This window comes from Rhipicephalus microplus, chromosome 9 (assembly GCF_043290135.1).
Source record: "Rhipicephalus microplus isolate Deutch F79 chromosome 9, USDA_Rmic, whole genome shotgun sequence".
Taxonomy (NCBI): domain Eukaryota; kingdom Metazoa; phylum Arthropoda; class Arachnida; order Ixodida; family Ixodidae; genus Rhipicephalus; species Rhipicephalus microplus.
This window is the reverse complement of record NC_134708.1, coordinates 42931102-43059139: the sequence shown is the minus strand read 5'-3', so window position 1 is coordinate 43059139 and position 128038 is coordinate 42931102. Positions and strand designations below refer to the sequence as shown.

Genomic DNA, 128038 nt, shown 5'->3' with positions numbered 1-128038 from the left:
TCAACGCTCGTTTTAACGGGGTCAACGCTGAGCGCACCGCTGCTGCTTCGCATCCCATCAGGGTTCCTTTCGGGGAGATAGTCCACAAATTTAAAGACGATAGTCTTTCTTGGGGACCTTCGACGCAAAAAAAAAATTTGGTCTGTCTGTCTGTCTGTCTGTCTGTCTGTACAATTATCTGTTTGTCCACCCTTAACAGTACCATAAATGGCACCGAAGTGACCAAAACGATACTCCAAACGGCCGACCCCATCCGCAGCGTCCACCAATATTGCTCAAGGTTCAGCGTTCATACTTGCACGATTGTCAATTAAAACGCAATTATTGCGCATATCTGAGGCACCACAACAACACGTCGATATTATGTAGGTATATTTTTTTTAGGAAAAGGCATACATAAGTAATTTTAAGGATCGTAGCCTTTAAAACGCTGCGTTGGCCATGCAACACTTGCACGAAACGGCAAGTGTTTCCAACGCTTTGCTAAGACGACACGGTGATGGCACCTACCCGTCGCCTTGAGTTCTACCAACGCCTCCTAGATTCCCCGTGCCTGCCGGATTATCGGCGGTCACTTGAAAACGGCGGCCGTCGCAACTACAGTGGTGGCGCCACTCAAGTAGGGGTGTCTTCAAATAGGTTTTTACGTTTTTGGAGCCTATACGCAACAAAAATAACGTAAAAAAGTTTTAAAAAGGCGTAAATATAATATATTTAACCCTACATAAGTGACGCCGTCCTTCAGCAAGCACCTTTTTAAATACAAGACATCCTGTAAAACTAGTAGCAAATGCCAAAATTGCCTATCTCAAAGGCCAAGTACAAAGACCTTTACCCCTACGTAGGCAGCGCCGCCATAGATGACCGGCGTTTCGCGCTCATCCGGCAAGCATGGGAAATCTAGGAGGCGTTGGCTCTACACCTTATCACCTGAGAGATGGGTGCGCATAGCGCGCGCCCCGTTCCACAGGATAACTGCCAGACAGCGCTCATGTCTCATGTGTGACGTGACTTGATGCGCTCGTTCGCCTCCGCTGCACGCTCGAAGTATTCTAACGCAGTGTCTCCAGAATACCATTCGCCGATGTTCTTGCGCAGGACATCAATTAATCGTTTTGTTCACTCTGCAGACGAGAGACTATCGTCTTTCGGTGATATTTGCGGTGTAACATGCAGATACGGGGCCAATTTTTTTATTTTGAAGGATTTCGTGTTCCGTTAGCATTCCACGCAAACACCTAAAAGCCATAATTCATCGTTATAAATGACAATGCGAAATGCGAGCATTACTGTTAGCGGGTTATTTCACCACATAAAACGTTCAAAAGTTGACGGTGCAGCAGTTAAATCCGGTATCTGTGACCAGGTGCAACGTCATCAAGCATTGGAGTGACTACGCATGCACAAGTCTTCGCTGCCTCTGTACAAGTACACCAGCCTCATGTAATAAAGGGCTCTTTCGTTTCCTGCTGCTCGACTGTCCACACGGTGCCAGAAGTGGTTTGTTTGGTGGTACGTTTGACACCACCGTAAGTCGGCAATGAACGAACCCACCAACCGGCTGGAAACACCCGTCGCGAGAATGGCGTCAACACTTCTGCAGCCACCGAGGCCACTAGACTTGTCTGGGGACATGTTTTACACCTGGACTACATGGAAACGTGAGTTTGACTGTTTTGCTACGGCGACGAGACTGAGCCAGCAGCCTAAGGATGTTCAAGCCGCAACCCTGTTGATGGCAATGGGCAAAGACGTGAGAAGAACATTCTATACTTTCAAGTTCGACAGCGAAGGCGATAAAAAAGACCTCGGAATTATTTCAACAAAGTTCGAGGCGAATTTCACGCCGTCTGAGAACCTCACTTTTAACGAATTCTGATTTGGCTCCAGTGACCAACAAGAGGGAGAGTTGTTCAATGACTGGCTCATGGTGCTGCGAATCCTCGCGGTGAGATGCGAATTCGGTGAGCTCCAGGAACGGCTGATTCGGAACAGGCTAATTCTCGGCATCAAATATAAGGATTTCCCGCAGAAGCCTCTCCCGGAAAACCGCTCGTTTTCAAAAGTAGTGAAAATGTGCCACGCAAGGTAAGAAGCAAAAGAACAGCTACTAGAAATCGGAGCCAGAACGGACAACCCGAAAATTGCCGTAATTACAGAGAATACAACGCCTTGCACGCGCTGTGGTCTTGAGAAGCACCAATATGGGAAATGTGCGGCACAGGGCAAACGCAACAGCAATTGCGGCAGAAGCAATCATTTCGCTCGTGTGTGCCGTCAGCCAAAGTGAACGCCTAGATCAACCACACGCAAAGTAAAGCAGGTCGTTTTGGGAGTTGAAGACGAGTATTTTCAGCAAGCCCTAGAAGCGTATGCCATCTCCAGTGAGGACCATTGGTCGGCGGAAATTGTTATCGCAGGTTAAGCGGTTGAATGCAAGAATGACACGGGAGCTAACCGCTGTGTCTTGACTGAGGCGACGTTTTGGAAACTAACTACGCAGTCGGCGCAGCCATGCTCGACCACCTTGCGCGCTTTTTTCGGCCACAAGCAAACGGCGTTGAGTAAAATCGCGTTACCGACTTCGTACATGGTTCAGACTTGTCAAGTGGAATTTTTCATCGTACCCCAGTCCGTGCCGGTAACAGTGTCAGTGTTGCAGAGCACTTAAGACTAATATTCCGCGTACACGTGGTCGATGTCCTGCCAAGCCAGGACCCAAGTTCTGGTTTGGAAGATGTATTCCAAGGCCTCGGGCAGCTGAAGGGTGTTTCGTACCGCATCGAGCTCAAGCAAGGCGCACGAGGCGAGCATCAAGCCAGTTGAGCGAGTTGCGGTTGCTCTACAAGAACGCGTGAAAGAAGAGATCGATAAAATGGAGCGTGACCTCGTTATTGCAAAGGTAACTGAACCAACTGCCTGAACTGCCTGGGTAAGCCACATAGTTGTAGTAGTTAGGAATTACAAAGTGCTCACTTGTTTAGATCCTTCGGACTTAAACAAGGCCATACTGAGGGAGCACTATCATATGCCGACATTAGAAGAAGTAGTTCCACGCCTGCAAGGAGCAAAGTACTTTTCAACGCTATATGCATCTTCAGGATTTTGTCAGATCAAGCTAGACGAAGAAAGTTCATTATTACGTACCATGAGCACTCTCTACGGCCTTTACAAATTTGTGCGCATGCCCTTTGGGATTGCCTCAGCTCCAGAAGTTTGTCAGTGGGCAATGCACCAGCTAGTGGAAGGCCTGAGTGGTGTCGCCGTTATAATGAATGACATTCTCGTATGGGGAAACTGTCGTGAAAAGCATGACGAAAATCTAGCAGCTTTGTTCGCAAGCTGCAGAGAGCACAACCTAAAGCTGAATTAAAAAAAAGTGTCACTTTTTGCAGCCACAAGTTCGATACATGGGTCATATCCCCACGCAAGACGAACATTGCCTGGATCCCGGGAGGGTAGACGACATCTCGCAAGTTCCACCACCACAAAACTGTCAGTAACTGCAAGTTTTTCTCGGGATAATGAACTTTGTGGCGTGTTTCATCCTCAACATGTCTTCACTATCTGCATCTTTTGGGAGCTATTGAAGAAGAACACGGCCTGGGTCTGGTCACAAGAGACCCAAGAAAGCTTCAATACACTACGCGCTTGCCTAACACAAGCACCTGCTCTCGCCTATTTTGCGAAAGTTGTTTCCTTGACGTTGTCCGTGGATGCAAGCCAGAAAGGGGTAGGGACAGTTATTTTGAAAAATGGACACCCAATCGCCTTCTCGTCGCGTTCACTTACCGAATCACAAAATAAATGCGCCCAAATCGAGAAAGAGCTTCTAGGCATTATTCACGGGTGCGCAACGTTTGAAGACTACATCCTATAGGGCAGCCAGAGATAATCGTTGAATCTGATCACCACCCTCAAGAGTCAATATTTTGGAAACCACTATGTGAGTGCCCGTTACGACTGCAGCTTGCGAGACTCACCCTTCAGAGGTTTCCTATAAAAGTGATTTACAAACCAGGAAAATAATTGTTCCTAGCTGATGCACTCTCGCATTTCCACTAATCAGAAAGAGCTCAAAGAAGAATCATTGGATTTTCATGTACACGCTCTCTTCCATGCAGTCTCTGATCGGCAACTGCAGGAAATCTGGGCAGAAGTACTCAAGGATGCAACAATGACCGAACTGTGCAGCTATTCAGGCACAGAATGGCCTGAGAGCAAGCTTGATATGTCTGAAACCACACTAGCGTATTAAAACTACCACGACGAACTTCACGTCGAAGATGGCCTTCTCCTAAGAAGCAACAAGTTGGTCATTCCGCCGACAAAAAGGCAAGAAGTACGTCGTTTGCTTCACGTGGCACACGGGGGTGAAGAAAAGATGAAGACAAGAGCCAAGGCAGCTATGTACTGGCCGGGCATGTCAGCGGATATTGCAGCTGTAGCGAAGGTGTGTCAACTTTGTCAAAAGTACAAGAGCAGGAACGCCAGGCTACCAACAGCTAGTCCCGATATACCTACTTTGCCGTGGCAAGTAGTAGAAATCGGCCTTTTCTACTACGAAGGCGATGAGTACCTCGTTGTGGTATATTTCTATTCTTCTTTTTTGAGATCAAGCAGATGCATCGAACTACGGCAGAAACAGTGACAAACGTGTGCATGCAAATCTTCGCCACGCACGGCATGCCAGCAAATATATGCAGCGATAATGCCCCCCCCCCCCGCTCCCGTTCAATAGCGCGTGCTTCCGTATTTTTTCAATGCAGCTGGGCATCACCTATGTGACTTCCAGTCCGCATTACCCTCGCGGTAACAGAATGGCTGAAAGGACCGTCCAAAAAGCAAAGAAACTACTGAAGAAGTGCCTGTTTGGAACACTGGAGTTCTACAGCAGCCTGCTTGAATGAAGAAAGATGCCAAGGGATGACCACCTAATAACTTATGGGTCCAATAACTTATGGGTCGACGGACGAGGGCCGTCCAATAACTTATGGGTCGACGGACGAGGGCCAAGCTGCCCGTACTAGACTGCCACCTAGAACCCCAAACCGTGCCGACTGAAGTTGTGCGAAAGCGACTAGACGAAATATGGTGAAAACAACGCGTCTTCTACAACAGCTCAACGTGGAATCTACCGAAAGTGCACAGTGGGTCCACAGTATCTGTTTACGAGACAACAAACAAGACCTGCGCACCAGCAGTCGTCATGGGCCCGGCAAGTACAACACGCTCTTATATTGTTGCGACTGAGAACGGCCAGCATCTACGACGCACGAGGGAGCAACTCAGGTCCACAAACGGGCAGGTTTTCTCACATCAGCCAGAAAGCGCGACAGCGACCGCGCATTTCAGCCCACAGCCGTGCACCACCGAACAGCAAGCACTTCAAGAAGCGCTGCGTCGAAGCTCAAGACTGCGAAGATTGCCACAACGCTATCCTCCCCCAGAGCGCCCAACAGAAACTGTTCCGCGGATGTAGTGCAAATTGAACTTTGAATTGTTTCTTCAATGTGCCTTCGTTTAGACATTTCGTGTTCTGTTTTTCTTTGTTTTCCCCAAGGGAAGAAAGATGTGACCAGGTGCAATGTCATCAAGCATTGCAGTGACTACGCATGCGCAAGCCTGCCCTGCCTTTGTACAAATACACCGGCATCATGCAATGAAGCGCTCTTTCGTTTTCTGCTGCACGGCTGTCCACAGTATTGTTATAGGCTTGTTCGACTGTATCAATGTTCCTGTTGGCATCGTTACGCCAACTGCAAATACCTGCAGATATAAAACACATGGGGCTGTTTAACGAATATGCGTGCGCGGGTATGTACATATATTTTGCACCACTTCATAACATCTCGTTTAAAAGAAAAAAATAAAACACATTCACCTTCCCTTCGCACGCTTCGCATGACACGAATTCCCAAGGTACTTAAGATCTGCCGATTTTATTTTCTTGTGGAAATTGTCTAATTATTCTCGCACGCTCGTTTCCCATATATTTTTAGTGTTCGCGCGTGCGTTTCCTTGTGACGTATTTGCCGAGTTTCTGAACCACTAATTGTCAACTACATGAGTAATTGCCTAATCACAGGGCTAATATTTTTTTTAACTTTAGCCTAAATTGAAATGCGAAGCAGTGCTCTTTGATGGAATAACTGTGAAAACTTAAACGCAAGAATTAGTACTTAAAAAGGCAATGATAGAGAGATACATACGCATGCACATAGTAGTTATACTTTATGGGGAAACGATCTATTGGCAGCTAGCTATACTTGTCTGTTGAGCATTGATTGATTGATATGTGGGGTTCAACGTCCCGAAACCACTATATGATTATGAGAGACGTCGTAGTGGAGGGCTCCGGAAATTTAGACCACCTGGGGTTCTTTAATGTGCACCCAAATCTGAGCACACGGGCCTACAACATTTCCGCCTCCACCGGAAATGCAGCCGCTGCAGCCGGGATTCCAACCCGCGCCCTGCGGGTCAGCAGCCGAGTGCCTTAGCCACTAGACCACCGCGGCGAAGCTTGTCTGTTGAGCAAGTGAATCCCAAGGCTATCGAACACTTTGAATAAACAGAAAAAACTCTTCTTATACGGCGATCAATTTCACAATGCAATGAAGCAAAATTGGGTCCAATAAAACACAAGTGCAGACAAAAACGACAAAAACAGAAGAACATGGCAACAGTTGAAAGTTTTCACACAGCTGTCTCCAATGAGAAGGCAAACGCGCAAGGCGAAGACGGTAGGGGGGGGGGGCAGCAGATTAGGTCTAGAAGTTAGCGGTTGTAACGTGATAGCGGTATGGACAGACAGGGTTCATAGACCGAAGATGGGACAGGCTTTCACGCCACAGTAAGCACAGTTACACTGAGGTGGGGGCGATAATGACGCCTTTGAGTTATGGCGTTCTTGTCCTACTCAATGAGGAAATAACTATCAGCGTTTAGATTCGTCATGCTTATCTGCCATGGGCAAATGCATGTTAAAAATTTTTTGTGTTTATCAACCTTTTAGCATTTCTCTTACAAGGACTATCGGCGTTATCTGCAGCTTGATAAACCCTGGCACCACGACAAAAGGGCTTTCGTTTCAAACACGTGCCTCCGACGCTTATCGTAAAAAGTATATTTAACTTATATGACAACGCGGCGATAAGCGGCGTAAAATATACTGGAGTCGTTCGAAACTCCAGCTGTGGATGATTCCTTCCAATGCGAAACACGAGCGCAGCAGTGGTTCTCTAGTTTCCATGACAGTGAACAGGATTCCAGCATAAACGTTTCGATACCTACGAGCACGTTGCCCTGGGAAATCAACAGCTACAAACGACATGGGGCTGCTGGCTTCGAAGTCACCCACTCCAGGACCGTACCGACCGGCTAGCAAGGGTGGCGTCTACGTCGGAATGGTCGAGTTTCCGGACATCTACGCCCGATTCAACTCCCTCTTCGCGAACCCGTGCAATACGGACACGAAGACGTGCACCGTCGCTGGCTATACATTGGCAGTGCAGTGCCGGCTCACGAAGGATAAGTCCGGGTCCTCGACTGTACTTTTCGTTGTGTACCTTATAGACGGCCCCTGGGACAACAATGTGGAGTGGCCATTCGGAAGGACGATCAGCCTTACGCTCGTTCATCCTTCGAACTACACCAAGGATCTGTCTTGGTCAATACCCCTGGACCAGAAGGGCATGGTGAGAAAACCCGAGCCTGGCCGTGGTAACGCCTGCGCTTGTAGCGGCACGGTGAAATGGGATCACCTCGACTCCATCGGCTTCGTCGTCAACAAATCGCTCTACGTCCACATCGAACTCAAGTAGCAAGCGTTCGTGGCTTTGTTTTTAATGAGTCTTCTCCATTTGAATATTCAAGTAGATGGATCCACTTTACCTACAGCTTTCGAATTGATGTCTATTGTCTCGGCGTGCTGTAAAGTGAATGTGTTCCTATTTTTGCGCAGAAACTGCTTTGTATGGTACGCATCTCACCATACCAAGCCATACGCTTTGTGTCAACTAAACTAACACCCGTTCTGTACCGAGGGTACCAATGTTACGTCGGAGCATGAACAACTCACTATTGTAGTAAGCCTGTCAGGTAAGACTATAATAACGTTGACATACCTCACGGTCGTGATAGCTCACGTAAGACGTTGATCTGTCTCGCAACGCTTTCTTCAAAGCAATAAATAATCCGGCACAGGCTGTTTTACTCGTCACCACCTTCACATGAAGTAGATTCACTGAATGTTTGTGATCCTCCAGAATGTTGATGATAATTTTTGGTCGATATAACAAGATGTCTTCGAGACGCATGTTATTTTGGAATCACTGAAAATTATGATGTCATTACTTATTTCATTTGACTCGATTTTTTTCAAAAGTCACTTCAGGAGAAGCAGGCGATCAGCTGCAATGATGTCTACAAGTTATAGTCATAGTATCTTGTCCTCGTTTATTTGCAATATGCAAACAAAATAATCCTAATTTAAAGTGATTTGATTGCAAATTGAATTTAAGGAATGCACTTTTGTACTATGCCTTATAGATGACGCCTTACAACCATATTTGAACGTCAAGTGTTAATATGTCTAATACTTCTGAATGCGAAGCATTTCTATGCGAACTTCAGCGACATTGAGCGTATCTATCTATCTATCTATCTATCTATCTATCTATCTATCTATCTATCTATCTATCTATCTGTCTATCTATCTATCTATCTATCCATCCACTTACGACGTTTAAATCTCCTGGCCATTCCAATAATGGTATCGATACCAAACTTGGTATGGCATAACGTGACTGTATTTCAAGTGTAAGTGACCAGTCATAACATGAAAATCATGACTTGTATGTCATGAAAGTCATGACTTACATTTTATGGTCTGGCTGCTCTCGCAGTGGTTTCGTTCATAAGACTTGTCGCAAAACTAGTATGCTATGACATGACTGCATGGTGAACGCAAGTGACAGACCCTAACGTAGAAATCATGACATGCATGTCATGTAAGTCATAACTCATTACTACACGTTACACTCACGGGGCGCTCGCGGTCATTTCGCTAACTTCACATATACCGAATTTGGTATTACTAGACGTGAATGGATGACTAAGGCATGTGACTAATGCAAACGTGGTAGTCATAAGATGCGTGTCATGTTAGAACATGACTATATGCCATGCTCATGATGCACTCGCAGCCGTTTTGCTAGCTTCACATATACCAAGTTTGGCGTTACGGGACGCGAATGGATGACGAAGGTCTGTGATTGGTGATAACATAATAATCACGAGATGTGTGTCATCTAACAACATGACAACATGTGATATTCAAGGCACCAATACACTTCGACGTGACCCGGCACGCGTGCGTAATGTCATCGGCACGAAATGCTCCATGCCGCATGCCTCGCACCGACGGACGCTGGTCGCGCCAGTTACGCCTGGCGTTGGACCATAGAGTAGTGTTCGCGTTTTGCTAACGCAGCGTCGCTGTGCTCAGCGTGCACGCTCGTCAACGTTACGTCGGAGTGTATTGGGCCGTGAATAGATGACGAATGTAAATGACACGTTCAAACATTAAATCATGACAAGGAAGTCACGTACGGCATAACTTACCTTTGCCTCGTGACGTTGTGGTAATTTTTGAAGTGACATATCAACCCTCCTCATTCGTGCTTCGCATATCATAGATTCCCACTGTACCTGGGATCTGCCAATTTTTGTAAATGCTAAATTGGGACTTGTGTACTTGTAAATTCAAATTTTCAACATGCGGCTACAATATACGACCTATTCCTCGCCTAGTTTTGCTTTCTCACACATTCGCAGGGACAAAATAAACAGGAATATTTTTTCGCATGTTATCCTTTGGTGACCCTTAGTTTTCCCATTGATATGTTAAACTTTAGGACCCATTCCCACAAATTGTTTTGCGAGCAACAGGCCTTTTGACTGCAAATCTAAGGCCAGCAAGAAACACAACGACGTAAAGTAATTCTACCTGAAACGTTAGGTTGACGATTTATGGTTGTGTTATTAAAGGCACCCAAAGAATGAAAAAAGTAAAATAGGAGTATGCTTTACGGCAGCGGTCTTATACGTCTCATCAAACGAAAAAAAAAGTGGGCCCTGGCGTCACCACGAGTGGTGCAAAAAGTCACGTGATGAGAGATGATGCTATTGATAACGTCGTCATGTGGCGCCGTCATGATGTCGCGGGTGGTTGCCGAGCTTTGTGACATCTTTATACCGAGGTCTCACTATGACGTCGCATATGATGTTACCTAGTGACGTCATCACAAGACATTACTGCACGATGATAGTTATAGCGCGAGAACAAAATGACGAGAAAGACACAAAAAGGACACGAAGGACAGGAGTGCTAATTCAAACTGAGTTTATTGCGCAGAGCGTGAAAATATATCGATGAGACAGTAACCATGTGACAAAAACCGACTGGCACAAAGAGCAAAACATGAGTAAGGGAAAAACAAAAAAAAACAAAAGCACCGAAAAAGGCAAAGAAAAGTCTATAAGGAAACGAAACAGAGAAGTAAAGGTAATATAACTACTTGCGCGCACCAAAACCTTCGAGGAACCTTAGTTCCTTCTCGGACAGAGACACGGAAGGCCTGCTGATGCATAACACCTGTTCGCGTGCCATTTGCGCAGCCTCGACGATGACTCGGGTGCACTCATCCTTGTGCTTGTAAAGCGTCGCTGTGTCCTTGAACAGGGGCACGCAGTTGCACTCAGCGCAGTGCTGAGCAAGAAAACCATCTTTCCCGTTTCTAACATTGTTAGCGTGTTCTCTCAGTCGATCATTCTGACATTTCCGACGTCGTTTTGTTCTCACGCTATAACTATCGTCAGGCAATACCAACTAGCCCAAGCTGCCACACTTCTAAGTTGCATTACTGCACGTTTAGGGTATCCTGATCACGGAGTCCATAGAGTTTCTAATAAACGCAGTACAGAGAATGCCGGCGCTAGTGTCTGTGGGAGCTGTATAGTGCACCAGCCAACTTGAGAATGAAGGGTAGTACACAAGTTTGTCTAATATTCGTTCTGTCGGCTGCCATTTGACTCCGTATGGGTTGAATCGGCTAAGGGTTGAGTTAAGGTATCTGTATTTTCTGCTGTGGTGGCTTTTTGTTCAGTCTGAGGATTTTTCGGGCACGTCTTCCTCTAAGCGGCATGTTTAAGGGTAACGCAACAGAACAACTATGCTTCCTGCACAGTGGGTGCACTCAGATTTGACATCATCTAGTCTGGCGATATTTGTAGAAAACAGAGGCCCCGCCGCGGTGATCTAGTGGCTACGGTACTTGGCTGCTGACCCGCAGGACGCGGGCTTTAATCCCGGCTGCGGTGGCTGCATTTCCGATGGAGGCGGAAATGTTGCAGGCCCGTGTGCTCAGATTTGTGTGCACGTTAAAGAACCCCAGGTGGTCGAAATGTTCGGAGCCCTCCACTACGGCGTCTCTCGTAATCATATGGTGGTTTTGGGACGTTAAATCCCACACATCAATCAATGTAGAAAACAGAGGTTGGTGAATGGGCTACACTCGGCGTGTAACCACTTGGTACAGACCACAAGCTCCCTATAAGCGCACAGCTGCTCAATTTACACGAATATGTCAATTCAGATCATAAAACTTGGATAAAAGCTAAGAAATGTGGCAACGGCTGCTAGCCGCTCGTTGACGGCTCCTCCCAAAATTCGATTCACAAAATGGGTGGAGCTTGCCTTTTTTAGGGGCGAAGCTCCTTATGGCGTGGCTTGTGCGTCCCTCGTAGTACGTAACCACCAGTGGCACATACCCGAAATAGCGGTCCTTACGATTTTGACCTCCAAGGTGGTTCCGGTGAGAGATTTCTTCTGTGCGTTGTTGAACAATAAAAGATAGTGCTCAATGCACATGTTAATGGCTGCTAAGGGAGAATGATAGACAGGAGCATTCGGCCTTTAGGTAACGCGCACGCTGCAATCCCCATTAGCAGCTATTGGCATGTACATTGAGCACGATCTGACAAGAAAGGGTTGCTACGTTATACTCGCTGGGTGTAACCTCCTTGGTTTTAGAAAGGTTTAGCGAGCGTTGAGCCGCCGTGCCATGAATACAGTGAACTAGTATATACCATGAACTCGAGGTGGTTAAAGGTGGGAAGTAAACCCGAAGCGCAAGCCGTAAGAAAGTGTGCATGTGCCACCTCCCGTTTAGTCCTTGAAATGTCCGCTGGATGGCGGTTCTTCTATATGGAGAATATATGATGAAAAAATGCGAGATGGTGGTACTTCGAGTGCTGATTAGATGGACGAACGGACACACAGACAGATGCATGGATAAACGCATGAACGGACGCAGGCGCGGATGCATGGACGAACGCAGGGACAAACGCACGAACAGACGCACGCACGGACGGGTGGATGGACGCATGGACGGTTACACAGACGTACGCAGGAACGGACGGAAGCAAGAACGAATGGACGGACGAATGCTTCACCCCACTCCCCATCATTCACTCCGTGGATATGCTGCCATTTTTTTTTCTCTTTTAATTAGCCGTAAGCCTGCTTCCAGCGTTTCCGATTTTCGTCGTAATGGTTTGCTTTGTGATTTATTTTTTTGATTGGAAGAGTATGCAACCGTCAAAACTGCAGTGATAGCGTGACTTGTGTAAGAACGCCACCGAAAAGAACTACATCTAAGCATAAAAAAAAATTCGGCAGATCCCACGTGCCTGGGAATCGACGTCATGTGAAGCATCCGGGGTGAAGGTGACAATATTGCAACTTTTTTTTATTTAGCCACTCGTCTTGAAATGACGCTAACTATATGTAAAAATGTTTCACACACAGACATGTTGAAGCGTTGCATATGTTTATATAACCAGCTGTTTGCACTTGCATAACGATGCCAACTGTAACATACGTATCAGCAACACCAGAAGCTGATATGAAGCTCTGATTCTCGCGACGATGCTGGCCCTGGATGCTACTACATAAATCAAGTTCAGCACATGGCAACTAACCCCAATTGACGCAAACCATACGTGACGGCTGTATCAAAGGAGTACGTATGTAATGTATGTAAATTGGCTAGGCAGCACTGCAACCAGTATAGACGTTTCACGAAGATTGGCGTCTATTTGAAAAGTAGTTCCGAGACTTGGCGTAGCTCTGTGGTAAAATGCCTCAGTGCCATGCAGAATGATTGGGTTTGTTTTAAGCTAGAACCCTGACAATTATTCTTTGCATTCGTCGGGTCAAAACTACCGATATCCGGTTTTTTCTTACCACTCGCGCGTTAAAATTGCCTATGTGTGTTCTCATCGTTCCTGAGTAAATAATAAGTGTCAATCACCTGTGGGACATAGCAGCATACCAGCGGCACATGCCCGGCCGTGGGTGGTGGTGGTAGTGGCAGGAACGTTTTATTACAAAAAATGTATCAGAGAGTTGTGGCATATTGCATGATTGAGCGGCAAGACTCTATTCCGGGATGCCAATGGAGTTGACCGCTGCTCGAGTGCGCCTCACCAAGGAGCGTTGAGCATCTAAGGTCGAGCAGCCGAGCAGGTTCTCCTCCCAAGCCTCTCTAGTAAGGATGGGGAAAGGGGGTGAAACAAGAACGGGGTCAGTAGGGCACGAAACGACGACGTGGTAGGTGTCGGCCAGGACCTGGCAGGTTGAGCAGGTGCCACTGATCTTCGACGAAAAATGACTGGCGACCGCCGGACTAAGATGTGCCACTGTCTGGCGGGAAGTGTTTGACGACGTACGTGACGGGATTGTGACATTATTTATGTCTTGATCAGCGCATCATATTCGTCAAACCATCTTACTCACCCATGCTAATTTTGGTTCTTGCCAAACGTAAGCGGCTAGATGGATGGATGGATGGATGGATGGATGGATGGATGGATGGATGGATGGATGGATGGATGGATGGATGGATGGATGGATGGATGGATGGATGGATGGATGGATGGATGGATGGATGGATGGATGGACGGACGGACGGACGGACGGACGGATATGCTCAAAGTCACCGAAGTTCGCTAAAAAGTGCTTCGCATTTAAAAATTGGCAGATCCCACGTACAGTGGGAATCGATGATATGCGAAGCACCAATCAGGAAGGTTAATATGCCACTTGAAAGTCAGCACAATGTTACAAGGTGGAGGTAAATTATGCCATACATTACTTCCGTGTGAAGATTATCATGTTTGGATGTGTCGTTTACCTTCATCATCTATTCACTTCACGTGCTACCAAATTTGGTATATGTGCAGCTACTTCATCATCCATTGACGTCACGTAACACCAAATTTGGTATATGTGGAGGTAGCGAAACGGCCGTGAGTGCATCATGAAGGGCCCAACATACTCCAACGTAACGTTGACGCTCCCGCACGCTGGGCACAGCGACGCTACGTTAGCAAAACGTGAGCATTCTATAGTCTGACGCCAGACGCGACCGGCGCGACCAGCGTCCGTCGGCACGGCATCACTATAGCGTGGCATGACGGCAACCAGCGCGAAATGCACCATGTTGCTTTCGCGCCTATGCGTTACGCAGACAGAACTGCGTCTGCCTCTTTTTGTGACGGAGGAACGCCAGTCGCGCTGAAACGCGCATGCGTCGAAGCAACGTGGCGCGGCACGTGCCTGCGAGTATATGGCAGAACCGGCGCCTGGCGTGGCAACGCCAATGTGACACGACGAAACGAACGCCAGCGCGCACCCACGCCGGTTTATTTCGAAATGTATTGGCGCCTTGACTGAGGTGTGTAGTCATGTTCTCACATGACACGCATCTCATGATCATCATGTTTGCACCAGTCACATACCTTCGTCATCTATTGACGTCACGTAATACCGAATGTGGTACATGTGAAGGTAGAGAAACGGCCGCGAGTGCGACATGAGCGTAGCCTGTAGTCATGTTGTTACATGATACGCATCGCATGGTTATCATGTCCGCACCAGTCACATACCCTCGTCATCCATTCACGTAGTATGATGCCAAATTTGGTATATGTGATGCTAGCAAAGCGGCCGCCAGTGCATCATGAGCGTGGCATGTAGTCATGTTGTTACATGACATGCATTTCATGATTGTCATGCTTGCACCACTCGCATACCTTCGTCATCCATTCATGCACCGTAATACCAAATTTGGTATGTGTCACGCTATCGAAACGGCCTTAAGCGCATCATGAGCGTGGCGTGTAGTCATGTTGTTATATGACACGCATGTGATTATTTTTTGTTACAGTCTGTCACTTGTGTTCGCCATGCAATCATGTCATACCACACCATTTCTGAAACATGTAGTGTGAACTAAACCACCGCAACAGCAGCAGGACTGTGAAATGTAAATCATGACATTCATGACATACATGTCACAATTTTCATGTTATGATTAATAAAATGTGCTCGTCATACAGTCACGTTATGTCATACCAAGTTTTGTATCGATACCGTAATCGAAACGGCCAGGATAGCTAAATGTTGTTGGCGGTTAGACAGACAGACAGACAGACAGACAGACAGACAGACAGACAGACAGACAGACAGACAGACAGACAGACAGACAGACAGACAGACAGACAGACAGACAGACAGACAGACAGACAGACAGACAGACAGACAGACAGACAGACAGACAGACAGACAGGTGGACGGACGGACACGCTGAAGTTGCCGAAGTTCGCTAAGAAATGCTTCGCATTTAAAAGTCTAGATGGGGTAAAGGAAACATGTATCACAAAAGGCACGGATGTTACCGTTTAAGATAACAATCCCGCACGCATCATAGGGACTGAGTTAGATGACAAACAAACAAAGGCACATGCTTTATACTTGCATCAGATAGCAACCGTGAATCAGATTTGAAAGTAATCGCAGGACTATTAGTTTGTCAGCTGCACGGCTACTGCAGGAGAAAACAATCTAATTAACATACTGAAGAGCCCCTCCAATTCCACCAAGAATAAGAGAACAAACGTAATAGAAATGCGCACACAGGGCAGTCTTGCAGGCACTGTCACTCGAATTCAATATTAAAGTACAAAGCATTGTCGGCAATAAATCCATTCAGTTCAACCTGCTGCCATCTCACTCTTCCGGTGCGACCTCCAAAACCATTACTCTTTCCAGGTGCTGGCTTCCTTGTCGCATTGGCCGAAGTGAATGGTATCGACATCCTGAAGTCTTTTCTGCGGTCTCTGGTGTGAGTCAGTATCGCCGTGATGTTCTTGGCAAAAGGCCACTGAAGATAGTCATCCCATTTGCCGCTGGTTAGGAACAATCTAACGTCCAATCTCAGTTCCCCTTCGTCATGCCGAGTGAGAAAGCAATCAAAATTGAATGTGTAACCACCTAAGCAAACATTCTCAACTCTTTTACCGACTTCTGTCCTGTCATCTCGCAGGGCATCGGGCAGATCGTAGATGTCCGTGAAGACGACCATGGTTATGAACACGCCAAGCTTGGAAGCAGTGCGGAAGGGTCCTGGTGTGATCACCATGGCGTCCCTGTTTTCCTCTTGCGAAGTCGCTGATTGGTACGACGCTGTTGAAGCGTTCTGGTCGCAGTTGATGAGTGAGCACACAGTAGAGAAAAGAAAGTGCTTCGAAAGAAACAGCTCTTGGTTTTAAACGTCTTCGTAAGAGTAGCGAGCGCGCAAGAACAACGCTTTTATAGATATTTCCAACGAGGAAGTGAGACAGAAAATGTCGTGCTATTACCGTCTTGTTGCTCGCGTGACAAGTTTGCAATACCACGATAGCATTGTATCGCGATGAAGTCGACAACACAAGACTATTGCTTACGGGCAGATAACGAAGCACAATGGTAGCCATATCGTCTGTACATGAAGCGGCCGTTTACCTAGGTGAAAGCTCTGGAGTATTTATCTCTGTTGTGTGTCATCCATCGACAAAATTTATCTCCAAATTATGGTTTGATTGATTGATTTGTAGGGTTTAACGTCCCAAAACCACCATTTGATTTTGAGAGACACCGTAGTGGAGGGCTCTGGAAATTTCGACCACCTGGTGTTCTTTAACGTGCACACAAATCTGAGCACGCGGGCCCACAACATTTCCGCCTCCATCGGAAAGGCAGCCGCCGCAGCCGGGACTCGATCCCGCGGCCTGCGGGCCAGCAGCTGAGTACCCTAGCCACTATATCACCGCGGCGGGACATCTCCTAATCATGAACGCTTTTCGATACCTGTGCGTGTGCGTGGTATATCGAACTGCAGCCTTTCGTTGCTAATGTTGCATTAAAGAGATACTTAAGGAAAACGACAATTTATGTCAGAGGTGAAACTCAATGTACGACCATGTCTAGAACGTCAATATTATCCACAGCACTACCTTACTTACCATGAAAATAAACTAAATGTATCACATGATGAGCGTGACGAGTACGACATTTGCGAAATGATCCCGATAACGTCAGTGTCCAACTAGAAATAATCACTTGTAATCCAACTAGCTGCTATAAAAAAGAACTTTCCGTGAATAGAGAGACATATTAAAAGATGCTTGTCCATTGTTGTTTGATTTATAAAAAAGATAATCACCTGGTGTCACTACGGATAAGGGTGCGAGTGGGTCCATTTTTGACTGGTTGGGCTGAACAGGTGGTGTCATCTAGCAGGGCCGAGTAGAAACAATCAATCAGAACCGTGGCCTCCGAAATTGCAGGAATTTGTTTAAAGTTCATTGTTGCTACTGTGGCTCCCGCCACTTTCGCTTTGCTACTACTGCTGTCGGCGGTCACGTAGTAACGGCGGGCAACGTTCGGCACTGTAACAGTGACGTCTGAAGGATCGCTTTCGGACAGGTGATTTGAAGTGTGCTAACGTGATGCGGAGCATTAGAACGTGATTTTATTTCAAAAATTGCGAGACTCTTAAGCTTCGCTTTTAAGAGTTCACCGCGATAGCGATATCACGTCACTAGTGCGTACTGACTTCAACGTGGCTTGTGTCAGCGACTCTTTCGCACACGGCTGCATTCTGTGTAATAGGTAGCATACTTTAAACTACGGGCTATTCATTGCTTGAAATATTTTCGAGCTTGCTTGCACCGTGCGCTTAAAAGAGAAGGCGCAGTAACAGGCGTGCCTCTTGTAGTGGGTGGCCCACTTCAAACCATCAAGTCATTATAATCACATGTGTTGGCGCCCGCTTATACCAAGCATTATTACTGCGATATTACATGTTGTATTGTGCTGCGTGTATACAGGATGCGTGTAGTTGTAAAGCATGCAAGTTGCTTTCACGGCATTTACAAGCAGAGGAAGAAGTTAGTTTCCCTGTATTCCCATACAGACACCCACTTGCCACGCAAACAACACAGGTTCGATGCCTACTCTGTTCCAAACAACCCGGGTTGGATCCCTGCTCCGACCAAGCATTTTTTTAAATATTCGTTTCATTTGCATCGCTCTCGATTTTACAGTTACGCATGAGATGATGATTTTTCGCTCACAACCAACGATGCCGCTGCCGACAGCAATGCCGACACTGGCCCCAGAATTTCTGGCGAAAAGAGCTCTTTAGCGCTGTCGCGTTAAAATAAGCCAAACCTTGGTGAAAAACCACGAGTTTTCTGGGCTGCTATTTGAACAATCAACATTGACTGAATATTTGCCTTTAGTGTACCTTTAATACAGCGAAGTTGCGGTTCAACAATGTCGGATCACCAGAAAGTGACTATGGTCACGGAAGGTCACGCATGCCGCAAATATTGAAGCGTTTGTAATCCCGCGATCTTGACACCGATGATGCATCACTAAACTCTCTCGTCACCTTTTGGATTAAATGTAAACATCTGTTCGTGAAAAGGCTGAATTGCAGCTGTGTTTTATGCAGAAAAAAAAAAGGAAACACAATCACGCACACATGAAAATGCTCAAACAGATACTCTGGAATGGGACAATTTTACAAGTGTCTGATTAGGTCCTTTTGTGCACGGCTTCATCAAATATCATGGATCATCATGATGCGCTTTGATCGCAATGCAACAATTAACCTAGTAGTAAACACTAGTGACGTGTTTAAATTATCTCTGCAGAATAAAGTTTTCTTGGGAAAAGTTACCACCAAGATAAATGTGTAAATGAATCGGTTCAGGTGCTTTGCGTGCCATGACTAAGGCGTAATAATGATATATCACTTATTGGGTGGCTCCCAGTTGATTAGGACCATCTTGAGTTTTCTAACATGCACTTACACTTAAACCCACGGGTGTTCTCGCTTTTTTCCAAGTCGAGACAAGGCGGTCGTGGTATAGGTAATCTAATCCGTGCTATAGATCTTTGCTGAGCGCATTTTAGTCACACAGCGACCATGCGGTATGTGTCCTTGAATAGTCCGGGGGCGGAACATGCATTATTGGCTTATTTCTTCACCTGCGCACATAAAAATTGCACTGTGTTTACACTAAATTAGTGAAATGCGAGTAATGTTGTGTTCATATAGACAAATGTAGTAATGGTAACTGAAAACATCATTGATTTTTCTTTGGGAAGGCTGCTTTTGCGATCAGTCAACCAGTTCTCGCTGGTCCTCCAAGGAAATCATACAAAGAGCGGTTTTACACTGAAAAATGAGTATGATTTTAGGGTGTCAGATCTGGGCAAGGATTCTTTAAAATTTTTATGGCTGCATTTGCGTGGGAAGTAGTGGCCAAGTGCTCTACCGGGGTGGCTAATCCTGCTATGGTGAGGGGGGCATTACCAGTTGTGGTCACAAGTGAGGACGCATAGACCTTTTAACAGGAAGAAACCTACAGCGAATCTACAGCCATCGTAGTCCTCTGAATAGAAAGTGACAGAATTTCGATAAATAAGGGTAGATGACAGGGAGACACAATCTCCCTAATGCTCTTCACTGTTTGGTTTCAGTAGAATTATTGAGAATAGTTAGGGATAACAGTAAATGCAGAGCATCTTAGTACCTGCGATTCGCTGATCCCATTGCAGTAACGAGACATTCAGGGTAAACAGTGGAAGTGCCTCAAACAGGCTGGCCGACGTTTCGACAGGAGGACCTATCTTTTTGAAAGGCACCGTGTCATTCTTGGCATGTTAGTTTTAGGGGGTTTAGTAGTGACGCCATCTCCAGGTGGCGGCGCGTGTCCCTGTTGATGATCGCTGTCTGAAAAGAAAAAAAAATGTCTGTATATAACATGGCCTGTGCCTGCCGTGAGTTTCGGGTTAGCAGTCGAGCGCCCTAACCACAAGAGCATCGCGGAGCGGCACACTATGCATTATCATCATGCAACAAGTGCCGTAAAATAGACATACTTAAACGAGTTATGCCTTATTACCTCACATGTATCGCCACAATGATATCTTGCCTTACACGTGCCGAAACTACGATATGGTTACGAGGCGCGCCGCCGTGAAGGACTCCACTAATTTGGAACATTATGGGTTCTTTAACGTGCACATCAATCAAAGTATATAATTGCCTCAAGAATTTCACATTCATTGAAATATGACCGCCGCGAACACACTAGAACTCCCAGTTTTCGGGTAAACAGAGGAGAACCGTAGCCACTGCACCACCGTGGTGCTTAGTACAGGTCATGTATGTCAGAAAACTCCCTAGTCGGAAAAAAATGCAACTGAAAGTAGCTTCGACACCGGTCTGGTGGTCAAAAACAAATAGGACAAAATCGGAAGCAAAATTACGCCAGCTTTATTTACTCGAAGCATTGGGAATTTAGTGTAGCATTATACATTACAATCATTGAATCGTATTGAGCGCCTAATAGTTCTTTTAAATATTTTTATGACGCATCTCAAAACAGTTACGCAGGCAATAACCACTGTGTGTGCTTTGTTATGCCTTGCCAATCATAGTTAACATTATCTGCGAATGAAACCGCCATAAAACATGGCGCGTACAGAGCAGACGAACCTCGTTACTCCAGCTGGAGCGTCACGTACAAGGTATCGCCGAACGCATGTCCCTTGTTTTCCAATTCATACCAGCTTACTGGCTCACTACGGCGGCCCTCGACCCAACAGTCTGGTCGCACATGCTTCACAAGACGGCCTTCGTCGCCCATGGCAACCGGCAGCTCGATGTCATTCTCCTGGCGGTGAGGATGGGTAAGGATTACTGTGAGCTTTTTATTTGATAGCCAGTCCAGGTCCCTCTCCACGTTGCTGCCACGTAGGTACGGAATGAAAGTCGCATTGATGGCGCCTTCATCGTCTTCTCTGAACTCGCTTTCCAGGCCGACGGCGTATCCACCAATTTTGATGACTTCAGCCTCTATTGTCTCCACGGTCTTCCGTGATACCAGGGACTCGCGCAGTTTGGACGGAACGTCGCGAAACTCAAAGGTGGTGCTGAAGGTACCGGGTTTGATGGCCCGGTGATAGGGCCCGGAAGTGACGATGCCAGTCATCTCAGTAGCAGGAAGTGACGCATTGGGATGGATGCCGCTGTGCGGTTGATTCCTTTGGGTGGCTGGTGTACCCGACATTCTGTTCTGGCACGTTTCGATCGATTCTCCGAGGTATAGTGAGAGCGGAGTATGACCTACGAATGACGGCAGCTGCGTGGCCTAATGCGAACTGTCAATGCCGGCGCGGCCATCCACTTATAACGGCACTCTTATCTTTCACTTTCATCCACTAATTTACTTGCTTTATCAGGATGCTGCAAACTGAACGCACATGTGAATGGCTCCCCAGCTTTTTCTGCCTTTCTTCCTCCTTCTACTGCCATCGGCAGTACACGTCATGCTCAATGCGGAACTATACATGTCGGTATATAGAAACCACCTGACTCAAACGCCTATCGCAGCTGTTTGCTGAGTTTGCAGAATAACCTTCTGATAACGACTCATTGAGTGTTAAAGCAGGCTTCATCAGATGAATAGCTCTCCCCAACAAAAACCGAAGGTGATAATGAGTGAAACAGTAAATAGATGTGTTTTTCTGCGCCATTCAAGGGTGCTTGACTTATTAATCAGGCGGAGCAATGGCATCCTCACTTGTATCAACCGTTCATATAGCTGCGAGGTTCTCAATAATGACGTGTCCGTCGGACAGCGCATCACTGCATGCTCATGGTGATTCATTGAAAATGACGTGCCTGATACTTTTTTTTTCTTTTTATTGCTCACATAGGCTCAACACTCTTGCAAGCTTACTGCGTAAAGTTTAACCTAATTCTAAGTATCCTACCAGCTCATGCTGAAGAAGTGTTTCAAATATACAGAAAATAAGTAACCTTCCTTCTTGAAAAAAATGTCGTTTATTTATTATTCTTATTTAAAAGCACAAAATTGCGCACTTCGTACATTTATAACACTAATAGATAGTCGCCTTGGAGTATGAGCCTATAATAAAGGAGGTGAGGAAAGAATATTGTAATTAGGTGATAACGTGCACTTTTGTATATGACTCAAGGATTGAAAGCATTATAAGATAGGGTGCGGCCATATTTGAATAAAAAAAAAAACGCCAGGCCTGTGCGGAACGCAAAGCACAGTCACCTAAAGCTGGAAGAGTGGCTTTTCAGAGCCTTCTCTAAACACTCTTTGGGTAACTGCTGCGAGCAAATTTGCTGTGTACCCACTTCGCTATAAATAATCATACTTTTGTGCACTAGGCCGGCATTCACTATGCTATCCTTCCTCATTCTTCGAAGAAGCATATCCATGTTCACGTAAATGACGTCTGTTTTGTCATCATCTTTACAGTATGTCTAAGAATGAAATATTCTGTTGAGTGTTATTGACGTTTGTGACAATATTTTTTTTTCTAAACAGAAGCGGGGTATCCACTGCACACTTGCAAGTAACTTTGTGCAAATTTTTGATGCAGTGGCTGACAGCAATAAAGAATTATGCCAGAAGTGGGAGTGCGCCATAGTGAATGGGTGTTCTCGAACAAGCTTTTGTAATAGGTAGGAGCATTGGACGACCCACTCGTTATGCAATTCGCATGGTTTGACGCGTGGTTATTTTTTTGCTGTTTCTACACGCTGTATTGCTCACATAAACGCAGTTTCTTTCAGACATGAAGCTTGCCTATAAGGCCAGTTTGCAAACGAGTTCTAAGCAGCAGCGTGGCTCAGTGTATCGAGTATTGGGCTGGCACGTAGCGAACCTAGGTTCGAACCGCATTATGTCATTGGTGTTTTTATTTACTGAATTGTTTTTCCTATTCTGTGCTATGGTAGTTATCGACAGCGGACAACTGTAATGTGAGCTCACAACAGCGTTCGCTGTAAACAAAATGGTGAAGCCTACACTAAGTGACTCAAGGCCTGAAACAGCAAAACTTGACGATTCTAAAGTCTAATCTGGGTGATTCTAGGTTGTTGCTATAGGCTTTAGCTAGGCGATGCTAGGGTTGCTGCTTCAGCCTACTTTTAGGTTAAACCGGCATCGACCACAGCTATGGTTCATGGCTAACCTACAGTTTTCAGCTGTGGAATTTGATACGAGGGACAAAGAGACGGCAGGCACGAATGTCACTGCTCCGACACCTGAACATCCATTTGTGTGCGCGCACCTGAAAATATATTCAAACGCACACAGTCACCAAAAAGTACCTGACAGTGATTGTCCCCAGGCGCCTCTTCCACGAACTTGTATACTTTACAAGAAAAAGACATATAAGATTCATTTCTTTGACAGAATCACTGACGCTGCAGTGGCGCACGTCCTGTCTTCTTTCTCAGTTTCTGTAGCTTCTTTTATATCCCATTTAAGCTTAGTGCCTTTTTGTTTTGAAAATGAAGGAGACGTGGTCAAAATGGGCCTGTCACGCGCAGTCCCTATGATGGGCTGCTAGGTGCTGCTGTCTTCAATGAGGCAGCATGTTTTATTGTTCGCCCATTAAGGTATCGACCAGTTTGGCTGGTGTAAGCACCGCCGCATTATAAGAGAACGCGGTACGCGACACCCTGCTGGCGTGGCACGTGTTGCGTGCGGTGCCTCTTTTCACGGGTTTTCATTTTTCTTTCCTGTCCTTGTTTACCCAGAACCCGTCATTGAAACCTTTTTGGGAGTCGAAAACACAGTCTTCAGGCCTTGTATTTCAGTTATCTCTATAGATAAGGCCGCCGACAGGCAAGACAACAAGTCTTGCCGGCCCTTGCGTTCACAGACAAAGCCATTTCCTCAAGAAGATCGCCGACTTCCAGTGTAGCGCTGAACAGTGATCACTGGGACGACTGCCTGTAGAGTGACTCTTCTCCAGGTGAATCTCGTGGTCTACCAAAATGACATTAAGTTGGCGATTACGCTTGCCACTGATGATGCAATGCAGGGACCGGGTGAAAAGCTATCCAATCCGGAGCGCTGGAGTATCTTGGTCTACTTGAATCACGTCTCATTTAATAGTTTCATCTACAACACAACTTTACATGTGAACTAGAAGGGGCGTGAAACCTTGCCACGTTGACAGTCAACGCGTCCTTGCAACTTTTTTGTTGCCGTTAACGCGGTTGTTCGGTGCTTCAACAAATGAGCACAACAAAAATGGTGTGATCGTTGGTTGTGGTTGTTTTATGCTTCAACAAATGAGCTCAACGGAAATATTATGATAGTTAGGTGCAGTTGTTGGGTGCTGCAACAAATTAGAAGAAATAAAATGTTATCGTTGGTGTGCTTGTTGGGTGCTTCGACAAATGAGCACAATTGGAATAGTATCATTATTTCTTCGCAATACATTTCTACGTACAATCTTGCTTTCGTAGATTTCTCTGTGTGAGAGTTGTGCATAGCGAAGGTTCTTTAGCATGATTCTATGTCTCATCAATGTCCTGATAAAGTGCAATTACCCTGCTCTGAGGAACAATAAGCTTTTAGTGGATTTCTTAAGATCCGCAGATAACGTAGCCTACTAGTCATATTTTAGAAGCGAATCATCTTATCGGGGAGCTTGATTTGGCAGCGTCTGCACTTTATTGCGCATGTGCGTCCCCTCTCCTCTCCAACGCTACCTCCTCTTTCGTCTCGCAACGTCAACGCAGGCAGCGTCTGCTAGCGATTTTTTGATAAAAAAAAAATTGGCAGATCCCACGTACTGTGGGAATCGATGATAAGCGAAGCACTAATGATAAATCTTGATGTGTCACTTTAAAATCAGCACAACTTTACGAGGTGGAGATAAATGGTGCCATACATGACTTCAGTGTCATGATTGTCATGTTTGGATGTGTCGTCTGCCTTCATCTATTCACGTCCTGTGATAACAAGTTTAGCATATGTGGAGCTAGCGAAACAGCCGCGAGCACGCGATGAGCGTGGTATGTAGTCATGTTCATACATGACACGCGTGTCAGGATTATCATGTTTGCATCAGTCATATATTTTGTCATCCATTGACATCACGTAACACCAAATTTGGTATATGTGGAGCTGGCCGCCAGCGCATCATGAAGGGCCCAGTATACTCCAATGTAGCGTCGACGTGCGCGCACGCTGGCTACAGCGACGCTACGTTAGCAAAACGCGGGCACTCTATAGTCTGACGCCAGGCGCGATCAGCGTCCGTCGGCGCGGCCCGACGGCAGCCGGCGCGAAATGCGCCATGCTGCATTTCGTGCTGATGCGTTACCCAGACAACACTGCGTCTCCCTCTTTTCATGACAGAGGGACGCCGGACGTGTTGAAACGTGCATACGTCAAAGCAACGCAGCGTGGCGCGCGCGCGCGCCTATATGGCAGGACCGGCACCTGACATGACAACGGCGGCGTGACGCGACGAAATGAACGCCAGCGAGCATGCACGCGCACCGTGTCACGTTGAAATGTATTGGCGCCTAGACTGTGGCATGTAGGCATGTTCTCACATGACACACATCTCATGATTATCATGTTTGCACCAGTCACATACCTTCGTCATCCGTTGGCGTCACGTAATACCAAATTTGTCATATGTGAAGCTAGCGGGACGGCCGTGAGCGCATCAACAATGTGGCATGTTGTCATGTTGTTACATGACACGCATCTCGTCATTATCATGTTTAGATGTGTCAATTACCTATATTGCCTGTTCGCGTCGCGTAATACTGAGTGGTACATGTGAAGGAAGCAAAACGGCCACGAGCACATCATGAGCGTAGCATGTACTCATGTTGCTACATGACACGCATCTCATGTTTATCAAGTTTACACCAGTACCATACCTTCGTCATTCATTCACGTCCCGTTATACCAAATTTACTATAAGTGAAGTTAGCGAAACGGCCGCCAATGCATCATGAGCGTGGCATGTAGTAATGTTATTACATGACACTCATTTCATCATTGTCATCTTGGCACCAGTCACATACCTTCGTCACCCATTGACGTACTGTAATACGAAATTTGGTAAATGTGACGCTAGCGAAACGGCCCCGGGCTGATCATGAGCGTGGCATGTAGTCATGTTGTTACACGACGCGCATGTCGTGATTTTTATGTTAGGGTCTATCACTTGTGTTCGCCATGCAATCATGTCATACCATACCAGTTTTGCAACATGCCATGTGAACGGAACCACCACAAGAGCTGCAGGATCATATAATGTAAAACCTGACATTCATGAGATACATGTGATAATTTTCATGTTGTGACTAGCCATATACGTTCTTCATACAGTCATGTTATGCCATACCAAGTTTGGTATCGATACCAATATCGAAACGGCCAGGAGAGCTAAAAGTCGTAAGCAGCTAAATGGAGAGAAAGAAAGAAAGAAAGGAAGGAAGCAAAAAAGAAAGGAAGAAAGCAAGAAAGCAAGAAAGAAAGAAAGAAGGATGGATGGATGGATGGATACGTTCAAAGTCACCGACGTTCGCTGAAAAACGCTTCGGATTTGTTCAGATAAATGGGGGGGGGGGTTAGAAAAAGGGGGTAACGATTTAGAGCACAGGGTACTCTACTATGGGAGCTTGGACAGACTAAGTTTTCACGCCAGAAAAGAAATTCAGAATCAAAAAAGAGGGCTGCTCGCGCTGCAACACAATTGACTCCCCAGCTGACTCCCCAGTACTGTATCTTGACCTCCGAGGTAGTGCCGGTGGGAGAATTCTCCTGCGTGCTGTTGAACAATAAAGTTTTGCAGCTTCTGCGTTAACTAAAAGCGCACTGCTGGTCTCTGTGTCCAATCATCGAAGTATTCTGTCTCTCGCTACCCGTTAGCAGCGATTGGCATGCTTCAGTATCAAAAACCGGTCTCTGATTGTGTGCATTGCGGCTCCGCAGGTTTCCTTCCTGCGCAACGCTGCAATGATTGATTGATTGATTGATTGATTGATTGATTGATTGATTGATTGATTGATTGATTGATATGTGGGGTTTAACGTCCCAAAACCACTATATGATTATGAGAGACGCCGTAGTGGAGGGCTCCGGAAATTTAGACCACCTGGGATTCTTTAGCGTGCACCCAAATCTGAGCACACGGGCCTACAACATTTCCGCCTCCATCATAAATGCAGCCGCCGCAGCCGGGATTCGAACCCGCGTCCTGCGGGTCAGCAGCCGAGTACCTTAGCCACTAGACTACCACGGCGGGGCAACGCTGCAATGAGCACCTGCGTCAGCGCCGCCGCCAGTGTAAGCGTTAGCGTCCGCTGATTCGCATCTACCCAATGTTCTCTTTAGCGCGACATGGTGTAATTTCTTTTCCATGCTTTTCTCTTCGGACTTAAAGTTTCCACATGGCAGTGCTCTCAGCGCCTTTTTAAACTTGTAGCTTATGGTTTCTGTCACTGTGCTGACAAAAAGGGCATACACAATCGTGGCCACACCGGAAGGAAGGCGTTCAGGGGAGCTAATACGTATCAAAAGCTTGAACTCTTGAGCTTTGGCTTCAAGAGTATCAATCGATAGTGTAATTGAGCCCTGTGAGAATCGCCTTCTCAATTGCAAGCTTCGCATCGTTTCAGTTCACGGTACATGCCTCAATCGTGCCGTATAAAAATGAATGACTGTGCGTGTAACAATAGCCGCTTGTAACTATCCTAGAATACATTCTGACCCCCTGGCACGACATTCCACTTTTGCCAATAGTAAATGTGCCGAGGACCCGCTTTTTGTTACATGGCATTTATATAGCGTTTTTTTTTTTTCGAAGCTGTCGAAAGTGACAGCGTGACTTGTACCTGCTTCTCACGCAGCTGCGCTGGGTTCAATTTTCACGCGAAAGAAAGATTTTAGTTTTTTTTTTGCATCTTTCTGAATTTGTTTCTCGTGGTCAAGACGATGATGATTGGCTCACAACCAACTAATCCTGAACTTCCGCAAAACGAGTGCTATCGCATTAGAATGGTTATCCCCAACACGTGAGGTATCATTCGTGGCTGCCTGCAAAGTAACGAGTAATCATGCTAAGCTTCTGTACGTCGGTTTGATTCCCCACTCATCCTCTGTAACGATGCATCTCCATGTAAAATTGTCATCTCTAATGCTCCGAACGTTTCCCATCATTTCTACGATGACTTCATTGCCTACCAAAAATTAATCGTGAATCACCAGACCGGCGATTGTTGCACTTCATTGTGTGAACATACGAGAACAAAAGAGAGAGGGAGAGCATGACACATGCAGTGTTCGAAATCTAGAATGTCAAGGTCGAAAAACAGTAGGCAGCTGATTCTGAACGCTGTCTGTCGCATCGAGAGATACAGCCCAATCTGGGCACCCATATAATTGGGAGTGACGTTAGTAGGTAATGGTTCCTTGTTTCGGTTTTGAACTATGACCTAATGCTGGCTTATCTAATATATATATATATATATATATATATATATATATATATATATATATATATATATATATATATATATTTGATATTTAAAAGCTTACGATGAAATAATAGGTTGTAAAAGATCATACAGTTCAGACATAATTACATTGCGCCAAGTTTTAGCAAAATGGCCTCTGCAAGAAAATTTTGCCTTTAAAGGTGCCAACTAACCGAATGGCAATAGCACAGCAGCAAACTGATTGTAGAGAATACTCTAGAATCACTCAACAGGATCAACTCGCAAAGCTAAATGAAGCTAACGAAGCTTTAAGGTCACCTAACAAAGCTAAAGCTACCTGCCGCACATGATTTCATTAATTGTGGATGAATGCGCGGAATGAATAGCACTTTCATCTAAAAATGATGGAAGTGGAAAGTGTCATTTGAAAAGCACCTATAGGCCCTAAATGCATGACATATTGGAATGTTTCGAATCTTTCTTGATGTGGCAACTCGGGGCCAAACTTGCTCCTTGGTGCGTTCTGACGTAGACTCCAATTATTATAGTGAAAAATATATAACCGATTTTCACTTTTATTTCGTCGATAAGTGCCTGCTCAACTGCTAAATTATTCCTCAATTTTCGTTTGTTCGGTCGTGTTTAACAAATTCAGTCTTTCTATTCTACAAAAACGCCGTTAAGGGGTCGCCTACAGGTGCTGTAGCCGCATGCATTTTATTCTTCGGCAGAACAAGCATAGACACAACAATCTTTGTCGTTTTAGTTACTATTTAAGCCAGATTTTCAATCATGTTTGGGTATACAGGGTTTGTCTGAGAGGGCAATTCATCATAAATATCTATTTTTTGGTTTGCGCTGGCAGTGATGAAATACTGATGTCACTGTTTGCACAAATCAACTTCTTTGTCAGTTTCATTCATATGATTCTCTTTTTTTTTTTTATTTTTTATTGGCGCTCATATGATTCTCATTTCGGAACTGTCAAGTTTTCAAGCGTTTCGTATAAGATGAAAGGAATATTCGCAGTTTTTTTTTTTGTAATATATATTGTTGCTAAGCATCGCTAACACACGGGGATTTGAAATAACTTTTAGAGCTTGTTTTATATAAATGTGACTGCTTTTAGTAACATTGAGCGAGAATTCCAGGATTCGATGCAACATGTAAAACGCTCTCGATTCCCTCTGATCAGTGTGTCTGCGACAAACTTCTGCGAACATGTGCGAATTCCCAGGCAGCGCACATCTACAGCTAAAGCTTTTAAGCAATCGAGCACGCGTCAAAAATTTTCTTCAACCACAATTCTAAGAAAAGAGGTAAAATGTTCGAATGGACGTGTTCTCATTCTTTGTGATGTGGTATATAAAACAGTCATAGGCGTACCAGCAGGGGGGGGGGGGGGGGCAAGAGGGGCGCGAGTCTCCCCACTTGACAATATGAAGGCTGAGCCCCCCCCCCCCCTCCATTTGACAGTGGTCACTCTAAACTGCACGCTGAAGAAACGAACAAGTAAGGTGTAGTTCTTCATCACAACAAATATTTACTCAATTATGTTCTTACGTGAGAATGAAATTGTTACGAGGCTATGTTTCAACATGGTGAAATCATTTTGCCGACTTTGCCACTGTATTGATTTTCCTTTTATATATATATATATATATATATATATATATATATATATATATATATATATATATATATATATATATATATATATATATATATATATATATATATATATATATATATCGGCTGACAAGTAAAGTAGGATTGCCCCCCCTCCCCCCACACCCCTTACTTGCAAAAGAGTGGGTACGCCCCTGAAGACTGAAGACAGTACTGAAATCAAAGCACACGTGTTTCATGCGGATACTATATGCAAAAATGGCATTAACTACGTTAGGCATCAATCGTAGACTCAGCGTGATGTCATTCGTGACCGTTCTTCGTGGCTATCATTCGTAGACATTAGGTTGGTCGCTTCTCGAATTCCAATTTCTGGCCCCTATCTCACGGACTGTCCTTGTTCAAGTTATCAATAAAATTAGGTGTCCCGAAAGCTCGTCTACGTCCAGTACATGTCGCGGAGTCACCATGAAGATCTTGTAAATTATGTTAACATAATTCTGATTCAACATCTTGCCGGTATAAAGCTACACTATTTTGCCCTTTATTCATCGACATGAATCCCCTGTGATATTAGTTACTTTAATCCCTTAACAAATACACCACCCTAAAAAGAAACAAGAATAATTAAAGTATAAAGTTAAGTCACCAGAATTGTTAAAGCACCCCACTTTCTGAAATTTCCAGAGCCCTCCACAACGCGATGGACCTCATAATAATATCGCAGTTTGGACCTGTAAAACACCGCGTATTATCAATTCACACAAAGTCGTGTGCCATAGCTTGCACGAGTCACAGCGACGAGTGAAACATTCGGAATTTTTTCTTATCGAATCGTCAACCTCAACATCCTGTAGAAACTCACGGATTCTGACGCAGCGCACATCTTCAACTAAAGCTTTTTAAGCATTGAAGAAAACGTTGCAAATCCATCTTAAGCATTAACTTTATTCTCAAAGAAGAGGCAAGCTGTCTTCAGGTTAATCTTTTGTTTTTGTTGTCACATGGTGTATGATGCCGTTAGGAAATTAGTGTAGGCGCGTTACCTGAAGATAGTGTATGACAGTGTGCAATACAATTTGTCAACTAGTCATTATTCGTAGACTTGGAACGAGTCCTCTCTAGAGTTCCAATTTCTAAATACCTCTTCAAGGACAGCACTTTGCGGCATTTTGCGCTCAAACTCGATGAAATCTCATGCATGTGTGCTATGCAATCGTGCCACAGCCCTTACACAAAAGTTAGGTACAGCAACCTAATTAGCCACGCAACAAGTTCAGCCTGGCCAATAGCTACATTTCTTATCTCCTTAACTAGTATAGATGTTTTTCAGACATTACTAGGTTTCAATCATATTAATTAGAAGTCACCGCCAAACGAAACTGCATTATTCAAAGGTGATGTTCAGTTGACGCGTTTCCTAAAGACACCCGACACAGGTTGTCTAAATTTTTAAAGCCCACAATTAAGACGTCTACCATAAGGATATCATAGTTTTTTTACGTGAAACACCTACAGTTATTGTTTACTTGACCAGTGGTGCTTATTCTTAAGGTTCCTAACGAGGCGTCGAAAAGTGCTAGCCTCCCACGCATGAGCCTTTCGAATAGCCGGGAAAAACATTCTACAAAAACTTGAAAAGCGCTTGAGGTTCGGCTTCACGAGCAGAACGCGAGAGCGTCATCGTGACGCTTTTACGCCACCCTTTCAATCGCTATAGCCTAACTTCGTGTTTCGATGGAAGCCTCAGCCATGCTGTAAACAAAGAAACATCAGTGCGGATAACATCGGCCGTCACAGAGTATCCTAGACTGTCTGCAAATACAGTTGTGAAGAGCACACGTAATTCTTCATTTTGGCGAATTCGTGAAGTACCCACCATGTGTCCGCAAGGCTACACACGCGCTAATGCAGCTTTGGTCGCTAACGATCCAGAATTACGCTGGAGTGCTCCGTAATGAGCAGGTCTTCAAACCACCCGGTCGTTGTGAAACCGACATGTGAAATTGAGACCTGGTGTGACCTTAGACTTCGGCTACAAAATACTGCATGCGTTAAGGAGACTAGTCGCACTACATGACATCCACGTAGGGTTTCCTTTCCGAATTAATTTCAAGTGCAGGCGAGACACTGGAGAAAACCCGTTCGCCAGACAGGAAATCAGGAGTATATTCCTGCTGCTTCCAAATTTTTTTATTATTTATTTCTTTGCATCAATCTTGATTGAAGTAACTAGAAGAATAAGAATAGGGTGGAGCACATTTGGTAAGCACTCTCAAATCATCACAGGTAGATTGCCACTTTCCCTCAAGAGGGGAAGGTACAGCTGCATCTTGCCGGTTCTTAGGTATGGAGCAGAAACCTGGAGACTTACAAAAAGAGTTCAATGGAAAGAAAAATGGTAGGTGTAACTTTAAGAGACAAGAAGAGAGCAGAGTAGATTAGGGAAAAAACGGGGGTCAAGTCAAGGATATAATAGTTGAAATCAAGAAGAGGAAATGGACATGGGCCGGGCATGTAACGCGTAGACAGGATAACCGCTGGTCATTAATGGTAACTAACTGGATTCCCAGAGAAGGCAAGCGGGTTAGGGGGAGACAGAAGGTTAGGTGGGCAGATGATATTAAGAAGTTTGCGGGTAAAAATCGGCAGCAGCAAGCACAGGACCGAGTTGACTGGCGGAACATGGGAGAGGCCATTGTCCTGCAGTGGACGTAGTCAAGCTGATGATGATGATGATGATGATGATGATGATGATGATGATGATGATGATGACCAATCTCGAATTTACGCGCACCAATAGCGCTGGCTTTTCGCTCTCAGCCAACGACGACGAAACCGGAATGCTCTCAAAATATATTTTTTTTAAACAGTCGCATTAGAGCGCGTAATAATACTTCCAATATCCTTCTCGCTAACAACGGCGAATCTATAGTGTAATGGCACAAAAGCTCGGGTAAAATGTGTAATCCGAATCCTCTTTCGGTGCCTAGACATAATTTTACGTCATTTTTATGCTCCGACGAGCAGGAGGCAAAATATAGTTTTCAGTGAAACAATCACGCAGACAAGCAAGTTATAGATTACCGTTGCTCTAAAGTCATACCCGTCGCTTTCGTCCTTTCTGTACAGTCACTAGATGTAAAACATGGCATACGACATATACTGATTACTTCATAGCAGCTATATTTATAGATTACGTGAACCCACACTTTAGAATTTGATTAAATACCGAACGCCCAATTTCATAGACCTGTGCACCCTGCAACGTCAGTGCGCGCTAAAGAATACCAGATAGTCGAAATCTCCGGAGACCTGTGCCGCGGTGTCACATAACGATATCTTTTTTTCTTTGCAAGCTTAAGTGTGAATATTATTTGTATGTACATATTGCTTACGTACACTTTTCATAGAAATGCTCCAAAGTCCAGACATCCGTCACTTTTCACTGTTGCGGTTTCTTTTTGCCTACAACATTCGTTTGTTAGTTTTTTTTTTACCCAACTCATAATACTGTAGCATTTAGCACATTACTCTCCTAGCACGCGAGTATTGCAGGTACTCGCGTGCTATTGCTGTTGTAACTCACCTGTTACCTTTTTCTGTCCCGTTACGGCCAAATAAGCTCTACAGATAAGACGTGTGTGCGGTGTGTGTGTGTGTGTGTGTGTGTGTGTGTGTGTGTGTGTGTGTGTGTGTGTGTGTGTGTGTGTGTGTGTGTATGTGTGTGTGTATTTTTATTTCTATTTTAACCTTTATTTCTATTTCTTTTTACGCTGCTTCTAATTATTCGACATTAATCTCTTGCACTAATTAAAATATAATTTGACCAATACATTGAATGCATGTTATGTTGACTTCTTCAGTCATCTATATCACTATATTTTGCATCAATGCTTCTCTCAACAGTTCTATCAGATGGTGGCTTAAAATTTGTTTCAATTACCCAATCGCGCTGTGCGTGACTTTTTAGGCACTATGGAGTAGCTCGGGAGACAAAATGCTTGGATTGCAGCTACAATACATTTCCTTAGCTCTGCAACACCAACCAGAACACATGTTTTGTCTACATTTAAATTTCATAAGAAGAAAATTCACGTTCACAAAAACGTTTTAGTTATATCAGTAAAATCTTGCAATACCCAGATAAAACAAACATGTAGTATGTCATTTCAGTGTTTTCTCGAATCATTAACCAGTGGAATAAGCTAACTGAAAAGCAAGCACATAGTGGGGACGAAAATGCATTTTATCCAATTTGCTCAGGCCGTATGCCGTGCTGTCAAATGAACGAACATTATTTTATGTGTGAACGAAGTCAAATTGTGTGTGCGAACGAAGATATATTTAGTTCAATTATGTAGTCCCCCTGCTGTAACGTCTTTTGGTGCTGTGGGTAGCTGACGAATGAATAATAAAGAGATGTTTAGTCCACATAACAGTTGCCTAAAGTCTTACTGACTTGTCTATTCAGTTTTCGACAAGTCGACAAGAATTGTTCGGGCTTGTTGGTCATTTCGGCTTTTCGCGATTACTGAGACGTCTTTCACAAACTCTTGAGCCACAAACGTCACAGAGGCGAAACATGTCGTCCACAAAGTTGATGCCATATGCTGAAAAAAACAGTCAAACAAAGCCCAGTCTTTGCAGTTAAAATTATATTTTATTTATTCTCCAATAATGGTCATAAATTTCATCAGCAAAAGGCGTTCACACGCCACACTTTGGAGACACTCGCTTGACTCACTTTCGACTGAAGTTTGCTGAAATTAACAAATATGCCTGCAGTATAGAGTATTGACTAAACTTTGGCTTATTCGAGTTCGACGTTCACGTACAAGGTGTCGTTGAATACGAGACCCGCGCTTTCAATTGCTTTCCAGCTCAACGGGTCGCTCTGATGTCCCTTGTTGCAGGAGCCTGGTGCCGGTTTCTTGATGACGTCGCTCTCGTCGGTCGCCGATATGGGCAGCCTGATGTCCTTCTCTAGGCCGTCCACGTGCGAAAGGACCACGGTCAACTTCTTGGCGAAAGGCCAGTCCATGTAAGTGTCCCACTCACCGCAGCTCAGACACAGGACAAAGGAGGCACTGATCTCTCCTTGGTCGTCCTTCTTGAGTATGCATTGTAGACCAACCATGTAGCCGCCTAAATTTTTGGCTTCGGCTTCTAGCGTTGCTTCGACATTGTCCACGTCGAGCGAGTCTATCTTGGCTTGGACGTCGCGTAGTTCGAACAAGGTGACGAACATTCCCAGATGGGAGGCGCAGCGGTACGGTCCTGAAGGGAATGGCCCTGAGGGCTTGTCGTTAGGACTAGGTGACTCCCACAGCGAACCGTCGTTTTTGCTTTCATTAGCCGGAGCTTGTACCGTAGGCTCAGACATACTTGCCTCGATATAGTACCTTGTCTTACAGAGAGAGGCTTTGGGAACCAAGTGAAGCTGCTACGCGTTGGTTTATGCGAAGCTCGGATGAATTCCGTGGGTGAGGCTTGACAGCGGCGCGGGAAAGAGGTCCTTTTATAGTAGATTCTGTTATCGCCTTTTGTTTGTGCGGTCAAAGCGGAACTGATAGCCGGTTGTGCCGAGGTGTGAAAACAGCTCATCAGCTCACACGTGGTTCTGTTGGTCAAAAGGAAATGAGTCACATTTCATCACGAATGTTATGTGCCCCTGAAGCTTGAGTCATTGTCAGTTAGCGACTAGCGCATCATCGGAATGATACTACGCAGTTCCTTGTTTGTAATGAAAAATCTGGGTTTCAGCTTATCGCAAAAAATAGCGATGAGCAATGGTCGCCAATATGAATAGAACACAGTGCCTCTGAGTGTCAAGTTCTTTTTTAGCTCTTCGTATTTTTTTCCCTTCAGGTGCAATTATATTCGCACTCTGTTAACAAATTCCTGCACTGTCGCATTGCACTTCCCTGTTGAAATTATATTTACCTTGGCTCATTAGGCCTCGTGTGCATGGGTTGTTTCCACACCTGATGACCCTCTTTGGGTCGAGTAATCAGTCTGCCAAATAATGATGCTGATCGCGTACATAGCGAGATTACGTAGTATAATTATTCTGTAGAGCTCTAATTCATTTGTGCTCTACCTTCATCCTTTAAACGTGGCGCCACTCGTGAGCAAATGCTGAAATTTAGTCAAGCGTTAATATCTGCTCGTAACAACCGTGGTATTCGAAAGTGCATCCGCATTAACATTCGTAATGAGAAAGTAATAGATGTCATTTTAATGAACTCATTGTCGGCATACGACTTGTGCCACAGAAGTATTACAAGTGGGTTTTTGTCATGCTCACACAGTTGAACTTACGAAATAAAGGCTGCGATCAGTTGGGAATAGTGCCGATCACTCCATCTATTTCCTATTTATTTACTGATTTATTTTTGCGCACATTCCTTTTCAAACGCCCCTTCTACAATGCATGACAGTGGGAACAAAACAATAGGGGGAACTATGAATCACAAAACTGTCACTGTGGCGTCCGGTCATGCTTTAATCATTTTAGGCAAGCCTCCCATTTTCTAATCCTTGGCACAAAAAGCTCAATTTTTGCCCAAGCTTTCTATGAACGAAAGGAGAAGGCAACGCTGCCTTAGATTGTTCCATTTTTAGCACACTTCACGAATGGCAATTTTCTTTCTTTGCACTTACAATACAATAAGTGCTAATAACATCCTTTATAATTTCCTTGGCATCATTGTCTGCTATTTCTTATTGTGTCAACCGACGAAACACGAGCCCTTAAATTTGCACTGTTTTTCTTCATTCATGCCAAGGATCTCGTTCTGGCAGAGCTGATGCGTTCGGGTAGTATGCAAGAATTTATCGGTGAGCTGCCAGTTTATAATAAAATCACGTGCTACGTGACGACAAACAGGCAAAACAAAAGGGCTCTGCATCCACCGTATACAGCGGTGCCTGGTGCAGCCGACTTGCGCTTCCACGTTTAAATGCCCATATGTACCCTATAAAACGGACGCAGGGGTGAGCACTGTCGTAGCTCGGTGGTAGAGCATCGGACGCGTTATTCAAAGGTCACAGGTTCGGCCCCTGCAGGCGGCAAGTCATCTTTTTATCCACTTTCATTCTTTCACATTTACTTTTGAATTGCTTCGGCTAACATCTGCTCTACTTTTATTGGCTTCATTTTCAGCTATTCGTCATTACAGTGGGTCTAAGAGAAAACCGGGCCGTCAAACTTACTTTTTTTTCTTAATTACAGCAAAAGAATTTTTTGAAAACTTTTCGAAAGTGAGCTCACAACGATAGGCGCTACGTCGTAGTCTGTACTTATCATAGCATTTTCCACGGGCAGTGCACCCGCCGAACAAGCAACTGTAGCTCCAATGTTATTAAACACTGACAAGGAGCTGGTACACCGCGCGCATAGGTGTACGCTCACAAAGCGATGAGAGAGAGACTCCTTTAAGCTCGTTTCGGTCAAGCCTTTCACGTCGGGGATCTGTCTTAAGTCTTGTGGGCGTCCTACGTGGGTATACACCACGGTCAGTGGGTAAATCCTACTAGTCTAATACAAATGAAGGCAGTGGTCAGCTTAACAAATTGGTATGTGCCACAGTAACTGGGTGAATTTCACTGCATACAACTACTTCTACTGAAAAAGAAAATGAAGCAGCAGTTTAGCCCAATGAATGGCGTGCGCGTTACCATAGTCACACCACTGTCACGTGACGCTTTGCAGCTAAAAAAGGGGGCAACCATGCTACGACCTCAATCTTAACGAAGACTGTTCATAAGAAACTAGGGTTGCAACATATTATAGAGAACTGCAGAACATAGAAAGGCGTCAGCCTCATGATGGGATCAAGCAGCTTTACCGCTTGATAGGGCGCGTGCATTTAAACTGCTTGATTACATTTCCTAAGAGGGCGCCACGTCTTCCCCATGTCTCCACTGTCATAGCTGCACAGTTCTTTCGCGGTAAAATTATTATCCAAGCATCCCTGTTATTGCACCGTAATGACTTCTTTCTTCAGGCATTTACCGCCGGAAATCTGGGAAAGCGGTATAAGCGGTGGTCACTGCGTCAACCAAGTCGTGAAGCTTTTGCTTCTGTAATTTTGTTCGAGCAGCTCCAGAAATTACAAACCGTCTCACGCAGGGCCCTTCAATGAGAAACCTTCCAAACCTGCTTAAGCTCACAAGGGGTACCCAGTGCTTCGCCGTTGTAGGGAACACTGTTGATGGGTCGATCATTACTGATTGATTGATTTGTGGGGTTTAACGTCCCAAAACCACCATATGATTATGAGAGACGCCGTAGTAGAGGACTCCGGAAATTTCGACCACCTGGGGTTCTTTAACGTGCACCCAAATCTGAACACACGGGCCTACAACATTTCCGCCTCCATGGGAAATGCAGCCGCCGCAGCCGGGATTTGAACCCGCGACCTGCGGGTCAGCAGCCGAGTACCTTAGCCACTAGACTACCGCGGCGGGGCGATCATTGTTGGTAACCTCGTTGTGTTCCACGGCAGAGGTCAATAAAGCTCCTGCTACCAAGTCTCCAGAGATTTTTTTCCTAATCCTCTCATAAATTTATAACTGAAACAAAGCAACGTGTAATCAATTGAAAAGAATATTCAAGAACTTATTTGTCACTTTATCTAAGCATGTTTCTCGGTCATAGAGCTTGATTGCAAAGCCCTATGTTCGTCAGATTTGTATATAATACTAATTATGCACTAACAATGTTACAGAAAATGTTTTGAAATTTGTAGCTCCAATATTCCACCGAGAGAAGGTCAGTCAATGAATGTGAAAAACAAATAATTCTACTGATATTGAGCAGTCAGACATGAAGCGTGATACCGTAAATTGAACTGGAGTACATCTTGCATTGTCACGTGGGCTTCATTGTGATAGTGTGTCTTTGAGAAGCACTAATCAACAACCGTTTTAGACGGCAAAACGTCCAGCTCCTTCTCAGACATGAAAGTGTGGCCCTTAAATGCTACATTATTATCAATCATGGACTCTATACTCATTGTACTTGTTTATTAACATAATATTGTTAAAGTGACTATGCTGTTCGAAATGTGCTGTCAACGTCGGTGAGGTTTCCAGTGAACGGGAAATCCCAATAGATGGAAAGAATAACAATCAGCGTAACAGCGAAAGTTTAATCCACGTATTGTTCGTATCAGCCAGGTAATATACCACGTCACAGCACCAATATTTATGTTGTTCTCAAGTGCGCCGCTCTTTCAGGGGCCAGGCTGTCGTAATAGCTTGGCGTGATGCTCTACGTGTAGAACATTGAGTGGTTGGTTGGTTGATTCGTTCGTTGGTTGGACCCAAGACGAATAGCTCAACAGACTACGGGGGATTGGCCATGAATCGTGTGGAAGTGGGATTTTTGAGGGGAAAAAAGGGGGGTGGGGGGGTTCATGCCGAATTTTTTTAGATAAACGAAAAGCTTAGTTGTGCTAACATACTATTATGAATTGTTATAGAAAAAATAAAGAAAAATAATAAAAGTAATAAAAGTTGATATTGATATGTAGGGTTTAACGTCCCAAACCCACCATATGAATATGAGAGACGCCGTAGTGGAGGGCTCCGGAAATTTCGACCACCTGGGGTTCATTAACGTGCACCCAAATCTGAGCACATGTGCCTACAACATTTCCGCCTCCATCGTAAATGCAGCCACTGCAGTCGGGATTTGATCCCGTGACCTGCGGGTCAGCAGCCGAGTACGTCAGCCACAAGACCACCGCGGCGGGGCAAAACAAATAATAAAGGTTAAAAAATTGTAGTAAAGAATATATGAAGTAGACTAATGACGAAAGTAAGTAATGAGTATGTACTTGTGAGATTAGCATAGTAGCGTTGAGCGGGTGCTCACGCCAAAAAGTTTTCTTGTTCTTCGACCACCTTGATATTGATATCTTATCATCAATCGCCAGACATTACTATTGCACTTAGAAAAATTCAAGCAGCACCACGAAGAAAGATTTAAAGAAGAACAGAGGAAGCAAGTGCAATACAGAAAGAGAGAGGAACAAGTCCGTTTAAGCTTCGCGTCTACGTGCAGAGCAACAAGCATGGTGAAAGCAGGTAACATTGATTCACATTAGTGCGAGTTATGCCAGGCTTTCACAGGTGATCATTAACAGTCAGTCGTGCTGAAGCATCATATTGGCACAGTTTTAGACCTTGAAATATAGCCTAATTAGCATCAAAATATGGCAGATGGAAAAAAAACTGAAAACAGTCACAAACTCGATCAAGCACCTTCGCTAAACCTACTTGTTACATTGTCGATTGTTCATGTGTGTGGGAATAATGTTCGTGTATGTCTTTATTTGATGACATTACAGGCCACTGCAGCTTAAAACCCCAGAAATAATAATGTCATGGGGTGCTCTTGCAGCCCACGCTACCTCATTTAAATGGGGAGGACAATAGTCGCATCCGTTTCCACACCGATGATTTAGTTGTGGCGAGCATCTCAACATCCACACTAATACGTAGGGTAAGATCTGCGACAATTCAACTTCAAATATTTTATGAAATAATTACAGCTGCTCAACTACTTGCCCTTACTGCAGCTCTTCAGTTTGTCAGAAAAAAAATAAACGAATCCATAGTCTGTCATCTACGAAAGCAAAGCATAGAGAACAACCAATTATCTCCTATGTTTTCGCTGACTTTATTGTTTCTTGCTTATTTAGATGTATCTAACAAAAAAAAAAGATTTGTCGGAAAAAATAAAGAGTCGCTCGTGGACAAGATTTTCGTAGTCCTTATCTATGGCACCACTCATGATCATTTGGTAGTTTTGGGCAGCTCACCCTGAAAATTATTATTATAAAAATTTTTCATGCTTCTTTGCAGCTTCAATCTGCAAAAATTCAATGTAGCAGTGACACAAAAGTCGCGTTACATGCACGCAGCCTTGGGTTTCACAAATGCTTTAAAGGTTCATTGAAATGGCCCCGATTTAGGTTGGAACAATCTCGCGGAACACGAATCACTCGATGTCACGACCATTGCGCATCATTAGCCAACCTGTCTTATCGCGCGGTTAATGTCATGGTCGCTTTCGGAGAGTGTAAACCGCAACAAATAGTTGCAGGAGGATGCCTCAGTAAAAATTACGTCATGCCTATTTAGTGAAAAAAGATCATGTTTATATATGTGACCCATATTGCAATCAGATTCTTTGCCATGGTATCGAGAGACGTTATCAGTTTGGCCCCAAATAAGCTTTGTATCAGGCATACAAGGATTACTCACCTGAATTCCAGCCCTACTTCCGCAATACTGAACAAACATCGAAACAGTAATGATCAGCCCTATAAAACGAGCGTTTTCTGGCGTCACGGTATAGCAGCTTATGCTCCTGCGTGCGCAGAGTATCACGACCATCCTCACTTTCGTGTGATTCAGTTGTCTCATCGTCATCAGTGGCCAATAGACGACCTGACCGCACTACCATCGCAGGAGATTTTCGAAGACATCGGCAATACTAAGTAAAGACATGGGCAGCTCGGGATCGAAAGAGGAACCCAAGAAACATCCTCTCGGACCTGTCCGCCACGCTAGCAAGAGTGGCGTGTTCATCCAGCTGCTCGAATTTCCTGGCATGTACGGCTATCGTGACGCTCGCCTCAAGAGCAGCAAGGACACGTACTCAAAAGCTCTTAGGTGCACTCTCGGTGGTTACACCTTCGCGATCCAATGCAGATTTCTACTCGACAATGATGGAGACGTGACGGTGGCCGTCGTCGTCTTCTTACAAGCCGGTGAGTGGGACAACAACGTTGAGTGGCCATTTGCGAAGAAGATATGGGTGAACATCACACATCCAAGGGACCACGAGAAGGACATCTGGCACCGCGTGTACCTCACCAAACCAGAGAGCACAAAGAGGCCAGAGGCATCCCGTTGGAATTTCGGATCGTATAACCGCGAAGTCAAGTTTCGACAGCTACAGCATAACGGCTTCATTCACGACGGCAAACTGTACGTGAACATCGAGCTGCACTAAGAGCCTATTGTTAGGCCGGTGCTCCTAAGTGTTCCTTCTGAATGCCCGGCGGACTCGGAAGATGCACCTGCTAGTAATTAACCCTCCCAGAATAAGCCTGCCGGATGAAATCAGCGTCAGCTACTCCGGAGATATAGGTGTTCTTTGTTAAATACGAAGAATTGTGAGTGTGAAACCTGCATGATTTGAGAAGAAAAATAAATTTGAATTTTCTTTCTTTCACTTGAAGAAACATTTTTAGTTTTTTATGCTGTTGTAAGTTTGTGTTTTCTCTAAGCTATACCATTTACTGGGGACATTTGCACTGTATGCGAGTGTGCAGAACTATATGTTATACTTGCAATATGTGCCACGTGGTACTGTGAATTATTCACAGTGGGCACGTTAAAGGTCTGAGCTTAAAACACGGACATAAGAGAGGAGTCAAGACTGCACAGACTGAGTAACATGAGATGCTAGATCGTAGTAGGCACCTCCCTGGGTTGCCCAATTGTCGTGTACTTCAATATAAATAACTTTTGAGCCCGATTCCCCGCCATCTTGAAACCATGTGGCATCGTGTCACACATCACCCATTTTCATCACCCATTTTTAACATCTCATCATTACTAGCCTATTTCATGCCTACTTCAAGGCTAACGCCTCTCGCAATGATCTTCAGTTCACCCTAGCCTTAGCCCTAGATGTCATTTGATTCTGTGCTGTGCCTGTAAAATATTAATTTCGTCATTCCATCTCATCCCTTGCAGTCATCGGCTTCTCTTTCCCTTCCGCTGCTCTAACTGACAACTAGTTACCTCTCTTTCGCAGTAAGGGACCTTTCCAGGCCCAATTTTACTTTTTACTGCCAGCTAGAATGCCGACTGTGCCTGTTTGTTCGGGAACGTACTCCGCTCTTTTCGTGTTCATTTTTTACGCCATAACGTTTCCATCAGTGCGTTGCCACCATCGCTACAGATCACTTGCTCATTTGCATATCTCAAGTTGGTGACATATTCTGCAAAAATTTTGGTGGCCATTTCTTGCGAATTCAGTCACCTCAATAGTTCTAACCAATTATTGAGCAGTATTTGAGAGCACCTATTTCCTTCTCTGACCCATACTTCTAACGCCATTCTTTTGATTTTCTAGTAGCAAGGCAGGCTACCTGTGGTAAGGCTGCAGATATCCTTTAGTTAAATACATGTCTTCATCATTCCTTTGAGACGTATTTCTTTCAAGACTGCTTATGTGTATGCTGAGTCGAAGGGACCTTCATATTCTATGTAAGTTATTTAAAAGTTTGTTGTTTTCAGATTTCTCAATTACACGATTAGCACATGGATGTGCTTCATTGTAGAGTACGCCCTCCTGAAACCGTCTAGCTTTTATGGTTAGTTAGAGCGTTTCTTTCATTCTTTTTGGTACTGATTTTGCGAATATGTTTTACTAAACTAGGAGTAAGCAAATTATTCAGGCCTTTTACGAAACATTCATGTCAACTATACAGATGGCAATTTTCTAGCTCACAGGCACGTCTGAAGTGCCAGGAGCTGATGCTTCATCACTAATGTTTTTGCTGGCTCTGAGCACTGCACAGTTTTATATTCTCCTGTAGCACACAAACGTGTCACTTAAGGTTCTTAGTGGAAGTAACTACTACCCCCCCCCCCCCATATTTCGCTTTCCTAAGTGACGTTATTTTGCGTTGTTGTGTGAGGGTTCCGTACACAAAGGCATACTCCTTTCGCTTAGAAATGATGGACGCTTCCGCGTGCGACTGCTTTACCATATGAATAATCGACACCTCTCCGTGTGACTTCTGCATGATCGAAGCAACGTCTGAGCCCGTTTAGTGGGACTGCTCTCGTTTCGACGCCTGCTGATAACCCGCCGCGATTGTTATAACTAAAAGGACTCAATACCGCTTTCTGGTGCCAAGATTCTTGGACCATGGACATGTGTCTGGACGTCACAGATGCCAATTGGGGCGTCACTGTCGGTGTCACCAACTGGCAGATTTGGAGTTGCTGACGAAATCTACGTCCGGAGCACTCCACTCTGGCGGAAGGCAACATGAAGGAATCTACCATAGAAACACACGCGGTTCATGTGAAGCAAATGGCAGGGTCAGAAAAGGAGACGATGCGTACGTCTCTCTAATTGCATGAGTGGACACGCTGGGCACAGCGATGCTGCGCTAGCAACAAGTGAGCTCCGACACGAGGAGCAAATGACGGGACTGGCATCCGTTGGCCCGCCCGAAAGTTTAACCGTTTCAAGGCATGAACACTGACACCTTCCGGTCGAATCCACCGACTTTCACGGAGTATCAAAGGTTGCTCCATGGAGTGGATCTCGCGACAGAGCAGCTCCAGATCTGCCAACGGAACATACAGGGAGCACTCTCAATCTGCCAATGGAATAGGCTTGCTCCTCATGAAGCAGAAGAAAGTATTACCAGAAGTGTTCGAAATCTGCCAATAGATGACGTCATGAAATACTTAAAGGAGACGGATCTCTGAGATCACATGCAGACATAAATAATAACTGTCCTGTCTATCTTTTAGTGCGTGCATTTTTATCTTTCCTACGCAGTTTTATTTGACCTGGTCCCATGCTGCCATCTTTTTTTAGCATGGAAGTGTTTTATGCCGGAGTTTACCGCGGCTCCACTGACGTACTTCCGTCACGGATATGATGTTGTAAAGTAAGCACTACCAGATTACAAACGAAAAAAAAAACCTATGTAAAAGTTTTCCCACGGTGCTCCGAACCAGCGACCTCTCACTCTGCAACGATGGTACCAAGTACTACGCTACAATGCGCATGTAGTGAAGAGCGCTAATGGCAAGTCATTTTATATAAAGCATATACCTGGCAGTCCTCGGAGCTCCGCAGCTTCAGTGCGTTTTCGTCATTACTTGCGAGATTGTGTGACGGGCGTGTGTTGGGCCCGCTCTAATGGTCGTTACCTCTCGCGTTGCGGAGAGTGCCGCCTCCACGGAGCGTGGTCTCTCCTGCGTACGCGCCTACCATACTCGTGTTTTGGGAGAGTGCGGAGGTAACTTCGCTCGCTGCCGTGGCTGCATTTACGTTAGCAGCATGCTCCTCACACACGAATGATTGTGACAGATGTCCGCTCTTATCCTGTGAATACTTGTGCGTCAATTTCGCGCGCCAGCCGTGACAGTTGTTAGTCCGAGCTCGTCGTCTGTATGCTCGTTTCGGGCGTGCTTTCTGCTTGCTGTGCGCACTGCAAATTTCGAGCTGCGGCTGCTTGCCGTTCTTCGCGTGACTGCAATATGTTGCTGTAGCATTCATATTCATTTTTTTGGCCTTGTGGTAGAACAATGCACAATATATGCTAAACTACCTACGTGAAGACACGTTTCACTTCCATGTTCTACCGATTCCTAGAAAGAGGGATCAGCCACGCTTTTTTTACTGCAATATGTTGCTGTAGCATTCATTTCCTTGGCCTTGTGGCTCAACAATGCACCATAAACGCTAAATTACCTCCGTGAAGACACGTTTCACTTCCATGTTTTATCAATTCCTAGAAAGAGGGATCAGCCATGTTTTTGTTTTTTTTTTACCGCTGCCTCTATCTTTTCAATATTGAGACTTTTTATAACACTGGCGTTCCTCTTCCTCATTTTTGCTAAGGTGTTCGTCTTCTAAGTTAGACTGCTGCTTCAGCAACCAGTCTTTTCTATACATCACCACAATTCTGTTACACATGCTTATTTTTAATCTCACTATATCTAGGTTGGCCATTTTCTTAGAGCTTATTTTTATTCTCCTGGTCTTTTTGAATGCACAGCTAGTCTCTCGCTCACTAAACTATCATTCCACTATTTTACATTACTCATTACTCCCATGTACTATATTGTGTTTCTGTCTCCAAGCAATAGGAAGTATATTTCTTTTTTTTTTTTAATCTCCGCCATAGCTCTTCCATTCACTTTCTCCTACGTTTTTGCAAGAGCTTGCTGATTAGGCGGAGTTTGCATTAGGCTGTAAATTTCTCTAACCACGTTCATTATCCCACGTGGTTGATTTATACAAATATACCACGCAGTGCAATGCATTTGATTCAGCTAATCCAACAATTATATTTGGGATCACTACGAAAATGGCGTTTCTCCGACCACCATTTCAATATGCCACTTGCATCTAGAACCCTAATCAAGCAAATGCTCGAATCACTTCAGATTTGTACCACAAGATTCATCCATTCTTAATATTCATATAACGTCAGCATTTCCCTCCTAAAGGCAGAGTCAAATGTGTCATTCCTTGCTTTTCATCGTCGTGTTGTCTCTTTCTCTCTCTTTCTCTCTCTCTGGTTCAGCCATTATTTTACAGCCCACTGAACCACTTACCTTATATCACGCCATCATGATCAAGCACGTCGCTGTGCAATAGCCATCAACTGCAAATAAACCATCTGTGAACACGAACCATATCATTTCAATCACCATTTTTTTTTCCTCGAGCTGCCAAATACTGGAAAAACCAGCTCATCATTCTGCTTCTGCCATAAAAAGTCATTCCGAATTTCTGGTCAAGTTTCCAACATATATTACACCATAAACCCCTGCTTTTGTTTTACCATCATGTTAATTCCCTTACGTAAAACCTCTAAATGGGGTCTTAAATGTAATGAAAGGAAATGAAATACAGTTGGCCTTGTGATTATGAAGTCATCTTTTAATACGTGTAACTTATGACAGATGAGCATGCCGGAAATTTTGCTGCAATAAAGAGGAACTCTATCGCCGAAAACCCGTGCACCTGTGTTATCAGAGGTCGGCAGATTGCCCGCGTGACAGGCGATACCATTTTCACGCCACGGGCGTAATTGCAGGATGATGAGCCATCGTCGCTATAAATTGCATTTTTCCTGGTGCCACTGTAGCTGATCTCGCATCTCTCGGTGAAAGGCATCCAGCGACTCGTGTGAAGTTCAGGGTGTCACTACTTTCCACCGATTCCGTCGAACACTGGCTGATCGCCTACCGGACGACGCCACCAACCCGGGGAGATTTCGAGGACCTCGCCAATACCGAGAGAGGACATGGGCAGCAGCGGATCGAAGAAAACTCCGCAGGGACCAGTGCGCCACGCGAGCGAGAGCGGTGCCTTCATCCAGCTGCTCGAGTTTCCCGGATTCTACGGCCATGTCGACGCCCTCCGTCAGAGCAAGAAGAAAACGTTCACCCCAGACCTCAAGTGCATTCTCGGTGGCTACACCTTTGCCGCGCGATTGGCATTCGAACCCAACTGGAAATATGAAATGTTCGTGATCGTCGTTGTCAGCTTGCAGGCAGGCGAGTGGGACAACCAGGTCGAGTGGCCTCTCACGAAGGAACTCTGGGCGAACATCGCGCACCCTCGTGACCATGAGAAGGATATCTGGCTTAGATTCTACGTCTATGATAGACACGCTCATGAGATGACCAAGAGGCCGCGGCCGTGCTGTTGGAACGAAGATATAGAGACCGGCGGAGTGGACCTTCAGCGTCTTGAGGACAACGGTTTCATTCACAACAACAAATTGTACGTGAACATAGAGCTACGCTGACGGACTTATTCTGAGGCCCGCTGGCTCTTCGGTAATTTCGCCAACTGCTTAGCGAACTCGGACGATGCATCTAAAATCAGTCGTTTCGGACGAAGCTCACGCAGCTAAGATTTACACTGGCACCTCCAACGAGAAATGTGCGCTTGGCGTGTATGTAGGGGAACCGTCGATTTAAACAATTTTCTAACTTTTATACATAATCAATATAATGTCTCTACGGTACGATTAGTTGCTCAATAGGCTTACAATAGATATCTGAAATCAGCAGCACTACTAAATAAGCTCTTTATTCCAATCAAAGCCAGCAACTACAATGAGAGAGCTGCTGCTGATTATCTGCAGATAAGCTTCCTGTAAAAAATTGTCTCCTTCTAGAACACAATAAATTAATACCTGTGTCACACGGGTGCGCAAAAAGTCTTTTAAGTAAGCGGTCTTTTACGACGTTGAAAGACTTTTCACAAAGAGGCATTGCGGCGCAGACACACGGCAGCAACGATCTCCTTTTAGTGTTTTCGTTAGAAGACGCAAGCGAAAGCGTGGCGCTAGCAGTTAAAAGAGAAGCAATGAAAATTAAACGATGTATCACGATGTACAAATTAAAGACTTGTTATACTGCTCGTTTCTTCAAATAAATTTAAGAATAAGAGATGAAGAAACACCAATGTGAAAGTTTGTTGCACTAGCTAAGGAAGCATTCTTATAACTAGCGACGTTCACAATGCCGTCTGGCACCACTGGGCTTTTATTTACCGTATTTGTTTTTCGCTGCTCTCGACTGCTCTCGACACGTTATGGGTGACCGTACGGAAGAAAAAGTGAGGATCGCAAGTCTCACGGCCTGCCTTCTCGCTCTGGAAAGCGAGGCAGACGCAGAGTTAATCTGCGGAGTTGGCCATAGACGCTCGGACTCGGACCACTTGAATGACGGGCAAACACACGACTGCCACGCTTTCCTCGCTTGTGCAAACTGGCATGGCGCGAGACCGAGCGTCACCACGTGATATTGCCGACGCGTTGTAGCTGCTTACGAGAGTAGAAAAGGAAATAACCATTAAAAGAGTTCATTACACCTTCTGCATGATACGAAATTTGTTTTTACAAAGAGTTTTGGTGACAGAAAAAGAAGCATTCGCTCTTTTTTTCCCACCACTCAAAAATTGCTGGCGCCCACTGGTTTCGAGGCTACTCATTTGGAGCCGTAAAAGAGATCGACGAACTCCGTTTACGAAAAAGACCGCTTCTGAAAAGGAGTTCACTCTGTGCCGTGTGTCTGCTGTCAGGAACTCCTTTTCGGAAAAAGACCGCTTACTTAAAAGACCTTTATGTGCCCGTGTGACAGGGGTATAAATCTGCTTAAGCCAGAAATGTGTTGTTCTGTGACTTTCTTTTTCCCATTCAGGCTATTTTATAAGTGTTAAATTTCAATAGCGTGTCATTTTATTCAATGTGCACTCTTGAATTCGAACTTACCAATATCATCAGGTGTACACATTATTACAGCCACGTGTTTGTCCCAAATTACGGTTTTCGCAGCGGCCATGGGAGTTTCGTGAAATATTAAAAGTCCTGTCCTGCCGGTGGAACTGAATACCATCTGCACCCCACATACGTATCGAGGTTGCCGGCAAGTTCTACGTGAACTTATACAACATTTACTACCATAGTACTATCAAATCTTGTACTAGAATAAGTGAGGGTATCGAGCACACACATATGAAAATTTTTCACGTCAGTAAAATTTGGTTTACACAGCGTAAATTTACAACGCTTCAGTTCGCTTATACCGCGGTATTGGTCGTGATTGGTCATGTGGCTGATGTCACAAAAAGGAAAGATGCTTAGTATTTCTTAGATTATTGGACTTTGTTCCCTATAATTGTATCAGGACTCTTAACACTGTTGGAAGTTAGTGTTGCAATGTAGCGTTGTGCACACACTTTCTTCGGATGCCTATCGGTGTAAATGAACTGTAATGAAAATCTTCATATTGTGAAGTCAAGGAAGGAATGGTGAAATCATTTATATATGGTGAAACTGTGGTGAAAACTTAATATGGTGAAACTCCACCACGTGCTATGCGCACGCGGATGTTATAACGGCGAGCTATTATATACACGCCACTTACCGCTGGCGGTACGCAGTTTTGGGAAGAGCTTGATCGATCAGTGATGCGCCAGAAAATCCAGCGACGTGCATACATGTCAGCGTTGTGATTGATAGATTTGATTGATTTGTGGGGTTTAACGTCCCGAGCCCACCATATGATTATGAGAGACGCCGTAGTGGAGGGCTCCGGAAATTTCGACCACCTGGGGTTCTTTAACGTGCACCCGAATCTGAGCACACGGGCCTACAACATTTCCGCCTCCATCAGAAATGCAGCCGCCGCAGCTGGGATTTGAACCCACGACCTACGGATCAGCAGCCGAGTGCCTTAGCCGCTAGACCACCGTGGCGGGGCTGTCAGCGTTGTGCGGTAATGTCGAAATATATGGTGTCCTTTATAACTACTCTAAGGCGAAATAGTTTAAAAGACAGAGTTAACGCAATCAATATTACATGAAAAAAAACACACATTGACACGGCTATAGCAAAAGCTAGTAGGATGTTATGCTTTCTTCGAAGGAATTTCAAACAGGCGACGCACGAAATCAAGAAAACTTTATATTTTTTTGCAGGTCAGGTCTATACTTCAATATGCATGCGTAGTATGGGATCCCCACCAAGACTATGTTACAAATAAAATAAAAACAAATGGCAGCATATCCACGGAGTGAATGATGGAGAGTGGGGCGAAGAATTCATCCGTCCATTCGTTCTTGCTTCTGTCCGTCCATGCGTCCGTCAGTGTGACCATCCATGCGTTCATCAGCCCGTCCGTGCGTGCGTCTGTTCGTGCGTCCGTCCCTGCGTTCGTCCATGCAGCTGCCCCTGCGTCCGTTCATGCGTCCATCCATGCATCTGTCTATGTGTCCGTTCGTCCATCTATTCAACACTCCAAGTACCACCATCTCGCATCTTTTCATCATATATTCCCCATATAGAAGCACCGCCATCCAGCGGACATTCCAAGGACTAAACGAGAGGTGGCACACGCACACTTTCTTACGGCTTGCGCTTCGGGTCCACTTCCCACCTTTAACCACCTTGTGTTCATGGTATATACTAGTTCACTGTATTCATGGCACTGCGGCCGAACGCTCGCTAAACCTTTCGAAAACCAAGAAGGTTACGCCCAGCGAGTATGACGTGCTCAATGTGCATGCTCAATGAGATAGTGCTCAATGTGCATGCCAATGGCTGCCAATGGTGATCGCAACCTGCGCGTTAACTAAAAGTCGAATGTTCCTGTCTCTCATTCCCCATTAGCAGCCATTGACATGTACATTGAGCACTATTCTGTATTGTTCAACAACGCACAGAACTCTCACCGGCACCACCTTGAAGGTCAAAATGTTATACTTGTTACATACTACGGGAGACTAGCGGGTGCCGCTATAAGGAGCTTTGCCCCTAAAACTCCGGAATCAAGTGGCAAGGGTTGTTTTAAATGATTATAGGTCCTACACCAGCGTTTCACAAATGAAGGCCACTTTGGGATGGGATGTGCTACGTGTACGTATGGAGAAACTACGGCTTAAACTGTTGCACCAGATATATTACTCTAACACCGGAATCAATCACCATAGCTACATTGTTCAGCTCCCCTACACATCCACTCGCTGTGATAATAGCAAAAAGATATCTTCCTTCAAATGCAGATCCGATACTTTTTTCTACTCATTCTTCATAAAAACAATAAGGGAGTGTAACAGCTTAAGTGAGGACTTGGTTAATATAACAAATAATGATTCCTTTTTTTTCGATGCTGTGAAATTCTTCCTGCATTATGTATGTTCTGTGTGTATGAAAATGTATTTTGCGATGCATTATTATGTTCTTATAAGTGTGGTGGTGGTTTTTTTTGTATGTGCGTTATGTATTTTGCTATGAATTCCTTTGTACTGATTGTTTGTTCCCCCCCCCTCTCTACGTAATGCCTATATGCCGATGTAGGTACTCTGTAAATAAATAAATAAGTAAATGCAATCAGTAATTCACATTCGCTTGGTCTTCTGCTGTCGCGACTTCATGACCATTGTTTGCAGCTTGCCCAAGAGCTCTAGCGCAGCGTTGGAATTCTCATATGCGGAGAATTTATGCTGTCCTGTTGTCGGGCAGTATCATTTCAATAACGCCTGCATTGCGATCTGCACCATCCAGCCACACGTCTGTGATCTAAAAATTTTGCCAGGAGACGCGGTGTTGAGTCTTGTTAGTTTATTAACATTCGCGGTGGGTATAGGCAAGCGTGAAAACAAGAGCATTCGCGGAAACGTGTTCAAATGTATCTTCGGTCCCGCAAGAGTGACACGTAGAAGTGCTCATTATTCTTATGCGAAACAAGCATGCCTTTCTGCATGCAACAACCATACAACGACGCATAATGAGGTCACTTCGGAAAGGGAAATCGATGTTGGCCGTTGTAATTAAGTGACACTTTTGTATGCAAAAAGCGAACGTCAAACATTGCGAAATTCTGAGCCAGCAAAGCAATTTTGGACGAAGCATGAGCTCTTTGGCACTTGAGATGAAGTGCCTGTCAAATTTGTTTTAGCTTGTTTTGCTACATATTTTCGAAAAGAAGGGCAGCCATCTGCGAGAATCGATCAAAGCCTACATCTTACAGTTCGAAATAACCGTTTTGTATGCCGACACGTTTGAATTTTTCCATCGAAATACACAGGGCTGTGCCTTGTGTCAGTGTTAATGAACTGTAGCTTCCAATTAACCTAGATCGAGTGAATGAGATTTTACTGTATAATACTGTGTAAAGATACACTGTAATGTTGCGTTGTGTTAATTCTATTCTACTTGAACATCAAGCATGTTGTCAAGATGATAGTGGGAATGGCGTGAAATCTAATCAAGCTGAGTCCAAGGATAAACAAAGTATCTTAACTTCGTGGGAAAACCATAGGCCTCGACAAAATCGCTGCCGGTACGGAGGGATCAGTGTTAACGTAGCATGATTTACAGAAACGCAGCGTCGTTAGAACTCTCGACATAACTGCATAACTGCAATTCAACTATTTCTGCATGTGAAATGAACTAATGAGACAAACACATTGGTCACGCGTTAGAATACGTGCTAAATAGGCGTACTAGATAAGGGACCAGTGTGACGACATGTCCAGAAGTGCAGCGTCGCTGTAACTTTAAAATCTATTCATGAATCGCGATACTACTGCATAGAGATGGCAATAACCAGTAAAACCCCATGGATCACTTGTTTTGTAGTTGCTCAATAGACATACTAGACATCGCATTAGCTTGGCGCCATTCCCGGAAAATCTTCGTAATTAAACCTCTGTCCGCCTGTAGCCTCTTAGATACTTCTGCATTAATAAAAAAAGTCTACAAAGGAGCAAAACAATAAGAGAGTGTGCTCGCTTGGGGACCTTCACGTAGGCTCGCGCGGAGTTTTTAATTATTTACAAATACCAAGCAGACGTAAAAAGAAATGCAATTTTCTTCTTGTAAAAGGCACTGCTCGCTTTTTTTTCTTTTTTGGAGCTACCTCACAAAACGAATTCTGCCTGCCGTGGGCTCAGAAAGCTAGTGAGAAGGGCTGCGGCGGCACTGATGCTCTGCCGATCACGATTCGTCGCCGCTGAACTGGTTGAGTATCTGCAGGATGAAGAGGAACAAGTTGATGGCGTCCAGGTACAGCATCAACGCCCCGGCGATGTAGTCCTCTGGCGACAGCGAGCACTGTCGCTTGGCGCCACCCACGATCAGCTGAGTGTCCATGACGATGTACTGCGATGCATTAGTTCAGTTTAGTTTTCCTAACGACCCTGTTTATAAGGTTACCGCAAAAAGGCTGGGGTACATCATGCAATGCGTAATTCAATAAAAACACCAATAGAACTTTAAACACAAAAATATTTACACATATTAGCAAAGTGAATGTTGATGGTAGAGCGAAGCCAGGTGCATCGAATGATCAATCATGACATTCTATTTTGCTTTGTCGACAGAGGTATGTTGTTCTTGTTCACCTTTTTTTTTTCAATCTTATACTTTGAGTGATGGGTGGTTAGATATAGGTGTGTTTTCTATGTGTGGTCTTTTGTTTTGTTTGTTGTAGTTAACAGCGTTTTTATAACCTTTTTTTGTCGTTCACATATGTTTCAGTGTCTACACCTGCTGTAGCTAGCGGGTGGCGGTTTATGAACAGACATTGTGCGGTCTTGCACAATGTACCAGCTTTTTTTTAGGTGCTTCTTCACTAAAAACAGGCTGTTACAATATGCAGAGAAAAACGTGCGTTAAATAAGGAATTCGCACAAGAAAGCAGGACTACAAGAAACAACAGCACGTGGAAATTGAATGTAGTAACTGCAGGGGAGTGCTAACACCTCCTGTAAAGTTGTTTTCGCCTCGCCATGCATGCGTCTCACGCAGAGGTCGCAATCAGGGCTAAAAACTATCGATCGGTAGGTGGCGTTATCCTCGCAAGCGTGTATCACCACCATCACCATCGTGGTTAGAACGGTGGCGCTGGCAGTGGCGCCTGGCGGCAAGCCTTGGTGGCGGCACGGGAGAGAGGAGCGGGCCTTTTAGCGAGTGGCGGTTGGCGCGAACGGTTGTCTCTAGCGGTAGGTCTGCCGTAGAAGGCACCATGGGTCGTCTGCGGTGGGCCCTCGTAATGAGTTAAGCGTTGACGAACTCACCTTGTGTGTTCTTGTGTTTGTTACATTGTCGAGTGTTGTGTTTTTTGTGTAAGGCTCTTTCAGAGTGTTGATTACGATTGATGTACAATAATTCGGCTGACGATATCTTCTATATAAAAATAGTGAAATAACTGCGTGTTGTTTTGTTCGTTTTGACCGCGTCTTCTGTGTTCGTTCACTCAAAGAGCACTGGCACTCTCCATCGCGACACCCCGCAATACCAAAAATTGTGCGCGTAAATAACGCTGTGCAAATAAATACAACACTAACACACAATCAATGCTGCAGAAATGAGTTCATGCATTAAATGAAGAGTTCGTACAATAAATGAGTATGAATTTAGGAAGAAAGAGAACTAGCGTTAAACATACGGTGGTTAGTTGTAGAAAAAATGCAATCTAATCATGTTGAATAAAAAAACGAAGCTGAGAAGACAGCAGTACAACTATCTTCATCATATATATATATATATATATATATATATATATATATATATATATATATATATATATATTGTGTGTGTGTGTGTTATGCTGGCCCAACATGTGTAAAGTCGTCTAAGTTAACTTACAAAGCAGAATATCGCGGCTCCGACGCATGAGTAGACCATCTGGAGCGTCTGAAAATGTGTGCGTAGAAACCCATTAACAAACACATATTTCGAGTAAATAAAGCACCCAAAAACACAGTACATTGACGTTCCTTCTTTACACCGCTACCGTGCTACACTTCAAGAGGAAAGTATAATCCACGTACCCTCGATGGAAAGATTGCGACCACGATTCCGAAGATGAGCAGGAGAATGATCAGGACGAAGGAAATGGCCGAGCAACCTGTAAAGTCGATCTGCGAACAATGAATTAACAATGGCGACATTAATTGCAGAAGGGGTATGGCTATCCGCCGGTTCTGGGAGCTTATTCAAATTCAAGTTCTTTATTTTTGCCTTGTAGAGCTACAGACAGGGAAGGCGCCGAATAAACAGTCAGAAGCAGCTTCACAGATCCACGCCCTCTCCTTCGCTTGGCGCTGGCTTCACAGCAAGGCTTTATAAAAAAATGGTAATGACCAAGTTCAATGACTGTTATACAACAATGGACAAATACAGAGGAGAAAGAAAGCCAAATTGCCCAATATATTGAAAATAATCGCATTTGATGCACACAAGTATGACTGAAAGCAAAAAGTGAAGGCTGGTGCAGTCTACTACGTGGTAACGTACGTAGCACGCAAAGCATGGCTGTACAAGCTCAACAGATTAACTTCACTTCGTACCTACGAATTGAATAGGGAATGAAAAGTGAATAGCAGAGGTTCTTCAATCGAATTTATTAGGGGTGGGAAAGAAGCATAAATGAAATTTTAAGAACTTAATCGTGACAGATGCATTTGTGTGAGGTTGTTTCACTGGCACGTGTAGCCTTATTACCACTCCACGCTCAACTCGATCGCTCTCACGTACTACTGAATTAGACTCTGAGCATCTTCTCTGTTTTTTGCTTGCACACACTTTTAAATGTGGAGCATTTTAAATGCACAGCATGTTATACTTGGGGCTAGTCATGCGCCGTCGCCGTCCGCAACCTCTCCTCCTCCGCCAGCCATCTGTGCATCCCTTCCTCCTCTCAACACAGCGCGCTGCGTTCGCTTCTCCCCTCCGCGCGCCGCGCGACCTTTAGATGCGCAGGCCGGGGCCTGCGCTCGCTATAAATAACCAAGTGTCGGGGCGCCCCTCCCTTCGTCGGTTGGTTTGTGCGGTCGCTCAACGTGCGATGTCGCTTCGGGAAATGTATACATTTTTCCGAAGTGACATCCAACGCTTGCTGTTGGCGTCATGATGATGTACCTCGTGCCCAACCTATTGTGTGCCGCCGTGGAGAAGTACGTCGACGAAGCCGTGGAAGAATACCTGAAACAACGACCGCAACGACGACCCTTCATGATAGTTGGCGACTTCAACGTCGACGTCATCAAGGTCGATTGGGTGGTCGACTACATGGAGTCGCGGCACTCGCTGAAACGAGCAACGCACGACGGCAAACATCATCCGACGACGGTTTGCGGGACGTGCATCAACCACGTCTTTGCAAATTTTGACCTTCGACCACTGCAACCAGACCCACTCACCCTTCACATTACGGACCATAAAGCCATCTTGCTCATAATACCCAAAGCGTCTCATCAATAAACATCGTCTTTCGCAGCATACGTGAGTGCGTGTTCACTCGTGTTCGCTCGTGTTCACTCATAACACACACGCATGTCGCAAATTACAAACCACATTTATCCCAGTTCAATATATATATTGCCACCCACACGTAGTGGGTCGACTGCAAGAGCGGCTCTAGCATCTGGAGGAAAGAAAGAAGATTTGCGTGTCTCTTCTCGGCTCGAGAGCCAGCCACGACTGACGCATCGTCCTAGAGCTAGCTACCCGGTCGTTCAATATATCCCCCAGTACTTGTGACTCATCGTGACAAACTGGTGGAGGTGCTGGGTATCGATCCCAGTACCTCTCCGCATGCTCCGCATGCTAACCAGTGTTCCCACTCGGGAAACTGCGGTCATTTTTTTAGTCGCACCATGTCCCTCGTCGTCGGCGTCCACACCCCCACTGCTCATGCTTGGCTCGCCTCCCCTCACTCTCTCCCCTTTCATCCACCCTCCATCCCCCGCTTTCGCTCGACTTCACGCTTCGCTTGACTCGAGGAGATGCAATGGAAGCAACAGATGGCAACGCAACCTTCAACCAGTACTGGGGCACAACCCAACACTACGGTGCCACCACTCGTTCAAGGCAATGTTACCCCACCCTCACCGTCTTTAGCGTCAACAACAGCAAGCAACGCAGAAAACAAGGCTGCGAAGAGACGAGCATACGACGCTGAACGCAAGCGTTTGGAGCGAGCTGCGGATCCTTCTTTCGGGGAATGAGAAGCAGCCGTGAAACGGCAACGCAGAGCTGCGGATTGCGAACTTCGTGCGCGAGAAGCAGCGGCTAAACGTGAGCAGCGAGTTCTAAGACCAGAGGTATACGTGGGCGAGAAGCGGTGCGCAAACGTCGTCAACGAGAGGCGGCTCTGGAAGCTGCTTGTGAACGTGAGCGTGCTGCGGAAGGGGCGGGGCAGGCCAAGCAGTTTGCTCAGCCGGCCACTCGTTTCGAACCCGACTTCGAAGACCACAGCTTCGGACACAGCTGTAAGGTGTGCGACCAACTGCGCTTCGACAGTGGTCCTACGCTGATCGGGAGCACCAAGAACAAAGCGAAGCAGACCAATGCGCTACGGGTTCTGTGGAGCACGTTTGGCAACGTCGACTTGAAGGGCGGTGGCGTAAACAACAACAATAAAGACGAAATAACAATTAAGCATTCCCAAACCATACCCAGTTACGCATCATTCACGAGACACCCCCACCACTCTGCGACGCATTTAATCGAGTAAAGATGCGGGCGGCTTTTTTTTTTCTTTCTGCAGAACATCATCGCAGCTGAACCTCAGATTTTTCTTTCAGCCTAGTGAGCCTATTGATCTGAAGATAAGTAGTTTAGGTCTATTTAAAATATTCGTGTAGTGTCGAAAGGCTTTTACGAAGACTGGTAAGCCATCTTCAGCTCCTATAGGTAAATGCAAGAAAGGCGTTGATATTTTTTCTTTGCTTCTCTTCTGTCAGAGCGTTATCTACTCCTCACCGCTTTAGAAAACGCCTGAACGACGTTCGTAACGAGCGTTCCTCAGTTTTACTTCAATTGTCTAAGCAATACTTCTTTGCAGACCACTTGGTAGATACTGTAATGTAGACAAGCTCAAAGGAAGGGAGGCAGGCTATGCGCACTATCCTGTCTGAGCAGTATGACTCTTTCAGCTAATCGAAGCAGTTGTTCGCTTGCTTATCTATACATTGGCATTCATTGTACACTCGAACAATGTGTTACTTTAGCTTGTTTTATTATGCGCTTCATTGCATCTGTGAAAGCAACAGATGGAAACTTGAAGAGATTTTTTCATTTCATTACTTCGCTAAGCTACGTGTAGAAAGACGGGCTGCTGCAGGGGCGCGTTCGTCAAGGCTAACAGACATTTTTATTGTGCTATTACACCGCTGTGGAGCCGTGGTTAGGGGGCTCGGTTGCTGATTCGAAGGTCTCCGGTTTCATCCCAGCCGCGATGGTCGCATTTCGACGAAGGGAAATTAGTATAAGTTTGTGTACTGTGTGGTGTGAGGGCATGTTGAAGAACACCATATGGTCAAATTTTACGAAGCCCTCCACTACTAGCGTCTCTCATAATTTTATAGTGTCTCTGCGCGTCAAACGCCAGCTATTCTCATTATTTTTGGTGAGCTCAAGCACAATCCCCCCCCCCCCCCCAAAAAAAGAACATCTCTGATCCCCCTATGTAGGAATCGATATGTCACAAAAGTGAAACTTGTCTTTACAGAGGTAGTAGAGTGTTTACTGTGAATTGTTTCAGCAACAGCAAAAAATTGCAAAGTCGTGCTAAGAACAGCAAGCAGCTCGAAACTTGCAGTACACACCTCAAGCAGAAAGCATGCACAAAATTATCATACGTGGTACGAGGGCGGTAAAACACCGGTCACAGCTCGACACTTAAAGCGCGCTGTTCGACCACAAAAAAAAAAAAAAGACGCGCGAAACGAGCGCACAATTAGGGCCAAACCTCATAAGCGCGAAAATGCACGCGACAGCGACGAGCGACGCTATGAGCGACGAAACAGGGCGTTCGCGCGACGTGTCACGTGCTCGTTTTCGTGCGATCGCTCGGTTCTCCAGATTTGGAAACCGTCGCTCATCGCCCGGAAGTGCTGGGCTCAAGCAACCAATAGCGAAATACCGGAAAAGACAAAGACTACATAGGTGCACGTGACCCTGCCCGAGTCACGTATGCGCAACAAGAAATAACGCAATGTTTATTACGCATGTGCATATAAAAAGTGCTGCAAGGCAATAATAAACACTTTCCGTTTTATTACACAACAATATATCTTATTTTTAAATTGCATACCGCTCGCTACGTGGTTTTCTTGGTGCGAGTAGACGGCCTCATGCCAGCAACAGTGGAATTCGCTCGCCGAAGCTGTCGCGTAAATGAGGTTCGCCTGCGCTAGCGACTGATCGCGCGAAGCCGATCTACGTCGCGTCGCTTGTCGCTGTCACGTGCATTTTCGCGCTTATGAGGTTTGGCCTTTATGCACAGGACAAGTGCGAACAACTGTCACACTTCTTCCTGCGTCGTGAGCCAGCAGCGTGCTACTTTTGTTAACGTGGCCGCGACAGCGCGCGAAGCGACCTTCCTCCTTTCCCGAATTACGGCTCTGATGAGCGCTCACGTAAGAGAGACCACGCTCTGTGGAGGCGGCGCTTCGTGCAGGCGACGACCTTTAAAGCGCGCCCATCACGTTATCTCGCCATTGGTAACAAAAACGCACCAGAGTTTCGAAGCTCTGAGGGCTGCCAAACAGTGTATGGTGTGTACAAATGGTTTCCCGTTAGCACTCCAGGCAACTTACGCTCCGTAGCGTAGTGATTAGCGCCGCGCGCTGCTAGCCGAGAAGTTGATTTGATTCTGTGCAAGGAATGCTTGCCTTTTATTGTTCCTTCTTTGCAATCTCAAAGTACGTTAGTGGAGCCATGGCGGACCCTCGTATACAACACTTTCATGGTAATATAAAAAAGACAAGATGACAGGACAGGTGTTAACTCTAAACTTTAATGGATAAAACGAACTTGTGGCATATATTTACTATTCTCAAAGCGCTGACGCATCGTCAATATCGCACAGGTGGTAAGGGCCATCTCGGGTTAAGGATTTGAAGGAACTGTGTTCGTGTCATACAATGATAAACACATCTGAGAAACACAATAAACATTTCTCTGTTATGTGGAATACCTCCTGAAGTACCTGCATCATTTTATCTTTATTTCTACTATGGATCCTCACATTATGAAATCTCGGCTCACAAGACGAGGACTGGTTGTTAGCCTAGTTGGTACTTGCTTAATGACATACTTCAGCCAAAAAATAACACAAACACGTCTGAGAGACACAATAAACATTTCTCTGTTATGTGGAATACCTCCTGAAGTGCCTGCATCATTTTATCTTTATTTCTACGATGGATCCTCACATTATGAAATCTCGGCTACAAGACGAGGACTGGTTGTTAGCCTAGTTGGTACTTGCTTAATGACATACTTCAGCCAAAAAATAACACAAACACGTCTGAGAGACACAACAAACATTTCTCTGTTATGTGGAATACCTCCTGAAGTACCTGCATCATTTTATCTTTACTTCTACGATGGATCCTCACAATATGAAATCTCGGCTCACAAGACGAGGACTGGTTGTTAGCCTAGTTGGTACTTGCTTAATGACATACTTCAGCCAAAAAATAACACAAACACAAAGTAAAGAAACACAACGACAGGGACAAGAGACCATGAAATAAAGCTAATGAAAGATGGCTTGGCGCATTTGCCTATGCATTCCAAAACCTGCAAGGGTGAGCCATGTTTTAAAGGAATCAAGATTTCAGGAAGAAGTATAGGTATAAAACTGCGCGTGAGTTGATGGAAGCTTACTACATGAAAATAAATGAGAAAAATCTATCAGTGACACGTCGGTGACGTTGTACATATCGAAAACAAGATCGTTTGATAGCTGGATATTGTAAGGCTGTGTGAGGACTGCGCGTGTCTATATGTTGTATATTTATTTCTGGGTTAGCCCTAAGTCTCATTTAGTTGAAAGTGCCGCCTCTCCTTGTTGTTTGATTCTTTACTCTGTCTCTGTGTTATTTCACGGCTAAACTATGTCACAATACCTGTAAATACACCTAAGCAGATTTCTAACTAATTCAACACCCAAGAACCCTCGCAGCTATCACATTCGTGTAGATCCTCGACGTATTTGTTTCTTTTTTCAATGAATATTTCCAGGCAGGGAACTCTGAACTCACTAATTCTGTTTTAGCACTATCAATCGCTGACTTAACTTCAACTCTAGCATCGATACCTTTCTGTAGGTAAGCTACTGTGAGCCATGACTATCATCAAAATATGCGGAAACTCGAGGCAAATATCTACCTTCGCCGTCATGTTCAGTACATAGTCCAAACCGATAACGTTTACCCGTGCGTGGTAATTTCCAAGGGCGAGAAAAAGCTTGCGAATGCTGCAGATGGGCGTATGTAACTGCGCGGTAGTAAACACGGACGATACGAAGATACAAGGACAAGCGCTGTCCTGCGCTTGTCCTTGTATCTTCGTATCGTCCGTGTTTACTACCGCGCAGTTACATACGTCGATCATGAATCACCAACTCGCCCAATCGTCCACCTTGATTAGCTGCAGATGGGCGCGTCTCGAGCGGAAATGAAACACGCTGGTCGGTTTCTTTGGTGGAAGGAGCATGAAGAGATGCCGGTGGGTGGGTTGCGTCGCTCAGTCAACTACTGCGAACTTTCACCAAGAGAGTCTGGTAGCTATCCCGACGAAGGTCCGCAGACAGCTCATACTCTTGTACCTGCTGAGCCCTCATGGTTTACTTCGCGTTGAAGTGAAAGATGGCGCTAAAACTGCTCCACTCCCTGGAGCTACTGTATTTCCTTCATGGCGGAGTTTTTGGTTGTCCTACTTCACCTCCTAGTGGAGTTAGTGGCCAGCCTCACTTCGTCTCTAGTATTCCAATTTGCTGTCATCACATTGACTGCTTCTCCTCTGAGGTGAAAACATTACTTTGTTTAGGTTCCTTTGTAGAAGTACAGCCTATGTTTCCCTGTAGTAAGATACGCATTAGGGAGCAAATGGAGTAACTGCATTCCTTTGTAGCACTCAGTGATAACATATAAACCAGAATCTTGTCGGCGTCTAACCCTCGCTCGAGATCTCGAAATCATAACCTCTACTGAACTGTAGCATTTTGGTGTGACAAAAGAACCATCGCAGAGTTGTACTTACGGCTGTTTGCATCGCAAACATAGTCAGGAGGACGAATATTACCTAAGGAGAGAACGAGTGCATTAGTGTCTGACTGTCAGAATTCAATATGGGTCAAATAATATTAATCCGAACTTATATGAATAAAGCAAGCACCCTAATTATTTGTCCAGTGCATTTTTTATAATTAAGTGATGCCAACGACGCGTTCTCGCAGTGGACATCGACTCGCACAACTGAAAAGCAACTACTGCTGCTGCGTTATATACTAAATTCATCTTCTTTCATTGCATGACAATAATTATATAGCAGTTCATGAGCATATGGCGAAACGCACAAAGAGAAAAAAACTAAAAAATTGACCAACTCGCCCACCGATACATTTTAAGCACTCGTCTCAGTTTTTCAGTGCTTATAGTTCTCGGCTGCTGACCAGAAGGTTAAGGGTTCGTTCCAGGCAGCGGTTGTCCCATTTCAAAAGACACAAAATGCTCGAGGCCTACGTACCACGACATGTCAGTGAACGTTAAAGAACACCAGATGGTCCAAACTTTCGGGGACCATCACCAAGGCGTATGCCTTATAATCTTATCGTGGTTTAGGCATGTAAAATTTTAAATATTAGTGTATATTTGCACTAAAATGCACCTGCATAGCGCGTTATCACGCAAGACTTTGTTCAGACTTTCTGATAGAAAAACCTTGCACTACAATGTATACAAGAGTCTGCATACCTGGGAAAACTGCTAAAGCTAGATTCACACGACGCCGCAGGTCGCGGGATCGAATCCCGGCTGCGGCGGCTGCATTTCCGATGGAGGCGGAAATGTTGTAGGCCCGTGTGCTCAGCATTGGGCGCACGTTAAAGAACCCCAGGTGGCCGGAATTTCCGGAGCCCTCCGCTACGGCGTCTCTCATAATCATATGGTGGTTTCGGGACGTTAAACCCCACATATCAATCAATCATATCAGATTCACACGACGAACCAAATCGCGATTTGACCTCGGGAATCGCGTACTGTCACCACACGTCACCCGTTCCCGCGGCCCCGCTTCGGTCCGCGCGGAGTGATTCAGGAAACGACGGAAGCCAGAATTACAGTTGAGATCCTCGATGATCAACAATGCCGAAATTTTCGCTTGCAGCGTGAAGTCTCCCATGTCGTGTGAAAACCGGCTGGGGGGGGGGGGGGGGTATCAGAATGACGTCGCGTCTCACGTGACTGATCCTTCTGCGACCACGTCCGTCGTGCGAATGCAACTTTGCTTTAATGCCATAATAAAAGTTGCCCTTCTTCCCCCATCAGCGTGGGTGGTGTTTGATGCAGCTCCGCCCCGCCCCCTTCCTCATTTTCTCTGCTGTCTTTGTGGGGATGCCGTTGATGATTCTATAGAGCACGTCTGCAGCCAGCACACGATGCTACGGTTAGTTTTTTTTCGTTGCGTGTGTACGTCCACTTTACAATTAGTGCGGTACACATGCAGTCGTTCCAACACTGGTTGAATGACACCCACGTGACCCTACTAACATGTCATACTTGCCACCCCATTAATTCTGAATGTGTTCCGCTGAGCTCATGTGAGAAATACATAAATATTGTATATACCATAGAGTTTCCTAAAATTAACTAGAGGGCACTCTGGCGCTGCGATCGTTCAGCGACCATGGGAATGATGGGTAGTACACACATTTGCCTAGTCTTCGTGCTTGCGGGTGGCCAATCATACTTGCGGCTTCGTTTATTGCTGTCTTTCGGTTTTGTTGTGAAATAAAGATTTAACCCTTTTGAACTTCATGACCCAATTTGGAAAGGTAAGTCTAAAAGAATGAAGTGGGGAAGCCCTATCGCAAAACATTTGCTGATTTTTGTTTCGTGAGAAAACAGCTCCAAGCCACACGAACACACACGGAGTCAAAATCAGGCCAGAAGTACGAAGTTTAGACAAATGTGTGTACTACCCATCATTCCCATGCTCGCTGAAGCGCCGTGCGTTGCAGCTCCCATAGACACTAGCGCCAGAGTTCCCTCTAGTGTATATAAACAAACTCTATGGTATATACAGATTACTTAACGGCAGAATACTTATGTGGAATTTATTAAACTGTATATGCAACGTGTCTGTAATGGGTTTCCTTTATGTGAGAACACCAATGTCCTTTTTTTTTTACACGTACGTATGTCTCGTTGTAACACAAAAAGTGTTTCATGGCGTAGAGCACGAAGCTCTCACTGACGTCATTTCCGTCACGGCAATCACGTCTCTAAGAGCGCAACCAAAGCGTTCGCAGGCATACTTATTTTCTGTAATTCCTGCATACGTTCCTGCGCTGCAGGGATCGTCCCTGCAATGACGAATCGATTTTCGTCATTGGGGAATGGTTATTCTGACGATAGTTAATGATCCTTCGAAATTGAATTTTGTGACTTACCGCTGTTATTCCTACAGCCATCATGACTTCATCGCGCTTGTAGAACCTGAAAAAGGGCAACGTTTTGTCGAGTCGGAGTGCTTCAGCGTCAATTGTTATTCTCGACAGTGTTGTACTATCAGCGTCAAATCGAACACGAATACCGGAGGGCGTGAAACAAACATTAACAACCCGATAGGTTTCGCCGTCCAGTAATCACCACTTACAAGTGCGCACATCCGGTTCGAAAGAGCTGTGCTATCCCCCTACATTTTTAGCCTGTGGTCTTGTTCTGGTTTGGCGATAAGATGAGAATGGTGACGAGCATGGGTATGCCTAATGCTTTTGGTCACTTCACTTTTTCTGCCTTTTATTTCTGTTATCTTTTGTTTTCAATATTAAAACCAAAAGAGGCGCGAAAATATTGGGATGTGGGGAAACTGCGCTGTGCTATCAAACCGGATATGCGCTCTAGTTACTGATGGTGACTGGAATGCGCTCACTCTGCCTTAGCTACCGCTTAATTCATGTGCTCAGCGTTTCATCTGACGTTGGTTGTACGAGTGAATGCCCGAAGAATGTGGTTTAACTGAAGTATTCGAGCCCTCCACAACAATGATCAATTGTATGAAGATTCGTTTGAAACAGCCATTGTGATGAGTATGGTGGCAAAACTACACCAGGTGGTGTCAACACTAAAACACGATATTAAGACAGGGTAGATGTTATTCATCATTCATTGCGACGTAATCCTTACCAGCTGCATTCGTTTTACTTTAGTGCATGGTGTCGCCCAGCTCCTACAGTAAAGCTTAAGAAGCTTGCGTAGGTGCGTGTTGCAATGAACTCACTAAACTTTACTGAACAAAGTAAAAAGAGCGAAAGAATATTAGGGGGAAACGAGCTTTATATATAAGAGCTCATTTCACTGAGTGCTACTAGAAGTCCTAAAGTATATTACTTTCAAGGCTAAAGAAATTTTTACTCAGAAGGAAGATGTCGAGTATAGGTTATCTTCATAATTGTCAAAATTATGCTGTGAATAAATAACCAAATTTTTTGATTAACCATCACTTAAATTATGGCACATATTGCAATTCATCGCGAAGCGTACCACACTTCTAATTGGTTGTGAGCGTGACATACATTGAGTAATGGCTCCCATTAAAATTTTCTGCTGTTTAATTTGTTTTTTTTACAAATGCGTCGTTTTGTTCGCTGAAAAACGAAAGATGAAAAAATTGAAATTTAGGCACTCGTTTTTAAACACAGTATTAAATATTTTAATTGTAATCAACATCACTTAGTAAAGTACAGTCAAACAAAAACATGCTAGAAAGATCTACATTCCTAGCAGAATGCCAGCATGTTTTTATGCAACTATAACGTACCTAAATGTACAGGCAGGAGACAGAGTTGTACAATCATTAAACGACTTGTTCGCTGAGGATACAGAACACATGAAAAAAGATCCTATGCACAACAGTTCAGCATATTTCGGAGTGCATACAGAACATAAATAATACATCTAATATATTTGTACACCTGTTTGTTATTATTTTCAGTCAGCATGTTAAACATTAGTGAAGCATCTTGAAAGGTATAATAAAAAACAAATTTTTAATACAATTTCATGTAGTACCGTTCAAAAATCAAATGAAAAAAATATGTTTTTTTACTATAGTACTGGTACATTGTTCCACAATCACATGTTAGAAATATTTAATCACTTTTTGAAATATACGCGTGAAAGGAGAACGAAAAGTCTTCATTTTTTTCTTCACATTTATATTTCAAGTACTACTACTTTCCCGTATACTTTCTGTGACTTCATTGTTAGTGACTTCTCATTAAAACTGATTCAAACAAATATTAATTAGAACGTCCATTGGTTTCGTTGCTTACTTCGGAATTCAATAATTTAAAACTAACTTCATTACAAAAATTTGTTCGAGGTGGTTATAACTTAATATATTTCTAGCCACATTAAACAGTTTCTTAGATTGTGTAAGGTGGGAGATAATGAATTCCAGAAAACTAATTACTCTTATGTTTAATTTGACATGCATGCAGGTCGACCGCCCCTTTGGGGTCCAAACTTTGAATATATTTTTTCGAAATTTTTGAAAATTATCAGCACCCGTCTTGTGATGCGCCTTATTATCATAAAACAGGAACTGCAGCACTTGCTTTCATGCTTCAGCATCTAGCTTCCATACAAACTCTGGCTGAAGTTCGCGAATTTTATACGGGATATATAGAGATCCCCTGCGCAGTCTGTTGACTGTGACACATCCCTAAGTGTGCTTGTTTAGTTTCCATTTGTAACATCAATTTATGTGCAGTAACGAACTCTTAACCCTTCATTTCTGCTCTTTATTTTTTTTGCAAGCCCCAACAACAATACACCGAGGTATGCGCTGAATGCGCGCAAACTTACACGCACGCTCCGGACAGCGAAATGGCGTTGAGGATTGTCTACGCGAAGGAACAGAAGATAAGAGGGTTCAGTTATATCACCACATACCCCCGGCTCGCTCTAGGTTCGCTTTAGGCCCAGAATTATAAAAACTAGTCAAACTAGTTGTTTTGCGAGAAAGCTGAAGCTCCGGATAATTCAAAGGTTAACACCCTTAAAATAAACAGCGATTATTTTGAGCAACGGCGACTCGAACTGCATCTTCCAAGAAAGAAACCACACATTTTAAGACTGCGAAGTTAAAGAGCCGCTAAAGAGAAAATCTATTTTTAGTGCATCCGTAAAGTACGATATCACAATCACGAAAACACCGTTCTTACCGCGGGACGGTGCTTGGTAAGCGGGTAAATTGGCGAAAAGTAAATGCGGTTGGTGACCACATCCCGAGATTACCGCACCGAATGCCGTGACGTAGGAGTTTTTGACGGTGTTTGCATTGGAGGTGTTGACGCGTTTTCATGCATTTTGACAGCGTATTCTGGGTCCTACGTAGCTTCTAATTGATAAAAATGAAATACATTGCCATCTGTGGGTGCCACACGCTTAGCACACGATGTTTCAGAAAATTTCATCTCGCCAATGCCCCGAAAATACGAAAAGAAATACATTTTGAAATTAGTGATGTAATGCGCAGCAATTTTGGTGTGCAATTTGAGAATGGAACTTTAACCTTGATTTTCGTCGTTTTTAATGAACTTGTGGTGGTGAAACTTACGACATCAGAGTTCGCAGTTCATCAACCTAAACCAAGTGATTCTTGCTGAGTGGTGTCCCCTTAAGTTTTTCAAAGTTCTTTAAAACGCTGCGTACGAATAAACTAGCAGGTATATGGTATTTTTCAAAGAAAATGTGTTTTTTTTTTCTGGATCCTCCCTCGTGATGCAGGGAGATATTAGCGTTGCGGAAGACTTGTTGTCGCAAAAGCAAAACAGAACTAAACGAAATGCATGAACTTGAAGCAGGCGTTAAAACCAGCATTAGGACGCGGGAATTTTCGTGAGAACGCAACCATGTCGAGCACCATTTTTTTATCAAAGTACCTAGTACTCTATATCGTTAACCACTTTTTCTAAACACACAAGATAAGAAAGCCTATGCATACGTTGCTACGTAAAACACGTACTGGAGTTTAAATGAGGCACTTGAATAATGCACCAGCTGGTAGCTTCTCACATCGTTGTCTCAAACAAGTACTAAAACGCAAAGATTTAACGTTTTTCATATCGTTGTTCTAAATAAACTCACTAGTGTCGATAAACCTACAAAGAGTATCCTGGTGCCTGGCACAAAACATTGAACGTATTTTTAACACGGCCACCTATGAGAAACGCTACCGGTTTCGGTAGGGAAGGCGTCGTTTCCACACGTGTAAACACACTCCGACATCGCGGGAAGACGGCAGCTCGCGACGTACTAAAAGCACCTCTGTCGTCTTAATTCTGTCTGTCGCACGTAATGCAAGTCAACAACGACGATTGAACTCTCGTCCCTGCGACTGGGAGAGCTGCTTTTCAGATTTGCTGCATGCAAGACGTAGAGTTTCCAAACTCGGTGGAACTGCGTTTGTTCGCTGTGATAAGTCTCATTGTGGTTTAATTGATTTACAGGTGCTCGGCGGAGAAAACATCAAAATTTAAGTAAAATATTTTTACCGGTGTTGTCCGACCGATGCGGAGCCAACGTTAGAACTGAATACCAATGAAACTCAAAGTGTTCCTTTTGCGATGCCTAGCATGCTGCTCTTTCACCATGAAATGGCCTTCATCATTACGTCATTAAACAAGCTACAGATTATACGAAAGCATAATATATGTTTAGTCGTGAATTCCTCTGACTGCTATATAGTCGCGTTACGAATCTGTAATCCTGAGTTTTTTGTTAGTTTACATTGTTTTCTTTTAATTATTTTGTTTAATCTTCCACTGCGGCTTGGGCCTGTCGTGGCCTGCATTATTGTGAAATAAATAATTAAATACATAAGTAAATAAAAATGCTACAATATGTCAAGCGTCATAAATGCGTTATACTAAATACTAGCAGTGATTGATCTTTCTCGCTATGCTGTCCCCTGTAGCTCACAAAAGTTATTTTCTTTGTTTTTTGCGTTATCTCGTTCCTTGCGTTGTACATGTATACGTGTGTTTTGTTCGCAACCATTCTTACGCCACGTGGCTAGACTTACGAACAGAAACAGCAGCACGAAGTTTGTCGGAAAAGAGCGCATGAGGTCTCCACAGCAGGTGAGAACGAGTAGGATCACTAAGGATCCAATCCTGAAAGTGAAACGAAGATGTTAGCATGTTGCGACAATAATTAATACCAAATACTTCAATACGCACACGCCTGCTTTCCGTACAGTCACGTATACCGGTGCCACACAGTCACTTCTGATCGCGTCAGGTCTGGTCTCGATCAACATTCGTGGTCTTGGTTAGCCCACATCGCAAGCTACATAAGGTATAGGGTTTCATATTAGTGCACTGGAGCGAACTGCGGCGCTGGTGTCTATGGGAGCTGCAACGTAAGGTTCTTCAGCTAACTTAGTCACGCATGACACCTCAAGCAATTCGTGTATACACGTATTTGTCTAATCTTCGTTATTTCGACTTCGTTAGGCTCGTGTTCATTTTGCCACATGGCGAACTTCAGCAAAGATTTAGCAGTTACGTTTCATCACCTTGATCTTCTTTAGGCTAATTCAAATCGGCTCACAATGATTCATATTTATCTGAAACAAACGCCAAAACAAAACCGCAAACAAAGCCACAAGTAGTACGTTTGAAGCCACAAGCACGAAATCCGTGTCCTACTCCATCGTGCGTTCCTAGGGCGGCTGAACGATCGCAGCGCCAAGATTCCCTCTATAGTGAATATTTGTAGGCAACTATGCGAAAAAAGGCCCCCACTTACTGCTGAGATATACGATCCCGATCGGATTCAATTGCGATCAGCCGTGCACTGCGTGAAGCCAGTATTACTCAACGTGAAGTCTCTCCTATATGTCGGCATGGTTATGTAATTCACAAGGTTTCCTAAGCACTCACTCAAGACGACTCGGAGGTGAAAGCCATTTCAAAGACGCATTTAAACTGCACGAAGAAGACAAAACGTCTAGGTGTCTGTCTTCACGCGGTTTGATATGTGGGGTTTAACATCCCCAAACCACCATATTGTCGCGAACTTAACAAGACCGACAGCCAGGTGTTGACTGTAACCAGAGCAATCAACGTACGTTTTCTTTTCCACACCGACAACTAGTATGGACCACAACACGCGTCCTCCAGGGTGGCATGCGTCAAAATGATGATGAGAGACGCCGCAGTGGAGGGCTCCGGAAATTTAGACCACCAGGGGTTCTTTAACGTGCACCTATATCGGAGCACACGGGCCTACAACATTTGCGCCTCCATCGAAAATGCAGCCGCCGCAGCCGGGATTTGATGCCGCGACCTGCGGGTCAGCAGCCGAGTGCCTTAGCCACTAGACACCCGTGGTGGGGCTATCTTCGCTCAGTTTAAATATGTCTTCAAAATCAATTAACTATAGCCCAAACATATGCGAAAGCCATCTTTTCTCGATGTCTCTTTTCTGCCCCGTCACCCTCTCAAAGCTTTTTCTGCCCCTCATAGAGTTTCCTGAAATTAACTAGAGGGCACTCTGGCGTTGCGATCGTTCACCGACCGTGGGAATAAGAAGTACACGGATTTTCTTAGTCTTCGTGCTTGCGTACCTCGAATCGCACTTGTGGCTTCGTTTATTGCTGAGTTTCATTTTTGTTTTGAAGAAAAAAAAAGAAATCTTTTTGAACTTCGTGAGCAGGTTTGAAATAATAACTTTAAAACAGAAATGTGGTGAAGCGCAACTGCTAAATATTTGCTGATTTTTATTTCTTAACAAAGCTTCAAGCCGCGTGAACTCAAATGGAGAAGAAGTACGAAGATTAGACAAATTCGCGTACTACCCATCGTTCGCAAGCTCACTGTAGCGCATAACACTGCAGCTCCCATAGACAATAGCGCCAGAGTTTCCTCTAGTGGATTTATAGAAAACTCAATGCTGCCCCTAACGTGGTAGTGCACTACCTCAAAGATCGGTGGGACCTCGCCTGTTTTTGCACTACATCTGTGATGAGCCCATTTCTGACCAAACCACGATGTCATATGACGTTACGTCATGTTAATAGGACTGTAAAATGGCTGGTTGGTACGTCTTCATGTTTTGATGCACTGCCAGGAAATACATAGGCCAAAAAATAGAGAGACAGAGAGAGAAAGAAAAAACAACACAGCGTGATGCACCCAGTGTTGTGTCTGGGTTTTTTTCTTGTCCGGGTATTACTTTGCAGTGCATTAACAGATTAAGATGTTACGTCCCGTGCCGTAACAGCGTGAGGTCATCACGTGATGATGATTTCTAAGTAATACTAACCGCTGGCTCAAGGTTGTTATTTTTAATAATACCTAGCATCTGTTACACAATCACTAGGACGGCTGAAAAGCAATAGCCTCAGCGCTGATGCAGAACCATCACATTAAAGCGACCCCAAATCATCTCAACGTCAAAGTTTTGTTGTGGTGCTGTAGTTTTGCACGATTCTTCAACAAATCAGCAGCCACGATGATTATTCGAAATTGTGCATCAATAGCGTAGCTATGCGCATTCGATGAGCCAAAATTTGACCACGCGTACTTCGCTCTTCCAGTCGCTAAGCTCAATTCATGAGTGATGGTGCAATGGTGACGCACACAGGTTCAAAACAGGTTTTGAACAGAGGATCAATGCGTAGATGAAATTCTAAGACGCCCGCCAATACGGCATTCCGTTCACCCCCCCTCCCCCCCCCCCCCACCCGTCTTAGCCAGATTGAACAGCATCTGAAGAAGCTTTCGAAGGAGGTGCAAATGACCGGCGCGCGCGCTTTTTCTACTTACCCGGCGCAGGCCATCGCTAGCCCGTTCATCTTTGCAAAATTGTTGAGGCCTGGCCTGCAAAAGTGATGAATTAATTGAGTGCGACGTCAATGGGATGCCCCGTGTTTGTTGTGTACATTATATTCGTTCCATCCGATAATCAAAAAACACACTAAATTTGTTAAAATGAAAACATGAGATATCTAAAAATTGGTTGCTAGGATTTTATGTCGCAAAAGCACGATATGATTGAGAGACGTCGTAATGGAAGGTTCCGGAAATTTCGACCACCAGGGGTTTTCGATTATACGGATTACTTCAGCAAGAAAGGGAAGTGCACTTTGGCATCCAAAATAGTTTATACATATTCTGCTCAATTTACTTGACGGGACAACGGGTGCGCAATATATCGTGACCTAATTAGTTGTCGCTATTTGCCATTTCATCATTTAATGGAATACTTTGCTGAAGATGATAAAAAATGTCCAAATTTTGGCACCAAACTGTTACCATTTGTACTACTCGTACTCCCGACTCATTACCGGTGGATGCTTACGGATAACTGTTAAAGATATGTAGCCTTCCTACTTCAATATTATGTGACAAACGTTACCCGCTTGTGCGTAACATTTACCGAGTGAAAGCAGTGGAAGCAGCCGTCAGGAGCAGCGCAATTAAACGTTGCACACTTCCGGTAGTGCATTCATTTTCTAAATGTACCACGTGTTTAGAGGTGTAGTCTTATTAACTTCCGGTTTTCACTTTTTCACTTGCGCTCTTTCAACTGGAAATACGGTGCGCCAACTTCAAATAAGTCTTCAAAAATGCGGGACGCTTGCTGTAGCAGCGGACGGTTGGAGCAACAGTGGAGCTTGGGAAAATGTGAACTAGTTAGCAATATCTTAATTAACATTATCTGTATTGGTGATGTTCAATATAATAGCAAGATCGTAATCAGCATGCTCTTAATTAGTCATTACTATCAATTGCCCAGCATAACCATAACTACCATGGTCTTTGCATTAGCTTGTTCTCGACGTGGCTTAATTTAATTAGCTTCATATTCACGTAGCTATTTTTTATTGACTTGGCTAAGCGTCGCCACGCTGTGCAACGATAACTTTAACTTCGCTGTAAAATCGTGCAAACTAGATAAATTGGCAGTGCTGTCTGACTTCTCATTTTATAGAATGGTCCGTATTACACGCAATTTTACAATGCCAGGAACTTTACACGGTTAACGAATGTGTGGCTGTGTCACTCACACAAATATAAAAGCAGCTATGATGGCCGCGGTTATCAACAGCTGCACTGAGAGGATTGCGTACACCTTCCGGATGAAACCTGCGACGTAAAAAAAAAGAAAGATGAGGAAACGCAGAAAGCATTGAATCGTCTGGCGTTGCTAAATGAAGCGCAATTTACTAAGCATGTTCTGTATTTCACACGTCTAAAAAAAAATCTGCATATTTAGTGGCTTCATGTTACAGCGTGGCAGCTATCCTGGACCGTATGCCCAGATGTGACCGTTGCTCCTACGTTCCAGGGAAAAAACTAAGGTAACGCTTTAGCTTCGCCTTCAAGATGAAACGTGACAGCGTAATTGGGCCCCGTTATCGTCACCTTTTTCATTGCGAACTTTGCCGCAAGGAAACAATCGTTTCAGCATCTAACATTGGCCGTGTCAAACTCTCCTGCATTGCCGACTGCAAGTACAGTTGCGCATCGCCTAATATGCCCTAATTCTTTCTTCTAGCTGAGAATCAGTGAAGGGCCCGCTACGAATTCTTAAGGCATCACGCAAACCTACGCCGCTGCTAACTTCGCTGATGCTTTTGCTGATGCTTAGATATGTTTGAGTGCCTTGTAATGGGTGGGTCTTCAGAGAACCCACTCGATGTGCTATTCACTTGATTTGAGGCCTGGCGCAATCGCACGCGTCTGCCTCGCAATATTGCATGTGTTAAGGAGACGCCCCCCCCCCCTGTCCCCCCCTCTCCTGCATGGCAGTAATACCTTATCTTTTCTAGAAGCAGTTTCAAGCAATAGAGTGGCCCTGTGGTAGAACATCCGCTTGCCACGCTGAATGCCTGGGTTCGATTCTCGTGCGAACCAAATCATTTCATTAATGAGGTTATTCTCAACTTTCTAGATGTTTAGCTCACGGAAAACGCTGATTCTTCGTTCACAACTTATAACGTCTGCCCCGACGCCGACACCTCTACTTACGCAAACCAATTGATTTAGCGCTATCGCGTTCACGTATTATGCGTTACTTCTTTGACGAGTCCTTATTTTTCATGCATGTAGATGACTCTCTCCAACACGAGGGTAGGTTTAACGAGCAGGCGAAAGTGCCTCAGTCAGGCTGGCCGATGTTTAGACCCGGTGGCCTGTCTTTATATATTCAAGGGCACCTTATCATCCTTGGCGCGTTGCTTTAAGCTATAATCAGTGCTGATGTTCAGTGCTGTCACGTGTCGCTGTTATTAATCGCTGTCTAGAAAGTCTAAACTGTAAAAGAGGTTCTTGTGACCTTCTCCCCTTGTGTTAAACATGAGTGCTGCGGGGCTCAAATATGTCATCGCGGAAATATAATAGGAGCAAAAAAAAATTAGAGCATGCATATCCACGGAGTGAATGATGATGAGTGGGGCGAAGCGCTGGAGTTTTTCGTCGCTAAACCGTGAGCCATCCGCGAATATTGCCGACTACATCCTCAAAGACGTGACAAACACTGTCTATATTAATTTTATTATTCGTAAGTGGCAGCTATAATGACTTTCGTTCCCCCTTCATTATAACGGCTCTATGATCGGTGAAGCGGTGGATCGGTGATGGAGCGTAGTAACATGTTTGCAAGGACGGAGCAGTGGGCAGTTTGCGAAAGTGAAAATATAGGCGGTCCCGTAAAAACAAGGGATGAACGCAGTGGGACAATCTATGGCTCTTTAACGCGCACCTGGATACAAGTACACGACCATCTTGCATTTCCTATTGGCTACTCCTCAACAGCATTTGCTTTGTGGTCGGTGAAGTGGTGGATTGGTGATGGGGCGTCGTGGGATGTTTGCAAGGGCGAAGTAGTGAGCAGTTGGCAAAGGTGGAACTATAAGCGGTCACGTACGTACGTACACATACATACATACATACATACATACATACATACATACATACATACATACACACACACACATACATACATACATACATACATACATACATACATACATACATACATACATACATACATACATACATACATACATACATACATACATACATACATACATACATACATACATACATACATACATCAGATGGACAGACTCACACATTTAGGAGCGTCGCCCCTAAAAAGCAAAAAGGGGGAAAGAGGAGGGAAGGGACATGAGGAGAGGCACAGTGAAGCGAGAACTGCCAAAGGCGCGAAGAAGGAGAGAGAGTGGGTACCGAAATAAACTTGGACCACCGGCAGAGGGACCCAGAGCCATGCTCTCGCATTACATAACACTGGGTCATTCCACGCCAACTGTCCCAACCAGGGCGCTCACCCAAAGTCATTTTCTGTCAAATCGTTTAATAAAATTACACACATACAGACATTAGTTCTGAAGTATTTTCCAAAAAATACCTTGAGTGGAAAAAAATGTTTTGCTCCTGTGACCACCATTTAAAATTCATCAAATGGTGGAAAACCAGGTACTAAAAAAACATTCCCTCTAAATTGACCGTTTCGCGCATTATTTTAATACTTGCTTTTTTTTTCGTTTTTAGAGCATTGTGCTCGTATTATAAGACAGTTCCTTATCACAACTTCAAAATTTTCACTCTTTAGAGCATACACAAAACTGAGCAAACTGTAGTGTTTCCGAAAATTATTCTACAAAACACGACCATCAATAGAATGCATGAATTACTTTCATCGAACTCTCCGTAAATTGTGCTATTTACAAATATTTTTGTCTTGCACGGTGTGTGACACTCAAAGGCTCTAAAGTGAAATTCTGAGCTTGGTAAAAACGAAACTTTGGTCTTAGTTGAGACGTCTGTAGCCCCCAATTATGGTCCAATAAAAAAAATTGAAGAAAAGTGCATAATATTGAGAATCACAGCGCCTTTGTTCAAAGAAAGTTTATACGAATTCACCTTTTTTGTGAAAACAAAACATTTTTTATGAAGTTTAGTCGCACAGTTGCATTGTTTTGCATAGGGAGGCAATACAAACCAACTGAATTCGCTGCATGAAAAGAGTGGTAGTACACTTACAACACATGGTTCAAAGTTGCGCTTGTTAGTACTCTATTTTGTATACCACATATCGAGGTGATAATGAAGAAAGGTAAATATATAAAAATGCGAATGAATTCTATGTCACTATGCTCCCAATGATGAATCACGGTGCATGGGGCTATGAGAATCCATCGGCGTCAAAAAAACGTGTCGCAACGGCCATATAAGTCGTGCGAAGGGAGAGCGCAGTAAATTATGGCAGATACACGCAAAGTTCACCTATCTATTCTGCAAACGGTGTACGATGTGACCACGCCCTGCATATTCACGCCTACCAAACGTCATTCGCGACGCTACGACGCAGTTTACACAGCTGTTTTTCAGAGTTTGTTTGGGCGGCTGTCAGGAAAAGATTTCGGTTGAAGTAGGACTTGGTAACATGCACTAATTTACAGCTGTTTTCAACATCAAATTTTTATGGCCTCTATAGCCGTCGGCCACCGCCTGCGCTGTGTGCCAGATGCAATAAGCAACGCGATTCATTATTGGGAGCATAGCGACATACAGTGCTCAGTACACCGTGTCGACGTAAAGGTTTTCACGGTACGGAAAAAGTTTCATTTGTAAACATTGCACGTCTTTGAGAACTGTATCGCAGGCACACCAAGCCTTCATTATGTGTGGCTATCTTAGATGAACTGGTAAGCTTCGAACAATTTGATTTGACGATGTATTTTTATTGTGATTCATCTGTTTCTAAATACCTCTTTGTGCCTTCATTTTGTGTCTTGTTGTACAAGCAGGCCCTCAAAAAAAAAGTCTCGTGTCAGAGGAGATGCAAGCCTATAGCTCACCTATTCGAATGTATTTGTCGCTGAAGGGGTTTCCAGGACTTGCTGAAGCAGCAGAAGCGTTGGGAAGTCCCATCTCGGGGTCCGATGGCCTTCTCATGCCCCTGCCAGGGTTGGCTGGCCTTCCCATCATCATTTTGCGCAAATTTCAAGGGAAAGCTTCTCTGGTGAACAACCTGCGAACGGCAGTGGAAAAAGTATAACGCGCTCTTAGTGAAACGAGGGAGCAGGGACACTCTAGTTTGTTGTATAAGCAATTCTGGTCAACAATTTAGCTGCCGTTTCCAACACATTCAGAAAAAGTATTCAAAAAATAAAACTTGTGCAGACTGGAATAATATCTTCAAACTCTACACTTGCATCGGATGCATGTTATATCAGTGCATCAGCTTTCCTGATCGTAAGGTTCCATTTGATTAAGTCAACACTCTAAGATATCCGCCCATCCCAAATATCGTGCAGGTATATTCTCTTCAGGTAAATATTTTCTTAATTGTTTACCTAAAATGACCAAAGCTCTCTACGATGGTTTCATTGACTTTCCATAGACTGTACAAGTAAAAGCTCTGTACTGAGAGGTGACGCACGTTTCTCGCGATTTCCCACGAGCGCGGAGCCGCGTACTAACCTGACAAAGACGGTAGATCACCGTTGCAATCCACTTGTCGAGCAAAGGGACTCGGCAGCCGGCGTCTCTTCGTCTTTCTTATTGCTCCCTCATTTTAGCACTCGTGGCGCATGATGATGATGCTAATGACGATTAAAATATCCTCACTCTGATGGCGCTCACCCCCATAGATGGGTGGGTGAAGAACAGGGTAGCGGGACGTTTAAGGTGAATGCCTGTGAAGCTAAAAGTAGCTGCAAATTTTCACTTCAAATAAAGCATTCAATCAAGCAATATTCTAGAACAGCCGGTGGTGAAATGGTGAAATTGTATTCATGATGTTGATAGATAGGCAAACAGAACCTATGCATGAAGGCATAAAATAGACTAACATGGTAACTTATCTGCTGCTTAGTCTAATGCTTCAACTCAAGATAAAGGCTGCATCTGTTTTTGTACTCGTAAGAGCCATGGTGGAAATTCGATGTTCTCAGCATTTCTTCTTGTAGTTTTTTGACAATGGAAAAAATAAGCCCACAATTCCCCTCATGAATTCGCAAAAGCACTCGAACGTAAAGTCATCTAGTGTGATTATATTACCGGGATCAATATCACGCTTTTTATTCTTATTAAATGCGAAGCATTTCTTAGCGAACCTCGGCGACTTTGAGCGTATCTATCTATCTATCTATCTATCTATCTATCTATCTATCTATCTATCTATCTATCTATCTATCTATATATCTATCTATCTATCTATCTATCTATCTATATATCTATCTATCTATCTATCTATCTATCTATCTATCTATCTATCTATCTATCTATCTATCTAGCCACCTACGACTTTTAGCTCCCCTAGCCGTTTGGGTAATAATATCTACTACACCAAAATTGGTATTCCATAACATGACTGTAGGAAGAGCGTAACTGACTAGCCATGGCATGAAAACAATAACATGTATGTCATGATTCACGTTTCATGGTCTTGCTGCTCTTGCGGTGATTTCCTTCACATGACATGTCGTTAAACTGGTATGATATGACGTGACTGCATGGCGAACATAAGGGACAGACCCGAACGTGGAAATCATTACATGTATGTCATGTATGTCATGACTAGATACCAAACTAATTATGCGCTCGCAGACATTTCGCTAGCTTCACATATACCAAACTTGGTATTACGTGACGTAAATGGACGACGAACGCGAATGCCAGGCGCAAACATGATAATCTTCACATGGAAGTCATGCTCGGCATAGTTTACGTCCACCTCGTAATGCTGTGCTTATTTTAAAGTGACATATCAACCTTCCTGACTCGTGCTTCACATATCATCGATTCCCACTGCAGGAGGGATCTGCCAACTTTTTTTCCCCTCTCTCCATCATTTGTTTTTGGCATTAACATTGCCGAGAAAGACGAGGTGCAGCTTACGGGCTTGGCTCACGGGATCTTCATTGGGACACAGCGACCGGAACATCTGCGGGGCTCTCTGCGAATTCATATATAACACAAGAAGATTACCTTGCTGAGTCAGCGATCAGCTCTCGAATTTTGCTAGCCACACACCACTTATTATTCAGCTGATACACTGCAATGATTCAACTTTCAGGAGAATTTCATATATCGATTCCACCTCAGATATTCAACAAATTCTATTGTTTCTCTCCCCTTTTTTTCTTTTTTTTACATTGCGCCCAATTAATTTCACAGTCGAAACACAGTAATCATATTTCGCTAGTCTAGAAAATCTAAAGGTATTGACTTGCATTAACCACCGGCTTCTTGGCAATCCCCCTTAGTGGGTGAGAGCCACAAAAGAAAGGAACAAGCAAGCAAGCAAGCAATCGCGCTTTATTTAACATACTTCACTTTACATTAAGCACCACTCTTTGCTAGGCTATCAGTGATATTTGTTATACCTCCATTAATTCAAATCTGAACAGTAATACTTAAAACCACTCGATTCTTGGCCAATCCTCCATTGTGGGTACGCGCCACTATCAATAGGTGAACAACAACAACAACTAGTGACACGAACGCCACATAGACGAATTCAATGCACAGTTCGTGCACCCACGTGGTAGTTTATAACTTCACAACATCGCTTCGAAGCCTACAGATATAAAGTTTTTGTATTAAAAAGAATTGCCTGATCAACATAGAGCATGGACTCGGAATTCGGGCAAACACCACTACTCGCCACTATTCCAATAAAGAGAACGGGAAAACAGAAATAAATATGTAATTAACCAGAAAAGTAAACAAGCAGGTGTACCAATGAATAGCCTGAACGAAATACGAAATAAATAATTGAGCAAATAAGCAAGTGTGCCAGTGAATATTAAAGGACAACCTGTGCACTGCACCTGTGGCCCACGGGCATCGAGGTCGAAGGACTTTCAAAGTGTGTACGTTAAGTTCAAAAATTCATGGCATCTCAGTACCTTTCATAAGAAATGTGCATCGCCTATATTTGTGCCGTGCATCGAACAGCTTCGGTGGTCATACACCTACCTGCGTGGAGTAGAACGACCCAAGATTTTTTTTCTCTGATATTTGTAGGCTCTCCAATGGCACTTCATGCATCCGCAAGAAAGTGGCAAGGTTTAGCTCAAGAGCTATATAAAATGTATGTACATTCGAGAAAGAAAGTGCTAGCATAATGCAATTCTTGTTGTCAAAATAAAAAAAGGGGGGCATTGAGCGATATCTTGGGCCTGCTTCAGCGGAGAAAGCTGATAACGCGACCACTTGTAGCACTGATAAGCGCAGGTCTTTATAATCCTCTTTATCGCAAAGCCACGGCAATAGAGTCACTCGAAGAATTGTCCACGACTACAAGGAGATGGATTCGGGTGTGTCGTTCCGTGAGCATCTACAGTGGTTTTATATGATCGGGCAGCCAAGCGAATGCATTCTCGGGGATATGTGATTCTCTGATTCGTTGAATACCCGAAGAAACAAGGGCGCATATGGTATGTGGGACGTTGCACGTTCCAGTTACGTTCTTACGCCATTTGCTTTACGATGCGGGAATGAGGCTTAACAAAACTTCCACAACACTGCCACGCCTACTTTTGCTCAAAAAGAGTTGCGCTAACTAGTTTTTTGCTTTTATTGCAAGTACTTTGCCCAGCTAATGTGAATGCAAGGTCTATTAGAAGCTAAATTTCGTTGTTCTTACCTGAAATATTGACTGAGGAATCCCGGAAGAAATGTACGAGGACGTTCAAGTTTTCGGTACACTCAATAAATTGAAAGTTTTCAACAAATACCTCTGCATATCAAGCTATAGGTTACAAGATAGTAAGCAACTTAGTGTTACTTGAGAAAGTGTATACGTGTATAAGTATTTACCTATACGATCCTTTCTGTTTTTCTTTTTTTTTTCTTAGCAGTATTGTACATTCTTTGGGGAGCATTCTATCGGAACGGCCACTAGCCGCTTTAGAAAAGAAATGAGTATAGCCACGTGTCAAACACTGGTGCCAGCGAGCGCTCAATAAGCTACATGTGCCTACGCTATGGGAGGTTTTCTCTGGCTTTTTCCAAGGGATCGTAACATACGACAGCATACGACAGCTTGAGTTCCTAAAGTTCTCTACAATTTTCATGGGGTGTCTTCGAAAATAAGACGGGCAGCCCTCCCATCTATATACGGACAGCGCCCGATACGGTGATGTCTCAAACGATCACTGTCCCAAATGTCTCAAATCATACAATTCGAGTGGGTTATCACTGAAACCATTTGGATTATGATACAGCACTTTTCGGGTTTCTGTGCCAATGCTCGTTTGCGAAGTGACAGCAGCCTTTTCTTTTATGCGTGGCCGATCAAAGTCATTGCGCTTAACTCTGTGGAAGTGCCACTGCGCAGTAAAGTTGCCCGCCGTCAGGCGAGGGGAGCTGCCCTCCTCGCAATGCAAAAAGTGAACACAATATCACGACTAAAGGCATCCAGTTTTCTAGCGAAGACGTACTAAAGACCATGGGTCATCATAAAAAGGGGGTAGCTTACTCATACTCGCCGAATAAATATATCTTGCGCTTTCGACTCACTCGTACTCAGTCTCACCAAACTTTTCCTGAGCTGGACTCAGACTCAAATCCACCTAAATATTACTCATCCGGGCTCACTCAGGCTGACGGTTTGATCTGAGTCTGAGTAACGCCGAGTGAGTTGAGTAGTAAGTGAATTCACCGACCCATGCTAGAGCCTAACCACAAAGGCCACAGTTCACGCACCTAAACTCAGCCTGTTGTAAATGCTCGCATGAATAATAAATGCACTATGTCATTATCAACTATCCCAGCTAAAAGCTCGACGAAATGCATTTTCAGCCAACCAGGAGTCGATTTGGAGAACAGGTTTCTCAGGCGCTCGCATACGCGATCGATCAAGGTCAGATATGGTAAACTAGAGCTCCCGATGCTTACCAAGTAGCTTTTTTGTCAAGGATAGGCCGAGCGCTTAACCAATAAGGTCTACCACTATTCCTTCTGTTTACAGTGATCACGTTTTCTTAACTACATTTTGGTCCAGCGCGGCGGAACAGCGGTTGCAGTGCTCGGCTGCTGCCCCAAAGCTGCGCCTTCAATGGTCGCTTTTCGATGGCAGAGAAATCCCCAAGAGAGGCCCTATTAGTGGTCGATGTCAGCCTACTGGATGATTTCTGTGCGCATAAACGAACACCAGATGCCCGAAATTTCACAAGGCTGTGCCACCAACTCCAATCCCACCCTCCTCTAAGGGAAGCGCCAAGCTGCAGCACCTCACCTTTCACCAAGTCAGAACTGGTGCTTCATTGGTCAATGTACAGGGTACGTCCATGCAGGTTTATAAAATAATGACGGACAAGGACTCCTTGTGTCGCGTTTTGACAACGATTTACTCCCCACCATTTGCTTCCTACAGCCGGGACTGAAATAGCACAGTAGAGATCAGCACGTTTTTGTGTCATTTCCTTTTCTGCATCATCTCGGGAAACTTCTGCCGTTCTCTTCCAATGCGGGAAGAAAAAGGGGGGGGGGAGAATCTGCGATAAAACTAAGCCTCACCTCCCGGCCCACTTTTAATGTGGAACCCTGCGATCGCCTATGGAACTGACTCAGCCTATTATGAGTGCTTATTTTTCCTACTTTCTATTTTCAGTCGTTCATCGGTTACTCTCGAAGAAAAGGCTAGAAGGACTCAACTGTGGACATGAAGGAAATCAGTGCTCTGATTGGACCACCGCGGTGGTACCACTTGGTCGTCTGGTTGCTGACCTTTGTGCGGGCGTTTCCTTCATCCTGGACGCAACTGGCGGCGTTGTTCGTGGCCGCGGACGTCGAACACTGGTGCTCGAGGCCCAGCGATCCATCCTTCGCGAACTGGACAGAGCAACGTTGGAAGGCTGAAGCCATTCCCCTTGCCAATGGTTCTCGCCTCTCGGCGGTGGGCCCGAAGTTCGAATCCTGTCTGATGTTTCCCGTGGAAACCATAAGCGACAATGCTTCCGCTGTGCTCTTCGATCAATCGAGGATGGTGTCGTGTGACGCGTGGTCATACAACGAGACTATACCAGGATCATCTGCAGTGCCAGAGGTGTGTTTTTTTTTTGTATTGTATATTAGGCAACTTAGAATAAACGAATGACATCGGTAGGACGGTTGATACCCTTGTTTCCCTTCCAAGCATATACTTCAAAGCACTTACTTGCGGTTTTGCAATATTCATAAAAGTTCTTCTCATAAGTAGAAATCGGTGGTTCTATTTCAAATTAAAAGTTACGTTGGACACATACTATATTGGGAGATTACTTAAAATAAACGCCAATTAACTTTCGGAACATTGAACGAAAAACTAATTGACTGAGTTCATGGAAACACAGCTGCCGAGATTGTCACGTGACATCACCTACTGAAGCCGATCTGAAATAACTGCTTTTTTCTTGGGGACCTCTGAGATGAGCTTTGGCAGAGTGACTTAAGGAATACACTAAGTTGGTCGTGTCTGTGCCAACCACACACTTAAGCCAAAGATTACCGCCATCACATAACAAGAACTTTATTGCAGTCCTGAGGAACACAGATCTAAAGAGCCGGAGGCTGCCTGAAATCAATTTGTTTGCTCAGCGCACGAGGGGACAATAGAAGTGCCGCCGTGATTTTCGTCACCTCCAAAGCGTTGGTATGGGACAAGCTAATCAACGATTTAGAGTACGACGTACTTTACTATGGGAGAGCAATACGCTGTCTCGATTGAAATGTTTCGATCATTGTGTGTTTATAAAACGTGTTTTACCATTTAGAGTACTTACTACTGTACTATGTGAGAGCGGGAAGCAGTTTCACTACGGCCACGAGACAAGTGACGTTGCAGAAAGTGTGTTTAGAAAAAGTGGTTAATGATTTAGAGTGCTCAGTACTCTACTATGGGAGGGCTGAAAGCCATCTTTCAACCTCTGCTGATCTTTTTCAAGCGTGTGAGTTTAGCAAAAGTTGTTAACGATTTAGAGTACTAGGTACTCTACTATGGGAGAGCATAAAGCCGTCCCGTGCAAATAATAAGTGCACACAGTCACACAAAACGGCTCTTTGGCTTGTGTTTGTTTAGCAAAAAGGGGTAACGATTTAGAGAGAGAGAGAGAGAAATAAAGATGCAAGGAAAGGCAGGGAGGTTAACCAGACGCACATTCGGTTTGCTACCCTGCACTGGGGAAGGGATGAAGGAGAGAAAAGAGGTTGCAGAGAGATAATAAGGTACACACAATCACGAGCACACTCAGGAGAGCACACAGTCTACAGGCGGTCGCTCAGGTTTGTCGACTTTAAGTAAAGTAGGAGTGCTTTCGTCGCTTTCTGCGCAACTGAGGCAGATGCCCAAGGTCCTAGCATCTTCTCCACACAAAAAGGATTCTCTCACAGAACGCTTGTGCCCGTGTCTCAGTGTTTTCAATTTGTTTTTCTGGAAATCCTGGGAGCTGCCGCTCCCTCCTTTGCGGTGATGCTTCAGGACACACCTGAGAATGTTCCAGGTGTGCAACCGTCGCGCCGGACTTCGTCGTCCAGGAAGCGTAGCAACGCGTCGAGCGACACCGACAGTGAGGCAACCGATTTGTATTCGGACGGCTTTGAGTCATCGGATGATGACTTCACGGTCGTCATGTATCGATCTACAAAACGAAGACTGCTGCGAACGGCATCGTCGACAAGTGTTTACCGTTAAGACTGCACCACAGCGGTGGCCGCACACCATGCTGTTTATGCCTGAAGACCCTGCATCTAACTTGCGACTCCTCAACAGGCAAGTTCTTTCTGTGCTTCTCGAGGAAACCGCGCCGAATGAGATCAAAGACGTGAGGATCAATGCACGAAAGAATGTCCTTGCTGTAGACGTTATGCACCGTAGCGCACTGCAAAGCCTTCGGTACATAACAGAAATTGGCAACGTGAAAGTTCGGCCAATGATCGCTACAGGTTGTAATGGCACTGTTGGCGTCATTTATGATGTGGATCTTTCCATCTCAGCGAATGACCTGCCAATACTAATAAAGCCAGCGACTGAAGGCACCCGCATTACGCACATTACCAGACTCGGCAACTCACGCTGCTTGAGGCTTGTGTTCGAGGGAGACAGCCTTCCCTCGTATGTCAAAGTTGGCCATGTTCGCCACTCAGTGCGTCCTTACATACCGAAGCCACTGCAATGCTACAAGTGCTTCAAGATGGGACACGTAAAAGGTGTCTGTGAGAACAAAGTTGTGCGTCCGCGGTGCGCTGAGTCTCACTGAAAAGACGCCTGCAGTGCCACCATACTACGATGTTCAAACTACCACGGCGCTCATGAGGCCTCATCCAAAGATTGCCCGCGGGTGCGAAACGAGCACGCGGTACTCAGGCGTATGGTGCGGGACAATTCATCGCACAGGGAAGCTGCCGCTACACTACGCTGACGACGGCGTCGTGGGCGAAGACCATCATGGAAAAACGCCTCTACCGATAGAGAGATGACATCCTCTATCAAAGAGGCTGACCCACAAACACCGAGCTCACTGAAGACAGATACTGCCAAACAGAAGAAAGGGACAGCAGTCGCGCCTTCCGAACAGTGGCCCTCTCTTCCACGACGTCAACCTACTTCGGAGCTGCATCAAATCCCGCCGCCCTCGACGACCCCTCAAACCAGTGATGCGATGAATGAAGATCAAGTGGTAAGCTTGCTGCAATCGCTGATGAGTACCATGCGTGTCCTACTGAGTAATATGAAGACTTCTGCTGCGCAGACCGCACTGCATGTGCTGGACACCCTGAGTCCGGTGCTTGCCGCTCTAAGGTAAAACCATGGCCAGCGAGGCACCGTCGTTTCGAGCGGAAGTCAAGAATGCATCTGTCTTTCAGTGGAACGCCAGAGGACTGAAGTCGCGCATGTCTGACTTTAGACAATTTGTATTTGTGAACCGCTTCCCCATTATTGTGATTTGTGAACCCAACCTGTGTGCTTCAATCAAGTTGTCAGGATATGAGTGCTTTATGTCCTCCACTCGCAGAGACTGCAGCAAAGTTATTGTATTCATGCGCCATGACCTCACTTACGTTCACCACAGAGTCTCGCCTCATGAAGGGAATCAGTATGTGTGCCTTACGGTGAAGAAGGATAAGGTTGCTTTCACGATTATCGGGGCTTACTTATCTCCATCAAGCCGCCTTGACTGCGAGCGCTTACGCGGTATTCTGACATCGACTCCAAGGCCATGGGTGATCACTGGCGACTTCAATGCCCACCATTTCCTATGGGGAAGCTCCAGGGACAACTCTAGAGGAAGAAAATTGGTGTCCTTAGCCTCGGAGTACGAACTCTGCGTTTGTAACGATGAAAGCCCCACATATTTACGCGGATCAGCCTATAGCAGCTGCCTGGACCTTACATTGGTTTCTCGCTCACTTATCAGGAAAGTTCACTGGTTTTCGGATCTGGAAACGTGGAGCAGCGACCATATACCAACTTACCTGTGTATAGAAGGTTTCACCAGCTCCAAGTCCTCAAGAGGCCTCAAGTACACCGATTGGCCGAAATTCAAAATGTTAATGGAAGACTGCTGTACCGAGGGCTCATCATATAACCTAGAGGACTCGATAATGGATGTCCTGCAGAATACCACGCATACACATTTGACTAGTCACAAGCGCACCGATTTCGACATCGAGCTTGCGAAACTTCACGCAATACGCCGTCGTGCAGAACGAAGGTACCGACGGACAAAGTGCATGGATGATTTGAGGCTGGCTAGACGCATTCAAAAGAAAATGCAGCGGCACATGGATAAACTGGCTAGGCGACGTTGGACATCCTTTTGCGAGTCGTTGGATCCACGAAAGCCCCTATCACTGATATGGCGAACTGTCCGGGGTCTTAGCACAACCTTGGTTCAGCGACACCCGTTTACATCTCTGGCACTTCACCTTCGATGCAGAGAGATTGACGTCGCAGAATCTTTCTGTAGAAGAATTGCCGGTGATTCCAATTTCACAGTATCAAGAACGGGAACTTTTGACAACCCACCGCCCTCACGTGATCCCCGTATGGAATGCCAGTTTTCTATGGATGAGCTAGAGGCGGCACTGGCTCTGTGCAGACGTTCTTCAGCACCCGGTCCTGACGGCATTACCTATCGTGCCCTTTGTAATCTTGGAGACGAAGCTCGGAAGGCACTCTTACGTCTATACAACGACTCCTGGCAGACTGGTACTGTTCCCCAGGCATGGAAGTCAAGTCGCCTCATTCCACTTCTAAAGGCTGGTAAGTCTCCTTTGGATATTGCCTCATACCGTCCTATCGCACTTGCCAGTTGTGTGGGAAAAACGATGGAACGAATGATTCTAACACGAATGTAGTGGTATTTAGAGCACTACGAAATCTATCCAGTATCCATGACCGGATTCAGGCGCGGCCATTCGTCAATCGACAACGTTGTTGATCTGGTGACATATGTTCAACACCAGAAAGCCTGTAAGCGACTGTGCGCCGCCCTGTTTCTAGACGTTAAGGGGGCTTACGACAATGTCACCCATGAAGCCATCCTTAGTGCTTTGGAAACAGTAGGTCTTGGTGGCAAGATATATATGTGGGTGTACAGCTACTTACAGCTGAGATCATTTTACGTGATGACAGCGAATGGCCCAACACCTGATTATTACAGCAGCCGAGGAGTTCCTCAGGGAGGAGTGCTAAGCCCTACCCTTTTCAACCTAACTCTCATTGGTCTAGTCGAGCAGCTACCTAGCACTGTAGAACTTTCTGTCTATGCTGATGACATCTGCATTTGGACATCAGGTGTGACAAGGCCTCAGCTTCGCGCCCGCCTTCAGAAGGCTGCTACAACGGCGTCATGCTATCTTCGTAAACAAGGCCTCGAGGTGTCCTGCGGAAAATGTGCAGTGGTAGCGTTCACGCGGAAACCAATGTCTGCTTACAGTATATCGATTAATGAAGAATACATATCGTTCAGCAGAAGCCACAGGTTCTTGGGAGTCATAATAGATAGAAACCTGTCGTGGACTCCACACGTGAACTATGTGAAGAAGCGGCTGACCGCAACATGCCACATGCTCAAATTCCTTGCAGGAAAAAATTGGGGAGTGCCCATATCATCCATGCTGCAACTGTACAGAGTGCTGTTTATCGGATTCTTACGGTACAGCTTACCTGCAATGTCTAACACCGGCAAGACCAACCTGCGCGCAATTCAGAGCATTCAAGCCCAAGCACTTAAGATATGCCTTGGCATATTCCAAGGCATATCTTAAGTGCTTGGGCTTGAATACCCCGCAGTGCTTCAACGGTTGGAACCATTGCCATCGCTCAAAATCACTCAATAAATACGCATATTATTACCGAGACAATGCGCATGCACCTCAGGCATTATGCCAGGACTCCTTCTCACCACCTGGCGAGCCTAGCTGCTGGAAGGCCCCGCACGACATACGGCACTATTGTCTCCAAGCATCGTTCATCGTTTGCTGAGACATACGCACCTGCATCAAAGCCACTGCTTCCTCCTTGGAGCTTGAGCCGGCCGCGAGTTCACTTAATGATTCCAGGAATGAGGAGAAAATCGGACTTACCGACACATGCCCTGAAACAACTGAGTCTATCCCTACTGGAAGAAAACTACAGTAACCACGTGCACATTTACACGGATGGCTCTACTACGCCGTCTAGTTCAGGTGGAGCAGTGGTTATACCATCACAAGGGATAACTCGGTGTTTTAAGACTTCACATGTGACAAGTTCGACGACGGCAGAACTCGAGGCTCTGCGCAATGCACTGGAACACATCAATTCAGAAGAAAGACCAGGTAAATGGGCTGTGTTTTCTGACTCAAAACCAGCGTTACAGTGCCTGATATCAGTTCTCCGACGCGGATGCCACGACCAGTTGACCTACCAAACCGTGAAACTTCACCACCTGTTAATACAAAAAGGCCATGACATCGTCTTTCAGTGGTTACCTGGGCATAGTGGTAAAGGCGGCAATGATTCTGCAGATCATGCTGCTTGCACGTCACATAAAGAAGCGAACAGCGTTCCAATACCGCTTTCAAGAGCGGATGCGGCGAGGTAGATTCGTCAACTGGCCCGCAGTCTCACACTGACTGAGTGGAACACACCAAGCATACGACGTACACGACTGCACGAGCTCGACCCTTCACTACAACTCCGGCCTCCACCCGGCCTACATCGACGTGAAGGTTCGCTTCTCTATCGCCTTTGGCTGGGAGTTGCTTTCACGAAAGCTTATACCACGTTAATCAGAATTACTGACAGTGCGGCGTGCAATGTTTGCGGCACCGACGAAAATATCGAACACCTGCTGTGTCATTGTCCTCGGTTTGCCTCAGAGAGACAAGTACTTGCCAACGCAATGCGGCGACTGGATGATCGGCCTCTTTCTGTGCAGTTGCTATTACAGCAACGTACACATGCCTCGACAGCCCACAAGGCAGTGAAAGCCCTGCTGCGTTTCCTGAGAAAGACAGGCTTGTGTGAATGCCTCTGACATGCGGTAGAGTTCTACACGCTGCAGTGAAATTACTGTCAGTCTCTCCCCCACCCCCTTTTTTCCCTCTCTTCCCTCTTTCTCGTCTTTCTTGTCCCCTTCCTTTATCCCCGAGTATAGGGTAGCCAACCGGATGTCTTTCTGGTTAACCTCCCTGCCTTCTCCCTTTTTGTTGCTTCCTCCTCCCTCTCCACACAAAATATCACTTTTTTGTTTTTTTATTCTTACAGTGGGACCTCGTGTGCCAACATGAATGGCAGCGATCCATGATGACAAGTGTCGTGTTTGTGGGATCCCTCGTAGGATCACTCTTCATGGGCCACATGTCTGATAGGTGAGCTCTATGACTTGGGGCAATTAACGAAATGGAGTGTGTCCATTTGTGTGTCGAGTAATCTCTGTACATTCGTTTCTAATATCTTCATTTCACGTTATGTGGGCGCAAAATTATCTTGTACGGTGCTCAGCATGGGTCGGCGATCTCCCTCAGGCTCAAGTCGAGCCTTGAGTCATAGTAGTCCGAGTGAGCCATAATCGCGAAACGTAGTTTTTGAATTGGTATTTGTGAGCTCCACTTCTCTGCCTACCCTTAGTCCTACCTGCTGAACTTCAGCATTTACATCAGCCTTATAAAATGCTAACGTTAAGGGGAGATGAAGGGAAAGACGACTGAAGTAATTTTTCAAGGACAAGTGCTTCCACGAAGTGGTGCCTTTTCACGCACAGTGGAAAGCGTTTGAAAATGACCCCAAACACTCCTGATCTAGTGACTGCGCCGTTTTAACTATACTTAAGTTGAGGCGGTGCAGTCCCAGCCTTAGTCCACTTTACAATGGCATATGCAAGGTTTCTCGAACCCATGCTTACATATTCTACTGACCCTAATATTAGGGGCGAAGCTTCTTATATAGAGCGGCACCCGTTCGTCCCTCGTAGCCGTTGTGGTGTGTAACAAGTATAAATAACATTTTGACCTCCAAGGTGGTGCCGGTGAGAGATTTATTCTGTGCGTTGTTGAACAATATAAAATAGTGCTCAATGTACATGCCAATGGCTGCTAATAGGGAATGAGAGACAGGAGAATTCGGCTTTTAGTTAACGCCATTAGCAGCCATTAGTTATCCCCATTAGCAGCCATTGGCATGTACATTAAGCACTATCTGACAGGAAAAGGTTGCCACGTTATACTCGCTGGGCGTAACCTCCTTGGTTTTAGAAAGGTTTAGCGAGCGTTGGGTCGCATTGCTATGAATACAGTGAACTAGTATATACCATGAACTCGATGTGGTTAAAGGTGGGAAGTAGACCCGAAGCGCAAGCCATAAGAAAGTGCGCATGTGCCACCTTTCGTATAGTCCTTGGAATGTCCGCTGGATGGCGGTGCTTCAATATGGGGAATATATGATGAAAAGATGCGAGATGGTGGTACTTGGAGTGTTAAATAGATGGCCGAACGGACACACAGACAGATGCATGGATGGATGCATTAACGGACGCAGGGGTGGATACATGGACGAACGCAGGGACGGACGCATGAACAGACGCACGCACGGACGGGCGGATAGACGCATGGACGGTCACACAGACGTACGTATGGACGGACGGAAGCAAGAACGAATGAACGGACGAATGCTTCTCCCCACTCTCCATCATTCACTCCGTGGATATGCTGTCAATTTTTTTTTTACTTCCTTTGCCATCTGGACCCTCCGTGTCGCATGTGGCTGGGTGTGGCATTTACGAATGCATACTGTCACCTCACTGGAACGGCCAACAGTGTGTCATGGAATTTATGCGACGCGGAGAAGACAAGGGAGCACATCCTGTCGCACCGATCCTGCTAGACCGAATGACGGGCTCTATAGGCGTCCTACTCGATCGCCTTGATGCGACACCGTGGTCAGAAAAGATGATCCTCTAACGTTGGTCCACGGTTTTGCGAATGCACAAGGCCACGAAAGCCCTACCTGAAAACGACTGGACTTCACGATCGTCTGCGAACCACCGGCGCTAGTTCATATTCGGTGTGTTTGCACTAAACTATTTTTGAGACTCTTGTTTCTTTTGATATTATTTACTATTTACGATTTCTCTCACCTCACGTATAGCGTAGCCCTACGAGTGCAAGCTTGGTTAACCTCCCGGCTTTTCTGCGTTTTTTATCTCTCTCCAAGTGTTATAACGACTTGACAATCGCCCATTGTCGGGTGAATGAGTCTCAAGACCCTGGCGGAGACCATTCTCGGCACGGAGGGCATTGAAAGCGTTGTTGCGTTCCTTGCGGACAACTGGTCGCACAGCAATGTTGCTATTTGAGCGATTTGGTAGATCCTCATCATGACACAGCACAAACACACTAACACAAAAGAAGGAAAGGTCCTCCCTTTGTATAATTAATTCCTTGCCTCTTCTTTTGTGTTCGTGCGTGTGCACTGTGTTGTAATGGTCTCAGAGGCAGACTTTATGCAGCGTTGTCTATCGAACTATTGCTCTTTGTCAGTGCGAGAGCAATTATATGTACACTCTCGGCGAATTTTTGTTGTCGCCATCACTTGCCAGCCAATCACAATGAAAATTATCCGGAAGGAATAATCGCAAATATCCGACCGGGAATTCGGACCAGCGACACCTCGCTCCGCAGCGTGCTGCATTAAACACTTCAACCATGTGCTCTGCTCTGCATGCACTGGAATAATAACGGTGAGGTATTTATATGCACTATTTACCACTGGCATTGCGCTGCTCTCGAAGTAGTTTCAGCGTGTTTTCTATCATGTAACGCTCCTACACTTTTTTTTTTCAATATAGAAACTGCCCTTGAGACACACACGAAAAAGTGGCCCCTTTCTGTACCAACCAGTTAGTGTATGTGTAAGAAAAAAGAGAACACGTGACCCATTTTGCGTCAGGCGCCACCGCAAGAGACGCGGAGGGAACTCTCAGCGAGCTACGGTAGATTTGTAAATAAGGACCCGACACAGGAAGCCCAGGGTAGACAACTTGTTCGCTTTCTTTCAACCTGAGATCCTAAAACTAAAACTACCGCTGAACATCTTTTTTTATTCGGCGGCCTTGGTTCAACTGTTTATTGTTCAAAACCACACGTGTTGTTTAACTGGTAAGTGTTCCTTCGCGCAGATTCGGACGGCGTACCATGTTCTTCGTCTCCGTGTTTGGGGCTGCGCTCTTCGGCTCTTTGGGAGCGTTGTCCGCCTCGGTGAAGTGGTACAACGGCCTGCGCTTCTTCGCCTCCGTCAACATCGCCGGCATCCAGACAAGCTCGGCGGCCTTGTGTGAGTTTCGCGGCCGTCTTCTCGTCGCGCCAAAAGTGTCGAGCTGAGATACAAATACCGTTTGTCTTTTCAAAAGCAACAATAGGATCGTTCTCGTTCCTAAGGTCGGCGTACAAAAGTTGAATTTTCATGCTATGTACGTACATCACACTTATATATGGCGCCTTCTTAGCTCTGTTCACCAAATTTAGGGAGAATTCATATAGTCACTCATTTTCGTGGACTGATATTGGCTTTTACGCGGCGAGGCGCCCCTCGCGTCGAGAAGAGAAAGCCGAAATAAACAAACGTAACAGCTGTATTTTCTGGCTTCTTTTGCGTTAAAATCCTAAAAATATAAACGTTATTCACATTTAGCGTCTGTAGAAGCGTTTTCTTGTGTGCAGACGACCATTCCGGCGAGATCCGGTCTATCTGAGTGATTCACTGAGTCACCATATTGTTTAAACAGCAAGCGTAGGCGTCCGTGTGAAGGCATAGACAAAGTTCTGATTGCGCTCTGACACGCCGCTAAATATGGAAATGTACGGGCTCCAAAATAGTTCTGAACTTTCATACCGGCCTGCGAGTGGTCGTAATTTTCACTTCCTCCCACTCTACAGTTAGTATCGGTGATAAAATTATTATGGTGCTCCGCTGCTGACCGGAAGGTCATGCCTTCCATTCTAGCCGTGGTGGTCACGTTTCAATGGAGATGCAATGCTAGGGGCCCGTGTACTGTGCGTTGTAGGTGAACGTAAAAACAGGTGGTTGAAATTTCTGGAGCCCATGGCGTGGCTTATAATTATGGCGTAGTCTTCCCAAGTAAGACTGCATATATCCTTGATCCCTGTTTCTACTCTTTTGTCTAGTGGATGCCAAGACGCATATAAAAAAACAGTAGAATGTATAGCTGTCTTCTCGCTCCTTAGCATAAGGTTTTTGAATTCTAATGAATGTGAGCTAATCACCGTGTAAAAATACGTTGCTGAAAAAGTTGCTGCGCCCATACTTCATGCTAGATGTCTAGACACCCTACATTACCTTTGTGTGTGTGTGATCAAGCAATATTGTAATGCCAGATGTGTGTTAGGGTGGGTTGGGTGATCACACATGATACCCTGTACGGTACGTACTAATACACTCGTGACTGAACCCCACAGTGGCCGAAATCTTGGACCCTCGATACCGGACGTTCCTCAACATTGGCTACACGGCGGGATATGCCATACCTTCCATGCTGCTTCCGGGCGTGGCCTACTTGTTGTCAGACTGGAAACTCCTACAGTTGGTCACCGGACTGGTAGCCTTGGCCTGCGTGCCTTTTATGCTGTCAGTACCCGCGTACCTTAAGCCTGATAGTACTGTTTCTAAACTCGAAATCTATTGATGTGTGCTTGTTTTTTACCATTTTATTTGAGTTACATTTTGGCCCCTACCCCCCGTGCATATAAGTGTGCACGAGCTAAATATATTTTGCAAACTTAATACACATATCTAAAAGCTTAATGAGTGCGCGTGTGCATGTCGGGTAAAACGGAGGGTAGAAAACGAAGTATATATATACACGATGTACTGATACACTAATTATACATCATGACCGTGCACGTGCACGTCCCATGGATATTTCACTTTGCAGTTTATTGAGTTTTCGTTGTTTCCAGCTGGCCAAAACATTTCGCTCAAGATATTGCCAGAAGTTTTTCGCCATACACGTGGGACTGTGGCTTAATACACAATAACCGGACTTGTTACGACTAAAATTGTTTTTCATCTGTCTTTAAAATGGAGCAACCGCAAAGGAGTATGCGGCAAATTGAAAAAAAAACAATGAACCAAGACAAAAGGCATTGTTTAATCTTAGGTGAGGCAAGCCGACGCAGCTGTACACCTGTAAGTTACAGGTTAGAAGGCGGAGAAATTCGTTCAAACTGCTCGTCAAATAATGTCGTAATGAGACTTGTTTCGGAGCTTGCACATTTACGCGCATCGGGGGTCTAGGGTTCAAGGTGCTTGAATGCAAACCCGAAGGTCACGGGATTTAATTGCGGCCGCATTCTGGTGAAGGTAAAATGCTAGGGGCCGTGTACTTCAACGTCAAATGCTCAACATTTCCAAAGCCCCCTCTCCTTTGCAGGTTCCTTCGAAATCATAAGACTTTTGAAAACAGTGCTCTGTTCATGTGGTGTTTTCGGTGTCACGGTTTTTGCTCTAAAGCTGTTGTAATCGAGAGTGCGCTCCCCCTTTGGCACCTCATCTCCCAACTGGTGCAAGTGCTGGCCCCTCGCACCGGAAGCCACCGTCAACCAGCGACATGGCCACCGTGGTTTCTGCACCAGGCTTTTTCTCTGGCGCGAGCCATGAGTACGTTGATCCCTCCTGCAAAAAAAAAAAAACACGTGTCCGAACATGCCCGGACAATGCTTTGCCTCCCGTCTCACTAGCGCATGTCACCATGATGTCACTGAGCTTGGCTTAGCCTCAATAGCCGCCAATGACAACCCCCTCTTCCATGGGCTTGCTTCCACCCGGCTAGCTTAGTCGGTTGAGCGTGAGACTCTTAATCTCAGGGTTGCGGGTTCGTACCCCACTTTGGGCGCCAGTTATGTGCAAATATGTTTGCTTACCCTTCGAAGCAACCGGGAAGGCACGCGACTATTTCCCACTGCCGTAGCGCACAAAGACGCAATGGCTGGGTTTGTTGACTCTCCGACACGGCGTGCATAAACGGCACTCGAGGCAGGTAGTGAACAAATACGGGTTTATTAACCGAAAATTCAGCACAGTGCGACAGTCCTGGGCTTGTGGGCCGACAGGGAAACTCCGCAATGCCGACTGAGTGAGTATTTTCCGGCTAGAGGACACGGATGTCACACACAGGGCAGCAGCCGAGCGCACCTAGGAGAAGCCGCCTGCCAGAGCAGCGCGTCTACCTCTCGTGCAGGCCTGTGAGCATCTCCCAGGTTATCGAGCGCCGGGCGAAAGCAAGCCCATGTGAAAGAGGGTTGTCACCGGAGGCTATTGAGGCTATAGTGGCGTAAGTGACGTCACGGTGACTTGCGCTAGCGTGAAGTGAGGGCAAAGCATTGTCCGGGCATGTTCGGACACGCGTCTCCGTGCAGAGAAGACCGGCGCATGGTTCGCACCAGACCGAAGGCCTGGCGGTGAAACCGCGGTGGCCATGTCGCCGACTTGCGATGGTTCCGGCCCACGGGGAGCTCAACGAGGCGCCAAAAGTGGAGGGCCTCCTTGATTTCCACTAAGTCGACTATGATACTGAACCAGCTCACCCCACACGTCACTCTTCTTCATATCAAAGCGTCGTTTCTGGATTTAAAACCCCTGTAGGAAACAAATACAATTATCAATTATTAACGCCTTTTTATGGTATTTTTTGTATTTTTTTTCTTTTCAGGGTCGTTCAGGAGTCACCCCGTTGGCTCATTACGACAGGCAGGGAAGAGCAAGCGGAGTGTGCCATCTCCAAAATACTAAAGATGAACCGTCGGGTGGTGCCGAACTTGAAATCCGCCGTGCAATTGACTGCGGAGAGAATTCGGGAATCGTCGACTAGTACCATAGGTCCTGTGGAGATTCTGAGACACCGGTTGGTTAGAAGGAACACATTTCTTCTCTTTGTCGTCTGGTAAGCACACGTCCATCATGTTTAGAAAACTTGGCGACAATGCACAGGGGAATGGAGGCAGATATAAGCGGGTTGAGTGATGCAGGTGGCGTCTCATGAAAACGTTAGATACACGCTGTTCCCCTCTCATGTACCGCCCCTGTCTTCTTCCGTCTTCTTCACCTCCCCATACAAGAGAAACAGTGCCGTGCTCCCAAGTAAGCATGCAGGAATAGAGTATCCCCCACCCGTTTCAACCTGATTTCTCTCTCACGCCCTCTCAGTCTTTCTCCATATTTACTGATACCATAACGCTCACAAATATCTAGAAAGACACCAAGCCACTCTCAGATGAGAAAACGTCCCCCGAAATACCAGATGTGTAGAAATGAATTTAGTTCTTCTGTTTCTGTTATCCCTCACAAAAGCCTGTGCTAATGACATGCTTAAACATGATGGGAAAGTACCTAATTATATATATATATATATATATATATATATATATATATATATATATATATATATATATATATATATATATATATATATATATATATATAAGAGAAAGAAGTGTCTACCTAAGGGCTCGTTTTTCCGTGCTTTGACACAATAATAATGAGATCTAACAGACAGTAATGCCAAGGAATGTACAGGGGAAGTTATTAGAACCAATGGAATGTAAATAAGAAAAAAGAAAAGTGGATGAAAAAATAGCCAGCCGTGAGCAGGCTGGTTATTTTTTCATCCACTTTTCTTTCTTCTTATTTACATTCCATTGGTTCTAATAACTTCCACTGTACATTCCTTGGCATTACTGTCTGTTAGATCTCATTATATATATATATATATATATATATATATATATATATATATATATATAAATATATATATATATATATATATATATATATATATATATATATATATATATATATATATATATATATATATATATATATATATATATATATATATATATATATAAATGGCGCTTTCGAAATAATGCTTCGACATAAAACGAATTGTGTCACATTATGTTTGTCCTGATTGAAAACTAGAAGTGAATTGACCTGATGGTGTGCCCGCGAGGAACCCATAGGCGGAAAACCGCTTGAAGTTCGGGCACTGTAGCCTCACTGCGGTGGTCTAGTGGCTAAGGTATTCGGCTGCTGACCCGCAGGTCGTGGGATCGAATCCCGGCTGCGGCGGCTGCATTTCCGATGGAGGCGGAAATGTTGTAGGCCCGTGTGGTCAGATTTGAGTGCACGTTAAAGAACCCCAGGTTGTCAAAATTTCCGGAGCCCCCCACTATGGCGTCTCATATGGTTGTTCTGGGTCATTCAACCCTACATGTCAATCAATGCGGGTGCTGTACACGTTCCGTGGAATCTCTGTATCGCAGGTTCTGCGACAACTTTCTCCTGTTCGCTGTCATGCTGGGGGCTGTGGACATCGAGGGAAGCCACCTGGTCAACTTTGCTGTCTCAACGGCGGCAGAGATACCCGCTGCATTCATTGGCCTGGCCCTTGTCTACTACTGCCGACGCAGGCCATCGCAGCTGGCCACTCTGCTACTGGCAGGCATAGCAGCGGCCACCATCGATATGATCCCTGCGGGTGAGGATTTCTATGGTCATGAATTGACGTATCTTTATGGTAAAGAATGGTCCAGCCTATTTGTGCCATTCTAGATAACAAAGGTATACGAAAAAAATGGCATGACACAACTAAATAAAAAATGCCCAATAGTGAAGTTACATTAGAAAATCACTCCGCCATGATGGTTCATTCAATCGATTTATTTTGCGGTGACCATCGCTTTGAACGCTCTTCGTTACTACAATTTACCACGTCTATTCTCGACGGAAAATGAACAGTCCTATGCAACCATAGGGTCAGAGGCCTTGTAACGAAGGAAACTTCTGGTCACCTCATTTACCAGCTCCTAACGTCGAAACTGTAAGCACGTTTTCAAGTTCCTTTTAAATTTAAGAAATATCTCTCTTTAGTATTTCAGATAAAAGAAGCGTGCAGAAAGTTCGAGGGAATCTCTTCTATTTTCGTGTAGCTAAAAAACATTTATTTGAATATAACTTGCAAACTAAGGAAAAGAAAGTGTAGAAAATCAATGGGCTATCTTCTATAGCTCTTCTTGTCCACGATGCTATTTTGGCACACCGGTTGATGAAACCAGACGCCATCAAGGGGCGGTGATTAAAACAGTGAAAAGGTCTATAGTGAATTAGAACCGACATAGTTCCTACCTACCTATTCCTTGCCTATCCAAAATACGGCCCTGACACATTTAAGTACATCCTAACGCTAAAGAAAAAAAATGCCCCCACCTTCCCGAAGAGAATCACGAGGAAATGCGAATGCATTGCGTAGCGTCCATAACGGCATTTCGCACGTGAGAACCTAGCATTCTAAGAATAATGCTTTCTTTTTTTTTTCTTACACTGGGCAGCCAATAGCGCCGTTCACCGCACGTGGCGCTTTTCGGTCGCGAGAAACGCGGTATGCGTTTCTAGCTCTATAGTAGCTAGCGTGCACGGCAAAAAAAAAATGACCTCGTATCTGCATGTTGCACTGCAAATGTCGTCGAACGAAGATAGTCTCGCGTCTGGACAAAGTGAATCGAACGTTTGTTTGTTGTTCTGCGCAAGAAAATCGTTGAACGGTATTCTGGAGGCACTGCGTTCGAGTGTCTTGAGCGTGTAGCGGAGGCGAACGAGCGCATCGTCTCGTCACACGTGAGACATGAGCGCTATCTGGCAGTTTTCTTTAGGGAGCCTACATGAACGGCCGTTTTTAGGGTGGAGATATCTTAATAAGTGCCTTCAAGAAACTCAGCCAAAACCAGCGGGCAACGGGGCACACTGTTGCCAGCTTCCACCAAATTCAGCATAGTTTTCTGTGCGCCGCCATTTTGGAGCCAGCCACCGCTCCCTCCAGCTACGCGAAGTGCGGCGCAACAAAAAGGAGCCTGGGCTTTTGACAGTGGCCGTTCTCAGGGTCGTGTAAGCGACCCAGTTCTCAAAGTGAGCGCACGAAGAAATTCGCAGCCCACACACAAACACTTGCGACATAATACTGAGGTTACGCTGACATGAACGCAAGCGTGGCAACAGCTCAGACTAGCGAGCGCGTCTCCGTACGAACGCGCGGACGCGTCCCGTTTGTGGGCTTCCTACTCGCAATGCGTGGACGCAGCAACGACAACTTCGGTTATCTACTCATTCGCGAACACCACGAAACACATATACGTGTGCCGCAGGAAAAAAACAGTGAACGAAATACGCAGTGCTCACAGAGCAAATACGAGACGCACTGGTGGGCTCCCAGCCGTCTCGCTTCACTTGAGCCAGTCATAGTTGTCGTCGGCCAGGGCTCGCTGGGAAGCGGAACATTCGCACCCCCTTTCTGTTGTGGTTAGTGCAGAGCGGTACGCAGCATCCAGGCATTCTAAGGCTTCACCGGCAGCGTTTAACACGCTACCGCAACGTTCGACGCCGTATTATTGAGAACTAAACGCCACCGGGCGTAGACGCAGTGCGGGCACCAAGATGGGGCGACAGCGCGGCATTGCTGTCTGGCAACATTGTGTTTTGGCGGGTGGCGGTGCGTTGGCGGCATGTAGTGGGTCAAAGGCTGACATCACCCTAAAAACGGCCATTCATGTAGGCTCCCTAGTTTTCTTGGAAAATGAAACGCGTGCGCCCTGCGCGCCCGTCTCGACCGTGATAGGGTGTAGAACGCAAAGGAACGGGTAGGTGCCACCACCGCGTCATCTTAGCAAAGCGTTGGAAACACTTGCCTTTTTGTGCAAACGTTGCCTGGTCAGCGCAACGTTATAAACGCTACGGTCCTTACAATCGCTTATGTATGCCTTTTCTACTAAGAGACACACATACGGAATATTGACGTGTTGCTATGGTGCCTCAGATATGCGCAATAATTGCTTTTTAATTGACAATCACACTAGTATTAACGCTGAAGCTTGAGCAATAATGATGGGCGCTGCGGATGGTGTCGGACGTTTGGAGTATCGTTCGGCCACTTTGGGTGCCGTTTAAGGCACCGTTAGGGCAGACAAACAAACAAATGTACAGACAGACAAGCCAAAATTTTTGCGTCGATGGTCGCCAAGAAAGACTATCGTCTTTAAAAGTTCCGGGTTTGATTGGGGATCAAAGCTTTGTGCGCCCTTTGCGTGGCATGCGTGCGTTCTACCCCACAACCATGCTGCTGCTTGCGAATACAGAAAAAATAACTTCTCCTTGGAAATGCAATGAAACTTTTAATGCTTTACAAGCACACGCGTCCTGTATGCGTATGTACTTCACAATACAACGTAAAACATTGACGTAATAATGCGTGGTACAAGCGTAAATTGCCATTAGGTGTCACAGCATGGGATTATCGGGATGACTTCATAGTTTAAAGCCAGTCATCCACTACAAAAGCACACACGCTACTGGCACCCTTAAGGCCACGTATAGTGGTGCATGACAAGATCGAAAAGGTTTCATGCACTAAGTGCGCACTACGAACAGAATATAGCTATCATGTTCAACTCTTAAAGGCGAAGCTTAAGGGTTCTCAAGTTTTCTTATAGGGAAAATATCTCACGAAATCATTTCTCGCCTGGCATGCTCACACTATGAAGGCATGTGAAGGGTCTCATGAATTCAGGAGCCGTTACAAAGGGAAGGTATACCTATGAGTGCATCTCTTCAGTCATACGAAACGTACGCATGTATTCACGACATCTGGGTGGATACTCTTGCTCGCCAATTTTAAATAAAAGTCTTGATAAGTATCACCTTGGCTATTAACTATTTTGATCGAAATTTCTCACGCCTGAAACTTGACTACACGGCAAATGCCAATTGCTCCCAGTCAATACACGTTTTCTATTTTTGTTCCTTAAAACAGAGCACCTGCTCGCTCAAACATCTCGAATCAGCGTGAGCAGCCGCCTATCGAAGTGTCGTGGAGATGGTAAGCTAATAGCGCCAAAGTTTAGAAGCAGAGGCAGAATAAAATGTTAACCGTGTCGTTAGGCAATCGCTTTGCTGGCCAGCAGATTACTGAATATTGCTACGACGATGAGCTGCAAGAGTAATTACAGTCGATCGGCCGAATCATAACGAGTGCCTAAACCAACACGCTTCCTCATTAGCCATTATGAAGCGAGGTGGAGGAAATTATTGAGTGCTACATACCTGTAATACGTAGTCGAATTACCCGCAGCAACGCAGTGAATGCAGCTGCTAGCAACCGTAGCGACCCCGCAGTCTTATGTAGACAGCTGTAAACATCGCGGAAAAACGCCTTCACAAAGCAACATGGTGGAAGGCTTTCAAATACACATCCGCCGGGCAATGGACGAGCGCGATAGCCAGCCAGTGAGCAACGCGCAGCTAATATCGAGGCTGCATGCAGCAATGTAGCTTCGAGAGCTTATTCCGCCTATACGAGAGGCGTGTAGGAACAATCGGAGCCATAGAGGAAAAAATTGGCTCCGAATCTGCATGTTACACTGCAAATGTCGTCGAAAGACGATAGTCTTGCGTCTGGAGAGAGTGAACAAAACGTTTATTTGATGTTCTGCGCAAGAAAATCGGTGAAAGGTATTCTGGAGGCGCTCCCTTTTATGCCTAGTTCACACTGAAACATCCGCTTTCTACAGCGACCGAAGTTCCCCTGCCGCCGAAACACAGCGTCGTTCGCACTGGACGCGCCCCGCGCCACCGAATATGCCATCTACTACGGGGCGAACGCGGGATGGATGCGCTGTCACCCGGTTGTTGTTGCGGCTCGCAAACGCTACTACGCTATTCAGTGGTGTATACTTCGACGATTCTCGTACGCAAGAAGCAAGAAAAGACAGTACTGCTTACTTTGCTGGCAAGTGGCTGTCTTGTAATGCACGAAGAGCAGAAAAACCACCGACGCCAGCGGCGTTGGTGGGTTCGTTTTGCTTTGCAAGACCGCAACAAGCTCGGTCACGCCAACAGCAAGCTCGGACGCAGCTGAGCTGCCGACGAGAGCGGACGCGTTTCGACGGCTCCGTGAATATCGGCTGAAAGCATCGGCTCGCGCGACCATCGCCCCACCGGCGTTCCCCCACTCTCTGCGCCCTGGCTCAACGCAACGCCGCCCAGCTCTCTGGCCCCACCGGCTAAGGACAGACCTGCCGGACGCCCTGGACGAGGCCGTGGGGTCGCCCCCAAGCACTCTTCTTCCGGACACCATCGACGACCTGGACTAACCACCCTTGGTGCCGTTCACTTCAACATTGTGCGTGGGACGCTCGCCAGGACGGTTCCGGCGTCTCGCCGGTTGCGTCTGGCAGCGGCGGCGCTCCCGTGTTCTTCATGCGAACCAGTGACGATGGCTGCAGCGGAGCTTGGGACGCAGCCATCACAACCATCATCCGCTCCGAAACGCAGTGCGAAACGCGTGGCTGACTCACAAATGGGAATAGATGATTTGTCTGCTTCAGCCACACCGGCAAGCAAGCGGGAGTGCCCCTCTCCGGCAGCTGTCGCCTCGCCTGGCACCGAGTCTAAGTACAAAGTCGTCGTAAAACCTCGTGAGTGCTTCGATGTATCAAAATTGTCAAATCGCCTCCTTCAGTCAGCCTTCGACACCTGCCTCAAAACCACCGCGTTTCAAGGTTTCTCCATTCACCATCCCACCAACAGCGTATCCGTATGGGTGCGTTCGCTAGCAGACGTTGACCGCCTCACCCACCTGCAAACTCTGCCAGTCACAGCTGATTGTACTGTACAGGTGCAAGCGTACTTGAGTTCCGGCTCGGACTTGCGTCGGTATGTGGTCTCTGGGGTTGACCCAGGGGAATCGCCGGAGGGCCTTATCACTGCTTTGACCTGCTCCACACACAAGATTGTAACAGCTCGTTATATGGGCCGTGGACGCACGTGCCTTGTCACTCTCCAAGGGCCTCGAACGCCACCAAGCCGCATTACGTACTATGGATGCATCCTGAAATTTCATGTGTACAAGCCCGGTGTGGTACACTGCTATCGGTGTTTTCGTACCGGTCACATGCGAGATTCTTGTCCCCAACCCGCAGACACCTCCATGGAGTCCGTCGAGACGCGCACGTACAAATGTGGGCTCTGCCAAACGGACGATCATGAAATAACGTCCAAAGATTGTCCAGTTAAACAGAAGGCTCTCAAAGCCCGTCGCCAACGCAAGCGCCGCCAGCGTTCGGTGACACAAGAAGAAAGGGACGCCGACATTCCGACTAGCAACCGGTTTGAACTGTTGTCCCCCTCCGAAGAGGACACACCAGCGTTGGTAGAACCTGAAAATGCTTGCTATGAAGTCCCCACGTACAGCGACGCCGTCAAGCGGGGCAAAAAACGTGTTCAGCAGCCTGCGAATACGCCTAAATTGAGCGTTACGGGTACAGACGATCTGGCGAAGCTTGACCAACAGATACAGCAGCTCCAAATGGAAGTCAAGCGCCTCGCTCAACGCAGAACCCATCTCGCTCGACCCGCTGGACCAACTGCGATGCGCGGTACAGACGTGCCGTACGCTGCTTCTGTGCCTGAATTATCCTGCGCAAGCGCGTCAGCACCAGTCAAGATGACTCCGGCAGAGCTCCTCCACTTCGTTGCCCGGCAACTGCAAGAGCTTTCAAAGGTGGTGCTCGCCAACCTTCCACCGCAATGACCACTCCTTTGAAAGCAACGCGCCACCACTGTGTCCTGCAGTGGAACTGCCGGGGACTTGCAAATAAAGTTGGTGAGCTTCGCTATCGCCTGGCGCTGGGGAAGCTCCCCGCTTGGTGCCTGCTTCTACAAGAAACGAATTCGCTTCCACGCATCCCTGGATTCACTGCGTATGATTCCCCAACCATCCCTGATCGACGCTGCACCAATGCGTTGGGACCTCCAGGCAAGGCTGCAGTGTATGTTGTGACTACATATCCTCAAACGCAGGTTCCCCTGCTGCAGTGGTGTAACCAGTGGCAAGAAGTGGTGGCAGTGCTCGTTAGACTTCCGCGTACTGACGTGATTGTGGTTTCAGTTTACGTGCGTCCGTATAGTGGCAGCGCTCCCCGACTGCGTTTGGGGTGGCTGGCTCACCTGCGTCAAACCTATCCTGGGTGCCCAGTACTAGTTGGGGGAGACTTCAATGCACCTCATCAGTCGTGGGGCTACCCTTCTTCCAGTGCTAGAGGCAACATCGTGCTAGACACATTTACAGACGCGCACTTTGTCCTTCTGAATGCCCCGGCTACTTCTACACGTCGGTGGGATCATCCCTGTGCTCCACCTTATGCGCCCGATCTCTCGTGGTGGTTGGGCATGTGTGACGTTTCGTGGGACCTAGAACCAGACTGCTGGGGGAGTGATCACCATCCGTTGAAAATTGGTTTGGCCGCGTATAACCAGCGCCGCCTCCGACGTCGATGCTACACAACCAACTGGGACTTATTCCGCAATGAACTGAACGACTCGATTGCTGATACATCGTCTGATCCATTGCAGGTGTTAACCAGAGCTGTACAAGCCGCCACGCAGTCAAGCTGGGTAGAGGAGAACCGACCACATCCAAATTTACATCTTCTGCGTCTGTGGGCAGCACGCCGTCGTGCAGAGCTGGCCTTAAACCGAGATCCGGCAGCCGCTGAGCTTCGTGATAACCTCAACAGACTCACCGCTGCGGCGCGTCGCTGCGAGAAGCGTCTCGCCCGCGAACGGTGGATGGACTGGTGTGCGTCACTCGGTCCATCGTCTTCAACCGCCTCAATATGGCGAACGTTCCGGAGTATGGAACTAGGCACCCGTACGCCGGACCCAGCGGCCAGTGCGTGTCTGTCTTCTGGATGCACGCCAAGCCAGTTCGCTCCAGAAATAGTTAAGGCTTTCTTCCCGGCCTACAACCTGGCCCCACCACAATTCGACTGTCCGTGTAACCTGCCTCCGGAGGTTGGCGTGACTCCCAGTCCGTCGGACATCGAAGGCATGCAAGCGCCATACACGATGGCGGAGCTCCAGGCAGCAATTGACCAGGCAAAAGTACGCAAGGCACCAGGACCAGATGGGATCTCCTATGAAGTGTTCAAGAACATGGATGGCCCTGCACTGCAGTGGCTGCTGGACACGCTTAACGCAGTCTGGACGACCGGAGGGCTGCCTGAATCGTGGAAGCATGCCGAAGTTGTGCCGATACCTAAGCCGGGAAAGCACCCGAACAGCCTCTCTAATCTTCGGCCGATTGCTCTAACGTGTACGTTGTGCAAGCTTCTTGAACGCATGTTGGCGTCGCGCATCTCCTGGTGGCTGGAAAAGCACGCCTGGTACCATCCGGCCCAGATTGGCTTTCGACCGCACCTGGGCACGGAAGATGGCCTAGATCATTTGACGTCCATGGTGCTTGTGGGAAGAAGATCAAGCAGCATTCGAACCCTTCTCGCCATGGACGTTCATAAGGCCTACGACAACGTCAGCCACTCTGCGATCAATCACATAATGCAATGGCTTCAACTTCCGCCTCGCGTCTGCGACTTTGTGGAGTCTTTTCTGGCACACCGTACCTTCTGCATCAGAGTAGGCAAGGAACGAACCGGACACTTTGTAATGAAGCGGGGTGTACCGCAGGGCTCGGTTCTAGCCCCGATACTCTTCAATATTGCCCTGTTGCCCCTCGCGTGGCAACTAGCACGCATTCCAGATGCCTTCTTCCTCCTGTATGCCGATGATTTGACTGTGTGGACACTACATCCAGACCTTCAACGCCAGCAGGAGGCACTCCAGAGTGCTCTCGACAAGGCGTCGGACTGGTGTGCGCGCATAGGACTGACACTATCTGCCACGAAGACTGCATTCATGTCTATCACCAACAGACGAGGTCGCCGTCGCCTCCTGCAGACGCCGATATGTTTGAGCCTAAATGGCCATACCCTCACCCCTGTATCCACTATACGTGTGCTCGGGGTCGAATTGGACGCATCTGGCTCTGCGAATGCGTGGGTTCGCTCTGCTCGCCGGAAGAGTGCTAATACCCTCCATCTCATTCGTCGCATCTCTCAAAAGACGGGGGGTGCCTGTTCTCGAATGGCCCGTATCTTGGTGCGATCAATCCTACAACCTCGGCTCGTTTATCAAGCTCAGTTTCAACGACTGACTTTGAGAGACTGGGACTTGCTCGAAACCGCCAACCGAGATTCCATGAGGGCGATTACATGCCTTCCCCGTATGACACCTATCACGACCCTCCAGGCGGAAGCGCAGCTCAACACCATCGACGAAATTGTACACCAGCGTCGAGTCGCTCGCTACCTAAAGAGTCAAGCTGTTCCTGCGGCGGCAGCTCTAGCTCACTACTATGGTTCAACGCTGCCACAGCCTGACGCACCCGTGGCAGAAGTTCCACCATGGCTCAAGGCACAGGCCAGTGACAACCGACCACTGACCCGCCTGCGACAATCCACCCGACAAGCGGCGCAGGAGGGCATCGTCACTACCACCGAGAACTCACTAGCGGTATACGTAGACGCAGCTACCGATAATTGCGTTCTGCACACCAGTCTCGTATGCCCCGCGCAACCTGAAATCCAACATATCTGCTCTTACGTAACAGAGGCACCGTTCCCATCCGTATTAGCGGAGCTCACTGCTATACGGGACGGGTTAACAGTTATGATATCCAAAATGGATTCTTTGTCACACGATAAATTGCTTGTATATACGGACTCCACGCAGGCAGTTCGAGAGCTGCGAAAAGTGACCAGCTCCATCGATATAGCCTCCGATATACACCGACTGATCCACTCATGTGCCTGTCCTGTCCGCGTTCTGTGGACCCGCCGGTCTGCACCGGCTCAAGTGGAAGCAGATGCCGCTTGCCATCCAGCGACTGTTCAACACCCGCTGCCTCTACTTCGTTTGTCCCCGAAGGACAGCTTGCTTGTGCACAAAGAAACCCTCCGGCGCTCCACGCGTGCTCTCATTCCTCCGCGTGGATCTGACCTTCCCGGCGGCTTAACTCGCCGAGAGGAGGTTGCGCTCAGGAGGATTCGTGTGGGCGCCGCCTTGACTCCTGCAATCCGGGCTACATGGACATCTGGTGCACAGCCTCCCCCAACGACGTGCCCATTCTGCGTTGCCCCAGCCACAGAGGCAACGCTTGATCACCTATTGGGAACCTGCCCGGGCCTTCACCAGGCTCGCACTCGCCACCTACGCGGCCTTCACCACCACCCCGGCCGACCACCTGACTTGACGCGCTGGACGCACGGTCCACTGCATCGACAACTCCTGGCCTTCATACAGGAAACAAAACTTTTCCTTTTTATTTAACTGATGCCGTAGGGCATACTAGCGCCAATAAAAAAAAAAAAAAAAAAAAAACAGCAAGCTCGGTCACCTCTTTCATGAAATACGGAGGCGAAGTAGGCACACAGTAGGTGAAACTCCTGTTGGTTTCAAGATTCAGTTACGTGCGCTGCAGCATAACAAGTGAGTAGGGCTTGGCCGCCATTTTTCAAAATTCCTTGACTGGCGCTCCTATTGGTCCGCGGTGACCGATTCGGTGGCAGGCGACGCAAAAATCGGTCCGAGAGCGATCGGCGCGGAGAGGGCCCTTTCGGCGGATCTCGCCGCCGCCGAACCGGATTCGGAGCACTTTCGGCGGCCGGAATGCTCAGTGTGAACGCGGCTTTAGAGGGCTCGAGCGTGTAGCGGAGGCGAACGAGCGCATCGAGGCACGTTAGACACGAACACCATCTGGCGAAAACGAAGGCGTGCGTGCCCGCAGAGTTTCGCTAGCTCCACATATACCAAATTTGGTGTTACGCGACGTCAATGGATCACAAAATATATCACTGGTGCAAACATGATAATCCTGACATGCGTATCATGTAAGAACATGACAACATATTACGCTAATAGCGTGTTTACAGTCGTTTCGCTAGCTCCACATATACTAAGTTTGGTATCACGTGACGTGAATGGATAATGAAGGTAAACGACACTTTCAAACATGATAATCATTACACGGAAGTCATGTGTGGCATCATTTACCTCCACCTCGTAACGTTGTGCAGATTTTAATGTGGCATATCAATCTTTCTTATTCGTGCTTCGCATATAATTGACTCCCACTCTATGTGAGATCTGCCAATTTTTGAGCATCGCGTTGCACTGTTAGCGTAGCGCGGTAAACGCTACAGTCCTTACAGTTACTTGTGTGTGCCTCTTCAAGTATAAAGGCAGACATAAAAAACATCGACGTGTTGTTGTGACGCCTCAGATATGCGCAATAATTGCTTTTTAAATGACAATTGTACAACAATTACCGATAAACCTTGAGCAATATTGGTGGGCGCTGCAGATGAGGTCGGCCGTTTGGTGCCGTTTGAAGGGGAGTGATCACTACCCAATCATGGTATCAGCTGTTCGTCATCAAACAAATTAAATACAAGATCTACTGATTAGGATGCATTCAAAGACGCCGCTAGCAAAGGAATTACGGCTGGCACTGAGGACGAAGAATTACTCACTACGATGTCTCATTGTCTAAAAACATGCACACGTCTTTCAGCTAAGAATGACAGATTTCCGTAAAACGATGAGGAGTTTGAAAAACTGTGTGCTATTCGCAGGTGAGCTGAAAGGAAAGCATTGTGCACAAAGTGTCCTGAAGACCTTCGAGCCTGCCGACGCACACAACGTCATATCCGGCGTTACCTGGATAAACGTTGCTGGCAACGATGGCGCGACTTTTGCTCCACACTGGACGTCCATCAACCGGTAGCCAAAATATGGCGGGTCTTTAGAGGCATGCGAACACCACTCCAACAGCTTCACCCTTTCACCGCACTTTCCCTTCACGAACGGAAACCCCTGAAAGAGTTGTCAGAAGGATACTGCACACTGTTATTGTCAACTTCAATACCCTGGAGCTCTTCCGCAAACAACAAGTCTGACTTCTCACGAGAGACAGTGCCAGCATTCGATTTGCTATTCACAATTGAAGAACTGAATACCGCAATCAGCGAATCGAACAGGCACACATCACCCGGTCACGACAAAATAAGCTATGAAGCCATTACAAAGTTACCCCACACCCCCCACCTACGACTCCTAGAATATTATAATTCTTCATGGCTGTCTGGCGAGGTTCCCGCTGAATGGAAACTCGCTAAAATAGTGCCCATTTTGAAACCTTCAAAGCAGCCAACAAGCTACGCCTCTTTCCGGTCCGTTGCCCTGCTGAGTTGCGTAGACAAGCTTATGGAGCGGATGGTTCATAAACGAATGACTTGGTTTTTAGAAAGCCACGACGAATTTCCTCAAGAAATGAACTGATTTCGTCAAGGCAGATCAGCTATCGATAATGTCATCACCCTCGTCTCTTCACTTGAAGAGGACCTCTTTGCTGAACGCTTTCCATTAACTATTTTTCTCGACATCAAAGAAGCTTCTGACTCCGTCTTTCACCATGCCATTCTTGCAGCCATGGTCAGTCTTGGCCTTGGAGGAAGACTTTATAAATAGATTGAGAGTTATTTAAAAGAACGGAAGATATATATGATCACTCCAAACGGCCCCACACAGTTCTACGCAGTAGAGAAGGGTGTACCCCAGGGCGCAGTCCTCAGTCCACTCATTTTCAACATCACCCTGATACATTTAACAAAGATATTGCCGCGAGGAGTGCACATCACAATTTACGCCGACGATATCTGTATCCGGAGTGCTTTAAGTTCGCGTTTTGTTACCAAACAACGCCTTCAAAAAGCTTTACAGAACCTCTCCGTGTATTTGGATCCCCGGGGTATGCACTTTTCTCCAGAAAAGAGCACAGCCATGGCATTCACGAGAAAGAAAATGACCAAGTATCCGCTCCTCCTCGGTGGGCGGCCACTGACCTATGTACGGTCTCAGCGATTTCTTGAAATAGTCATCGACAGAAGTCTTTTCTGGTCTCCTCAGGTGAAGAAACTTCGAGCAAGAACAGCTGTAGCATCCCAATTCTTCAATTTCATGGTGGGAACACGATTGGGATGCAAGTGCCGATCAATGGTCCTGCTTGAGAGAGCGTATATTGAAGGAACCTTGCGTTATTGCCTACCAGTGCTTCACTGATTATCACCAACAAACAAGAGAACTTTAGAGGGTGCACGAAACAATTGCCTGCGAATCTGTCTAGGCCTTCCGAATAGCTCATCAGGCTCAGGAACTGTAGCGGAAGCAGGATGTCGTCCGCTAGATGTTCTCTGCACTCATTTGCGCCATGTCATACACGAGAAGAAGCATTTTCTGTACCACATACATCTCACCCACAGCAATTCAGCATTCGGCCAAGCTGTGCAAATAAATGCAGCAACTTACTGCTATCAGACAGCCAAAGAAGTTGATGCCTCCAAGATTTCCTCCGTGGACGCTTTCACCTCTTGATATAAAACAGCGTGTCCCAGGAATCAATGATGCGAAAACACGTATTGCACAGACCACACTGCTGCAGACTACTCTCTTCTATTTAGCCAAGCATTACACTCAGCATTCTCATATCTATACTGATGCCTCAACTACTCAGGAGATCTCGTCATATGGCCTCTATGTTCCCTCTACAGGACAAAGTCTATCCTATCGGCCACAACACAATACATCATCAACGACAGCAGAACTTCATGGAATTAATGAAGCAGTCCTCTACATCCTGCGTCAAACGCCGAACCGATGGGTAATCTTCACCAACTTTAAGGGAGCTCTACAAATACTATTCAGCCTCTTAAAGAAAACAAATTATCACCCGATTTCATTTGATATAGCATACTTACACCACTTGGCTATTATCGCTGGTTGCGCAATCACATTTCAATGGATACCGGCTCATTGCGGTGTACTGGCCAATGAAAAAGCAGATGAAGCGGCCCGCAAAGGACTTCAAAAGCAAAATTACAGGCTAACCTATTTCACTTAATCAGATGCTTCCCAGCTGACTAAAAGGCTTGCTTCCGAAGAAAAGAACAGGGCTATGGAACCTCCCAACACATCATTACACTTTCCTCCACTCTATCGACCCACATTTAAGGACTAGACTCCCATCCTGAATCCCTCGACCCTGGAAACTCTCTACCACCGTCTCCAGCTCAACAGTGCTTATGGAAACAATTTACGGTATCGCTTCGGTCAAGTAGACAGTCCATACTGCAATAATTGTGGCTCCATAGAAACTGTAAAACATATTTTGTTTGAGTGCCGAGCATATGCCGATGAACGTGCGCTCTATGAACACTGCATGCATCTGTTAACCCAAAGAACCTTATCAGTTGATTGTTTCCTGGGCTCTTTCCTCAGCTTCACGCAACAGAGGCAAGCGATGAAACTTTTATTCGCGTATTTAGAAAATATCCGTCAGCTAAACAAACCAGCTAAACGAACTGCAGGGGCGCCTTGAAAACTGAAGACATGCTGACAGCAGACGTCCCCACCCAAGAGACAGAAAAATGTCTGTATATTTACATTTATTTTCTTTCCATTTTATTTCTTAATATTTTCTCTCTCTATCTTCTGCCTTGCAGTCCCCAATACCCTTACCCACGCAGAGTAGCAAGTCAGCGACTAACACACGCCGGCTAAATTCTCTGCTTTTCAATAAAGAGCTCTCTCTCTCTTGAGGTATCGATGAGGTGGACAAACAGACAATTGTATAGACAGGCAGACAGACAGGCAAAACAAAATTTTTCCGTCGAAGGTCCCCAAGAAAGACTATAGTCTTCAAAATACTATGAAGTGAGCAAAAACAAACAGCGTTTTCGGCTCGGCATTGGCGTTTCACAGCGGCGTCTCGAGCACACATTTCCAGATGTTCTTGAGAGGCGCCCAGCCAGCGAACGGTCGAGAAGAGTAAGGCGCGAGCGCGCGGGCGGGAAAGTGGGGCGCAGGGAAGAGAGAGAGTGAAGGGCGAGAGAAGGAGCGGCGAACCACTGCATCTACCCTCTCCTACACTCTCTCGCACCACATGCTTCTGTTGCTAGGGGCGAGGATAAATTGGTTACGATATCATGACGTCAATATAAACAGTTAAATGCAAAGAAAAAAAGACGGATTTCACCTTGTATTAGGCAAACGCATAGAGAACCATGTGATTTTTTGCATCATGGGTAACTCTTACAAACTGGTCACGGTGTTCGTTTGCTGCTGAGCTTAGGCAATTGTTGTTCGTGCCGTAATAATAATCCTTGCTCTCTTACGGCTTGCAGGTTCGCCTTACGTCAGCTTGTCGATGTCCATGGCGAGTCGTTTCGTGCTCGTCCTGTCAGCATCGGTCAAGTGGGTCTGGACCATGGAACTGTTCCCAACGGCAGCACGTGGGTTCGGCTTCGCCGCGTGCTTCACCGTGGGTCGCTTGGGCGGAATCGTGGCGCCCTTCATGAGCGTTATTGTGAGTCTTTGCAAGCCTTCTACGCGTCAACACCGGGGCCTCTGATAATACGAATCTCATAAGTTACGAAAGAGACGTGTTGTTAAGAGAGAGATAAAAAGCCGATGCCATCCCTCTGTTGAATGAGTTGAGCTGACCGAGAACTTCTTCAAATAGTGGGTTACAGCTAGAAAAGGTGCTCAATTTCGCAACAGATAAGAGAGTATGGCTTCTCATTATCGGGAAAGGAGTTACGAACGGCTAACATTGAACCCGGTGCGAAGGAGAGAAGCGACGTCATCGCACTGTTTCTTTCACGTGAAATTTTTTCTCTGACTGGCATATTGCACTATTCGGAACGTGCCTCCTTCTCGAGCAAAAGCAGTCACGTATCTTTTACGTATTTGTTTAAAACTAACGTAGCACGCCCGGCAGTTTTTTGGTGACAAAGAGCGTGTGTTTTTCCAGCTTGACAAAGCAGTATGATTAGCATAGTAATTAGCACATAGTTTTAGATGTGAAGCAGCTTTTTCTCGGAACTGTGTCTGTCCCTCGGTGACCATCCGTTCCACCGCATCGCATGCGCCAACTTTCTCCCTTCTCCTCGCATGAGTGCGAGAAGGTAGGAGGAGTTGGGGTGGAAGAAGTGGCAGGGCGCTGCCTCCGCTTCGTCTACAGTGTACTAGAATAGCTACAGTGTACGCTACGAATAGCTACGAAGCTACAGTGTACTAGAATTCTAGTACACTGTAGCTTCGTCTTTCCTTTCCCGTTTATCTCTCCGTCGCAGTTGTGCGCTCGTATGTAATGCTGCGAGCGCTCACTCTGTTGCACTCTCCGAGCAGCGCCAAATGTTCACCTTGCGGCACACACGGTAATTAATACACGCAAACTGGAGGGGGGAGTAACATAAGCGGTACACAAGATATACACAACTCCGCACACAAGGCAAACATACACGGAAACATACAAATGGAAACAAAAAAGGGAAACATAAGGGAACAACAGCGATCCTTCACATTCTTACAAGGTTCCTTTTAGTAGGAGATGGTGCTTACCAGAGGTAATCTTAGCAAGCCAAATAAATTATTTATGTGAAAAAAGCACACTCTGAAGAGCGTATAAGGTGCTGTTGACCTATTCGAGACTCTTGACGAGCCTAGCCATCATAAGAGTTTTTATCGAAAGGATCAATTATGACTATCCTCACGTTTCTTGACGCTAAATGACTAAAAGTGTCCGTGTTTGGCCATTAGTGCCTCGTCTTTCGTTTTACTGGCACCTTTAATTTTATTGCCACGTGTTGACGTGGTATCGCATTATCTTCTTTCTTTTGCGATTAGAGAAATAAAAAAGCCCAGTGAGTTGAAAGAATTGTACCATTTTATGTAAAAAAATCTATAGAAAGTGAGTGAAAAAAAGCTCTTCGTAATTATGGCGCTTTTTTGTTCTTTTCTTTCGGTCGTGAAAGGGTTAAAAAAAAGATTACGTGGACTTCTTAACTCCACTTTTTTGTGTTTTTGTCAGCTATATTGATGAATGCATACCGCCCCCTTTTGGTCTCGCATTCATTCAACTGTTTCTCTGCGTCTGAAATGTCAACTTGGCGAAGTTGCTTCTGTATAGTGCAGCCCCATATTGACAGCGTGTACTTTTGATAGAGTGTAAAACTATGTGTGCCATACAGTGACATAGTAGGAGGAGGGAGGGCATTGCGAAGAACTTACTCTCCCCTTATAGGGAACACTGCGCATGTCTAAGAACGCATTGTACGCTCCGTAACAGAATCGCACGTGCAAAGTCCCCAACCCTGTGGAAGTAGAGAACTGTATACACTTGCGTGTCACGCTTTCTTCACGAGAGATAGAGAGAGCAAACGCCACATTAATGTCATCAGACTTGAGGAGGTAGGGTATAAGCTAGTGCGAACCTGGTGACCACCTCTTTTGCCCTCTGTATGGCCTCGAGCTGGACAGCCAGGCTGGCGGGTGGCAAAACTGCGTCCCACCTCCCTGGAGAATGCTCAGAAACATATGATGGATATTTAGCCAAAGGAACTTGTTCATGTAGCAAGAATATACATCTAGTGGGCATATGCGCTTGTAAGTGCGCACTCACGTCTGCGTATTCGTATGCAGAAGAAGCAGGTCTCCATGTACCTGGCTGCTGGATTGCTGGCAGCCGCTGCCGTCGTTGGAGCAGGAGCCGCCGCTCTTTTGCCGGAGACTCGAGGTATCGAACTTCCGGACACATTCGGCGAAGCCGAAGATGTCGCCAGACAGCGCGTAAAGTAAGAAAATGACAGCTTGCACCACTTTCACGCAGTATGGATGGATGGATGAATGGATGACTGAAAAACTTTGTTGGAGTCCCGATGGATTCCACATCCGTTTTATAGGGGTATACGATCGCGGACTGCTCCCCGTAGTACAGGGAAGCCTAGCCTCACCACCGCATCGTGGGCCTTCTGGACAGTTTTGAGTTGTTGTATAAGGACCGGATTCGTAAGCTTTAAATGAAAGGCACTTTCGGAAAATTCTTATTATTTTCCTTGTTAAGAAAAGTGGGACACCTCCAGAGCATGTGGTTAAAATCACTGCGATTGTGGCAGTCCGGATAAATTTGTGAAATGTCTGAGTAATGGCTGTAGGTTACGAAGCTAGGGTATATTCCCGTCTGAAGCATGCGAAGGGACATCGCCTGTGGCCTAGAGACCTTTCCATGTATAAAATTAGCATAGGCACCACAGCGGCAGTTCTTTCGTGTTTTGCTTGCAATTTTCTTCAATACATTTTATGATTTTGTGAGTGTCCGTGATTACGTTGTTTGTGGAGTACAGAAATGCACGTTGTGAAGGAGTGTGGAAGTGCTTCCATACAACGAGGTTTCGGGGGCCAAATAGAAAACTAAATATATTTAAAAAATGTTACTGATGTTAGTTGGCATTTCTTCTGGGTTACCCGGTGGTGGCGCACAGAAAAATCATGAGCCAAGAGCCAGGTACTTAAAGAGACGTGGTCCAGCACGTGCTTGGCATCCTGGAACGCCAGCAGCTGAAAACGGCGCCCCCACGGGTTGACGCGAGTAGGTTGCTGCTCCGGGACGTCCATGCACGCTAGAGTCTTCCTTTATTTCTCCTACCTCTTCCCCCTTTATGCCGGATCAATAATAAAGTTGTTTCACTCATTAAAAAAATGTTGCTATTTAAAACCCCCAAGAAAAATACTATTGTGAAGTTTAAAGGCCAGTTCTTCATCGACAGCCTCGAGAAAATTTTAACCAAGGATCGATGCGACTCAGGGCGCGTGCTCTTGTTGACGCGAACGCTTACTGTGTGAATTGTGTAAGCGACGACCTTCTCTCGCTTTGGAGAAAAAATGTTTGACATGATAGATGGCTTTGGAAGTTTCTATCACTTGGGAAGGGTGTTTGAGATAACATAATGTGAAGTGAAATCGGCAAGGTTTAGCTAGTGCGAGGGTTCATTAACGCGACTGAAATGCCGGAACCACAATACAGTGGGGTACGTGATGGTACGAAGTTTCTCCGTTTTAACAACGCTCTCGCGTCAAAGGAGTAAATAGACCAGTGCTTGAGTATCACACATGTTTTCAAAAAATTTTTCTCTTTTCCGTGCAGCGCAGGCGAGTCGGAACTGGCGACGAAGAGAAATTCAGAGGACACGGATGATGTCGACCGCCAGCGGAATTAGCCTTGCAAGATCTAGCCGCCCGCGCACATCTGTGACCACTTTAAAAAATGGCAGCATATCCACGAAGTGAATGATGGAGAGTGGGGCGAAGCATCCAACCGTCCATTCGTTCTTGCTTCCGTCCGTCCATGCGTCCGTCTGTGTGACCATTTATACGTCCATCCGCCCGTCCATGCGTGCGTCTGTTCGTGCGTCCGCACATCCATCTGTGCGTCCGTCCCTGCGTCCATCCATGCGTCTATCTGTCCGTGCAGCCATCCGTGCGTCCATCTATGCATCTGTCCGTGTGTCCGTTCGTCCATCTATTCAACACTCCAAGTACCACTATCTCGCATCTTTTCATCATATATTCCCCATATAGAAGCATCGCCATCCAGTGGACATTCCAAGGACTAAACGAGAGGTGGCACACGCACACTTACTTGCGGCTTGCGCTTCGTGTCTACTTCCCACCTTTAACCACCTCGAGTTCATGGTATATACTAGTTCACTGTATTCATGGCAATGCGGCCCAACGCTCGCTAAACCTATCTAAAACCAAGAAGGTTACGCCCAGCGAGTATAGCGTAGCGACCCTTTCTTGTCAGATAGTGTTCAATGTACATCCCAATGGCAGCTAATAGAGAATGAGAGACAGGAGAATTCGGCTCTCAGTTAACGCGCACGCTGCGAATTTTTTATTGTTCAACAACGCAGAAGAGAAATCTCTCACCGGCACCACCTTGCAGGTCAAAACGTAAGACTGGTTACACACTACGATTACGACTACTACGAGGGACGAACGAGTGCCGCTTTAACCTTTTACTTGCCAATGTTCCAAAATTGGAACATACGAAGCCTAATTTTTTATTTCCTCTCCAATATATCGCATATTAATATTTTATGTTCACGCATACTCATTGATGCTTGTGAAAAACATAGCAGTTTTAATTTCTATTATGAACCTACGGAGAATCATTAGATAAATATTTAAAAACAGGCATATTTTGCGCTCCTTGACCAGCAGATGTTTGTTGCATTATTCCGCTGGAAAAAGTAATGTTGCAGTGAGCAAAGCAGAACTAAAATATCGGCAAATAGTTCGGGATTACGCGGCAATACAATGAAAAATATAACAAAGACAATCTAGTTTTCAGCTTGAGAGTTTTGTGCGGAAGTTCCTTTTTTGGAACATTGGCGTTTCACAGTGTCAAACGCAGCGTAGACGCGCGCGAGCATTTCGCCTCGTTCTTTTTCTTTTTCTGCCTTGTCGATGGCGCCCGCTGGGCGGCGCTTGGCAGAAACTTGAACATAAGCTTTCCTGGGCATCATTTTGAGTTTGCCAGACACGTGGAAAGAGCAGCATTGAACTACAGTGCCTAGCTACATCAATCCCTGTGAATGTAGGTAGAAAACTACCTTGCGGCTGGTTTTCTTTTTGTAGTGCTGTGCTTTACACCGCAATAACTTTCGTTGTAGGTCATGGCACAACGCTTCCTCACTTTGGAGGCAGCAATTGACCTTTTGTTCAGCCTTCCCGATGACGAACGCGAAGGTGCGTCTGTATGCCAATTGCCGCCTGTTGAAGATGGCAATATTACTGACGAGGAGCACGTGAACGAAAACGACTTTTCTGAAGTTGTTCCCGATGGTGTTTCCAGGCACGTTGAAGTTATGCAATGCAGCGATGAAGACGTTGATTCGTCTTCTGCATGTTCGAGTCCTGAGCCACGACGAAAGAAACCAGCGGGGCGGCAATTCACTGCTGGAAAAGGACGCAAAGCTTCAACGAACGCTCGGAAAACAAATACTTCAAAGCGCTCCCATACACCAGTATGGGGTGAACATGCCACGTTTGGCAAAACACTTCCCAGCGAGAGTCCTCTATTGTTGCTAGAGGCATTTCCTGATCTTGCAAACATGAGCCCATTTATGCCAAATTTATTTCTCCAGAGTACCTTGGTTCACTGGCTGAACGAACTGCAAGATACGCACTCCAAAAGGAGGAGGCGGTGGACGTCACAGGAGCGGACATAGGTCAGTTTTTCGGCCTCTTACTTTTCTGCGGGTACCACTCCGTTTCGCCTGAGGACTCGTATTGGAGCACTGCAGAAGATCTTTGTGTGCCTATAGTCGCGACAGTGATGGCCCGCAATAGGTTCCGGCAGCTGAAAAGGTTCTTTCATGTTGTTGACAATACTCAGTTGAAAGCAGGCGACAAAATGGGCAAACTTCAGCTGTTTTACGACGAAATCTCCAAATGTTTCCGCCAGTTTGGAGTGTTCAATGAAAGCCTCAGCATCGACGAGTCAATGGTGCCCTATTATGGCCACCACTCGTGCAAAATGTTCATTCGCGGTAAACCAATTCGATTTGGGTACAAAATATGGATGATGTGCTCTTCGAATGGGTACTCATATGCGATGTAAATATATTGTGGGAGGAACGAGAAGGACGACAAGACACCTCTCAGGATCAGGGCTGTTAGCAATATGGTATCGGTCCTGGAAGTGCCTGAACATCGCGAAGTCTACTTTGACAACTTCTTCACTTCGCATGGCCTCTTGACGAAACTGGCTGACCAGGGGATTCGAGCTACAGGGACTGTGCGAGATACAAGAACCTTTCATACTACTGGCTGTAGCACAGCCAGTAGTATGAAAGAAGAAATTTTCATAAAGTGTTGTTATAAATATCTATACTTTTCAGAGACATCGTATGACGCTAAATATTATTCTTCCGTTATCCTGAATAAGGAAACCCGACTGAAAAGTCAATAAAAGTTGTTCCAGAGAAAATGATTGTTTTGCATATGGGAAATGCCAATGTTCCAAAAATGGAACATGCGAAAAAAAATGCTTAGTCATTGGGAATGTGGCTGTATTTTTGATCATAGTTAATTTAGAAGGCCAATGCAAATTATCAACATAAATTTCAGTTTTTTTCCTATTGCTTCATAGTGCGGCATTTAAAAGGTTAAGAGTTTGCCACCTTTCGAAAACTCAGTGAAGGTTGATGAACAAGACGACGCCCACAATGTGGCAGAACTGCGTGCACTCAAGCTGGCACGCGTCCTCTGATCCAACGTGCAAGACGCCGCGCCATGCCTCCCATCTTACAGTATAACCTCCTGGTCACTTTGCCTATCATTATATATCGTCATGCGAATGACTATTAATACCAATGAATCATCAAACCAATGAACCTCGGTAACGTCAATGACATATCCTAGGTTCTCGGCCCATAAAGACTCCAGGAAAGTCGAGACGCCCACACCCTATTTTTGAAGATCGAACCAAGTTCATCTTAGCATTCGCTCTGTTGCCCACAACGCAGGCTCCAAACAACTAGAGTTTCACCGGCTCTATGAAAGTGCCCTGCTGGGAAGCAGTCTTCTATCCTCACGGCCCGTCTACAGCACTGTTGAACATCCCCTCCTAAGTCGACTCTGCTGAAAAAGCAGGTCCAGGTACGGCCAAAGGAGCTCTTCAAGCCCATCACCGTGGTCTCGGTGCGCCCGAAGGGAGCAGGAGAATGGGCGAACACCGCCCCCCCCCCCCCTCTTAAAGTATCTAGAAGGGGGGAAAAGTCTGCCCCATAGAATAATGGGCAGGTTTGGTACCTGCCCACGGCAAGTCATCTCTTCGTTCGCTTTTGTTTCTTCACATTTGCATTAAAATTACTTGTCACGAGCACCCCTATTCTTTACTTGGCATCATTGTTAGATATAATTGATGTCTGTTTTCAGTAACCTCTAGAACAGTAACTAGAAGACATGTGACCCTGTGGTCGTTATGGGTTATTACTTATGCCCCAGAAGATAATCTCGGTGCTTTTCTACAGATTCCCGCGGTCGCCACCTAATCCCGAAGATAACTCCGCGAGTTGCACTTGGGCTTTGTGTCACAACGAAACAAATATCAAGAACAAAAGACGACGGAGAAGAGGCGATACGTTTTGGTCGATATAAAAACGTGACGGAAGCGTCATTTCATTTGTGTTTCAAAGTGCTAATGCAATATTCTTTATCCATTTGGGGAAAAGATTGTTAATGCAAGCAAACGAGGTTTAGCTACGTCGACATTAATGCATTTGTCACATAGGTATTTCGAAGTAAACATGCTTTTGAAGTTCGCGAAAAACAAAAACAGTGGCAACCGGAGCTTTTCATATTAAGTGGACCTTGGCGTGCCTGTCACGCAGGCAAGCGTGGGGTGGAAACTGACGGCTCCGAAATTAGTTTCTTCACAACAGTGCTTTCGCGAATACATCAGAGACTAAACTTAATTTCATGTTGCTCTTGAGATCATGCTCGCTCTCTTAACACGAAGCAATGAGCCGGCTCAGAGAAGTCTTTGTTCCCTAACTCAAAGGGCGAATTGCAATTCATGATTACTGAATCGGATAAGGACAGCTGAAACTTGGGTTTTAAAGTTCATCTGCAGAAAACCGAAGTAATGTACAACAAGCTCGCAAAAGAACATCGCTTCGAATGAGGTAGCAATGCACTTGAAGTTGTAAAGGAGTATACGTCTATTTCGGACTGGTAGTAACCGCGGTGCCGAACCACGAGACTGCAGTCACTATAAGAATAAGAAAGGGGGGGGGGGGGGGGCACGTTCGGCTAGCAGATCATGAATTATAGATTGCAGCTTTTTTACAAGAGGAAGGTATACAACACCTGCATTTTACCGGTACTTACCTACGGAACAGAAACCTGGACGATTACAGAGCGTTCAATTTAAGTGGAGGACGACGCAGCGAGCAACGGAAAGGAAAATGATAGGTGGAACACTAAGGGACAACAAGAAAGCAGAGTGTATCAGGGAACAAACAGGTGTTGAAAATATCATAGTCGAAATCAAGAAGAATAAATGGTCATGGGCGGGGCACGTAGCGCGAAGGCAAGATAGCCGCTGGTCATTAAGGATCCCAGACTAGGTTCCAAGAGAAGGCAAGCGGGTGCAGGGGAGACAGAAAGTTAGGTGGTTAGATGAGATTAGAAAGTTTTCGGGTATAAACTGGCGACAGCGGCAGCAAGCACACGACCGAGTTGACTGGCGGAACATGAGAGATGCCTGTGTTCTGCAGTGGGCATAGTCAGGCTGATAATGATGATGATGACAGTACTTTCAGATTTTTATATACAAAATAAAGCCGTTACGAACTGTTACGGAACATCCAAAACTAAAAGAAAAACTGAAGCGAACAACATTTTGTTGAAACACCCTATTTCGGAGCTTGAGTGCTTTCATGCACATGCTTTCGTGCATGTGGGTACATGCATGAAAGTGATGCATGTACCCACATACGAGTATTTCGCCGTTCTGCTTATCCACAACGGTGGTCTGGTGGCAAAGGCCCTCGACTACTGACCCGCTGGTCACAGGAATGAATTCCGGCCACGGCGGCCGCATTTTCGATGGAGGCGAAAATGCGGTAGGCCCATGTGCTCAGACTTAGGCACACGTTAAAGAACCCCAGGTCATCGAAATTTGCGGAGCCCTCCAATGAGGCATCCTTCATAATCATATGGTGGTTTTGAGACGTTAAACCTCAACGATTATTATTACTATTCTGCTTGCCATCTACGAGATACACTTTACGGTGTCCATCTGCAACCGAGTGCCCAAACACATCGTGCGTGGTGTTGCGTCAGGTTGCGATTGCCATGGGGAGTTTTGATTACTTTCGATATGCTCGCCGATGATGTTGTTATCAGATACACATCTGATACGCTTTGATAGAAGTGCTCTTGCCTTTTCGCCTCTTCTAGTGAGTATACATAGTTGTGGTTTTCATACAACGATACTGTCACAGCACATCGGACCTCTTTCAATGCCAGATAAAGAACTTCACAAATGAAGATAATGTCAGATAAAGAACACAAATAAAGATACGAGCTGTCACAAATAAAGATACGAGCTAGATCCCCGCCATTGTAAAAAAGATATTACTGGAGCATTTCATCTTTTATATCGCACGAGAAGCTTCAACGCCAATTCCAAGAAAGAATACACTGTTCCACTATTCTTTGACGATGACACGCTAAAAAAAAAACAAGGAATCCCTAGAGCTCCGCCTTTAGGAGTTGAACGCAATAGCGATAACCTGTACCTTCAAAAACTGAGTGCGTGAAAACTTTTCGAACTTTCTATGCGTCCACTAGGTGGCATTAAGAGAATAGGCGCAGTATATATAGTGTGTGGGCCTTTTGTATATTGAGTGAACGGCTTTAAACCTCGAAGCCATTGTGATAATCACATGTTCTGACTCCCGCTGGCAATAGGCGCTTGTACCATGCCTTATTACTGCAAGATTTCATTTTCAATTGCGAAGCATGCATAGAGGACGCGTGTGTTTGTAAATCGAGCATGAAAGCAGCTTTGACTCCACTTCCAAGCAGAGGAAGTTATTTTCACTGTATTCTTAAGCATACAAGTGGCCGTGGGCTTGAACATGCGCTTGCCACGCAAACGAATCGGACTCGATGCCCACTCGCACCCAAATGTCCCTGATTAAGAACCAGCTGAAACCAAGAATTTTTCATAGTTTATTTTATTGGCATCAGTTCTCGAATTTTCGGGCATGCATAAGACCATGATTTTTCGCTCACAACCAACGACGCCGACGCCGGGATTTCTGCGAAACGAGCTCTTAAACGCTATCGCGTTAATGAAACGTTTCTGTCGTAATGCTTCTCACTGTGAAAATTATAGTCTTCGTCTGTTGTAGAAGAGGAAGGAGCAACTTCCGGTGAGCTATTCGGGGATTCGCGCGAATACGTCCATCTCTTGGTGTCGGCCAAGAGCCCTTGAGCAGTAACAAGTGTGTTTTGGGACCATATTTGTAAAAATAGTGGACGTAAAACACGACATTGTTTTGTTTAGTATAAAGAAATACGACTGTGAGTAATAACAGCCCGTGGTAACCGCGCCGTCTCACTGCAAATCTATAGCCACGTTGATTGTCGCTGGCCATATACACATTCGCGTAGATGGCACGTCACATTTTATGTCCGCAATATACGCACGTGACATCTGGGACAGATATAGTGTATCCAGTCGTGAGGATCTCGTAATGGTACGTGTTTAGGAGGCTATAGGCTTGCGATAACCTTAGTACCACACGCGAGACGAAGAAAAATTATCCTTCCAACCATGTTTTTAAGAGGACCAAGTTGCGACAGGACTGCACCTCTGAGGAGCAAGGCGAGTTGCCCTGGAGATAGTGTGCGCATGCACGACATGCCAGCTCACGTCAGAGGCTAATCTATTTCATTGCTATTAACTCAGGGAAGGTGTGCGGTAGGTGCACTTCATCCTGCTGTTTGTGGCAGCGTGCCTCAAGCACTTCCTACACTTCAGCAGTCGTTTTCACACGCATGAAGTTGCGATAAGAATGTTGAAAATGTCTGGGGCACTCAAGCGTTCGAGAGATAGTGAGGGAAGATAACAAAGATTAAACATTGGCGGGCAAGAAAGTGTTAACTGTAGCGAAGTTCCAGCGACACTACTGAGTGCGCTAATTAACAATTCATTTTATTTTCATTGATCAGTACTAACTAACGTCCATATCATTGATTAGTGTTAACGGCATGGGAAGTTAAACCCCAAAATTTATTAACATTATTACACACGTACGGAAGACCCACAGCCTCGCATAAATGCTGTTTTTTTAAACCACCAGTCTCCATGCGCGCATTCTAAATATCTCCACTTTAAGTGCACATCATCAAACAAGGTCAACTTTTTATTAAGTGTTACATTGGTACCCTGCGCATGAGTGTCGAAATGTCTATTGTTTGCGCGCTATCTCGCGCGTAAGTCTAATTATATCCTCGAGCATCTTCATGAACAGTGAGCGTCCTTTGAATCGTCCAAGGTATACGCGCGAGCATTCTGCAGCGTGACGAAGTTTATCAGTTATGATTTTTCCTGTCTGTAATCACTTTAATGTCACGCCTTACGCGATCGATTCTTGCCTTTCTGCCGTTAATCTCTGCCACGTATTACGGCCCTAGAACCCTCGTTGTCACTGTAGTCACTTTATTTATTCTGGACCTATTCGTTGAGCCTCTTTACAGATTAATGGTGCTACTTTCCCAGAAGTAACGAAGATATCAAACAATCACCATCCGATTGCACCACGGGGTCCGGGATTAAAGGTAGCCTGAAGCGTACGGGCGGGGTCAGAAGTATTGCCGACGTCTCGGGCGTTGCAAATTGAAGCCTTTCCCCCGAACCGCTTGATTGGCCGACTGCTAAATTCATCCCGAAACGCCGTAGGTGAAATTCAAATTGCTAAGAGTGAACCTTGTGTGCATTCTCTTGCTGTGGCAGTGTAAGGAACTGCAAGTAATTGAATATACTCATTTTGCTTTTTTCAATAAAGAGATTTCTCTCTGTGTCATAGAGATCAACACCAAGAATGCTAGTGAAATAGAGATCCCTACGAAGAACACTAAAGGAGTTCTGGACCCACAATTTTTACACTACGAAGGTAAACATAGGCGTCATGTATTTACCAGCATATCATGGTAGAATGTGAGCGATTTTCCTTTCGCTTTATGGCTTTATACAATTTTGAAATAGACATTTGTGTATAAAAATTTTCTTAAGTTTTGCTTACCCGTACAATTCATGTTCTTGGGCTTTTACTGCGCTGCAGTTTTCCAACAAAAAAAAATTAAGTGTTCAGGCGTTGCATAAGGTAATAACCATCTAGTTACTCAGTGCAGCGTTAAGACATGTATATGACTCTAAGTTAATTTTAGCTCCATGTCGCCCCGTCGTTCTTGCGGCGAAGATGACGATATACGGAGTATAGTTTAAAATGTGTGGTACATGAGCGTTTTTGTTATTTTATTTTGAGCTCCACCCCAGAACGTAGCTAGGATCCAGTCATTCTCACGCTCAGTGGCACTGCGCAACTGCCTACTCATTGTGCATAGTTTTGAATTCCTGAGCATTTTTTTTATTCCCTTCTACACACACAAATGCAATCTTTATTGAACTCATAAACATATTCATTCTTCACATCGTAATTCATAGTGTTGTACTTGGTTAAAACTGGTGAACATTGTTTTGCAAAAAACAAATAGCTGCAGTACAGCATTGTGGAACAAACGTTCATTGTAGTATGCCTGCTCAACTGTTTCCGCCGTAAGCCCCTTGTTGCAGGAAATTACCATGGATTAAAACATTGTTGTTAGTGAAGCGTGCGCCAGCAAAACGTAGACATTTACCACTTAAAACGCCTTGCTGGCGATTCTCCGTTCAGACAACACCACGTAGATTATTGGTTCGATCGGGACCCTACCGGCCCGATCAGCTGCTGGACCGGGCTATAGTCCATTGACGTGAAAGTTCTTCTCGGCTTCAGGCTGGGCCCTCATCTCGCTTTGCAAAGAAAGTCTGAGATCAACTTTCCCCTCACCTGTGGAGGAACGCTGCGTACACCTGTGAAAAGGAGTCAGCCACCAATGGTCTTGTCAATCTTGGCCACTTTGTCATTTCAAGAGAGCGAAATGCAGACATGCCCTGCACGAAAGTGTTTCCTTTAACAGTGCACACTTCTGTACATTCGTGCGTCTATCAAGTGTCAAGGCGGCGACAGCAGCGATCGAGTTCCACCCATACACGGTGACCGGTTCCGGCGAGTTTCTAAAATGGCGCACGCTCCGCTTCGTCCAGCCCACGCCCATAATCCGGGTGTGTGCATTGTGTGGTGTGGTGTCCTCGGTGGTCTGACTGTTGCCTTGCACGCACGTCCTCTGTGATTCGTGCATCCTCTGCGTCTACTGGACGAAAGGTACTTCGACCGCATGTTTACACCGATGGCTCCACTAATTCCAACAGCTCTATAGGAGCAGTGGTTGTTCCATCTGATAACGTGTTGCTTCAATACAAGTTTTCTCACACCACGACGTCGACAGCCGCAGAGCTCGCAGCGCTTCAAGGTGCAGTAAAGTACATTTTCCGGCAGCAACCTAACCAATACGCCATCTTTTGCGACTCGAGGTCAGCCTTACAGACACTACGGTTTGTTATGCAGCACGGGTTATACGAACAATCATTATATCAGATAAGGCATGACTACCACGAAGCGCTCAAGGAAAGTCAAGATATTGTATTTCAGTGGTTGCCGAGTCATTGCGGAATTGTCGGCAATGAGAGCGCGGATGAAGCTGCTCGATCGGCTCATGACCAAGACCTGCGTACGCCCATACCACTCTTGAAAACGGACGCTGCAAGGCGACTACAATCACTTGCTCGCCGTATAACTCTCCTACAATGGAATACGCCGAGTTTCTCCAACACGCACCTGTATTCGATCGACCCAAACTTGCAACTTCGTTTGCCATCCAAGCTCACACGATGTGCTGAAACTTTACTGTGTCGCATGAGGTTAGGCATGGCATTTACAAATGCGTACTCTCGTCTCCTTGGAATGCCGAGCACTTCGGCATGCAACATCTGCGTCCGCGAGGGAAACGCTTGAGCACATTCTATGCCATTGCCCAGCATACCAGTCTGAACGACGTATTATGGAAGCCAAGCTCCGTCAGCTGGATTCACGGTCGCTTACAGAAGAGAAGATCCTGGGACCTTGGCCGACGGTTTCCCATACGCGCAAAGCCATGAAAGCCCTTTTGCACTTCTTAAGGACCACCAGACTTCACGACCGCTTGTGAAAGAACTGTGTGAGACCGTGCTGTGTAGTCTCGAGCTGACTGTTCATCCTTC

General features: G+C 45.7%; 2 protein-coding genes across 4 annotated transcripts; one reads left to right on the top strand and one right to left on the bottom strand.

Annotated features, from left to right (window-relative positions):
* Positions 1 to 53570: 53570 nt before the first annotated feature.
* On the bottom strand, positions 53571 to 78331 carry LOC142771324 (protein lifeguard 1-like). Its single transcript, XM_075872800.1, has 11 exons — positions 78252 to 78331; positions 77627 to 77799; positions 73805 to 73883; positions 72561 to 72614; positions 69812 to 69902; positions 67591 to 67628; positions 65172 to 65217; positions 62762 to 62803; positions 55537 to 55626; positions 55352 to 55399; positions 53571 to 53863 (listed from the first exon to the last, which is right to left on the bottom strand). Exons 2-11 carry the CDS (start codon positions 77757 to 77759, stop codon positions 53699 to 53701), a joined length of 786 nt encoding a protein of 261 aa, XP_075728915.1. The 5' UTR covers positions 77760 to 77799; positions 78252 to 78331; the 3' UTR covers positions 53571 to 53698.
* Positions 78332 to 81075: 2744 nt separating this feature from the next.
* Positions 81076 to 117369, top strand: LOC119163765 (organic cation/carnitine transporter 2). 3 transcript variants are annotated; one of them, XM_075873506.1, is made up of 10 exons: positions 81076 to 81214; positions 83392 to 83826; positions 90511 to 90614; positions 93419 to 93573; positions 94716 to 94884; positions 96968 to 97198; positions 98580 to 98794; positions 113439 to 113620; positions 115738 to 115889; positions 117244 to 117369. In XM_075873506.1, exons 2-10 carry the CDS (start codon positions 83443 to 83445, stop codon positions 117287 to 117289), a joined length of 1638 nt encoding a protein of 545 aa, XP_075729621.1. In that variant the 5' UTR covers positions 81076 to 81214; positions 83392 to 83442; the 3' UTR covers positions 117290 to 117369. The 3 variants fall into 3 exon arrangements, with proteins under 3 accessions (XP_075729621.1, XP_037271729.2, XP_075729622.1); XM_037415832.2 differs by having other exon boundaries at positions 117239 to 117369; XM_075873507.1 differs by lacking the exons at positions 93419 to 93573; positions 94716 to 94884 and having other exon boundaries at positions 117239 to 117369.
* The last annotated feature ends 10669 nt before the right edge of the window (positions 117370 to 128038 follow it).

What these genes read in the sequence shown, in the direction of transcription:
- LOC142771324 (XM_075872800.1), bottom strand. Translation starts at nt 77,759, where the DNA reads ATGATGATGGGAAGGCCAGCCAACCCTGGCAGGGGCATGAGAAGGCCA. An exon ending in CGACAAATACATTCGAATAG is followed by an intron (nt 73,884 to 77,626) that starts GTGAGCTATAGG and finishes TTTACGTCGCAG; the next exon opens with GTTTCATCCGGAAGGTGTAC. An exon ending in TGGCTGTAGGAATAACAGCG is followed by an intron (nt 62,804 to 65,171) that starts GTAAGTCACAAA and finishes TTCTCTCCTTAG; the next exon opens with GTAATATTCGTCCTCCTGAC.
- LOC119163765 (XM_037415832.2), top strand. Translation starts at nt 83,443, where the DNA reads ATGAAGGAAATCAGTGCTCTGATTGGACCACCGCGGTGGTACCACTTG. An exon ending in ATGGGCCACATGTCTGATAG is followed by an intron (nt 90,615 to 93,418) that starts GTGAGCTCTATG and finishes TCCTTCGCGCAG; the next exon opens with ATTCGGACGGCGTACCATGT. An exon ending in CGCCCTTCATGAGCGTTATT is followed by an intron (nt 113,621 to 115,737) that starts GTGAGTCTTTGC and finishes ATTCGTATGCAG; the next exon opens with AAGAAGCAGGTCTCCATGTA.